Genomic DNA, 133,403 nt, shown 5'->3' on the forward strand with positions numbered 1-133,403 from the left:
TCCATAACATTAATAAATATATTAAATAGTAGTGGGCCAAGCACAGAACCCTGGGGTCCACCACCCACCCTGGTTACCATTCCGAGTAGGAATCATTGACCACAACTCTCTGGATATGATCCTTCAGCCAGTTCTCAATCCAATTGCAAATGATTTCTGCCAAACCAATAGACCTTATTTTACCCATGAGGGACAGTGTCAAATGCCTTTGCAAAGTCCAAGAACACAATATCCACTGCAGCTCCTACATCCAGGCATCTGCTCACCTCTTCATAGAAGCAGATCAGGTTAGTTTGACAACTTCCATTCTTAGTAAACCCATGCTGGTTATCACTTATTATACTATTTGATGTCACATACTCCAGTATATAGTCTTATACTAACCCTTCCGATATTTTCCCCACAATGGAAGTTAGGCTTACAAGCCTGTAATTGCCTGGTGAAGTTCTAGAGCCCTTTTTATATATTGGCACCACATGTACCACATTTGGAATCCCTGAAGATTTTAGACAGTGGTACAGCAACAACAGAACTGAATTCTTTAAGAACTCTGTGGTATAACCCATCTGGTCCGGGAGCCTTGTACACATTAATTTTAATTGAGCTTAGATTGAATCATGTCTACATTCAGCCAGTCTAGTATATTACAGGATGCATGACCCATACTGGCACCACCCACGTCAGAAGTTCTTTCTTCTACCGTACAAACTGAGCTAAAAACCCATTAAGTATCTCCCCCTTCTCTTGGTCTCCAGTCACCGATGCCCCATTTTCAGAATAAAGGGGCCCAACCTGTTCTGACCCATTTTTGAGATTTCGGTAAGTTGTTTGTAAGTATGGAAAGCTTCAGGTGACCGATCAGATTTATATTTTTTGAATGCCCTCTTTTTCTCATTAATTGCCCCTTTTTACTGTAGCTGTAAGCCATGGGTGGAGGGGGGTTTGGGGTAATCTAGCCCGTCTATACTTGTTACCTATTGAAATAAATTTAGAAGTATAATGACCCAGGATAGATTTGAATTTCTCCCATTTAACATTAGTATCATCATTTGACAGTATTTGGTCCCAGTCTAGTGCAGACCTGAATTTCTGGAAAATACCCCTCTTAAAATTTAAAGTTTTCGATTTTCCCACCTGTTTATGCTTTTTACAGTTTTAGAGGAAAATTATTATATTATGATGACTGTTCCCAAGGGGTCTCCGCATTGTTAGAAATCACAAGGTCCAACAAAGCTTCACCTCTTGTGGGATCTTCTACAAGCTTCACCATAAAATTATCCTGCAGAAAGTTGATAAAATGTCTCCCCTTCACAGATGAAGAAGAGCCCTGACCCCAATTTATATTTGGAAAGTTAAAGTCTCCCATTATCACTACGGTCCCCTCCTGTGCAGCCCGCTCTATCTTTATATAGGTGACCCTCTATTTCCTCAGAGATGTAGGGGGTCTATAAATTACACCACATTTCTGCAGTATGAACAAAGTGCACCAAAATTCAATGGTCCACACTTTCAGAGCAGTGCAGGCGGAGACAGATCATGAAGACCTTGACCATGAGCCAGTTGATGAATCTGGCGCACCCTGCACACTCCACAGGCACACTGCACATAGTACAGACTACACTAGTTTTTAAAAAATGTGGGCTATTGTGTTTCTTTTGCGTTTGGGGCAGTATATATCTCTCTGTGTTGGGGCACAGTACATATCTATCTGTATAGCGAAAGAGTGTATCTCTGTGTTGGGACACAGGGGTGCACCATCTATGAGGCGAGTTGAGCCTCTTGCCTCAGGCAGCACCACCTGCAGGCAGATGGGGGCAGAATCAGGGGCGCAGTCATCTGTTAGAAAGTAGGACCTGACACATTAGTGTCTCTTCAGACCCGATTTCAGACATTGCATGGAGAACCCACTTTCTAAAAAAATAACCTGATATTGTACTAATGGATGGTCTTGCTGTGGCGTGGTGCCACCAGGTCGTTCCACAGGCACGGCTTGTCCATGGTGGAAGCCAAGGTCGAAGTACAGATTCAGCAGGCAGTCTCGAGGTCGGGACAGGCAGATAGTCAGGGCAGGCAGCAATGGTACAGAAACAGGAACGGAGCAGGAGGTCAGGGCTGGCAGTGAAGGAGAAAAGTCAGGGTCAGGTCCGGGGTCTCAACAGGAGGTCAGAATACAAGAATCACTCAGGAGTAGCTTCAATAGCGGAGGACTTCAATAAAAAGTTGCTTCACTGTGAATCCTATTGGTTCCTCATATGAAATATGGCAAGTATGATAAAATGCTAACATTTTTCACGTACCCCAGAACTTTTGGCCTGTTCCCGTATCAGCTTGACACTTGTCCTGCTGTCTGGGCATCTCCCTGTATCCTCAGAACGTAGATAGTGATAAGTTCTGTAGTGGAGATCAGAGCTCCTTTCTACACTACAGAGAGCAGAAGACAATGACGCCATCTCACAGCATCTCCTGCATCTGGTCAGCTAACTACAGGACCCTCACTTCTATTGTTCCATATGAATGTTTGTAATTAGAGATGAGCGAGCACTAAAATGCTCGGGTACTCGTTATTCGAGACAAACTTTTCCAGATGCTCGAGTGCTCGTCTCGAATAACGAGCCCCATTGAAGTCAATGGGAGACCCGAGCATTTTTCAAAGGGACCATGGTTCGGGAATAAAATGTGTTAATTAACTGAAAAAGAATGTCTTCTGATAAGTTAGCAGATGTATGCAAACATCTGCAATCTATTCTTCACTGTTCCGTGCGTATATTATCTCCCGACAAGTTAACAGATGTGAAGAACAGTGAAGAATAGAATAAAAACAGTGAACACAGGATGATTTAAGTGAAAAACGCAGTGAAGAATAGATTACAGATGTTCTGCACATCTGCTTACTTGTCGGGGTGATACGCTGTCCCGGGATCCACTCCTCTTCTTCCACTGAAGTCTCCCCCGTGCTGCCCGATGTCTGTGTCCCCCGTGCTTGCAAATGTCTGTGTCCCCCGTGCTGCCCGATGTCTGTGTCCCCCGTGCTGCCCGATGTCTGTGTCCCCCGTGCTGCCCGATGTCTGTGTCCCCCGGGCTGCTGCCCGATGTCTGTGTCCCCCGGGCTGCTGCCCGATGTCTGTGTCCCCCGGGCTGCTGCCCGATGTCTGTGTCCCCCGGGCTGCTGCCCGATGTCTGTGTCCCCCGGGCTGCTGCCCGATGTGTGTGTCCCCCGGTCTGCTGCCCGATGTCTGTGTCCCCCGGGCTGCTGCCCGATGTCTGTGTCCCCCGTGCTGCCCGATGTCTGTGTCCCCCGGGCTGCTGCCCGATGTCTGTGTCCCCCGGGCTGCTGCCCGATGTCTGTGTCCCCCGGGCCGCTGCCCGATGTCTGTGTCCCCCTGGCCGCTGCCCGATGTCCGTGTCCCCCGGGCCGCTGCCCGATGTCCGTGTCCCCCGGGCTTCTGCCCGATGTCCATATCCCCCGGGCTGCTGCCCGATGTCCGTGTCCCCCGGGCTGCTGCCCGATGTCTGTGTCCCCCGGGCTGCTGCCCGATGTGTGTGTCCCCCGGGCTGCTGCCCGATGTCTGTGTCCCCCGGGCTGCTGCCCGATGTCTGTGTCCCCCGTGCTGCTGCCCGATGTCTGTGTCCCCCGGGCTGCTGCCCGATGTGTGTGTCCCCCGGGCTGCTGCCCGATGTCTGTGTCCCCCGTGCTGCTGCCCGATGTCTGTGTCCCCCGTGCTGCCCGATGTCTGTGTCCCCCGGGCCGCTGCCCGATGTCTGTGTCCCCCGGGCCGCTGCCCGATGTCTGTGTCCCGCGGGCCGCTGCCCGATGTCTGTGTCCCGCGGGCCGCTGCCCGATGTCTGTGTCCCCCGGGCCGCTGCCCGATGTCTGTGTCCCCCGGGCCGCTGCCCGATGTCTGTGTCCCGCGGGCCGCTGCCCGATGTCTGTGTCCCCCGGGCCGCTGCCCGATGTCTGTGTCCCCCTGGCCGCTGCCCGATGTCCGTGTCCCCCGGGCCGCTGCCCGATGTCCGTGTCCCCCGGGCCGCTGCCCGATGTCCGTGTCCCCCGGGCTGCTGCCCGATGTCCGTGTCCCCCGGGCTGCTGCCCGATGTCTGTGTCCCCCGGGCTGCTGCCCGATGTCTGTGTCCCCCGGGCTGCTGCCCGATGTCTGTGTCCCCCGTGGTGCTGCCCGATGTCTGTGTCCCCCGTGGTGCTGCCCGATGTCTGTGTCCCCCGTGGTGCTGCCCGATGTCTGTCTCCCTGCTGCTTGATGTCTCCCTGCTGCTTGATGTCTCCCTGCTGCCGTTCCGCGCATATCTTCCGACAGGTAAGCAGATGTGCCGAACATCTGTAATCTATTCTTCACTGTGTTCTTCACTGTGTTTTTAACTTAAATGATCCTGTGTTCACTGTGTTCACTATTTTTATTCTATTCTTCACTGTTCTTCACTGTGTTTTTTTAATTAAATGCTCGATCTCGAGCAGGGGAAATACTCGTCCGAGCAACGAGCCGTTTCGAGTACCTTAATACTCGAACGAGCATCAAGCTCGGACAAGTATACTCGCTCATCTCTATTTGTAATGTAAAATAATATTTGTATGTGTCCCCTATGATTTGTAAAGCGCTACGGAATCTGATGGAGCTATATAAATAAAGATTATTATTATTATTATTATTACTGGGGTCTGTGTGGGGGACATTACCGGGGGATGGTGACATTAATGGGGCTGTGGGCAGATTACTGGGTGCTGTGTGGGGGATATCACTGGGGGCTGTGTTAGGTCTATTAATGGGGCTGTGGAAACATTACCAGGAACTGTGTGAGAACATTACTGCCATTTAGTAATTTTGTTACTAGTATGTTCAGGAGGACTTTCTGTGTAGCTCATGTGTCACACATGCTTGGCATGATTATATATGTCTTTCCATAGAAATGCATTAGATCAGTAACGAACAGCGGCTGTTTTGCATTGTTTAAATGCAAGGAAAACGCTGTGTGTGAAAGCAGTCTTATTGTATTTTAGGGAGAGTGTTAGGGGTAGCAGCAGGATAACACAGTCAGGACATCAAAGAAGAAAAATAATGATGCTGGACCTAATGGAGAAGATAGGGAACAACTACAGTCTGAGGACACGTCCCCTGCAGTCACTGGATGTAACAAGTAGGGATTTTCTCCTGTGTTTTCTGTAGCTGTATATAAGTACAGTTGTTATTGGCACAACCAAATATGAGGGGGTTATGTACAGGAGTGGGCATTACAGTAAGCGTGATACATATTCACTGGGGCCTATGCCCTGATTCTTTTACCACACCTGTTGAATATGGTCATTATCTAAAGTAGACTAAATGATGTGTTAAATCAATGTAAACCCAACACTATCATAAGCGTAAATGATTGCTGAGGTCCTGTTGATCCAACCATTCCCATTTAGAAGGTTCCGTGTTAGTTTTAATTACTTTGACTCTTTGTCTGATGGCCTTCATCCTCCATTAGTAGACATACTAATTCCATCCATTTGTTTACCACTTAGTGTATTACTATGCTTGAATGTGAGGCTATACTGTGACCTTTGAAAAGCCCTGGAGGCAGAGATTACTCAGAACCATGATGAGGTGACATCTTCTAATTGGAGAATGATAGAGGATGTAATATGTTTCCCAGGGTACTTTATAATATAAATTATATTAAAGTCTACTACCTTACAAAAACAGTACCGAATTGATAAGAGGCTTGTTTTTTGCAAAGTATTTTCAGAGATGTAAGCCTCTGCAAATTTCCAGCAAACGCGAAAATGGATAGGATTTATTTTGAATTGCTCTACAGTGCCTTCGCTAGGATTTCTTATCAGCAGATGAAGATTCACCAAAAGGACCTAAGGCAGTGGTGGCAAATATATGGCATGGGTGCCATAGAGGGCACTCAGAGATCTTTCTGTGGACACCCAGGCCTTCACCCCAACACATAGTTTGGCAGATAGAACTCCTGTGGTCCAATAAAGCCCAGGATGTGCAATGCTCAGTGCTATTTTAAAGCGACATCCTTGGCTACAGGAGGAGCGAGAAGGTGTTGATAAAGATGGATTGTCATTGGAGCTCCTGCTCTGGGTCCCCTGATTCTTCCTCTTCAGGGGACCCTGGGGGGAAGCTACAATCCAAATGTCTCCATCATCTTTCTATTGTATTGGTGAACTCAGGATGCTGCTACGATTAAAAACTGTGATACAACAGGGATCAATAAGTTACTTCTTATATTGTCATGTTGGCATTTTGCGACATGTAAGTAGATATAGGTTGTAGCTTGTGCACTCTGTCTCCAAAAGGTTCACCATCACTGACCTATACCAAAAATTAAGCAGACATGTACAGTGCACAGTGAGGAAATTGCTTGTGTGCTTTAAACTGTGGTATAAAAAAAGTAACTTTTTATGAAAACTTAGCAATAACCACTAATGTAGTATTCTTCATTTTCTGGTCTTTTTTTCTTTGGATCACTGATCAACACTCAATGGCAGAATGTGGAGAAGGTGTAAGTATAAAAATAAAAAAGGAAACCTGCAAACACAACTTATCACAAATGAAGGTAATATTTCCATAGAGCTTTTTATTTCCATTGATCTCTTTTCCACGGAGCCTGTGTAAATGGAAAAATAAACTAAGGGAAAAATGAGCACAGGTACAGGTGGAAGAAGAAAAAAAAACTTTTGGGGTTAAAAAAACTGCACCCCAAGAAAGGTGATGACCCATGATATATCGCAAATCAGTAATTGGGGTAAGAGAAGACAGGGTCATACAGGAACAAGAGGGATTGGTCAGGAAGACGGATCAACAATCACCACTGAACAACCAATATAGGTGAGATTTGCAACTCTATGGGGCTTGCAGCCCTGGTCAATAGTCTGATCCCCTCTGTGCTCTTGTATCTGTGTAGTAACCTTGGTTCTCCGTTACATGTATATCTCGTGTAGAAACTTTGCTAGTTTGCTTAAGACACAATTGACTCCAGCATCTGTATAGGTAAGACTTCTACTTTGTCCCATATTTTCTTTGCATTAGGATTTTCCTTTATTTATTCATACTTATTTGTACTTATTTACTCCTTTGCAGGCATGAACTATTTAGAGTGTAATATATGGGTTTGTTTTTGAGTGTAGTCAACTGCTCGACTACCACTGCTTGAAATTCCAGGAAAGTTCCCCTCTGGCCTGCACATCCGTGTAACACGTAAGCATTTTACAGTGCCATCTGCATGATGTGTACGGCCAGCTTCTTGTACCACACCATCGACTTCCACATGATGTTATATGGCTGAAGTACCTGGTCCGACAAATCCACCCCTCCTTAGTACCTATTACAATCCAAAATACAGTCCGGCTTAGGGGCTTATGTACTGGTACAACACAGAACAATGCCTACACGCAACGCCTGCTCCTCTACTCAGCTCCTACTCCTCCACGCAACACCTACACCTCCACGCAATGCCTGCTCCTCCATGCAATGCCTGCTCCTCCACAAAACGCCTACAGCTCCACGCTACTCCAACTCCTACTCCACGCTACTACTACTGCTCCACACTACTACTACTACTACTCCTAACAGATCGCACTTAAAATTGCGGTTGTGGGGGATAGGGAAAACGGACAATGCGGGGTAATCGTGTGTTTTGGGGTACAGTATAGGGATAGATCACTAGCACAACTCTCTCCAACATCATCAATCACAAAATAGCGATGTTCGAGAGCGTTGGGCTAGTAAGTTCTGGCCAAAAATCGTCACAGATCGCTGTCATTGGCCAGTCTGTATTTTTTCTTTGTGTGTGTTTTTACTTTATATGTCCTCCGTGAGGTCATAAAAGACCCCTGGAGACCTATGGATTCATATTCTGCCCTAATATATACGATAGGAGATGACGGGCCTCGAGGGGAAGAGGATAGGATGTGAGACGTTGTATATTTCTTAGGGTTCTATCTCCGAATTTTGCCTCCTCGTCAACCTAGAGGTCACTATACTCTCACAGGGCTTTGCTGAAAAGGAAATATATGATATAGATATATGTATGTTTCTCGTTACAAGTTATGTTGTATGCTTATTCTTATAAGCCTCGTTTGTTTTTGTGTGTTTTGACTTGTGACTTTCACAGTTCAATAAACTTGATTCAACATAAAAGACCCCTGGGGGACATTTTACTTTTTTTTGCTTTTACAAGTTTTCCTCTGTAACTGAGGCATCTATAAGAGTCTCAGTTACATGGGAAATGCCCACCTGTGACTGCGGACTCGGATCAGAGCTGGACTGGGTCTACTTAGACTGGGTCACATGACCGCCGAGTCAATGGAGCCGACGGCCACGCCTGCTCCACTCCTCTATGCATCACGTGGAGAAGGGAAAAGCGGTAATGAACCGCATCTCCCTCCTCCCTAGGGTCTCCGGGTGCCTCTGACACCTGGAGACCGGGTCCTGCTCTTGCGATTAGCGGCATCTAAAGTCAGTGGGAGGACAGAAACAAATTGAATACTTTGTTTTTAGTAAGTACATTATAAAATGTGACATAATTATTAACAATGAGACCTAACTAGCGCTTTATTTTTTAAAAATTGGACCTTCTGTGCTTTCCTCTTATCATTTACAACCTTCAGAGCAAGTACTATTTAACCTGGAAATCTGGATAAAAGGCTTTGTGACATATAACAAGTTTGAAATCTCACCTGATGACCTTAAGCATGTCATTCGGTAGTAGATTGATATATCCAGTCCAAAAACCTCATCTTCCTATATAACAATGTCCTCAATTATGTACAACTTTCTAGACACAAAGGCAGACAGTATTTATCTGAATTATGTGCATGGCGATCAGACCATGACCCCTTGAAGCAGCGTGCTTATGAAATATACATGCTGCATGACTGCTTCGGTTACTGTGCAGCCTGTAGAATAAATTTTTCAAGAGTTGTGCATTAAGTGGAGTGCCTGGTGAATGTCTTCTCTATATAAAGCAACTGAAGCTTTGAGTGTGTGAGTGGTTAATCTTCAAGTAGAGGAGAAATTATTCATACTCAGTCTAAAAAGACATTGCATGATGTGAGCTGGATATAACTCGTCTCTAACATCCTCTCTTCCAGATTTCACGCAGTCAACCTTAAATGAGAAGGGCTAACTCAATCGAGCACTAAGTATAAAACTAATGACACGATATGAGTTAAAATTGATATTTCACACCAATAAACGCAATGATCTGCAAGCCTGTGAAGAAACTTGCAGCTTATAATTGTATGCATTTTACAAGACTTTACTGTCTTATTTAACAAATGTAAGAAACATGCAATTTAAATGGCAAAAAGCTTTATTACTTTTTAAAATTCATTCCCCAGGAATGGGTGTTGTCTCTAGCCACAGATGCTCTGGAGATGTCCTCTTTTAATTTGTTTTTCTTTGCCCTGGGGTTTTTATATGTATAACCTAACAAAACAGGTCAGTTAACCTCTTAGCACTTTTCGTCCGATATATCGGATGCTGAGCACAGTGACTTAATGCTCAGCATCCGATATATCGGACGCAGAGCTGATGCCAGCCCAGCTTGAGATCTATGCCGGGCCGGCATCAGGATACACTGGATGTCAGCTGCAGCTACTAGCTGACATCCCAGTGCAATACCCCTAGTTGGAGTGGTCTCTGATAAATAAATACAATCCGTTGTTCCTGTATAAGAACAATCACAGAACTTTGGGGGGCGCCGATCGTTCCGATAGCAGCCCCAAGGTCCAATCAGGACCTCAGGGCTGCCTGCAGGCAATGCCATTAAGATGGCATCCTACGTCATCTTAAAGGCACAGTGTCAGCATATGCACCTGCAAAAAAATATGATTTTTACCTATTTAATCCCACAAAAAATGCAATAAAAAGTGAACAAAAAAACATGTGTACTCCAGAATGACACTGTTGCAAAGTACAACATGTCCTGCAAAAAACAAGTCATCAACCAACTCCTTAGGCAAGAAAGTAAAAATGTTACGCCACTTGGAAGACGGCAATGAACAAATGATTTTTCCTCACATTAGGATTTTATTTGGCAAATTCAGTAAAACATAAGAAAAAATATTCAAGTATAGTAATCGTAATCGTATCGACCCATAGAATAAAACATGATTATTAGTCTATACGGTGAACACCCCAAAAAAAGCAGGTAAAAAATCCAGTACAGAATTATTGCTTTGCTATTCCTGCCCTCAAAAAAAGTTCCTAAATTTTCAACAATACCAACCCCAAAATGGTAACACTGGAAAAAGCATCTCTTCCCGCAAAAAATGCCATCACATGGCCCGATAACAAAAAACCTAAAATTTTATAGCCTATAAAAGAAGCCAATGAGTAAACTAAAATCCTGGCAGCTGCACGGCACTCCTTCACTTCTGTGCCTCTCTGTGCGCCCATACAACAAGTAACGGCCACATGTGGGGGGTCTCTGTACTCAGGAGAAATTGCATAACAAATTTTAAGATGGGTTTTCTCTTTTTATCCTTTTAAAATGTGTACATTTTAGGGCTAAATGAACGTATAATGGACAAAATTTGACCATTCTAAATTTCACATCCATTTTGATTTAATTACTATGAAGATCTCAAGGGGATGACAATCTTCCTAAATGTTGTTTCTGATAGTTTGAGGGCTGCAGATTTGTAAATAGGTTGATTATATAAGGGGGGTTTTAATGTTAAATATTAAAATTTTCATCAAAAACAGAAATTATCCCTAAAATAGTCAATTCTGAAAATATGGAAAACAGATTTGATTTGTAAGCATCAAAAATAAGTATAAGTGACGCATGTCAGGATACAAAAAATGTGGCTGAGCCTTAAGCTATAAACTGGCTGTGTCCTTAATAAGTTAACAGCATTATTTCAAGGCAAACGCCAAGGAGCTGGTGTGTTCTTTTAAATTGGAATGACAACGCTCTAAGGTATCAATTCAGATTGGGGTTTTTTAGCTGTGCTGAAAAATCCATTGGTGGGTCATCCGCCAACTTTAAAAGAGGCTATATCATTGGGGGTCAGGTTTAGAGAATGTAAACATGAATGTATGTTGGCTTTACCTCTTCGCACTACCCAGTCTCCTTCCACTGTCTCCTCTTTTCCATCTTAAGAGGTTCTGGTGAACATTCAGACTGAAGATATTAAGTTGCCTGAATACATTGCTAATTTTACTGATGTTTTTAATAAGGGTTTGCTAAGTCATTACCACCACATACTCCGTATGACTGCAGGAATGATATCGTACTGGGTCCTAAATATCCCAAGGGTAGGATTTTCAATTAGTCCCCTCTAGAGCATGAGGCTATGCAGGAGTATATTTGGTACAGTTTATTCTGCTACTCTAAACACAGGCTGGAGACCAGGACAATCAATACCCCATCAGTGCTCACCCAGACTCCCTCATAAAATTTGTGTACATCTTTACACCAGTTCAACTGTAGGTTATGGCCTACTCACTAAAGGTCATAGGTGTAAACCCCATACCTTGATTTATAGAGCAAAGTAAAATGTGTCCCAATCCATATTTTAGCTTCCCCATTGATGCTAATAATTACCGGCAGGCTTCTGCAGTTCCTATGTCAATGTATAAAAGGTGTCTTCACTACAACAGGAAGCAATTGCCTAATTCCTAAACTATTACAACTAAAATCATCATTCAGAGTATGTATGTGTACAGAGCACTATAAGGAAAAAACTGGAATTAAAACCAAGTATATAGGATACCCACAGAGAATTCTGTGGTATTCTATGTTTCGGATTTTCAGGAAAAATGGAAACAATTCTCCCACTTACAGAGTTTACTTGAAACAACAATAAACTCTTCCACTAAGGTTTCACTGTTCTTGTGTATTTATAGGTTTAATCCCAAATCCTCTTCTTCTAGGAACCGATAATCAGTTCACCATTCCGCCAAATCGACATTCCAATGACTAAGCTTAGTCTGATTCCAGGCTCTTTACTAGAGGCGAAAGTCAGATTTATACTTGTCGATCAGTTTCCATGTACATTAAGGTTGAAGGAACAACACTAAGAAATCTGAGTGAAGCTTTTTGCTGTTATGCCATTTGTGAGTAACATTTAACAGATTGTAGTACTAATATGTGCAGCCCAGATCCTTGAACTGTAAAATTAGGTTTGGCATCCTACATACTTTTTCTATTAGAGGTTTGAAATTTTAGACCGCTCTTGTAAATTGAGATTCCTTTAAAATTGATCTTAAAAATCTAAATAACAACCTGACTATATGTGTGGAGTTATATCCCTAAATAATGCCCTATTAGTTTCATTCACAGATGGTACAAAGGTAGAAAGGTGCCATTTCTCCCCTGGGTACAGTATATGTCGAATACTTTATTTCTTTAGTACATAGTTTCCTCTGGTTTATTGCTCTGTAAGTACGTCTCATGCATCATGCAGAGGCATGTGAAAATATATTAAGTTACTGCCCACTTTTTTATTACAGCGTTAAAGACACTTCCTGTGCTATCAAAGGGATTGCTGTACAGCACGTCATCTGTGTGTGAGAGCTGGACATTAGACAACCACGGCACTAACTTGAGTGTTTGACCTCTTAGAAACCGTGGTCGGACATTATCACGGTGCCTAAGCGAGTGCAGAGGGAGATGTCGATGAGGTCACACAGCAGCCTGAGGTCCACTGAAGTATCCCAGGGCTGCCTGGGATCATTTTTTATTAGGTCAGACCAGTCCTTTTGTCTTTCTTGTGGGACAAAGTAATATAAAAAATGTAAAAAAAAAATAATGTTTTATATAAAAAAAAATTAAGTCTATACGTATTGACTGATAAAACAGAACATTTTTATTAGAACAAACATTAGATTTATGTTTTTTTTTTAATGTGCTGCACAGAAAGGGTTGATGAAAGTTCACCAGTCGGGTATATGAAACCCACAAATTCAGCTATTAAAAAACTGTTTGTCCTAAAAAAGAACAAGACCCCATACAAAAAATAAAGACAAAAAGAACAAAAAGTTAGAGTTTGTAGAAGGCATTGATGGAAAAATGGCCTGGTCATTGATGTGGAAAAGTAAGGTCTACTATCACTGTTCTGCTGTGCTCTTTTTATGTATATTTTCCTCAACAATTTTGAACTGTAACTATGGCTTATTTTTGGAGTAGGAATTATGTTTCAAACATAAAATTTATTCAAAAATCTTTTTGCTTGTTTTACATGATTGTAACAAAGAGTGGCTATATGACCATGACAGTCTAGTGCTGTGAGTGCTAGCAATGAATGTAATTGCAGGATGCATGCTCAACCTACAGCTTCATTCAAATAGTGATTGGTGGGGGTCCGGCTGCTCTGTGGGGCTTAAAAACTATGGGTAGGGTAAGAGAAATCAGCTATATCAGGGATCCTATACCTTATTACTTCAGGGAATACCTGAGAAATATTTCTACTCTGGGACTATTTTGCATTTTGCATTTCAGTTAATTAACTATAGAAAATTGATTCATAAAAGAAAGCTCATAAATAACAAATAAGTGGGTAGGATGTGCAAGGCCTCATAGGTTAATGTTACCTAAGGATATTGGGGGAATGAAATGATGATGATCTCACTGTACATGCACAAGGGCCTTCACTTGTTCCACTAGGATGCAAGGTATATTACCCGCTATCTTTTATCTGAATGATATACTCTGTATATCCTGTATACAATATCATAGGATACAACTTTATTGATCCCCGGTGAAAATTCTTTTGTACACTGTGTACAGGCAAATTGCTACATACAGATACGGATAGGCTTACGTGTTATGGATAAAGTTACATACTTTACGAGAGATACGTTTTATACATATATGACAAATACAATTACGAACAATATTTATTACTACTACAAGACTTGCTTGCTTGATGCTTACTTTCTTAATGTTACTGGTTACATGATTTACATACATACATGCATAATGCAGTTTCCATACACATTACGTTACATATATTACATTCACTTTACATAACATACTTTACAGGCTACATATGGGTTGGGGGGACATGTTTTCAATTAACGTTTATTTACAACAATACTCTAGCTATATGCACAGTTAACAAAAAGGGGTGAGTGTGGGAAGGCGGGGTTGGCAATGTAATATACGGTTTTACTGTGAAACTAGCTTTAGCTGTGAAACTACCTTTAGCTGCAATTAACGGACGCTCCCCTCTTTCTGCGGGTCCCAGGCTGGAGGATGTGGGGGACTCTGACGTTACTACAGCAGCTGCTATAAGGCCCTTATGCGCAAGATCCTGGATACCGAGTCAGTGGGACAAGGCTGGGCCGCAATGCCCGTTCCATGGCCCCACTGGGAGCAGTCAGGCACCATGCCTTTGCCTGGATGTCCAATGCCGTACCAAGTTTCCCAAATTCCTCTAGGTCACTGAGTGAGTTGGGCTGTGTGAGCCCCGAGAAAAAGGGGAAGGTTGTCAGAGCAGACGCACTGGAAGCTACCTATCTTGTATCTTGTATATTTCCCTGGAGCTGGTTGTCTCTCAAATAACTCATCCCCAATATAGCCTAAATGTCTGTTATCTGGGGATTTGACCTCTTGGACCAGGGGCAATTATAGACATTTATGTCAAAAGCATTGCAAGTTAATGGAACAATGATGCACTCAGTTCCCTATTATGGTAATATAATAAAAATTCTTTACTTGTATAGCACCTACAGATTATGCAGCGCTGCACAAAGAATGACAAATTGGTCCCTGTCCCCAATGGGGCTCACAATCTAATCAGATTGAACTGCTGAAAACACTGATATGAAACAGTCCCATGGAAGTGACACATGCCACTGTGACAAAGCCACAATAATAAATATGACTGCCATTGAAGCAACAAAGACAGACTTACAATAGTCGTTAAATGCCTACCTAATGAAAAATGTCCCACATTAACTTTAGTCTGATGCTCTAGAGCCCTTGTGCACTACACTCTTTAACATATGCTATTTTAGCAGCACAGATGGGCATACCTGATGTTTTATGTCAGCAGTGCTTAGAATTCTGAATGTAAAACAGAAATGAATAGAGTGGCAGGGTAAGGTATTTTTACCAGTTACCATACTGAATATTCTGTGCCCATTGGGGAAAGAAAGAATAAATAAAACATAAAATGCTAAAACACAGAACTCTGTTTCAGTGACACTTTGAAGGAGCATTTATCAAAACCAATACGCAGAGTGGAAAGAGGTATCTAAATATGTTTTATAAGGTTTTTTCGAGATTTAAATAAGACTCATATTTCATTTTAATAGAACCATGATGGAAGGAACCCTTCAGTGCATGCAAGTCTATATTTTGTTCTTCTCAATAATGAAAGAGAACAATAAAAACCTATAACATAAAATGTTTGAGGCACATGTATCATAAGTCTTTAGCTCTGTGCGCCTTCTTTTTACTTTGGCTTTTTTGCAGGTCAGATGTATATAAATGGTTTTTCATGTGATGTTTCAGGAGTTAATGAACTTGAAACTGACTTTGCAAGTTTAATAAAGAAAAGTAGCAAAAAGTCGCAAACAGCTCTAAGCTATTTCCTACGCCTGTTAGGGGACAGGTGTGGATTTGCACCAATATTTTTGACTCTTTTTGCAACTTTTTATAAAAGTTGAAGGGAGATTGTGGCATTGTTTCTATATCGGCTAGTGAAGAGGCCCTCTTACCATGTAGATGAGTATGGGGACAATGTTATTAATGGCAACTTTCAGGACATAATTGTAATGTCTATTGTGATTTAAAGCATTATGACATACATGTATGTCATAATGCTTTAAGGCAGTGATGACGAACCTATGGCACTGGTGCCAGAGGTGGCACTCAGAGCCCTTTCTGTGGGCACCCGGGCCATCACCAGAGATGACTCCAGCTATCTTTCTACAGTCCCAGACAGCCCAGGACTTGCTGTGCACAGAGCTATTTTAAAGTGACAGCTCTACCTGGGACTATTTTCTGCTATATTGGTGCCTCAGGGTGCTTGTATCAATGAAAGCTGTGACAGAGAAGGGAGTATAAATCACAAATTAAATTTCTATGTTGGCACTTTGCGATAAATAAGCGAGTCTTTGTTGTAGTTTGGGCACTCAGTCTCTAAAAGGTTCACCATCACTGCTTTAAGGTATTAATTGGGGTCAGGGTTCTTCTTCATCTGTGAAGGTGAGACATTTTATCTACTTTTTGTGGGATTATTTTTTGGGTCAGTTTGTAGAATAGCCCACAGTAGGTGGAGCTTTGTTGGATCTTGTGATTTCTAACAATGCGGAACTTGTCCAAAATGTCAGTGTCCGAAAATTCCTCAGGAACAGTGATCATAACATAATTATTTTTCCCCTAAATTTCAAAAAGCAAATACATTACATTAAAAAAAATACAATTTCCCCAGATTAAGGGCTGCTTCACAGGACAGGATACAGAACGGGATCAGACACTGTCACATAATGATTAATATTAAATTGGAGACCATCACTGGGTCATTATATTTCAAAATTTATTCCTATAGGTATAGACCCTATTCCTATAAGTATAGACAGGGTTACAGCTACAGTTAACAAAACAATAAATGATAAAAAGAGCGCATTCAAAAAGTATAAATCTGATGGGTCACCTGAAACATTTAATTATTACAAATCTATTATTAAAATCTGGAATAACTATAATAAAAGATCAAAAGATCTCAAAATCAGCCACAATACAAAATAGAAGACAAGTTGTACAGTCATGGCCGAAAGTTTTGAGAATGACACTAATATTATATTTTCACATGATCTGTTGCCCTCTGGTTTTTATATGTGTTTGTCAGATGTTTTTATCACATACAGAAATACAAGTGCAATCATATTATGAGTAACAAAAGCTTTTATTGACAGTTAGAATGAGTTAATGCAGCAAGTCAATATTTGCAGTGTTGATCCTTCTTCTTCAGGACCTCTGCAATTCTCCCTGGCAGCTCTCAATCACCTTCTGGACCAAATCCTGACTGATCAGTCCATTCTTGCACAATCAATGCTTGCATTTTGTCACAATTTGTTGGTTTTTGTTTGTCCACCCGTCTCTCTTGATGATTGACCACAAGTTCTCAATGGGATTAAGATCTGGGGAGTTTCCAGGCCATGGACCCAAAATCTCTATGTTTTGTTCCCTGAGCCATTTAGTTATCACCTTTGTTTTATGGCAAGGTGCTCCATCATGCTGGAAAAGGCATTGTTGATCGCCAAACTGCTCTTGGACGGTTGGGAGAAGTTGCTCTTGGAGGACATTCTGGTACCATTCTTTATTCATGGATGTGTTTTTAGGCAAGACTGTGAGAGAGACGATTTCCTTGTCTGAGAAGCAACCCCACACATGAATGGTTGCAGGATGCTTTACAGTTGGCATGAGACAAGACTGGTGGTATCCCTCCCCTTGTCTTCTCCGAACAAGCTATTTTCCAGATGTTCCAAACAATCGCAAAGGGGATTCATCAGAGAAAATGACTTTACTCCAGTCCTCAGCAGTCCCTGTACCTTTTGCAGAATATCAGTCTGTCCCTGATGTTTTTTCTGGAGAGAAGTGGCTTCTTTGCTGCCCTGTTCCTGGACACCAGGCCTTGCTCCAAGAGTCTCCGCCTCACGGTGCGTGCAGATGCACTCACACCTGCCTGCTGTCATTCATGAACAGGCTCTGCACTGCTGGTAGCCCAAATGAAGCTGAAACACTTTTAAGAGATGGCCCTGGTGCTTGCTGGTCCTTCTTAGGCGCCCTGGAGCCTTTTTGGCAACAATGGAACCTCTCTCCTTGTATTCCTTGATGATGCGATAGATTGTTGACTGAGGTGCAATCTTTCTAGCTGCGATACTCTTCCCTGTTAGGCCAGTTTTGTGCAGTGCAATGATGACTGCAGGTGTTTCTTTAGAGATAACCATGGTTAACAGAAGAGAAACAATGATGCCAAGCACCAGCCTCCTTTTAAAGTGTCCAGTGGTGTGATTCTTACTTACTCATGACAGATTGATCTCCAGCCCAGTCCTCATCAACACCCACACCAGTGTTAATGGAGCAATCAATGAAACAATGTTAGCTGCTCCTTTTAAGGCAGGCCTGCAATGAAGTTGAAATGTGTTTTGGGGGAAAAAGTTCATTTTCTAGGCAAATATTGACTTTGCAATTAATTGCTGTTAAGCTGATCACTCTTTATAACATTCTGGAGTATATGCAAATTGCCATTATAAATCCTGATGCAGTAGACTTTGTAAAAATTAACATTTGTATCATTTTCAAAACTTTTGGCCATCACTGTAATATCCAACATCCTCTGTCAGCGGAATTCGGCTTACAGAGTGTTGATATCTGTTTGTTTACCATGTGTGAACTGGGGTTTAGTTTTTGTTTATCCAGCCACACCCAACTCCCACTAGCTTAGTCCTGTCCAACAAAGGGTTATGATGGACAGCTCCTCCACTCTGCTATGGGAGGTGTGTCCCTGAGCTCCTTTATATACCTGCCCAATCCCATCAGACCTTGCTGGTTATAGTCTTATATCTCTGCTCTGTAGCTTTTCTGTGCTTGCTATTGTTATTCTATCGTTATTATTTTGGTTATTGATCTCGGCTATTGTACCTTTTCGACAATCCCTCTTGGACTCTGATTCTGTACTGTGTCTGCTATCTCTTTGTGACCTGGACCGCTCATGATTCTTGTATGTTATTTGTTTGTTTTCCTGTTTTGTGTCTGCACTGCACTGTAATACTTTGACATAGTATTACATCAGTATTGCAGGGTATTATAATGAACAAGCAATTGTTCATGTCACATAGTGGGTAAAAAAAAATAGGGTTTTAAATGAAAAATAACTAATAAATTAATAGCCCCATTAGATATAACTAGAGATGAGCGAACAAACTCGTCTGAGCTTGATGCTCGTTCGAGCATTAGCGTACTCGAACTGCTCGTTGTGCGGACGAATATTTTGCCAGCTCGATAAAATGGCATCTCCCGCCGTTTTGATTTTTGGCGGCCAGAAACAGAGCCAATCACAAGCCAGGAGACTCTGCACTCCACCCAGCATGACGTGGTACACTTACACGTCGAAAGCAGTGGTTGGCTGGCCTGATCAGGTGACCCTGGAATAGACTAGCCCCTGCCCGCGCTGCTCGCATCATTCTCTGTCTCGATATCCATCTCAAACACCTAGGTGGGACAATTTATTAGGGGTTTGATTGAATTAGGCACAGTCTGCCGATTTTTTTTTTTTCTTCAAAACTTAAAGTGACAGACACACCACAAAATCCAGTTGTGTGCTGTCAGTGTAGGTTAGAAACTAGCCATACAAGAACCCAACCGGCTTTCTTAGGGCTACAATAGCGTTATATATATATATATATTTTTTTTTTTTTATTATTTTTTTTTTTTTTATTTGCTTGTGGCTAGCCTTGGTGGCACTAGTAGTGTAGCTAGTACCATATTGTGAGGAATTTGCAGGGAGACTTGGGAACGTTCTATTTAGCTCTTAGTGACACACATATCCATCTCAAACACCTAAGTGGCACAATTTATTAGGGGTTTGATTGAATTAGGCACAGTCTGCCGATTTTTTTTTTTTTTTTCAAAACTTAAAGTGACAGGCACACTACAAAATCCAGTTGTGTGCTGTCAGTGCAGGTTAGAAACTAGCCATAGCAATCATCATCATCTTCTGTGGTTGCTGTGTGATTTCTTCTGATTGTTTTGTTAAAAAAAAAAAACACACAAAAACACACAAAAAAAACAAAAAAAAAACACCAAAAAAATTTACAGTTTACACTTTAATTTTGAAAATTTTGAACACGAGGGGTAGGGGTAGAGGACGAGGGCGTGGGCGTCCAACTACTGCAGGGGTCAGAGGCCGTGGTCCTGGGCGGGGTGAGACACCACCTGCTGATGAGAGAGCAGGGGAACGCCGCAGAGCTACACTCCCTAGGTTCATGTCTCAAGTTACTGGGACTTGTGGTAGAGCACTATTGAGGCCAGAACAGTGCGAACAGGTGATGTCGTGGATTGCGGACAATGCTTCTAGCCATTTGTCTACCAGTCAGTCTTCCACGCAGTCCACCCATGTCACCGAAATCAGCACTCCTCCAGCTCCTCCACCTCAATTTGGCATTTGAACCGGCATACTCTGAGGAACTGTTTTCTGGACCCTTCCCAGAGTCACAAACCACTTGTCCGGTTGCTGCTGAGCTCTTTCCCGATGCCCAGGTTTTCCACCGGTCGCAGTCTGTGGGTGATGATGACATTGTTGACGTAGTGGAAGAAGTGTGTAAAGAGGTGTCAGACGATGAGGAGACACGGTTGTCAGACAGTGGTGAAGTTGTTGTCAGGGCAGGAAGTCCGAGGGGGAGCAGACTGAGGGATCGGAGGATGATGAGGTGACAGACACAAGCTGGGTTGATAGGCCGGGTGAACACAGTGCTTCTGAGACGGAGGCGAGTCCTTGACGAGAACAGGTTTGAAGAGGCAGTGGTTGGCCAGATGGAGAGGCAGGGCCAGAGCTGGTGCATCAGCGCCAAATGTTTCCCGTAGTCAAGCTCCCGTGGCGAGGGCTAGATTTTCGGAAGTCTGGAGTTTCTTTAAAGAAACACCAGATGACCGACGGCCTGTGGTGTGCAACCTGTGCCACACCAGGATCAGCAGGGGTTCCACCACTACCAGCTTAACCACCACCAGTATGCGCAGGCATTTGAATGCTAAACACCCCACTCAATGGAACCAAGGCCGTTCACACCATGACACTCCTTCCCCTGTTTCATCTGCTGCCTCTGCTAGTCAGCCCCCTGCCCAGGACCCCGGCCCAAACACCTGCCGTGCAAAAACCACACCTTCGCCTCCACAATCCTCCACAGCATCCACCAATGTCTCCATGCGCAGCGTCCAGCTCTCTATACCCCAGACGCTGAAGCGCAAGAGGAAATACAGTGCAACTCACTCACACGCCCAAGCCCTCAACATCCAGATCTCCAAATTGCTCAGCCTGGAGATGCCGCCCTATAGGCAGGTAGCGACTGAGGCCTTTCGCGACCTCATGGCGGCGGCCGCCCCTCGGTATTCGGTCCCCAGCCGCCACTACTTTTCCAGATGTGCCGTCCCAGCCCTGCACCAGCACGTGTCAGATAACATCATCCGTGCCCTGACCAACGCCATTTCTGACAAGGTCCACCTGACCACGGACACGTGGACGAGTGCTGCCGGGCAGGGCCACTATATATCGCTGACGGGACATTGGGTTAACTTGGTGGAGGCTGGGACCGAGTCTGACCCCGGGGCTGGTCATATACTGCCGACGCCGAGGATTGGGGGGCCTACCTCGGTCTAGGTCTCTCATGCCTACTATTCCTCCTCCTACTCCCATCCCTCCTCCACCTCCTCCGAATTACCATCCGTGGGAATGGCGCCATCAGTCGGTAGCTCTAGGCACAGCAGCAGTACCGTCGCTAAGCGACAGCAGGCGGTGCTCAAACTGCTGAGCATAGGCGATAAAAGGCACCGCCCAAGAGCTATTACAGGGCATCACAGCGCAGACTGATCTGTGGTCGGCACCACTGAACCTGAAGCCAGGCATGGTTGTGTGAGACAACGGCCGTAACCTGGTGGCGGCTCTGCAACTCGGCATACTGACACATAAGCCATGCCTGGCCCATGTGTTAAATCTCATAGTTCAGCGGTTCCTCAAGACATACTCCAATCTGTCTGATTTGCTCACGAAGGTGCGGCGCATCTGTGTGCATTTCAGGAAGTCCAGCACAGATGCTGCCACTCTCAGGGCAGCGCAGCGCAGCCTCCAACTGCCCGCTCGCCGACCGTTGTGCGACGTGCCCACGAGGTGGAATTCAACATTAACCATGTTATCCAGAGTTTACCAGTAGCGCAGAGCGATTGTAGACTGCCAGATGTCAACTTCCTCCAGAACTGGTAGTCAGGTCAGTCAGCTTCCTCAAGTCTACAATGAGGAGTGGACGTGGATGTCTGATATCTGTCAGGTGCTGAGTAACTTTGAGGAGTCAACACAGATGGTCAGTGGCGATGCCGCCATCATCAGCCATCTTTTGACTCTCATCCCTAGAGAGGAAAGGAGTGTGAGAATGCATGAATACCAGCAGGCCCTGGTGCACAAGCTGAAACAGTATTTCCCTTCTGACAGCGCTAGCGGCAGAGGGCGTACTTCTGCGGGGACAAGTAGGGAGGGAGAGTAGGCGAGCAGGCAGTTTGTCCAGCACTGGCAGGGGTACGCTTTACAAGGCCTTTGCCAGTTTTATGTCACCCCAGCAAGACACCGTCACCTGTCCCCAGTCCCGGCAGAGTAGGGCTGATCTTTACAGAAAGATGGTGAGGGAGTATGTAGCTGACCATACCATTGTCCTAAATGATCACACAGCTCCCTACAACTACTGGGTTTCAAAGCTGGACATGTGGCACGAACTGGCGCTGTACGCCTTGTAGGTTCTTGCCTGCCCTGCCGCTAGCGTGTTGTCTGAGCGGGTTTTCAGTGCAGCTGGTGGCATCATCACCGATAAGCGTACATGCCTGTCGACTGACAGCGCTGACAGCGCTGACAGGTTGACGCTTATCAAGATGAATAAAGCCTGGATTTCTCAGGATTTCCATTCTCCACCAGGTGAAAGAAGCTCAACCTGAATAATGTATGCACTCCTCCTCCTCATTTTCCTCCTTCTCCTCCTCTTTGTACACTAAAGTAGAGGAAACTGTCTATATTTTGCCAGGGCCAACTGGCTCTAGCTATAGTACTCTATGTATTTAATTTTTCTGGAGGGCCACCTACCCGGTCCTCTGTTTTAAACAATTTTTGGGAGTTCCACATACAGGTACTCTATGTATTTAATTTTTCTGGAGGGCAACCCACCCGGTCCTCTGGTTTGAAAACTTTTTTGGACTGCCACATACAGACAATCTATTCAATTTTTCTAGAGGACCACCTACCTGCTTCTCTGGTGTGAAAACTATTTTGGACTGCCACATACAGGCACTATCCAAATTTAATTGTCTCCATAGCAGCCTCCATACGTTGTCCATATAGCTGCCTCCATACATCGTCCCCTTAGCAAACGAGCTGTGTCAGGCAGAATTTTGGGTTGTTTTCATAGCTTCCACATCAAACTTGTTAACTTTGTCGCCACCCTGCTGTGTTATCCAAAAAATATACTGGCAAACTTTTATCATTTACCGATATTATTTCAGCGCTTCTTGCGCATCTGTTTACATTCCCCTCACCCGCCATAACCAAGCCAATTACTTATAAGAACAGTACTACACTTGATCTTATACAAAAGGTTCTTAGAAGTGCTGTTTGTTCTGCATCTGTGGATAGACTGAAGGAATGCTCTCTCTCTCCACCCAATGCAAATATCAATTGCCCTAGTAGTGCCATCTCTGGCCTCCCTGGCAGGTAAAATTTTCCAAATGTGTCTGTGATCTATTCTGGTAGAGTAACCAAACTTCTTTGAGTTTATTACTAGAGATGAGCGAACATACTCGTCCGAGCTTGATGCTCGATCGAGCATTAGCGTACTCCTAACTGCTCGTTGCTCGGACGAGTATTTCGCCCGCTCGAGAAAATGGCAGCTCCCGCCGTTTTGCTTTTTGGCGGCCAGAAACAGAGCCAATCACAAGCCAGGAGACTCTGCACTCCACCCAGCATGACGTGGTACCCTTACACGTCGATAGCAGTGGTTGGCTGGCCAGATCAGGTGACCCTGGGATAGACTAGCCGCTGCCCGCGCTGCTCGGATCATTCTCTGTCTGGATGCCGCTAGGGAGAGAGCTGCTGCTGGTCAGGGAAAGCGTTAGGGTGTTCTATTAGCTTACTGTTAGGCAGGAGTGATTCTGCAACAGCCCTTCTTAGGGCTACAATAACGTTATCCTTTTTTTTTTTATTTGCTTGTGGCTGGGCTTGCTGGCACTAGTAGTGCAGCTAGTACCATATTGTGAGGAATTAGCAGGGGGACTTGCTACCGTTGTGTTTAGCTCTTAGTGACACACATATCCACCTCAAACACCAAAGTGGGAAAATTTATTAGGGGTTTGATTTCAATTAGGCACAGTCTGCCAGTTTCTTTTTATTTTACGTTTATTTTTTTAATAACTCAGTGTCATCTCATCTTGCATAGTAGTGTGCTTTAATACTTGGCTAGAAAATAGCCATAGGAGAATCCAAACGGCTTACTTACGCCTACAGTAGCGTTATATATATTTGATTTCTGGTTGATCTGCTGGTGGCTGTAGTTGCTGCAGTGCATCTACTAGCAAATTGTCAGCAATTTGGAGTGAGACTTGCGACCACTGTGTTTTGCGCTTAGTGACGCACATATCCATCGCAAAGACCGAAGTGGGAAAATTTATTAGGGCCCGGGGTTGGATTTCAATTAGGCACAGTCTGCCATTTCCTTTTTTATTTTACGTTTATTTTTTTCATAACTCAGCGTCATCTCATCTGGCATAGTAGTGTGCTTTAATACTTGGCTAGAAAATAGCCATAGGAGAATCCAAACGGCTTACTTACGCCTACAGTAGCGTTATATATATTTGATTTCTGGTTGATCTGCTGGTGGCTGTAGTTGCTGCAGTGCATCTACTAGCAAATTGTCAGCAATTTGGAGTGAGACTTGCGACCACTGTGTTTTGCGCTTAGTGACGCACATATCCATCGCAAAGACCGAAGTGGGAAAATTTATTAGGGCCCAGGGTTGGATTTCAATTAGGCACAGTCTGCCATTTCCTTTTTTATTTTACGTTTATTTTTTTCATAACTCAGCGTCATCTCATCTGGCATAGTAGTGTGCTTTAATACTTGGCTAGAAAATAGCCATAGGAGAATCCAAACGGCTTACTTACGCCTACAGTAGCGTTATATATATTTGATTTCTGGTTGATCTGCTGGTGGCTGTAGTTGTTGCAGTGCATCTACTAGCAAATTGTGAGCAATTTGGAGTGAGACTTGCGACCACTGTGTTTTGCGCTTAGTGACGCACATATCCATCGCAAAGACCAAAGTGGGAAAATTTATTAGGGCCCGGGGTTGGATTTCAATTAGGCACAGTCTGCCATTTCCTTTTTTATTTTACATTTATTTTTTTCATAACTCAGCGTCATCTCATCTGGCATAGCAGTGTGCTTTCATACTTGGCTAGAAAATAGCCATAGCAATAGGATAGCATCGTTTGGTTTTAAAAACTAAAAAACACACAAAAAAAAAAAAAACACAAAAAAAAGGTAAAAAAAAAATTAAAGTTATAACTCTCATTTTCAAAATGTTTAACCCGAGGGCTAGGGGTAGAGGACGAGGGCGGGGACGTGGGCGTCCAACTACTGCAGGGGTCAGAGGCCGTGGTCCTGGGCGGGGTGAGACACCACCTGCTGATGAGGGAGCAGGGGAACGCCGCAGAGCTACACTCCCTAGGTTCATGTCTGAAGTTACTGGGACTCGTGGTAGAGCACTGTTGAGGCCAGAACAGTGCGAACAGGTGATGTCGTGGATTGCCGACAATGCTTCGAGCAATTTGTCCACCAGTCAGTCTTCCACGCAGTCCACCCATGTCACCGAAATCGGCACTCCTCCAGCTCCTGCACCTCAGCCTCCTCCCCCCCAGTCTGCCCCCTCCCAGCAAAATTTGCCATTTGAACCGGCATACTCTGAGGAACTGTTTTCTGGACCCTTCCCACAGTCACAAACCACTTGTCCGGTTGCTGATGAGCAATTTTCCGATGCCCAGGTTTTCCACCAGTCGCAGTCTGTGGGTGATGATGACCTTGTTGACGTAGTGGAAGAAGTGTGTAAAGAGGTGTCCGACGATGAGGAGACACGGTTGTCAGACAGTGGGGAAGTTGTTGTCAGGGCAGGAAGTCCGAGGGGGGAGCAGACTGAGGGATTGGAGGATGATGAGGTGACAGACCCAAGCTGGGTTGAGAGGCCGGGTGAACACAGTGCTTCTGAGACGGAGGAGAGTCCTCGACCAGAACAGGTTGGAAGAGGCAGTGGTGGGGCCAGACGGAGAGGCAGGGCCAGAGCTGGTGCATCAGTGCCAAATGTGTCAACTAGTGAAGCTCCCGTGGCGAGGGCTCCTGCGGCGAGGGCTAGATTTTCAGAAGTCTGGAGGTTCTTTAAGGAAACACCGGATGACCGACGGACTGTGGTGTGCCACATTTGCCAAACCAGGATCAGCAGGGGTTCCACCACTACTAGCTTAACTACCACCAGTATGCGCAGGCATATGAATGCTAAACACCCCACTCAGTGGCAACAAGCGCGTTCACCTCCGGCCGTGCACAACACCGCTCCTTCCCCTTTGTCAGCTCATAGTCAGCCCCCTGCCCAGGACCCTGCCACAAAAACCCCATCGTCGCCTCCACGATCCTCCACAGCATCCACCAGCGTTCAGCTCTCCATACCCCAGACGCTGGAGCGGAAACGCAAATATAGTGCAACCCACCCGCACGCCCAAGCCCTTAATGTGCACATCTCCAGATTGCTAAGCCTGGAGATGCTGCCCTATAGGCTAGTAGAGACCGAGGCCTTTCGCAGCCTCATGGCGGCGGCCGCCCCTCGGTATTCGGTCCCCAGCCGCCACTACTTTTCCCGATGTGCCGTCCCAGCCCTGCACCAGCACGTGTCAGACAACATAATCCGTGCCCTGACCAACGCCGTTTCTGACAAGGTCCACCTGACCACGGACACGTGGACGAGTGCTGCCGGGCAGGGCCACTATATATCGCTGACGGCACATTGGGTTAACTTGGTGGAGGCTGGGACCGAGTCTGACCCTGCGGCTGGTCATATACTGCCGACGCCGAGGATTGCGGGGCCTACCTCGGTCCAGGTGTTTCAGGCCTACTATGCCTCCTCCTCCTCCCACCCCTCCTCCACCTCCTCCTCCGAGCGACCATCCGTGGGCATGACGCCATCAGTCGGTAGCTCTAGGCACAGCAGCAGTGCCGTCGCTAAGCGACAGCAGGCGGTGCTGAAACTGCTGAGCCTAGGCGATAAAAGGCACACCGCCCAAGAACTATTACAGAGCATCACGGCGCAGACTGATCTGTGGCTGGCACCGCTGAACCTGAAGCCAGGCATGGTTGTGTGTGACAACGGCCGTAACCTGGTGGCGGCTCTGCAACTCGGCAGACTGACACATGTGCCATGCCTGGCCCATGTGTTAAATCTGATAGTTCAGCGTTTCCTCAAGACATACCCCAATCTGTCTGATTTGCTCACGAAGGTGCGCCGCATCTGTGCGCATTTCAGGAAGTCCAGCACAGATGCTGCCACTCTCAGGACAGCGCAGCGCCGCCTCCAACTGCCCGCTCACCGACTGTTGTGCGACGTGCCCACGAGGTGGAATTCAACACTGACCATGTTATCCAGAGTTTACCAGCAGCGCCGAGCGATTGTAGACTGCCAGATGTCAACTTCCACCAGAACTGGTAGTCAGGTCAGTCAGCTTCCTCAAGTCTACAATGAGGAGTGGACGTGGATGTCTGATATCTGTCAGGTGCTGAGTAACTTTGAGGAGTCAACACAGATGGTCAGTGGCGATGCCGCCATCATCAGCCTCACCATCCCGCTGCTTGGCCTGTTGAAAAACTCTCTGGTCAGCATGAAGTCGGAAGCTTTGCGCTCCTCACAATAGACGGGGGAAGAAGATTCCCTTGTTGATAGCCAAAGCACCCTTAGGTCTGTTTCTCAGCGCATATCGGAGGAGGTGGAGGAGGATGAGGAGGAAGAGGAGGAGAATGTTGGCGAGACACAAGAGGGGACCATTGTTGAGTCCTTCACTGTTGAGCGTGTATGGGCAGAAGAAGAGGAGTTGGAGGAGGAGGAAATGGACAGTCAGGCCAGTGAGGGGAGTGAATTCTTACGCGTTGGTACTCTGGCGCATATGGCAGATTTCATGCTAGGCTGCCTATCCCGTGACCCTCGCGTTCAAAGAATTTATTCCAGCACCGATTACTGGGTGTTCACTCTCCTGGACCCACGGTACAAGCAAAATCTTTCCACTCTCATCCCTGGAGAGGAAAGGAGTGTGAGAATGCATGAATACCAGCAGGCCCTGGTGCACAAGCTGAAACAGTATTTCCCTTCTGACAGCGCTAGCGGCAGAGTGCGTAGTTCTGCGGGACAAGTAGCGAGGGAGAGTATGCGAGCAGGCAGCTTGTCCAGCACTGGCAAGGGTACGCTTTACAAGGCTTTTGCCAGCTTTATGTCACCCCAGCAAGACACTGTCACCTGTCCCCAGTCTCGGCAGAGTAGGGCTGATCTTTACAGAAAGATGGTGAGGGAGTACGTAGCTGACCATACCATCGTCCTAAATGATCACACAGCTCCCTACAACTACTGGGTTTCAAAGCTGGACATGTGGCACGAACTGGCGCTGTACGCCTTGGAGGTTCTTGCCTGCCCTGCCGCTAGCGTCTTGTCCGAGCGGGTTTTCAGTGCAGCTGGTGGCATCATCACCGATAAGCGTACACGCCTGTCGACTGACAGCGCTGACAGGCTGACGCTTATCAAGATGAATAAAGCCTGGATTTCTCCTAATTTCCAATCTCCACCAGGTGAAGGAAGCTCAACCTGAATAATTTATCCACTCCTCCTCCTCCTCATTTTCCTCCTTCTCCTCCTCTTTGTACAGTAAAGCAGAGGAAACTGGCTATTTTTTTACAGGGCCCACTGGCTCTAGCTATAGTACTTTATGCATTTAATTTTTATGGAGGGCCACCGACCCGGTCCTCTGTTTTAAACAATTTTTGGGAGTGCCACATACAGGCACTCAATCTATTCAATTTTTCTGGAGGGCCACCTACCTGCTCCTCTGGTTTGAAAACTTTTTTGGACTGCCACATACAGGCACTCAATCTATTCAATTTTTTTGGAGGGCCACCTACCTGCTCCTCTGGTTTGAAAACTTTTTTGGACTGCCACATACAGGCACTTAATCTATTCCATTTTTATGGAGGGCCACCTACCTGCTCCTCTGGTTTGAAAACTTTTTTGGACTGCCACATACAGGCACTCAATCTATTCCATTTTTATGGAGGGCCACCTACCTGCTCCTCTGGTTTGAAAACTTTTTTGGACTGCCACATACAGGCACTCAATCTATTCCATTTTTATGGAGGGCCACCTACCTGCTCCTCTGGTTTGAAAACTTTTTTGGACTGCCACATACAGGCACTCAATCTATTCCATTTTTATGGAGGGCCACCTACCTGCTCCTCTGGTTTGAAAACTTTTTTGGACTGCCACATACAGGCACTCAATCTATTCCATTTTTATGGAGGGCCACCTACCTGCTCCTCTGGTTTGAAAACTTTTTTGGACTGCCACATACAGGCACTATCCAAATTGAATTGTCTCCATAGCAGCCTCTACACGTTGTCTCCATTGCTACCTCCAAAAGTCGTCCATATAGCTGCCTCCATACATCGTCCCTTTATCAAACGAGGTGTGTCAGGCCGAAATTTGGGTTGTTTTCATGGATTCCACATCAAAGTTGTTAACTTTGTCGCCACCCTGCTGTGTTATCCACAAAATACACTGGCAAACTTTTACCATTTACGGATATTATTTCAGCGCTTCTTGCGCATCTGTTTACATTCCCCTCACCCGCCATATCCTAAACTTATAAGAACGCTACTACACTTGATCTTATACAAAAGGTTCTTAGAAGTGCTGTTTGGGGAGTAGCCTAGAGACAGGGGCTTGGATTGGCGAAAGCTCGCCTGGCAGCGGAGCGCCAGCTCCATGCCAAGAACCAACTAACATAGTTTTAACTGCAGCACCTTTAATCTACTACTAGTTCACTGCCTCCATACATGGCCGCCTTATCAAACGTGCTGTGTCAGGCAGAATTTTGGGTTGTTTTCATGGCTTCCACAACAAACTTGTTAACTTTGTCGCCACCCTGCTGTGTAATCCTCAAAATATACTGGCAAACTTTTACCATTTACGGATATTATTTCAGCGCTTCTTGCGCATCTGTTTACATTCCCCTCACCCGCCATATTCCAAACTTATAAGAACGCTACTACACTTAACTTGGTGCAGGCTGGGACCGAGTCTGACCCTGGGGCTGGTCATATACTGCCGACGCAGAGGATTGCGGGGCCTACCTCGGTCCAGGTGTTTCAGGCCTACTATGCCTCCTCCTCCTCCCACCCCTCCTCCTCCTCCTCCTCCTCCGAATTACCATCCGTGGGCATGGCGCCATCAGTCGGTAGCTCTAGGCACAGCAGCAGTGCCGTCGCTAAGCGACAGCAGGCGGTGCTCAAACTGCTGAGCCTAGGTGATAAAAGGCACACCGCCCAAGAGCTATTACAGGGCATTCCGCATCAAACTTGTTAACTTTGTCGCCACCGTGCTGTGTAAGCCACAAAATATACTGGAAAACTTTTTTCATTTACGGATATTATTTCAGCGCTTCTTGCGCAGATGTTTACATTCCCCTCACCCGCCATATCCCAAACTTATAAGAACGCTACTACACTTGATCTTATACAAAAGGTTCTTAGAAGTGCTGTTTGGGGAGTAGCCTAGAGACAGGGGCTTGGATTGGCAAAAGCTCGCCTGGCAGCGGAGCGCCAGCTCCATGCCAAGATCCAACTAACATAGTTTTAACTGCAGCACCTTTAATCTACTACTAGTTCACTGCCTCCATACATGGTCCCCTTATCAAACGAGCTGTGTCAGGCAGAATTTTGGATTGTTTTCATGGCTTCCATGTTAACTTTGTCGCCACCCTGCTGTGTAATCCACAAAATATACTGGCAAACTTTTATCATGTACCGATATTATTTGAGCGCTTCTTTCTCACCTCCTTTGGTTCCTCTCTGCCACCCATTGGTTTGAAGCCTGAGTCCATTTAGGGTATGTTGCCATGCCACTCTCTAGCCTGCCGCTGCTGCCGCTGCCTCTGCATGCCGTCCCCTATAGGTTCAGGGTCAATTATTGGATGTTTTAGATGCTATCTAGCCTCATTCGGTCACTCTGTCATGGCCATGCTGTTGCCCATAATTTTGGCATAATGGTGCGATTAAGCAGCCTCAGAGGCATCCATGCATGCTGCCCCTGCTGTTTCCTGTCCATTTCCGTGGTGTTTCCATCCTTTTCTGAGGTTCCCAGGTGTTTGGCCAAGCTTCCCTGTGCAGAGCCTTGGTCCCCTTGAAAAATGCTCAAGTCTCCCATTGACTTCAATGGGGCTCGTTACTCGAAACGAGCACTCGAGCATCGGGAAAAGTTTGTCTCGAATAACGAGTACCCGAGCATTTTAGTGCTCGCTCATCTCTATTTATTACCAAACTCAAAGAAGTGTCTTTACATTTCAGTATTGAGACCATAGCCCTATATAATGTAACTGATCCCCTACTTCTAGTATGTGATATTTTATGTATTTCTTCTCCAGTTGGGCTATTTTTGGAATTAACATAGTAATTTTTTCACCCCAGAGAATCATTGGTGTTACCTCTTGTGTTTCCTGTTGAGCAAAGTGACTCTGAAGATCTTTGTTTACCTCATCCACTACCACCCCTTCTTTAAACATGCTTTTGTATAGTCTACAATGACAAAACCTACCATTTTTGGGGGCATTGAAATGAAAAGTGAAACAAGGGCATGATCCGAGAAAGTAATTGTGTCTATTTTAGCATTTCCTACATATGACAGTGCATTATTACTTACAAAAATGTAATCAATCCGTGCATAGATTTTGTGCCTGTAGTAATAAAACATTTAATCTTTTTTGTACAGAAAAAAGCGTGTGCCATGTTTCCACTTTTATGTTAAGAGTTTTTTGTATTTTTTGTAGTGCACCTTTTAAAAGTGTCAATGTGCCATGCGATGTATCCATTTTTGGATTTAAAGCCACGCTCAGATATCCCCCAAATATTAGAGTACCCTCAATAAAGTCTACTACATCCCCTAATTCGAATGCGCTTCCCAGACTTGTGTTTGGTGAATAAACTATCCCTAAGGTGTATATAGCATCTGCAACCTTCCCTTTTACAAAAAGATATCTTCCATTTTCATCAGCCCCATTATCTATATATTCCCATGGAGTGTATTTTGCTAACAAGATTGATACTCCATTTTGCTTAACCTCTGTCGAACAGCTATGATAAACTTCTGGAAAATGTCTATCAGATAATCTATTAATCTTATTCTTCCTAAAGTGTGTTTCCTGAATAAATGCTATAGATGCTTTCTTTTTCCATATTAACCATAGTAATGCTACCCGTTTCTCTGGTATATTCCATCCTTGGGCATTTAAATAGACTGTCTGTATCTGGCTTGTCATCTTTCTCTTTACTTGCTTATCAACCCCCTGAGATGGATTATAAGGAAGACGGGGAGAAGGATATTAAAAGAGAGAGGAGGGAAGAGAGAAAAAAACCCTATCACACATAACCTCTTTAGGTTCCTCCTAACAATATACGAGCAAAAACTGCACTAAAAAGTGTGTCTCTGTGTTTTTTCATAAAAGAAGTTTTCATTCTAGAGAGGAAATAACCTTTTACTAGGAGTGTTGTGGTTTATCGTCCCAGTATACCTAGGATGCGCATATTTCTTATAAGTATAACATATTGACCTGAGCAACACATATTGACCTACAGGGTCTGATTGTTCATACTGATGTATTGCAGTATATATCTAACAGCCTGTCATCTGCAGGATATTGGAGATCATTACACATGGCAAGCCTTGGAGTATCTATGAAACTGTAGGCTGCCATGGTAACCGATCGCCACTTTCCAATGACTTCATGGGGGGAGAAAAGTAAGTTAGGTGCCGTGGTTGGCTTGGACCTTGGACACATAACAGGTTAACTACCGTGATCGGTGCCAGCACCAACTGCGGGATTAACAGGCGTATTATACAGATGACATCCACCGTGTATGGAGAGAGCTCTACCCTCGGAATAGAGATGTAATATTGCCACTGTACAAAGCATTGGTTTGGCCTCACCTAGTGTATGCAGTTTAGTTCTGGGGAACATAAAAAAGATGCCATAAGAGCTGTAGAGGGTTCAAGGAACAGCCACAAAAATTAAAGGGGTATGGAGGGTCTCAGTTATGAGGAAAGATTAAATGAATTATATTTATTTGGTATTGAAAAGAGACAACTAAGGGGGGACATGATTAATTTACAATAATAATAAATATATAAATGGTCCATACAAAAAATATGGTGGAAAGTTTCTTCAAGTTAAAATATATCAAAAGACAAGGGTACACTGTCTCCATCTGGAGAAAACAATGTTTAACCAGAGGAGACAAGACTGCTTTACTGTAAGAACTGTGAATCTGCGGAATAGCCTGCCTCGGGAGCTGGTTACAGTAGGGACAGCAGAGAGCTTCAAAAAGGGTCTAGATGCCTTTTTACATAAAAATATTGATGGACATATGCTAAGTATACAGAAATTAACTAAGAAAGTAGTGCTACAAAATGTTTCAGTGTAGCCTACAACTAATTATCAACCAGGCGTGGAAAAATGTAAATTATATCTCTTTTAGATGGGAAAAGTTTGATTTAAATATTATATTTATTAAAGTACATTTTACATATATATCATAGTTTATACGGTTGAAAAAAGACACTTGTCCATCAAGTTCAACCAAGGAAGGGAAGGGATTGGATGAGGAAGGGATTTAGGGGAAACAATTCTATATAACATAACCATCAATGTTATTTCGGTGTAAAAAGACATCTAGACCCTTCTTGAAGCTCTCTGCTGTCCCTGCTGTGACCAGCGCCTGAGGCAGGCTATTCCACAGATTGACAGTTCTCATAGTAAAAAAGCCCCGTCGCCTCCGGTTTATTAAACCTTGATTTCTCCAAACGGAGACAGTGCCCCCTCGTCTTTTGATTTGATTTAATCTGAAACAACTTACCACCATATTTTTTGTATGGACCATTGATATATTTATTTAAATAAATTAATCATGTCGTCCAGACTTTTCCAGACTAAATAAATCTAGTTGTTATAATCTTTCCTCATAACTAAGACCCTCCATACCCCTTATCATTTTTGTGGCTCTACGTTGAACCCTTTCCAGCTCCAGGGCATCCTTTTTATGGACCGGTGCCCAGAACTGGACAGCATATTCCAGGTGTGGCCGAACCAGTGCCTTGTATAGTGGTAATATTACATCCCTATCACAAGAGTCCATACCACTTTTGATACATGACAAGATCCTACTAGCTTTAGAGGCAGCTGACTGACATTGCATGCTGTTATTCAATTTATGATCTACTAGTACCCCCAGGTCCTTCTCAACAAGGGACTCTCCCAGATTGACTATAATTATTTATTATTATTGTCTATAAGAGCATTTATAATTATATTCTCGCAAAACACTACCTGATGGACTTCTCACTCAGAGTGTGTGGCCTGTTGTAAAAAATTTGAATCCCACCCCTTGCTGGTACTTAACTTTTTCAAACCTGGCATTGCTTGACCCATTGTTAGGTTCATTTAGGAATAGTAACTTCTAGATGGACAGTTGAAAAGTGTACTTTTAAAAACATTCTCATGTGGTAACACATTAGATTTTAGTTGCCTAATACTCTGTAAAACCAATCTCATATCTCCACTTGTATAAGCACTTCCATTACAAGTAATTTCCATCATCCTTTCATTTTTATATGGATACATATACATTTCCATACATTGCCAAGAAGCATGATGAAAATGATTTTTCCACACATGCAAGTCAATTGCAACTGATCTATAGCTTGTAGCTTTACTCTTCTCATGCGCTTGCATGAAGTCTCATTTTGAGCTCATCCTTGAATGCAAGGGTGGGGGCTAGAGGCAGACAGGAACTCACTGCTGCATTAGAATTAAGAACAATATGTGTCCCCCGACCCTAAAGTAAGAAGATTAATGGTCGGAACCAAGGGCAAACAAAATTGTGTACACCAGGACTGATAGAGACAGGTTGGAATTATATCTGTGAAACGCTGTATTTTTGAAATAATAGCAATTGCAAATTCATTGTTATTTTGTTATCCTGAGTATATTTAAGAATCTTGTCTTGGTGGGAATACACCTTTAGTATTGTTTTCCATTATTCTCCTGCATAAGGTTGTGTCCACACGTTCAATTTTTCATATGCCGTTTTTGATGTTGAAACCAGTATTTGGACTAAAAAAGAGGAGTAGAATCTCTTAATGATATGTTCTCATCCATAGCTGCTTTTGTTTTTCAGGTATCAAAAAAAAAAAAGGGCAACAATTTCCACATTCCTTGTGCTTCATTTAAAGCGACCTACAGTTTCTCAATATATGTTTTGCAAGGAGACATTAATATAGAGTAAGAATATTTGATGCATCAACTTTGGGTCAATAAAATGAAAACTGGAAGTTCCGACCACAAGAATAAAAATACTACACATACAGGTTCTTAATGCTTTGTAGTGAGCAATGCAATGGAGGTGAAGCAAAACATGAATCATGTGGCATTTCTGTCAACAAGTCTACCTCAACACTAAAAAATTTAAGTGCCATAGTCTTGGAGGGAAAAATAGCACGAACAGCAGTTATGAGGTTATAAACTGAAGAAGTCAGTTATAGACAAAGCATAGGAATTGCTGACTTTGAAAGGAATAATTTTTCTATTTTTGCTGCCAGCTGAAAATATAACGTAACTGGATTTAACAGTCCTCCTAGAGGATATGTATGGTGCTTAAAAAAAACCTAACATCAAAATCGAGCATGATAAACTAGGAACACTTACTCATAAATCCAGGTACCGTGACTGGGTAATCTTCTTATATTTGTTATCCATGGCTTCATTTCTTCTGAACTCAACTTGTAAAATTGTTCTAATAAGTCCGAAGGGCTCTGGGGGTTGTTACCACAGCCTCTCAGTGCTGAAAATTATACTCGAGTCCCTCATTGCTGGTATATTTACTTTAAGACATGAAAAAGCATTCCAATTGCTGGAAAATTCAAATATTTGCCAGAAAAAAAACCTCAGAAGCTCTATTGGCTGTTTCTGCAGTCCATGTGTCAACAGTTTTCCTTTTGTGTCTCAACTGTGTCTCAACTGTATGGCCACAAAGTATGGCCACATGTAACATGTAAAAGAAAAATGTTTTGTAGCCAGCTAACCTTTATATGATAATGTAGGAATTTCTCAGCAGGGATAAATATCCTAGGCTGCCACAGGGTTCAATATAGTCGATAGATGTGAAAAATTGAGTAGTGTCCAACGAGACAGATTGGGTTGACGTTACCAGTGGAGTGCCACAGGGGTCAGTATTGGGGCCACTTCTTTTTAATATTTTTATTAATGACCTTGTAGTGGGTTTACACAGTCAAGTTTCAATATTTGCAGATGATATTAAGCTGTGTAAAGTAATAAATACTGAGGTCGATAGTTTAGCATTACAGAGGGATTTGTAGAAGCTTGTGGAGTGGGCAGAGAAATGGTTGATGAGGATTAATGTAGATAAATATAAAGTTATGCACTTGGCCGTGGAAACAAAAAGTATAATTATGTTCTAAACAGTCAATTACTTGGTAAACTGGAGCTGGAAAGGACTTGGGGATATTGGTAGAAGGTAAACTTAATTTTAGTGACCAGAACCAGGCAGCATCGCTAAAGAAACGGGCAGTACAAGGATCTCTCCAAAGATCTTTTTATACCTAGGCCTGTGACCAAGGACAAGGGGGCATCCTCTACGCCTAGAGGAGAGGCGATTCTACCATCAACATAGACAAAGGTTCTTTACTGTAAGAGAAGTAAAACGGTAGAGTATTCATTTTAAAGATCCAGTAGTTCTCCCTCTTAATCAACTGGTTTAAATGGTCTGGATGCATCTTCAGGATTTGTTCAATAGGGATAAGTGTGAGACTACAGAAATCCTTATTGTGATGTGATAAACAGTGTCTTGAAACACTGGGGCAGATTTACTTACCCGGTCCATTCGCGATCCAGCGGCGCGTTCTCTGCGCTGGATTCGGGTCCGGCCAGGATTCATTAAGGTAGTTCCTCCGCCGTCCACCAGGTGGCGCTGCTGCGCTGAAAAGCATCGGAACGCGCTGGAGTTCACCGGTGCCGGGCTGAGTGAAGGTAACAGATTTTTTTAAAAAAATGCAGCGGTTTTTCCAAATCCGTCGGGTTTTCGTTTGGCCATGCCCCCCGATTTCCGTTGCGTGCATGCCAGCGCCGATGCGCCACAATCCGATCACGTGCGCCAAAATCCCGGGGGAATTCAGGGGAAATCGGCGCAAATCGGAAATATTCGGGTAACACGTCGGGAAACCGCGAATCAGGCCCTTAGTAAATGACCCCCACTGTGTAGGAGAAATCCGGATTTAATCTTGCTCCTGTGTGTGTTGATTCTTTCTCTCAGTGTCTGTGAAGTGCGGCCAATGTATTGTAATGAACAGGGGCATTCCAGGAGGTAAACTACATAGTCGGAACTACAGTTGATAAAGGTGTTGATATAGCAGACCTCCTATGTGGTGTTGGAGTAAAATGTGGTGGATCTGTGAACAAGAATTTCACAGGTTTTGCATGTGGAAACCCCACACTTAAAGGCCCCATTAAGTTAAGGAAAGAGGCTGATCTTGGGTCTGGGGGGAGCATTTTTCTTTTTGAGTTTGGATGGTGCGAGTAGATTTTTTAGGGTGGGGGCCCTTCTGAAGGTTATCTGAGGTTTGTTCGGGAGGGTCTTAGCAATATGGGGATCTTTTTGTAGGATATTCCAGTGTCTGGTAAGGATTTCTCTGATTGTGTTATGGTCCGATGTGTATGTGGTGATGAAATTGGAGTTTCTTGATGTTTGGTTGGGTTCCTTGTGGCAGGTTGGGGCTAAACAGTTTTTTGTGTCAGAATATTGTTTTTTTTTATATGCATCTTTCAGGAGTTTGGTGGGGTAGCCTTTCTGTTTGAAGCGTTCCTCTAGTATCTTGGCTTGTATCTCTCGCCTGTAAGGTGACTGTTTTAGAGTAGTTCCTTCGGACTCTCTTATATTGGCTGTAAGGTGTATTCAAAAACTACTTTTTGAAGTGGAAACTGGTGTAGTTTAAGACACTATTGACGTCGACTTTCTTAAAAAGGTCTGTGTGATCAGGCCAGTGCCTTTTGGGTTTATCTTGACCAGAAAATCCAAAAATTCTATTAGTACGGAGGAAATATTGGCGGTCAGTTTAGTCTAGTCCCATATAACGATATTCAATCTTTTTCAATCATCACTCTCCATACTTATTCATACTTTTATTCCACCTCATGACCCTACGGAGGTTTTTGGAACAGTGCCGAATGTTTGGACATGTCTATGGTCCTGCTGTACCTCCTGTAAGGACTATGCATAGACTAATGAATTATTCCCAACACCATTTTCAATTTTCTCAGGACAGGAGACAGTATGATGCTTATCACCACTAAAGGTAGCAGGATGACCCTGTCCCACACATGTCATATATTGGTCGTTACCACCAGCTGCAAGTTTGTTAGAATGTTTGTGCCATTTTGTGACCTAAATGTTTTTTCCAAAGTCAAAGTATAATGTATATTTTTTTCTACTCATCTGACACTTTTTTTAAACATTGTTTTATGGTCTAAGCAGTTAATTTCTGAGATTTTTGGCATCTTTTGCATATATATATATATATATATACATATATATATATATATATATAAGTATATCATAGAGCCAGGCCACAGCTCCCTTAGTAGACAAAAAAATAATCAGCTAATAAATCCTTGACCCCTATCTCAGCCACAGCAGGGTGAGCAGGTTGATGTTGGGATGTGCTAGTCCAGCAGTATTATCCATACTCACATCAGCATCAATATCATGGACGTTACAATAATTGTGAAGGATGACACATGCTTTTGTTACTGAATCTACGTTGTTTGGATTAATTTGAAGTGTGGTTAGAAAAACATGTTAAAGGCACATCCAACATACCGTCAGCCAAAAGTCAGTCTGTAATTAAAAAATTGCCACCATTCATCCAGACCACACCAATCCAGAGCATTCATTGCAAAACCCTCATCAGCAACAATTGCAAAAGGCACTGGTGGACTGGCCTGTCCTTAGCTACTCACACGTTCTTAAAACACAGGAGATGTGGGCATCTGTCAATCTTTCATAGGCCCCAATATCAACCAATATAAACCAGTAGTTGCTATCAACCAAGGCCAACAGAACTACAGAGAAAAACTGCTTATTAAGAAACCTAGAGGACCAATGCAGTTTAGAAACTGAGCATTCTCCATTAAAGGGGTATTCCCACAAAGACAAGTTTCTTAAATGTACTCAGGAAAACAAAATAACACATAAATGAAAAATACATGATTTCACACAACCCTGTAACTTCTGACTTAGGGTTGGGGAAGCCATCTTGGATTTCTGTGTGATGGATGTGGAGCTGAGATTTCTCGGTCTCCTGTCTCCTATCTTTATTCTGTTAACATCACTTGAGGATTGAAATTTGAGAATATTTTTCATGGAAAACCCCCTTTAATCCATCATCTATTTCAAGCTATTGCTGATTGGATGGCATAGGTAGGACAGAATTATGAACACTGGAGAAAATGGTTACACATGTTTAGCAAAATATTTTGGCTATAGTGGATGGCTAAGAAGATCAACAAAATTCAGGGACGAAAAAAGAATTTCCAGTGGCCAATAAGCAACATAGCAAAACGCAGACAGCAGGATAAAACAGCCATACCAAGAATCCAAATACAAAAGGAACGGTATCCAGATGACTTATACTGTATATGAGCATTCATAAGGTGAAAGGCCCTTTAAAAATAATTTAGCCAGGCCAGTTTTTTTTATGATGGAAAAAAGGAAGAAAATCGCACACAGCATCGCACACACATGAAACTCATCACGATTTTCTAGGAGGCTTTTTTAGTAAATTGCTGAAGAATCGGATTATTCAGTCAAATAGTTTACATATGAACTATTAATGTGAATGAGAGGATAACTGCATTAGGCTTCTTGCCCACAAGAAAGCTTCCTCTTCGATTCATCAGGGTGTGGTGAAACGTGGCATCTTTATTATCGCCCCGCCGCTGCAAATTCGCAACCCGATACATCAAGAGGCGGATTGGGGAAAATAATCGCAAAAGCTAGCAATAAGCTAGCATTCGCGATTATTTCAGGGCCTCTGCGCCACTGGCGGCACGCTGAGGTTCTGATAAATATGCCCCCATGGCTGTATCTATGTGATTCTTTGCATAGGCATTATATAACATATAATTTACTATATATATTAATATCCTATTTGGAGCAGAGATCGATACATTCAGAGTAGCACACAGGTATTAGTATGCAATCAAAAACACATCAGTGAAAAAAAAAGACTGGTTTTAAATTTTATTTCCATGGATCGGTGAAAAAAAAAGCCAATGTGAAAATACCCATAGAAATCAATGGCTCCGCGAGGCATCCGTGAAGTTCACTGAACCACGGATGTGGAAAACAACGCCAATGTAAAAGAACCCTTAGAGTTTAGTGCGAGTCCACTGCGATTACCAATCAATTTGGACTTGTGCATAAAAAACACTTATGGTCCATGGGGCTCATGCCAAAAATAATAGAAAGAACGGGAAACGCGGCCACTGACCGTTTAAAAAATCTTCTTTATTTCATCATCCGTAAAACAAGTCACATGGCACAGACCAGTCAGGATAGAGGTAGGAGCACGGGTTTGGACAAGGTGACAGCCGTTTCGCGCTATTCAGCGCTTTCTCTAGGCTAGAGAAAGCGCTGAATAGCGCGAAACAGCTGTCGCCTTGTCCAAACCCCCTGCTACTACCTCTATCCTGACTGGTCTGTGCCATGTGACTTGTTTTATGGATGATGAAATAAAGAAGATTTTTTAAACGTTGAGTGGCCGCGTTTCCCGTTCTTTCTATTATTTATTGGACTTGTCTCATGCTAATACGCAGAGCACCACCTATATGCTTCTATGTATAACTAATGTCATCTCTGAACGTTATGTAAAAGGCATCTAATATCTAAATGAAGGCTTTCCGATAGTGCCCCTGGTTTCTGTTCTTTATGGATTGACTTATGCCAAAAATGGCTCCAGTGAAAGTTCGTTGATGTGAAGAAAAACACAAATGTGAAAGAACCCTCAAAGTAATTCGGTAATATAGAAAGGTATCAGGATAATGAGCAATTTACTTGAAAAATAATTATTCCTTGCTTGCATGTCATTAACTCGAATATTAATTACAACAATACATATTACAAATGCCTACACAAAAAAAGTAAAATGTTAACCAACGTTTAAAGAATTGTGCCCAGATTAGGGTAATGAACACTCTTTTATATCTCCAAATACCTCAAATGCCTTCTATGGAGGTGTTTCTGTAGGCAAGGTATTCCCCTCTAGAGGCAATGCTGATAGTCTGTTGGGTAATGAACCGATGATGAATACCTTCAGGCATTTCACATTTACATTTTAGGACCTTTGGGAGCCATTTCTCAATTTGGGCGCAGGGTGCTGCTGGAAACGTGCTATATTGTAAGTTTGTGGTGAGGGGGATTAATGATATGGCACACGAACCAAAAGGTTAAAAACTGTCTCCACATTCATGAAGGTGAAATGGGACTCTGGAGACCAGCATTTAGCTGCTCTAATTGTGCGCCAAATACTGCACCACAAAACGAATGGGAAAAATAGAAGCGCCAGAAAAGTGTAGAATTTATAGAGTGGCGCTACAATTTTACGCAGTGAATGACAGTAAACCAACAATATTCAGTTTTCCATTTGTAAGTCGCTAGTGAATGCCCCCCTATGTAACAAAAAAAGAGAACTGTCCGGGCTTCCTGGCCATATGGATTATAATACTGCTTGATTTTAGTCATATGAACTAATTAATTGTCTGCAGTAAGAAAAGAAATCAAATGCTTTCTACAATGGACCTACTAATGATCTTGTCAATTTGTGACTCTTGCTATTGACTAAATTAAAAGAGGTTGTGTAAAACCGGAAAAACCATGTCACATACTGATTCATCAAGCCCTTGCCATTAGTATTGTATTACTCAATACATACTGCAAAAGTAATACAACAGGATGTTATTCATTACCCTATCTACCCTCCACCTGTTGTAGAATACAGTAATTCTATTTATTATGAAACTGGGACAAGAATCTGGCAAGAATCTGGAAGAAATAGCAAGCTATTTGTTACACATAGTCCATAAATATGGTAGTTATTGGTTAAACATATTTCATATTTCAATAAAATTGTGGTGCCATATAGTGCATGAATAGTAATGGAAAACGGTTACTAAATGGCATCATCTTACATTAGTCAAATAAGACTAGCACACATTATCCATCATGAATGTATTCAATCTTTAGGGAATCGCCATGCAGTAGACCAGATAAAGTACCGATAGAATACTAATCAGATGCAGTCAAAAGCACAATAAACAACAATTAAACCTAATGACTCAAGGTCGATGTCTTCATTGATTGGAGTAGTTGCTATTCTTTTTCTTCTTTAAATAGTGCAGTTAAAGGGGGGAAAGTATCATTAGGAAGGCTCCTTGCACAGCTTTTATACTGCTCTGCTACCCATCAGATGTATCATAGTGGCTTAGACATCTTCATACATATGGTATATAAGTTGTTAATTACATTTTCATTGAAAAGTTGCACAAAAGTCACAGATTTTGGTGCAACAAATTCAATACTATTTCCAAAATTTGCAACTTTTTAAACAGTCGCACATCTGGGTCAGCTTAAGGTTGCATGAGGGTGGAGTGGGAAGGAAGGAGAACTAGCAGAGAAGAGATAATGATGATGATTGTTGCCCTCTAACAGTTTTTTATTGTCAGGGAGTCAGGTATACTTTTATATAGTTAAAAAAGTGAGTGGAAGCAGTATTTTTAATTATAAAAGCAAATTAGGAATTATCATTAAAAAGTCTATGCGACCTGTCATTAGGTGAACATGTGTGATCCTGATGACACACTTTAAAATAGTATGAGAGTGAATAACCTATTAGAGATTTCAATAAATGCAGTCATAAATCACAATAATTAGATTTTTTGGCCTTTTATGTACATTGTTGCTCAGCCTTTTGTACAATTGTATACCTTTGTCTCCATCTTCCAAAGTAAGTGCTAGGTTTTCGGTGTTTCTCTGTGGCAGAGCAAGGTCCATTATTGTCCACTTTGAGGATACTGTATAATGGCAAAGATCTATATAAACAGTCTATATAAACGTAAAGATTTAGATGTGCTTTATGATATGTCCAAGAAAACTTCTTGTCCGGGATCATTTATGACTATCAGATACTTCTGTGTTATTTATCTTATTTTATGGATTGTGATACGGGTGAAAATTCTGAAGTATTATGCTTTTCCTGGACAATATATCTGTTTTCCAGGCATTAACCATTTTGGATTTTCAGGTATTATACCTTACAGGGTAAAACAGGTGTCTGTTACATTATATTTATTGGGTTATTAAACCTTTTTGCACTCATTATAAATCTTTTGGTGTTATACCTCTTGGGATCTGAGTCATCAAACCTGCTTGAAATGATTTCTCTTTTATATATAATTTTTTTTAAGTTGTAGAATGGAATATAATAATAAATCTTTATTTATATAGCACCTACATATTCCAGAGCGCAGTACAGATCAATGCATTGCACACAGTCCTACTGTTACTAACAGACATGGTTACACAGAAGTCTAGGGCTGCTACTTAACATAGAGTCTACAGTTTTCTATGGTACAAGCTTCTGACAGAATCCATGCAAATATTCTCCAACCTTCTTGAATGTAACCTTGAGCTTTCCCCCTAACAATAAAAGTAATTTGTCTGTTAGTAAGCTACACAATACAGGAATAAAACAGTTTATGGAGACACTATGCCACATTATGGAAATGCCACATTATAGAAAGGTAAATAAAAGATTACTGAGCTTATTTTCTTTTTCTTCAGGTTGGCAGTCTGCTGATAATTCTCCAGACATTATGTTGACAATTACTATTCCAGTGATATATTGATAATCAGACATTTATATTAGTAGGCAAACATAATATATAACCTGCAATGTTCTCTTTTCACAATCTGTTTTCAGATTCATTGTACACATTTACTCTAATCCTGTAATGCGTTTTCTGTGGAAACCTGGAGAAAATACGTCATGCTGAGTGAGAAAATGCCTGAGCTTCATTAGGGTGTTGGTCACATACACAGCAAAGGGGCTTCCTCTGTCTGTGACACACTCAGGAGATTGACTAGCAGCCTGCATACAAATACAGTTCCCCAAGCCGTGAGCAGCCAGGCATTGGCTCACCCTTATTTTACACATGTCAGCAATACGTAGATGATGGAGGGTGTCCGCTATTCAGTCAACTGTCTTAAGCAACCATCTGGTGCATCTTAGGACTTCATTCTATCCTCCACAACATTGGCTTACGACATTACTGATTACATAAGTGTGAGGGATATCTCTTTCGTAGAACACTTCGCCTTACATTTTCCATCATACTTCCAAATCTCTGCCCCTTTCTCTGTCTCACTACAATGTGCGCCTAATGCAGTGTGAAGGTTCTGCACATAACTAGTCTCCACCACAGTTAGCAGCACAACCCTCCTGTTGCACAGGACATTTAATCTGTTCTCTCCCCCTTCATTTTCATGTGTTGCTTAATGCTTATCCTTGCATAGCTCATAATTTTACCTGTCTCCCTGCAGCCAGAATTCAGTTATTGTCATCCTTTAACTCCCTCCGTTTTGGCAGTGTTTCTTCCCTTCCATCTCCTGTTGGCAGATTTCCTCTGATACAATTGGCTTTCTTTGGATACTCTCCAGATTAATCATACTACAGGGTAACAGAGAAACATATCATGACCCAAAATAGCCTTGGTATTTACAGCCTTACAGTCCTTACAGAAACAATGGCATTTGAAGAGTTAAGCATTGGATGGCAGTTCCGGGCATTGCTGAACTGGACACATAATAACCAGAACTCCACAGCAGTCTGGCGAAAAAATGTGTGTGGTTTAATGATCCTGTATATTCTTTACTGGTAATATGTTGTGTTTGTCTCATTTTCTACCTGCAAATCTGAGCTTCAGTTAGACATCATGAGTTCATATCCTCTACCATAAAATCTACTTATCTCACTCACATCCTCAGAACTAATTTCTCTCCATTTGCCCTTGTGTTGTAATTGGTGTTCCAGACGGTCTCGGAGATGTGTTAGTGCTCCAGGACCCACCTCTATATGGATTGGCCTTAAAATCTTCTATTTTGGATAACAATATCCCTGACCATCCTAAATTTGTAACCCACCTTCCAGATCTATCTATCTATCTATCTGTCTGTCTGTCTGTCTGTCTGTCTATCTGTCATGATTTTCTCTTGCTTTCCATTTAACCCATTAAAACATCATATTGCAAGCCTCTCATATCTACTTGCCTGTCATGCCGTTCTTTTAAGTATTATCCTTTTTTTGTGACTGACAGATTAATTTGTTGTTACTTTACAATGTGTCCTTTTCTTAAATCTCCTCTTGACATTCTTTATCTCATCTTCTTCTGTTTGCTTTTCTTCTCTTGTTCATCAATATTTTTGACCTCCTCTCCTCTGGTCCCTCTCTCCCTCCTGGTCTCTCTCCCTCCCCTCTCTCGCTCTGTTCTATCAGTATCACCAGACTCCAGCAAACAGTGGCAGAGCTCAACTCAGCATTCAGTCTGATTCATTCAGGACAGGCTTCTCCCTATATATTCCCGTCATTCTCTTCATCCACCACATCATTTGACCTGTATATACCATTATCACCTCTATCCTTCTATATTCCTTTTGACCTGCTTTTTCATGCACTTTATCCTTCCTCATCACTGTCCTCTGCTTTCTCTCATCATTTTCTAATTGACTATTTAAATTCTTGTCTTTCACTATCCAAGCTTACTCGTCTTCTACATCATTCTGCACATATCTTACCTCTGTCATTCCTTCATCCACCTTTCCTCCCCCCTCCCCCACTCCCCCTTTGGCTTTACCTCATGGATATTCTGCACTGGTTTTGCGTATCCCTTGGCTTATTCTGCAGCTTGGTGCCTTGCTGTGGTCACCCACAGCCATGCCGTATTCTGGCGCGTATTGGTCACACAGTTCGTCTTGGTGCCCTCTTACCCTTGGCTGGACCCTCACAGACAAGAATCCAGAATGTTCTGTCCCGGATAAGTCGCAGCAGTTTACTTCCATACAATCTGAGTTTGGAGGTGGTTTCGGGAGCTCCAAAGGAGAGAGATCCAATGTCATTGGCACGATGGTTATGCCAGGTGATAGTTGCCCAAGGAGTGGCTGCAGTTCTGGCATTCCCGCAGTCACAGGAGGAGCTGTTACAATTGGATTTTTTGTCCAGTTTTTTGGAGATACCATTCCTCAGTATTCTGGAGCAAGAGCAAATCATGCCATTGACCACAAAGGTAACTCAGTAAACCCTTGTCAAAAGTTGAAAAGAGCATGACCAGAAAGGGTATAACTGCATGGTATGCATGACATGTGTATATTAGGCCCATCAACCTTTAAAGTCTCATCAACAGTTCCATATTTTATTACATTTAGCCAAACAGGTTGTGTTCACCAGCAAGTCCTTTCTTTCAGTCTTTCATCTGATATCCATCACAATATGTATTGTTTCAATGTTTCATTACAGGTTAACTTGTGGAATTCCTTCTCACTTTTATCAATGTGTGAATTCCTGTTAGTTTCTGTGCCTGCTCATTGGACCTCTGAACTGCAGCCAATCACAGTGGATCAGAATTTATACACAGTTTTATTTATGTGTAGTAAACAGTCCATGCAACATGCATCATCATCCATATATGTTCAGAAACCAATCAGCTTAGATGATTTCAATGTTTGTGCTGTGCACATATTTCATGTTTCAAAAACTGAATCCATCAGTGTAGCTTGGTTTTGATATGTAAACAAAGAGACAGCAATATCTTGTATTCTACTACACAAGAGAAAAACAAGCAATGGATCACATAAGAAATGCAAAATGACATGTGCAGACAATAAATCAATATTATCAGTCACAGAAAATCTTATTTCTAAGTAAATTGTGCATTCCAAAATGCAGGTATACTCAGGTATTTCCTAAGTAATTGATAATGACTACAAGTGTGAGGGGCACTCATCATAGCCGTGCATTAAATTTATTCTTCAATTGGATTGCCAGCAGAAAAAATGTTTTTCAACGGTATCACATTTTGTGTTGTACCATTAATTCTAACAAACCTCAACATACATTTATACAAATATTTGAGATGGTTATAAGCTGTATTTTAGGCTAGTTTTTTTGTAGCCTAACATACATTTATAGAAAACAGTATAAAAACCCTTTCTTGATCTAAAAATACATTTTCAGCTCCATACCATATTTAAAGTCTAGAGCAAATTTAACAAAGCAACAGCTATGCAGCAAATGATACATTTAGTAAGTTTGCTAGAATACTCCGTAGACTGAATGAATACACAGACAAAAATGACAAGACACAGAAACACAAACAGCTGATAATAGACAGGCAAGCAAGGTTATAACAAACCAGGTCAAATCCAAGATGGCAAGGAGGCACATAATATAATTGCAAGAGAATTGTTAAATAATGTAGCAACGGTCAAATCAGAAGACTGAAATAACCAGCAACCAGTAATCAAGACTGGTCAGATATATAATGGAGTTCCTGGATGCTGCCCCAGCAGTTGACTGATTCGGAGCCCATAATAAAATCCATTGCTGAACACAAACTGAACTCAAAATGGCACACTCAGCTTTCCTGAAGGAACTGATCCAGAAAGGCAACTGTTAATCAAACCCTGGTAGTGGTTTTCAAGCTCAGAAGTCTAAAACCTGATCCCATTCAAAGGGTTCTGACAACAAAGTTTTAAACTGTACAGATTTATACACTTAACATTTTAAAATTTTATCTTATATACCCTACCTCCCCCCACTCATCACACCATTGTATGGTAAGCATAGCAAAGGGAGTTGATAAATACAAATTAATAGACAGACAAAAAAGAGAAATAGGAAGGAAAAAGAAATATATAAGAAAAAACAATCTATCCTAAATATCCTCTTCTAACCAGATACACCATGTCTTCATATCTCATCAGTTGATTTTTCTCTTTGTAGTTAATTCCTTCAATATTTAATTCCTTCCCACTTATCTCCTCCATTAATCCAACGTTGGTGGTGGAGTCTCCACCCAGCTACTCTTTATCGTCCTTCATGCCCAAAATAAAGGTTTTTCTATGATCCTCCACTTCTTAAATTATATAGCACTCGGTTGTGCACCTAATGCACAAATAGTCACATTGTTAGGGATCTCCACTTCCAATCTCACATTAATATATTCCAGTACTCTTGACCAAAAAGTTTGTACAAAGCTACAAGCCAAGAACAAGAAAGAGAACTGCTTTCCATTATCCACACGTTGCACAGTTTGAGTCTCTGCATCAATACATCTTAGTGACTCGATCAGGGGTGTAATAGAATGTATATAAGGTGAAATATTCTGTTAATCAAATTTGAATTGATTTAAAGATCATTAAAGGAAACCTACCATTGCAAATGGTAGGTCTAAGCTGTAGGTACCGAGCACCTGCTCAGGGTGAGCTGGTGCCGGTGCTTACTTTCGTTAGTGTTATTAACTGCTGTATCGCGGTTTTAACACGTTTTAAAGTTTATAGCAGAAGCTGCTTCGGCGCTGGCAGCGTCTCCGGCATTTCCTATGTAGGCGCATGCACGATCGTGTGCACGCAGCGCCGAAGCAGCTTCTGCTATAAGCTTTAAAAAGTGTTAAAACCCCGATACAGCGGTTAATAACACTAATGAAAGTAAGAACCGGCACCAGCTCACCCTGAGCTGGTGCTCGGTACTTATAGCTTACACCTACCATTTGAAATGGTAGGTTTCCTTTAAGGTTTTCTTCCTAAAATATATACTCTTTGTTCTGCATTTATAGGTCTAACATCCTTCCCTTTATATACACCTAAGAATTATTTTCCATTTACCAATATGCAGGGGTGTTGCTAGGATCATAAAAGATCTGGGGCAAGGGCCCCAGTGCACATGTACCAAATGCTAAGTAATGTCCCGACCCCTACATATACAGTATACACTCAAGCGCACATGCAAAAATCAGCAACAGCAACAGATAACACCGTCAATTTGTCTATTCCTGCACTCACACGGCATCCCTGCAAATTTTACCACACCGACATCTTATTTTCTGCACAATGTTGTAATTGTAATAGAGCTATTACCACACAAATAGTGCACCATAATGTAAAATACTGTAAAATGACCTCCACCTTGCCCATCACACTGTATAATACCCTTATTGTAATCTCTACACTGTAAAATAGTTCTAGCCGCACACAGTGTACTGTACTGTCCCGATTGTGGCCACAATACTTAATAATACAGCATTTATTGGGGCACTGACATCTAATAATGCCATGATAATAGTCACCACACTTTATAATGGCACCTGTAATTTATTGTGACCACAATTCTTAATAGTACCTCTACCGTTTGGTCCATCAGACTTAGGTTGTTATCACATGATGCATTTGCATGGCGTTTGAGACGTATGCAGTATTTAAGTAGCAGCATATGTTTTTACTCTTAAATGCAAAACACATGTTGCTACTTAAAAATTCAATGTAATTGCATCATGTGAACACAACCCTAAAGGGGTTCTTGAGTATTGGAATGTTTTGTAAAAAAGAACTATTACTAACTTCTATCTTTACCTTTAGACGAGCATGGTAAGGCTAAGGACAGAGGTAAGCATAATTTCTTTCTCCTGGAGTCAATATATATATTTTCTCAGCTTTCCTCAACCTCCTTAACCCCACACCCACTCTGCCCTAGTTAAAGCTCCCACTATGGCCCAAGACAAATAAAAATGCATTTGCTCTGCTATGATAATTTTATATATTGTAATATAATAATTCCACCACCATGCCCCAGTCTTGACAATAACGCCCCTACTCTGACCCAGTCTTGATAATAACACCCCAGCCTGCACCAGTAATAAAATTAAACACGTCATGCAGTGCCATGGCCTCCCCCCCCCCCCCCCCCCCACTACCTCTTCTAGCTATTAATCTAGGTTCTGGATTGTTTATTTTAATAATTTGATTATTCTGACCACTGCATCCTGTTTATCTTGTAAAACATCAAAAGAGAAAACATACATTCTGTTCTAAATGGCAGGGGAATATATATTTATACTATAACCCATCTTCTTTTATCACACAGTATAAAAAAACATAACTGCCCTCATGATCTGTCTCAACTATTATCACCTTCATTTGTATTTTCTTGTGGGCAAGGATGGAAACTCCTCTTGAATAGGAAGAGAAAAGGGAGTTGAAACTCAGCCTTTACTTAAAGTGAATGTGTAAAAAGGAATATCATTTTCAGCATATGACAAGTTCCAATAGCCTAAGCTTTGCTGATTTTAATAATGCCTTTGTCAGCATTCTCAATAATTTCAGTAGACACTGGAGGAGATAGAGTGACTGGCACCACCTGAACATAGGCAAAGAGCAAAGTCCAGGTCAGACAGTCACAGCCATACGTTGGAACCGGCAAACGAACTATTACTGCTGCGGCGTGCTAGTCCAAGCTTCACAGTAGAAACTAATCTAGCATCCATAGAAAGAAAAAGTGGCACTCACCGATCACAAGCAGGGGAACTTTATTGTGGAAGGAATCAGGACAGGGGTGATGCACACCACGGAAGGCGACGGGCCATTTCGCGCTGGAAGTGCTTTCTCAAGCCTCGGACCTCGAGGCTTGAGAAAGCGCTTCCAGTGAGAAACGGCCCGTCGCCTTCTGTGGCGTGCATCACCCCTGCATTTTCTTTCTATGGATGCTGAATAATTTCAGTAGTTTATATTCACATTAGTTTAACCCTTTAAGGACGCAGCCAGTTTATAGCTTAACGCTCAGCCCCATTTTTTGTATTCTGACTTGCGTCGCTTTATATGGTTATAACTTTTGAACACTGTTACTTATCAAAGAGATTCTGAGTTTTTTCCTCATATGTTGTACTTAATTTTAGTGGTAAATTTTGGCTGATAAGTTTTGCGTTTATTTACAAAAAAAATTATGAATTTTTAAAAAAAATTAGCCATTTTTGAAATTCTTAATCATCGCACTTTCATGCAGATATATTTATCACCTAAATAAATTGCTGAATAACATTTCGCATATGTCTACTTTACATTTTCATAATTTTTTAAATGTCCGGATAATGTATTTTGATGTCAAGTGGCTTACAAATCAAATATCGATTTTCCGTATTTTAAGAATGTATTATTTTGGCGATAACAACTGTTTTGAATGAAATTTTAATATTTAGCATTAAAAACTCTCTATATAATCAACCCATTTTCAAATCTGTAACAAATCTCAAACTATCAGAAACAACTTTTAAGAAGATTGTTAACCCCTTGAGATCTTCATAGTAATTAAATCAAAATGGAGATGAAATTTAGAATGGTCAAATTTTGTCGGTTATACAATCATTTAGCCCTAAAATTTACACATTTCCAAAGGATAAAAAGAGAAAAACGATCTTAAAATTTGTTGTGCAATTTCTTCCAAGTACAGAGACCCCCCACATGTGGCCGTTACTTTTTTTATGGGCGCACAGAGAGACACAGTAGCGAAGGAGGGACCTGCAGCTGCCAGGATTGTAGTCTCCTCATTGGCCCCTTTTGTAGGCTATAAAATTTTCTTTTTATCGTTATTTAGGCCATGTGACGGCATTTTTTTTTTGCGGGATGAGATGCTTTTTCCAGTGTTACCATTTGGGGTTGGTATCCCCTATTGTTGAAAATACTTTTTTTGAGGGCAGGAGTAGAAAAGCATTAATTCTGTACTGGATTTTTTCCTCTTTTTTTGGTGTTCACCCGATAGCCTAATAATCATGTTATCTTTATTCTACAGGACAATACAATTACGGGGATACCATACTTCAATATTTTTCTTATGTTTCACTAAATTTGCCAAATAAAACCCTAATGTCATTTTTGCTTTGCTGTCTTGTGAATGGCATAACATTTTACTTTTTTTGGCTACGGAGCTGGTTGATGGTTTGTTTTTTCCAGGACATCTTGTACTTTGCAACAGTATCATTATGGAGTACATGTTTTTTTGATCATTTTTTTATTGCATTTTTTGTGGGATTAAATAGGTAAAAATCATATTTTTTGTAGTTTTTTTAAAAAAAATGTTTTATGGCGTTCATCGCGGGTGTTACTTGGGGATGTCGGCAGTTAGTTACAGCCGGCACCCTGTGTATCCCGATGCCAACTCATCTCAGATCTCGAGCTGAGCCGACATCAGCATTGCGTCAGACGTTGAGCGTTAAGTCACTGCGCTCAGTGTCTGATTATTCTGCAGGGAGGGGCAGCTGCAACCTGTGTGTGCCTGTGCAAGTCTCCTCTCCTCAACACCCATGCAGTTCCCTCACTCCTCCCGACTTCCTGTCATGTGCAGGGGAGGGAGGTGGATAATGTCCAGTTGAGGAAGAATGCATGAGGAGACACAAGTGCAATACATGGACAGAGGAGTAGTTGCAAACAACGCCCTATCCAGGTTAAGGGCTGTCATAAGGAGTCATGAACCTTCTAGTAAGTTCTAACACTGGGTTATTAGGTGATCAGCAGCTGTAGATTCTGCCTGAACAGGCAAGGGTTAAGTGAATGTGATTCTGTCTGCCAATTGTATTGCACCATGTACACTTGAGTGTGTTTGGAGAGTCAGCCCCACCTGACCAGGGTAACAAAACCCCTGGATAGGGAGGGGCTCTTAGGTCTCTTAGGCCCCAGGACCTTCCACAGAGCAGAAAGTCTATCTTAGCTCTTAGGTCCCAGCTCTTACCACAAGAGCACATCTTTTGGAACCTAGCTTTCTTGCAGAGCGCACCTTCCAGAACACACTGAGTGAAGAGAGACAGTGTCTGTGCACAATCAGCACTGACACACAGCAAAACCCAGGATAAAAGCTGCATCTTCCACAACTGGACACAGCTGTATCCCAGCCTGCATCTGCTACCAGGCTGGTAACCCAATTCCTTAAGGACCACTTTCCATGACCACTCCAGTAATCCGGAATCTCCAGTAATCCAGCATCTATTCCAAGGTCGTTTTGGCCATTTGCCTGCAGTTGTTCTAATAAAGAACCATGAGTTATTTTGCACTACGTTGCCTCCGTCTGTTCCCTGGATAAGGCTGTACCACCAAGGGCTCCCCATCCACCACCCAGGGACATATATTATGGACACTCTGGTGTTGCCCCAGGGAGAACCAGTACATCAGCCTCTCCCTCCATATTTCTTGCACATACCACCTGCTGGAGACCTGCCAGGGTGTAGGACAGCACTCCGGTCCCCATACCAAGAACCATGACCACAGCGTGCCTAGGCAGCACCCACCAGCCACTCCAGTATTCTGGGCCTCGGCTACCTCCTGGCCCCAATAAAAGGCTAAGCCCTGGTGGGGGATGTTGCACAAGCTGCAGCTTCCCCTCCCTGAGAACTCAAACTTGAGCCTACCTGAGACTACTTTTTAAACCACGTATGTTCCAGAAGAACAACTTTACTTCATTATCTAACATTCACATACAGCACATTTTTGCAAATGGAGGAGCAAAAGTAGAAAGAAAAAAAGCCCTCCACTTCATTCCCTTGAATACATTCCACCTCGCCACCCTTACCCAACCTTACTCCTCTTTTAAGCATATGCTTAAGCAGGTCAAAGTGACCCTGTCAGCAGAAATTGACCTAATAAACCACTACCAGTAGGTTGTCAAGCAGCTAAACACTTTCCAGATCATGTTTCTTTCATGACCCAGCATGATGGCAATATCCAGAAAATCTACTTTGATTAAGTTAAATATAACTTTGTTGCATAAAATCAAGGAGGTGGAGATTTTAACAAATCAAATCAAGCTCTCTCTTCCTCAGAAAGCCCCTTCATTGTAATTAATGGTCATACATCCAACCCTGGAGCACTAGCGATCCTGCTGGATATGGCCGAACGAAAACCGAGGGATTCGGAAAAACCGCCGCATTTAAAAAAAAAATTGTGTCGCGAAAATTTCACTCACCTTCATCCAGGATAGGCCGGTGTATTTCGAGGCATTCCAGCGGACTTCAGCGCAGCAGCACCACCTGGTGGACGGCTGAGGAACTACCATCATAAATCCCGGCCAATCCCGAATCCACCGTAGAGAACACGCCGCTGGATCGCGAATGGGCCGGGTAAGTAAATCTGCCCCATTATGTTCTTATTTTCTAGGTCCAGGACATTTTTTTAGACAAGTTTGTAGTCACCTGTTTCAATTCTATGATTTCCCTTCTACACTTGCCATATTATCTTCGCTGTTCCTCGATCCCTCCTCAACTTCCTGAAGTCTTTCACCAAACACGTTAACAACTTGTCTTATTGATACTTTCATTTTTCATTTCATTTTTGATCACTGAATACAGAACTGTAAATATAATTTTCAATCAGAAATATATTCACACAGATTCATAAACTACCGTCCAGATAAACATCCCAATAGACGGCTATGGCGCTCTGGCTCCGTACGGTGAGCGCAACGTGTGCTCATTGTTCCATGCCGTGCTCACAAAAAAGACAGAGCATGCTCTCTTTGGTCATAAGAACGGCTGAGTGGTACAATTTCCTATGGAGAGGGGAGAGCAGGGCTGAAGAATAAAATTCATTAAGGGGCTCCATTACTAGACTAGGAAGCAGAGAACATAAGGGGAACAAAGCCTTTCTTATGTTAATGTATCCATATGGCTTGTGCCCAGGTGCAGGGCAGGAGCGCCAGCCGTACCCCCCTTCACACCACACCACGCCCACATTTATCTATCTATAATCTATCTAACATCTATTTATAAATAAATGTTATGGATTAACTATCTATATCTATCTCTCAATCTAAAAAAAACTGATGTAATAACTGATTGTAAAAGACACTTTTGCTAACTATCTTACTCCTTTTGACTTAAAGAAAAAATCATAACGGAAAAGGTCATTCTTTTATGCATGCATTATTTTAACTGAAGAAAAGAGCAGCAACCAACACCCTAGATTTTTTAACCTCTTAATGACCAGTCACTTTTCTGTTTTTGAGTTTTCATTTTTCAATCCCCACCTTCAAAAATCTATTTTTGGCTTGTTTTCTGCATAACAGATTGCAATTCATAGTGATAGTATTTAATATTGCATGCAATGAACTGGGAAACGGGAAAAAAATTCCAAATGCAGTGAAATTAGTGAAAAAATGCATTTTCACCATTTCCTTTTGGGTTTGGATTATACCTCTTTTACTGTGCACCCTAAATGACATGTCTCCTTTATTCTTTGGGATGGTATGATCACTGGGATAACACATCTATATTGGTTTTATACTGTTTTCATACATTTACAAAAATTAAAACCTCCTGTACAATATACTAAAATTCTTCATTTTGCATTCTTCTGGCACTAATAACTTTTTCATACTTCAGTGTATGGAGCTGTGTGGTGTATTTTTTTTTGTGAGATGAGATGAAGGTTTTGATGCTACGATTTTGAGGACTGTATGGCCTTTTGATCACGTTTTATAAAAATTTTTTATATGTTTGAAAATGGCAAAAAAGTGGCATTTTCAACTATAAGCGCTATTTTCCATTACGACGTGTGACGTATCTATAAGGAGTTAAGGATTGCATGCATATCAGATGAACAGTAGTGTGAACTGGGTCTAAATCCTTTTACCTGTGCTGGGGTGATACTTCCTGCATCTCACTTCTGATCAGGTGCCCTGGGCATTATTTCTTGTTGGTGGTTTTCTTGTTCTGCTTTACTTTTTGAAGTAGCTATCTGTGTTTTAATATATTGTGGAATCTGGCCTAGCTGTGCATCTCTTGTAGCTGAAGCTTACCATGTATTGATGTCTGCACTGCCACTGGCCGTTGAACTACAACTACCTTCAAACTAAATTTGTTTACGGTTGTCCTCATATAACTAAGTTTCTAGACCAAATTAGTACCAGATAAGGGAAAGAACCTTATACCTGATTCTATGCTGTAGTGTAACAATATTTTCTTGGCAAATTGAGCTCTCTTTGTACATCTGATGGTCAAAGATTCTTCAGAGACTGGATTTTTCCAGTCACCTGACGTCTCATAAAAGTCATCTTCATTGCTGAGTTGGACATTAAGGCATTGACACACAAGAAATGATCTTATCACTACAAAGCTCCCTGTTTAAACTATCCAGCCTGAGGGACTTTATTATAATTTATAGAGGACAATTATGAGGGTTATATCTGTACTGAACATGGCAATAATGTACAATATATTGTAACTAACCACAGGCTATCTCAGTTAAATTTGAATTGTGATTTCAGCAAATAAAGGTCATTCATTGAACACTTTGTACATTTTTCTGATCGACTTTCTGCATGAATTCTTCAGTTTTTAAGATCTTTACTTGTACATATTTTGCTCTACACCTATGCTCATGCATAATGCATAATTTAGAATTAACCTTCAAAGGAACTCCATTGTAAACCCTGTTATAGTCAGTCATGCAGGACCTGTATTGACAGAACCCTTGACAGAGTCCTGAATATAGGGTGTAGGTCCTGCAAAGACTAGATTTTCATTCTTCACATTTACGTTTTAAAAGGTTTATCCTGGCCAGTCACAGTAACACCTATGGGCTGAAGTAGTAATATTTAGGCATCTATGTTAGTATAGAATATAACAACGCAAACCATTGAAAATGTATCAGAATTCTAGCAAAACTTGCACCATAAAACTGGAATACAATCCATACATCATATTTGAATGATTAAATTAATTTATCAAGCCTACAGCACAGAGTAAGAGCTTAGGGGCGGGACATAGAATACAACACCATGCTAAAAATAGTGCCATGCCACAAAAAGTGTTGTTTGGTTTAACTGCTCAACCTATTTCACTTCAGTGGAGTTGAGCTGCATTACTAAACAGGCACAACACTATTTATGTTTGTTAAGCCTAGAATCCTTTTAATCTTTACATAGCTTCATTCTATTGAGGCCTTGTGACATTTCACACCCCCTACTGTAAAGTCAGCTTAATATCGTTTTCACAGCCACCCTGAACACATGGGCTCGGGGGACACAGGAAGTGTGAGAGTGGCCCACACAACATTCTGGGTTGGGACAATACTTGCTCACAACGCTAAAAGGCTGTTTGACCCCTTTCCCTTGTACCAGTGAAACCAAACTGGTAGTCCTGGGATCATTTTCTCTTTAAATACACAGTAAGAGAAGTGTATTATACGTAAGTGGATTATATTTGTCCAGAAACCACACCAGGTAGTGTATAACGTCAACTGTGTTCACATCCTGAAAACTGACCTAATCAATGTACCCTTTAATGACTTTTTGCACCTTCCTTTTTTAAATCTGTCAATATAAGTGGTTATAACTTTGAAACGCTTTGACATATCCTGGAGATTTTGAGAATGTTTTCTCGTAACACATTACACTTTGTGTTAGTTAAACATTTTGGTTGATATGTCTTGTGTTTATTTATGAAAATAATGAAAATTGGAAAAAATTCCTGATTTTTGCAAATTCAAAATATTTTGTATTTCAACACATAGGGGCACATTTACTTACCCGTCTCGCCACAATCCTCGAGGTGCATTGTCCAACGAGGATGCGGAGCTGCCGCGATTCACTAAGATCCTGCGTCCATATCCTGCATGTGTCGCTTCCCGGCTGAGGTCTGCGGGATTTCACTATCTTCTTCCCGGTGCATGTAGGTGCATGGCTTGCGACACAATTTTGAATGTTAAATCCCGTGCTAAGTCCGAATCAGTCGGGTTGTCCGACGGCCATGCCCCCCCATTTGTGTCGCATGAAAGTCGCATGATTGGCCAAAACCCCCTGTTAAATGCGGCACAAAACGGAAAAAGGCGGGAAACCCAACAAAAATGCGGTCGGCGGACCCTTAGTAAGTGTGCCCATGGTCTTAAAACCAAAATGACTTGATAATTAACATTTACTAACCTGCTCAGCTTTCAACTCACTTTGAAATATAGTTTTCTTTATATTTGTCCAATTTTACTGAAGAAAAATTAAAATAGAGAAAATCGCATTTGTTTTACCATTTCCATTTTTCAGAAGCATAATTTTTTTGAGCTGGTTATGCGCTTTTTTGTGTAATAAGTTGTTCTTTTCAGTGGTACCATTTTGGTGCTTGTAACTTTGTTTGATCACTTTTTTGAACATTTTATGTGAAGGGATTTGATGAAAAATTTAAATTTTTGGCAATTTTTTCGGGTTCTTGTTAACTCAGCGGGTTCAATAATGTTTCGGATTTATTATACAGATTGTTATGGGTGAGACAATATGAGATCTGTGTGGGTTTTTTGTGTTTTTTAATTATTAAATTTTATTTTACAAAACTTTATTGTTTTAAAAATTTTTTATTTTGTTTAAAGGTTGAACAAGTGCGTGATCCACCTCAGAAATTTAAAGGGTTAACACCCATGATCAGACGAATCTACAGTCACGGATGTTAGTGCAGGGTCAGCTGCGATATGCCATGCACGCGAAATCCTGTACTGTATGGTGCCGGCTCCATAATGTGTGCTATAAGAGAACGGCATTTGTTGGGAAGTATCTACCTGCCGCGCCATTCTACGCCGCGAACGGGTTATGAGCATGCAACACTATCAAATAATGTGACGCAACTTGCACCAAACAAAAACAAATAAATATACATTATTTATGTTTCTTTGATCCCCATACATTCTTGTAAAAAAAAATTGATGCCCTCTGTTGCTAAAGATGGTGTCAGTTTCAGCACACAGTCAAGCTACCCTAACTGCCGCTGAAACTGCTCTTCCAGGCCTGTCAAGAATGAAGGGTAAGGGGGGTGAGGGAATTGAGAGAAACATTGGCTGTGTGTTTAGTAAAAGAGGGCATCAATACAAGTATTTTTTAGAATAATGTACTAATGTCACTATGTACACAATGGTGATATATTTACAGTGCTCAGACATGCAAAGTACATATGGAAGCATAAAAAGTTTCAGGAAGTAAACAAATGGTCAGTTACCTACCACACCAGGGAACCTAGTATTTCCTAATAAGTTTTGGTTTGTGCAACACGTGGACCTGTTGGGAAAGGACACCCCTGTACTAATGTCAGTTCCCAAGGCTAGGTTCACATCACATTATTTGTACTGGTTACAAGGTTCCAAATAACCCTTGCTACAGAGGAATAGGATGTATCCCTCTATATGCACATATAGTGGGGTAAGTTGTCCTGTCCCTCCCCATACCCCGTGAAGCCTGATCATGGTGTTTACCCTATTGTCATTATCAGTTATATCATTGGAATAGGGCAGGTCCTATTTTGGACCTGATATGTAGTGCATCCTATCAGCTTCCTATGGAGGGATGAAGAGCATTCATAGCCCTCTCTTCTCCACGAGTTTGGCCTGAATGAAGCACATGGTCATGTGCATGAAGCCAAACACTTGAGTGAAGTAAGGGGCCATATGCTGGCCTCGCATAGGATCTGTGTGCTGTATATATCCACCCCTGACATGGTTTATCGAAGGGGTAGGGTTTAACAATCTTTGTTCCCTACCACAGACAGGACAGTAGGGGGAGGTTCTTTCTGCGGTCAGTTACCTTCTATTAAACACAAGATAATGAGGAGAATAACTCAACTTCGGAACCACACATTTTCAACAGTTTAGTGTTCTATCTAATTTGTATTTTCTTACCAGGCATTAACAGTGTTGTTTTTCTAAATTATATATGCAGTCACCCTGTGCCAGTGATGTGTAAATGGCACCCCTAGCTGATTACCTTGTAAGTCCTAGCTGTATCTGATACTGTGCAACAAACAACTGTAGAGAATCATATCTTCTTCCATTATTTTCTCTGTCCCAAAAACCTTTGTGTATTTGACCCAGAACTATGTTCTATAAGTAATCTATGTATGCCCATGTAGCATGTAACAGTGCAATGTTCTATATTATCTATATAAAACATAGAACATTAAATGCAAAGTGTGTTTCTCACAGGGAATTCATAGAGCACATCTGAGATACCTACTATGCTTTGTGTTTATAAACCAGGCTATTAAATGCCTCATAAGCAACTACTATTATACCAATAGGTAGATATTATATGTTCAAAACTAGGTTTACATGCTGAAAATCATTTATTTGCATTATTCCCCTTGTACACACAAATGGTAGCCAGTTCATAATGACACTTGGGGAAATTATTAAGACTGGCGTCTCCAACACCAGTCTTAAAACCCCCTGGCAGCATTCTGGTGCCTGTATATACTAAAAGGCTCTGGCCCACTGTATATAAGCCAACTGGCATCCTCTTCAGAAATCTCAAATGGCTATCCATGTTCTATATAGGTTTTATGTTCTTTGAATTAAGAGTACAAAGAATTACATACATTATGTAGCATCCAGAAGCCTAACATTTAAATTTAAAAGGTTCATATTTGACACTGTTAAAAAATGAACAGCGGTTTTGGTTAATGGCCAGTATCTTTAGTGGCTATTAAGCGGATCTTTGTATAAAAAAAATTCTGTTCCACTTTGCATAATTTGAATGCTCATGGGATATACCTTTTTAAGTTTCCTTTTTCTTCTATCTAGAACCCCTTCCATCTGTGTATGGATACTCGAAGCTCGGTGGGTTCCCTCATGGAAATTTTGAGTAGTGTTGTACAAAACAGCAGCTGGGAGGAACTTCTGGTGATCAACTGTCATCCATGGGAAACCGCTACTATTCTTGACTATTTTACAACCAATACTAGTATGATAGCACGTGACATCCTCAACATTCGCTCACTCAATGAATCTGCTGTTGGAGCTTACCTGCAGCACCACTTTGAGGCCATAAAGGATCTTGAGATTCCGTTACTTCTGCATGGATGTGATGCGCATCGATCTTCTTTAGTATTCAAGGCTGCCCACGACAGTGGGATGGAACCACAAGAGTTTCATTGGATGGTTGGACAACCTCTTAATGTGGAAGAAATGCAGACAGATGGGATGCCCCCTGGGTTACTGGCTTATGGAGAGGTCAGTCGACCAAGTCTGGAAAAATTTATTAGAGATGCAGTTGGGTTGATCACCCGTGCAATCACCAGCGCAGTACAGGTGAGACCAGATCTTGCACTTATTCAGACCATGGTGAACTGCAACGACAAACAGACATCAGAAAGTGAATCTTCTGGTATGTACCTGTCTAGGTGAGTTACTGTCTTTATTATAGAGGGGCCATCACAAACAAAACCAAGATAGAAAAGTCCTAATATAACATATTCACAGGTTATAAAAAGTTAACCAAACAGTAATCAAAGATTGGGAGAAATGTTATAGGAAAACAAGGTTAATACCAATCAGCATTTTTCTTGTCACAATTACCACTAGATGAAGCATGATAAATGAAACACACAAGGGAGTTGGGCAGCTGAGGGGGAGTGGTCATAGGGGGTCCCTTGAGGAAGACTTCCCACAATCAGACATTTGTTTTATAGTAATGTTGTACTTTTTAAGGGGTTACAGAAACATTGATCTTCACGAAGACTAAATGTAATCGGCTTAACAAGCTTTACAGCTCACCGACTTGGAGAATGTACTTGATATAAGCTTGCTAATATATATAATATAAAAGTAGACTTTTTAAAGATATTGCAAATTGGTATTGTGAAAGATGCATATATTATGGGAATAAAAGTGTTGGAGACAGGAAAAAAACAAATGTGGATAAATAAAAAGCAATTAATAAAAAGGAAGCTTTTAAGGTTTTGGAACAACAAAGAAATTAATAAATTCTGGAGCGTCACCAAAGAAGACACCAAAGCTGAAAACAAATTAAGGTAATATGTGCATTAAATCACAGGGAGAGTTTATCAAGCTCAGAGTTATTCACTGTGGAAAAATAGTTTTATGGTACAATATGAAAATATGTGAATGGCCAGAGATCTTTCTAATAATCTTTTTTACACCGATGCATGTAACAATGACTATGGATCATCCGTCATCGCTAGTGGAAAGATTGCATCATTGTCACAGATCACTTTCATACTTTGAAGTTATGGGAGAACCCATATTTTGGGGACTGTGCATTAGAGAACCCTGAATAGAAATCACATATCTGTCCCTTAGAGCGTCCTATACCAATTGGAGTGATTATAATACTACAGGCGGTCCCCTACTTAAGACAACCCAACTTACAGAAGACCACTACTTACAAACGGACCTCAGGATTTTGATATTTTACTGTACTTTAGCCCTAGGCTATAATAAACAGCTATAACAGTTATCACAGGTTTCTGCAATGAAGCTTTATTGTTAATCCCTGTTCTTATGACAATCCAACATTTTTAAAAACCAATTGTCACAGAGACCAAAAAATATTCTGTCTGGGGTTACAATTATAAAATATACAGTTCCGACTTACAAATAAATTCAACTTAAGAACAAACCTTGTATGTAACCCTGGGACTGCCTCTATTATATAGTCACTGAAAAAACATGTTACTAACTCTACACTGACGTATCGAATATATGGTATAACCTATCTTATAGTGCCGAACATATAATAAAATGATATGTTAAAATATTCTTAATAGCCAGGACAGTGAAGTGTGAGCACAGCAGAAAAATTTGATGATTGCCCGGCTCACACTTCACTGTCCTGTCTATTATGTATGTTTTAACATATCCTTTTATTGTATGTTCAGCACTATAAGATAGATTATACCATATATGGATGCCTTTGTATAAAAAATAATAATACATTTTATGAAAACTAGATTCCTAAAAAATTTTTTTAACTTTTACATATACAGGTGGTCCCCTACTTAACAACATCCGACTTACAGACGACCCCTAGTTACAAATGGACCTTTGGATATTGGTAACTTACTGTACTTTAGCCTAAGGCTACAATGATCAGCTATAACAGTTATCAGATGTGTCTGCAATTAAGATTTATTGTTAATCCTGGTTCTTATGACAACATGTTTAAAATCCAATTGTCACAGAGACCAAAAACATTTTTCTGGGGTTACAATTATAAAATATACAGTTCCAACTTACATACAAATTCAACTTAAGAACAGACCAATAGAATCTACCTTAACCCGTGGACTAGCATGAGATCCAGCCTGAAGTATCTATCTGTTTGTTTACCAGGGCACAGAAGCAGCGCACAGGGAGCTTTCGGCTGGCCACTCCCAACAGTCCCTATCTCTTAGCATTGTAGGACTCTGGGAGATGGTGTTGGGTGAGAGATTCTGGCCGGAAGCTCCCTGTGCGCAGCTTCTGTGCTCCTGTAAACAAACAGGGGCACGGATCAGACAGACCGCGGCACGGGATATCATGTGAGGAGGTGAGTACATGTTTATTATTTTTAAAAAGCCCGCCCAGCCCGTCCCTAATTTAATTATTAATCTCCAATAACCCCTTTAACAGTGTGTATTAGCTGTATACCGTATATATACTCGAGTATAAGCTGAGTTTTTCAGCACAAAAACTCAAACTCACCTTTCTTCCATCATCCGTTCCCACCAGCCGCGCAGACTATGATGTAACATCATAGTGTGTGCCGACCGGCGCACACGGACCTGCAACTGCTGATGGAAGAAGAGAAGACCTGTGGTGGGCAACCGGATAGAGGAGATTTACTTTCAGTACTACCGGGGGTAGGTGCTGGCTTAATAAGGGGGCTGGCTGGATGACTATATACTGGGGACAGGGGCTGGCTCTAAACTAGGGGCTTGTTGCTTTAGGGATTGACCAAGATATATACTGGGGGGCTTGGGCTGGCTATATACTGGGGATCTGGCTGGCTATATACTAGGGTGCTGCTGGCTATATACTGGGGGCATGACCTGGTAATATACTGGGAGCAGGAGGTAGGATATATTCTTTGGGCACGAGCTGCCCGGCTATATGGGCTGGCACCAATGCATTTCCCACTCTAGGCTTATACTCAATTCACTAGGTTTTCATAGTTTTTTTGTGATAAAATAAGATAATTTAACCTGTATTCGAGTCAGTTTATACTCGAGTATATAGAGTTCTCTGACATCACTGTGTGTATTTTCCCTGTGATGTGAGATCGCTGTGTGTATTAACCCTGTGCTGTCATATCACTGTGTGCATTATCCCCATACATCGACAACACTGTTTGTATTAACCATGTACTGTGGCATCACTGTGTATATTCTCTCTGTACTGAGATATCACTATGTGTATTATCCTTATACTGTGACATCACCATGTGTGCATTATACCTGCCCCATTACGCCACTGTGTATTATAACTGTATTGTGACTTTACTAATGTGCATTATCCCAAACAATATAAAAATACATTTATAAAGTACATTACATTTTTAACTTTTAAACATTTCTTCAAAAATTTAGTTATGCTCTTGTCCATAGATGACTAAAGATTATATACTAAAATGCCACAGGTATTAGGTGTATAGGTTATATGTTGGATCCTTAAAAATACAGAGAAGAATGCAAAATTTGTTGACTTTATTTGTTAAGCTCTAGATTTTGTGTTGACCCTCAATGCCTTCACTTTAAAAAAAGTAGTAAATGTATGGCAATCTTCCAGGCTATCAGCGGCGCCAATCACTCAGTATATCAGTATATGGTCATTATATAAGTCAGACATGTTTTAATGTAATTTTATGCAGCATATAACTGAGGAAAAGCCCGGTCCTGGCTCGAAACGCGTATTATTCAGCCTATGAATAAAGATATTCGTTTATGAAAAGGAACTATTCTGAGTGATTGGCGCCGCTGATAGCCTGGAAGATTTCCATACATTTGCTACTCTGTTCTCCGACGAATTTTATCGCTGGAAATAACCCAGGTCGGCTGCCGAGACCACTACAATACCTAAACTACTATACGAGTTGTACCGCTTGTACAACAAGAAAAGGTGAGCAGATTACCAATCATATTTTTTTACCAAGCCAGAAACTGCTTTCACACATGTGGAGCTTGTATCGCTTTTCTTTCTTCTCTTTCTTATTCACTTTAAACAAGTGGTAAAAACTTATTTTGGCGTCTTTGGAGGAACAACAAGTCCATTCTGTTCCAAATCCATTTTTTATTTACATACATATCTTTCTTAAGTGTATGGATGATGTGTTTATTGTGTGGCAAGGCTCAAAGAAACAGTTTTTTCATTTTGTACAGTTACTTAATTATACCAATGAGTACAGCATGTTTTTATGGTGAATTTTGGTTGGTCTAGTTTGGAATTTCTTGATGGAATTTCTTGAAGACACTGCCGAGGAGGAGGGGGTTAAGACACAATACATTATTATGTTTTTATTGGCCAGGTTAACCTATGGGGTACTTTTATCATGGTATGTATATTTGTACAATATTGATATAGAGAGATTGAACAGGACCCAGGTCAATCCTCAAATTTTTCATGCAGAAGGGGCTTAAAAAATAATAATGAATACACAGTCATCTCCTGCACTCTCTTTGTCTCGCAGCACTGCCCATCACTGCCAGGCCTCTGTTTGTAGACAGAGGCCGGCAGAGAAGTTTTGACTACTGCGCATTCCTGCTATAGTATGAAAATAAGCTGGAGAGGACATGCGGCAGCAGTCAGGATGGCACTGCAAGCCTCTCTATAAAAACAGAGGCAGGGCATCGAAAGGCAGTGCCGCGGGAGAAGGGGAGGGTTGGAGGAGATGAATATATGTTCTTTAAAGATTTTTTATCTACAGCTGGGAGTGTTTAAAAAATCATAAACTGGACAACCCCTTTAATTGGAGTCAATTAGAAAATAGTTTAATATTACATACTAAAGCACTAGGGAAAGTTTTTCATACATTACAGTTGTACTTTAACACTACTTTTTTGATCATAGGTACTTAGGGAATACATCATTCTCAGGACAGACAGGTCAAGTGTACCTAATGAACAATAATCTGATCCACACTGATCATCACTACAAGATATGGAGCCTTGTGCGTGACTCTTTAGGAGACCCCACTTGGGTAACAGTGGGTGGTTGGTATGAAGGAAAAATGGAAATAGAAGAAGGTGTGTGGCAAAACCGCATACAAAAACGGGAACCAGCACCAATGATTACACAACGAACAAAGCTTAGGGTGGTAACCCTTGTGGAACATCCTTTTGTTTTTACTCGAGATGTGGATGCAGATGGCAGCTGTCCGGCTGGCCAAATGTGCCTAAACCCTCGCACAAATAACTCTGCCTTATTAGACATGCTATTTGAAGAGCTTGGTTTACCAAATGGTTCTGTGCCATTAGAATACAAAACCTGTTGTTATGGCTACTGCATTGATTTATTAGAAAAGCTAGCAGAGGACCTTGGATTTGACTTTGAGCTATACATTGTTGGAGATGGAAAATATGGAGCTCGGAAAGGCAACCGCTGGACAGGACTAGTTGGAGACTTATTAAGCGGAACAGCTCACATGGCAGTAACATCCTTTAGTATAAACTCTGCACGGAGCACCGTTATAGACTTTACCAGTCCATTCTATTCTACCAGCCTTGGTATTTTGGTTCGGATGAAGGACACTGCCTCCCCTATTGGAGCTTTCATGTGGCCTCTACACTGGTCCATGTGGGTCGGTATATTTGTGGCCTTGCACATTACTGCATTATTTCTTACATTCTATGAATGGAAGAGTCCTTTTGGTATGACTCCCCATGGACGTAATAGGATGAAAGTCTTCTCATACTCTTCAGCACTCAATCTATGCTATGCTATTCTTTTTGGAAGGACTGTATCAAGTAAAACCCCCAAATGCTGTACAGGAAGAGTACTTATGAACCTGTGGGCTATATTCTGTCTATTAGTGCTATCCAGTTATACTGCAAACCTTGCTGCAGTCATGGTGGGAGATAAGACTTTTGAAGCTTTGTCCGGAATTCATGATCCAAAGGTAGGTAGCTCAATGAATACTTTGAATACCTATATAAGTTTAAAGAGGATCTGTCACCCAAACTTTCGGCACTAGGAGCTGCTTACTAAAGTAAGCATCTCCTAGCGCTTGAACAAACGCCACATTGTTAGTAGGATAGCGTTACCGGAATGTTATCTGTTGAATATATGACTTGCAATATTTTTTTCTCTGGGAGCTTTCATCTCTATAGTCTGTATATTTGAAGCCTATTTTGGCCTTTAGGACACGGTCCCATTCTTCAAATCTGCCCTGTGTCACTATAAGTGGTTATAGCTTTAAAGCGATATAAGATATCCAGGGGATTTTGAGATTGTTTTCTCGTGACACATTGTACTTCAAATTAGTTTAAAAATTTGGATGAAATCTTTTGTGTTTAGTTATGAAAAAAACGAAATTTGGCAAAAATTTAGAAAAATTCTTTATTTTCAACGTTCTAAATTCTCTACTTTTGATGCAGATAGTCATAGCTCCAAAATAAATTCGTAACTTACATTTACCAAATGTCTGCTTTATGTTGGCATGGTGTTTTAAGATTCCACATATTTTGCTAGAATGTTATAAGGCTCAGAAATTGGGTGCCATTTTTCACATTTTTTGGAAAATCAGCAAACCCCTATTTAGATGGACCTGATCAACTTTTAATTGATTGTGAGAGGCCTAAATAATAGCTAGACTCCTAAATTACCCCATTATGGTTACCATACCATAAAAAACGATGTTATTTTGATTCTATGGGTCGTCACGATTAAGAAAATACCTCATTTATATAGATTTTTTTACTTTTTTCCAAATTTTACTGAATAAAAAGTAATTTGGAGAAAATGTTAATTTTAGCATCACCGTCTTTTCATATGCATAACTTTTTTATTTTTCAGCTGACAAATCTGGTTAAGGGCTTATTTTTTGAAAGAAGCATTGTTCTTTTTAGTGGTCTTATTCTAGATTGTGTAACTTTTTTTATCACTTTTTAGAGCATTTTTTAAAAGGTATTAATTAATTAAAAATTATCCTTTTTTCTGAGAGTTTTTTAGGTTGTTTTTTACAGGGTTCACTTAGTGGGTCCAATAACGATTCAGTTTTATTATGTAGAATGTCACGGACGTGGGGGGTTTTGTGTATTACATTTTACTGAATAAAAACTAATTTGGAGAAAATCTTGTTCATTTTAGCATCACTATCTTTTCATATGCAGAACTTTTTTATTTTTCGGCTGACGAATCTGGTTAAGGGCTTATTTTTTGTGAGAAGAGTTGTTCTTTTTAGTGGTCTTATTTTAGAGTGCATTTTTTAAATCACTTTTAAATCCCCTTTTTTTTAAAGTATTGATTAAAAATGTTCTTTTTTCATAACATTTTTTTTTTGCTGTTTACTGTGCGGGTCCAGTAATGGTTCTGTTTTATTATACAGATTGTTACGGATGCGCAATACTAAATATGTAGGGTTTTTTTTGTGGATTTGTGGTTTTTATACTTTAGTAAGTGTTTTTCTGGGAAAGTGAAATTTTAGGGGCTTATATTTTCATGTATTTATTATTTATTTATTCTTATGTTTAAACTTTAGTATTTCTAACTTTTATTACTTTAACTTTTATTACTTATACATACTTGAACTTGAACCAGCGATGCTCCGATCGCTGGTTCAAGTCCCATACACTGCTCTACAATACTAATTCTTTGTAGAGCAGTGTAAACTGTCTGAGCATGCAGTTTACAGTCAGACCCGAAAGGACATCGGGCAGCCCAGGGGGCACTTGGCAGACCTTGTGGCTGTCCAGAAGAAGGGTCGGATCCCCCGGAAAGGGACACAAGGTATCAAATCCACAGGGGATCCAGTCAAGCATTAGGGCAGGGTGTAGGGGGGAGACCCTTACACCCCGCGGTAATTCTTGACTGCGCCATGTAAGGGGTTAACACTGGCGATCGGACCCGGCTCCGATCACGTGTGTTACACTGGGGTCTCAGCTGTAATTGACAACTGACAGCTGCTGCTTCTGGTGCTCCGTTCGTGAGCTGGTGCCAGAAGCGGAACGTTATAGAACGTCCCGGGCCGGGAAGTATCTACCTGCCTGGTGTGCGTAGGGGTGAATATAAATACTGAAAAATTTTTCTCTGGTTGTGGGATACTCTGCACTCAAAGGTGAAGAGAGACCTGAAAAACAAAAAAGCACAAGAGACTCAAGTGTAACTTTAGGCTGATATTTTTGTATAGAGGTATACAACTCTCACCTTGTGATTATGGAGAGTCAGTATATCAGACAATATTGGGTCCTCAAGGAAAATGGTGATGCTGATTGCCAGAAGGAAAGTCCACTATCCCAGGAATGCGGACATCCAAAAAAATTACCCTTTATACAAATGTGATCTCGTCTTTTGCACTGTTGTTTGTAAATGTGCCCCCAACACAGTGCACCTCTTTATTTTTGGTGCATTATTAACATGAGCCATGCAACACATTTCTGTCGGACTTTGCATGTTAAATCTGGTGCACAGTCCGACTGAGCAACAGAATGCTCCCTTCAGTGCAGAAATTTGTGTCAATTGATAACTAGTGCAGCCGCACCATAATAGGGTTGTGACACAAATGTGGTATAGGCACTTCCTAAACACCCATGCAAGTAGTTTGCACTAGAAAGAACAAGTCTGACCAAAAACTGGCGCACAGCCCTAACTAAATGTGCCCCTATATTTAATCCAACTCAATGGGGGTCATTTACTAAGGGCCCGATTCGCGTTTTCCTGACGTGTTACCCGAATATTTCCGCTGTATCGCGAATGGACCGGGTAAGTAAATCTGCCCCATTCTGTTCTTTTAGCCCATTCAATTCCCAATATTTTCATATTGTGAAAATATTTTTCATGTTCCAAGGCTAGATGTTTTAACCAGAGACTTTGGTTTAAAAAAACCTGTTTTTGTTTTAAAACGGTGACCGTTTAATCTCATTTTTAGCGTTTGTACAGACCAACATACTGAAAGCCGCAACTGCACGTTAGTGGAAAAATCACATAAGAGGAATGGCAGGATATTCTGTAGTCACATTTAAATGTTTTTCCTGTACTAGTTATATTTTTTGTGTTCAATTACATTGCAACAATGATCCTGGTTTTGTTTTGTCTAGATATACCTATAGATTGAACTATTTGTTTCAGTGTGTTTGGTGCTTTGATCTTTTTAATTGATGCCCCTCTCCTACATGTAATTTTTGGATATGGAGGTATTATTTTTTCAATATGGGGTCTTGCAGTAGTATATGCTAGTGATTTTGAAGGATTTTTCTAATTGTCACATTTCCTTTATCGGACGTATTGATAAAATTGTAGGAGAAATAATATTCTTTCTTTATTAATTTTGCATCTTTTTGTGAGGACTTCCCAGGTTCTTTTCTATGCTTCTTATTGTTAAATGCCTTTTGAATAAGGGTTTGGGGGAAGCCTTTCTCAATAATTTCTTTTGTTTATAATTTTAGCTTGAGATTTATAATCTTTATCCAGTGTGATTCCCATTTTCCATTATATTCCTTTCCATTGGGGCATACAGTTTACATCAAACATCAATCCGATAAAAATATATTTTTTGGACTTAGAGATGTATGTACAGGCGGTCCCCTACTTAAGGACACCCGACTTACAGACGACTCATAGTTACAGACGGACCCCTCTGCCCACTGTGACCTCTGGTGAAGCTCTCTGGAGGCTTTACTATAGTCCCAGACTGCAATTATCAGCTGTAAGGTGTCTGTAATGAAGCTTTATTGATAATCCTTGGTCCAATTACATCAAAAAAATTTTAACTCCAATTGTCACTTGGGCAAAAAAAAAAATTTGTCTGGAGCTACAATGATAAAATATACAATTCCGACTTACATACAAATTCAACTTAAGAACAAACCTACAGAACCTATCTTGTACGTAACCCGGGGACTGCCTGTATAAGAAAATCATTATCAAAAACCATTTAATAAAGTCTACAGTAATGGATACCTAGATTATCAAAGTGCACATTATAACAAATTATTGAAAAATGTACCTTTCAGGCACTTTGCTTGCACCCAAAAAAAACTGCACACTAGATAAATATTATGATGGAACACAAAAAATATAACTTAACATTACAGTGTTCAGGAGAAACTTTTAATTGTAAATACAGAATATCCTGCGATTCCTCTTATGTGATTTATCTAATAAAATTCAGTGTGGCGTACAGTGTGTGGGTCGCATTATACAACCACTAAGAATGAGTAAACGGTCACCTTTTTAAAACAGCCTGTCAAGACATCGAATCTTGGAACATGAAAAATGTTTTCACAATATAAAAATCATTGAAATTGAACAAATCCCAAATGATGTTATTAATAGAAGAGAGAGGTTAAGGGGGTTGGCCACTCTTTAGCATAAATTGCCATGTGCCTTTACTGCCTTAATAATCCTGAATGCGCACCATTGATTCATCATCCCTGTGACAATGTGCTAATTGCACATTGTAATGAATGAGAAGTAAACTCCCAATATACTGCCATAATGCAGTATGGCAGTATATGGTAGGATCGAACAGACAACCTAGGGTTAAAGCATCCTAGGCGGTCTGAAAAATAGTTAAAAAAAGTTTTTAAAAAATTATAATAAAAAACATAAAAATTCAAATCACCCTCCTTTCCCTAGAAGTCATATAAATATAAATAAACAGCAAAAATCATAAACACATTAGGTATCACCAAATCCAAAAATGCCCCATCTATCAAAATATAATAACGGTTTTCCACTGCGTTTAGTTCTGATCTGTATTGGTTGACTAGTCATCTATGTTTGTATTGTCCAGTATTTGTCTTCGAGTTTGCACTTCATTTAGGGTAGGATGGGCAATTGGGTAGGGACAGTTGGGAAGCGGTTTTAGCCTTAAACTGGTATTCCCACAAAGACTTGTTTCTTATACGTACTCAGCACATCAAATTAAAACATTATCTAATTCACTGTTATTAACAAAAATGCAATATTTCACAGATATAAGTCCAACCTGTCTCACACAATTTCAGTTGCCCCTAGATCCAACCCTGTCACTTCAGACTTGGAGTTGGACACCATCTTGATTTTTGTGTGAGATTTTGCAGATGAGATTTCTGTGCCTTGTGCCTGTAGCCACACCCCCTAGAACGGAGCTCACAGACACATACACTGATTCACTTCCTGGCAGGAGAGACAAGCTGCAAACTACAAGGAGATAAGTCATCCGGGGGAAAGGGAATGCAGGCACATGTCCGTGAGACTGAGAACAGAGATGTAGTAGAGCTGACTCTGTAATAGGAATCTAATGGATCTCATGCATCTCTGATCTGTCACATCTCTCCGTCTATGTGTCAGTGCGTTAGTACAGAAGCCAGATGAATATATACACCTTGTACCCTGAGAGTACTAGAGAGTGATAGGAGCTAAAACAGCAATAACACTGAGTTGTTAAGTAAGGGGTTAAATTGATCCTAGGTCTCTTACCAGAGACATCTCTTAGTCCCCAGCTCCGGACAGAGGAGCATCTCTTTGGCCTGAGCCTTGCTCTGGGAGCACATGCTGCCACCACATACGCAGCTCCTAGGCCCCAGCACATCTTTTAGAACACACTGAGAGAAAGAGACAGTGTCTGTGCACCACTAGCACAGACACACATCTAATCCCAGGACAAGCTGCAGCTTCCACATCTGGACACAGCTTCATCCCAGCCAGCATTTACTTCCAGGCTGGTGAATCTATCCCTGAGGACATTCTCCACGACCACTCCAGTAATCCGGAATCCCTCCAGTAATCCGGCATCTGTTCTGAAATCGTTTGGCCCGTTGCCTGCAGTTGTTCCAAAAAAGAACCGTGAGTTACTTTTGCACAGCGTTGCCTCCATCTGATCCCTGAATAAGGCTGTTACCACCAAGGGCTCCCCCATCCATTACCCAGGGACATATACAACGGACACTAAGGGGTTGCCCCAGGTAGATTCAAGTACATCAGCCTCTCCCTCTACATTTTCTTGCACACACCACCTGCTGGATACCTGCCAGACTGTAGGACAGCCCTCTGCAAGTGACCACAGCACGCCCTAGGCCGCAACCGCCAGCCACTCCAATATTCTGGGCACCGGCTGCCTCCAGGGCACCAAGAAAAAGGCTAGGGCCCGGTGGGGAAATGTTGCATAAGTGCTTGGCTTGCAACGGAATTTAAATGTTAAATCCTGCGGTTTGTCCGAATCCTCTAACGGCCCAGCCCCCCCCCCCCCCATTTCTGTTGCATGAAAGCCGGTGTCAATGCGCCAAAATCCGATTTCGGGGGTGACACAATCCCCGGAGCGATCCCTGAAAAGTTGGGAAACCAGACGAAAATGCCCTTAGTAAATAAGCCCCAGAATGTTTTTGTATCTTATACTATTTTAGCAAACAAAAATATAAGGAAAGTATTTGCTTATGTGTCCTCAAATTAAGAGCGACAATTAATACATCCCCAAATTCACAAGGACACAGTAGCACTCTGCACACCCAATAGACTTAAATAACTTATTAGTTCATAGCTACTCAACAAACATAAATGCATATATGCAATTAAAAAGGATCTGACCATGGTCCATAATAAGACTCGTCTGTCATACAGGGTTTCCCCTTCACATAGTAATAGCTCAAGGATCCAATACATACAGAATAAATACATCAGATGTATCAATACATTTCATAGACAACAATATACCCAATACCCAATTACCTATAATATTGTTTATGGGGTCTCCCTTTATCTCTTGGACCCTGTGTATTGGTATATGTATTTAGTATATCTAGTAAAAAAAATTCTATAATACTTAGGGACTGGTAGCCCTGAGATATTTTCTGTGAAGGACAACCCCTGTATGGCAGATGAGTCTTATCTGCCACTTTGCACCCCTGCTGTGTGCTCACTTTCTTAGGTTCCCAAATTGTGAGCTATAACTTTTTTATTTTTCCTTTTTAGCAGAAGATTATGTTTTATTAAGAACTATTATGAAGTACATGCAATTATTATTATTATTATATTGACCTTAAAGGGCACATGTCACTGGAGAATAAAATCTAGATCCAGCATTTTAGCTGATCAACGTGCATGCTTCGAAAAGCAGTGCACGCAAAGGATGTGCTTTCCCTCCGTGTAGACAGTGGTTGGATCTCCTGTGATCATGCTCCCAAGAGAAGATGATGGGAAGCACGTTATCACTAAGGTACTGGCGTAGTGCACTCATAGGAGACAAGTCAAGAGAGCAATGACCTGCAACTGTACCCCATACAACAACAGGCAAACAGCTAAAGCAGGTGATCCCTGAGAATCTGATACAACAGATAGCAAGGTTCGGGGTGAACAACAGAACTGTCAATTAGAAATAGATGAATCCATAGAAAAAGGAAAACAGCCACTCACCAATACAATACCACTTCTTTATTCAGGCCAAAACAGGGTAAACGATAGGTGCTGGACACGCCACAGAACAACGGGCCGTTTCGTGCTGCATGCGCTTTTCAAGACTGCACAATTTTTTTTCTATAGCTTTAACTCCTTTAACTGTACATCATGGTGCATTTAAGGATGCATAGCAAGAACTCACACTGTGTGCACTCAACATATAGGCCAGTGTCTGCTTTAATATATTCAAACACCTGACGTTAGTCAAAGCTTACAACCTGGAAAAAAAAGTAAAGAACAATTATTGGAAGGTTAAAAAGAAATATTTCAAAGAAAATATCTATATTGTAGTATGTTCTGTCAGTTTTACAGCTTGCCTATTAAACCAAGCTTATGTGTGGGCCTAATGGGATCTGTAATTGACAGACCGATAGACCATAAACAGGCCTTCAGTTGCTATGGCAACCCCACCATCGCATTCTATGGGTCATGGGCCGTAACAAGGAACATCTTCCCTCTGTCTGTATCCATAGCTGCTGTGGTCAATGGTCACTGGTGGAGCTTTCTTTGATCCAACTCTGTGTTACAGCAGTCTTCCTGCTGCAGATGCTAATACATTGACAGTATCTGCAGAATCTGCAGAATGAGCATGTTTGTAATCTGGCCTTATTTGTCCACTTACCAAGATGAGTATGCTGATCCTTAATTGATAAATAAATAAGCAGCTTATTCTGAACTCATAAGGTATGATATTTTATGTACAATAGTGGTATAATTCTATTTAGGATCAGGTCTCTTTAATTGCAGTGTCTGTGTTCACATAAATTAACATGCAGCCATGCTGACCCATGCTGTTGTCCCTGCTGCTTGGGCGACTTCCTCTTCCTCGGCCTCATGTTGTCACTGGACCCTCAATGTCAGATAAGAACTTTGCAAGTAGTGCCTCCATTAGTGTAAGCTTTTACTTTCTCATTTTGTATAATTCTCTAGTGGTGAAATCAAGGATGCTATGTTATCCTTATGCGGGGAACAAGAAGGGTGGCCACCCAGGAATCTGCATTGCTGATGCAGGAAAGTCAGCATTTGTTGTGTTGGAACATGCAATGGCTCATGAGAGCAAGGGTGCCAAGATGCAAGGACAAGTTCCTATATGTGAATTAACTCTCTGTCACATCCCCACTTGCCACTCTCAAGGGACATCTATTAGCTGCGCTGGATACCACCCCCGTTTGAGGAAATCTCCTTCTCTTCCTCAAAAATAGTCCCCTGGCTGGGCATTGGTGTACCTAGCCACTGTTGGATCAGCAATCCACCACGCAAGCCATGTGTAGATTGGCATAACACCTCCTCTGCAAGTTTCTCATTTTCTAAAAAGGTTGTTTTTATAAATAGTTTCAGTTGATCCAGGGAGTTAAGCTATGGGTTGAGAGGGAATTTTTTTCCTACTTTGTGCAGCGTGTGGCATTTCATCCAGACAGATGAGTTTCAATACGGCCTGCTGCCGTTTCCCCATGGCGTTGCTGAAACTGGTGGTTTTGCGCTGTATGTGCTTTCTCAAGCCTGTGAGAGTAGTGCACTCTCTATAGCTTTAACCTCTTTAATTGTACTTTGATTCCTGCATTGGGCCCAGCCACCACTATATTAACTCAGTGGGCAGTTAAAGAGATGTAACATCCCTTCCCTTGCTTACATGTTAAACGTATGAGTTATGATGTACACCTTGCAATTATTGGCATTGCACAGTGCACACCTTATTTTCTCCACAACCAAGTGGTGAGACAGCCACTGCCATACATTTTCAAAGCTGTCTAGAATGGTAACTTTTCAAAGGCCTGAAATTTTGAAACTGTCCCAGTAACAACAAGGGCTTATGAGCGAGATGGGTCAAAGATTCTGAACGCTTCCCTGGGATAGTGTGACAAGCTTGGTAGTGTAGTGGTGTCACATCCTCCCTTAGCAGGGAGACAAGTGGTTTTGTCACTTCGGAGGCAGAAGTAGAGGCTTAGACAACTGCACACCTTATTTTCTCCACAACCAAGTGGTGAGACAGCCACTGCCATACATTTTTTAAAGCTGTCTAGAATGGTAACTTTTTAAAGGCCTGACATTTTGAAACTGTCCCAGTAATAACAAGGGCTTATGAGTGAGATGGGTCAAAGATTCTGAACGCTTCCCTGGGATAGTGTGACAAGCTTGGTAGTGTAGTGGTGTCACATCCTCCCTTAGCAGGGAGACAAGTGGTTTTGTCACTTCGGAGGCAGAAGTAGAGGCTTAGACAACTGCACACCTTATTTTCTCCACAACCAAGTGGTGAGACAGCCACTGCCATACATTTTTAAAGCTGTCTAGAATGGAAACTTTTTAAAGGCCTGACATTTTGAAACTGTCCCAGTAACAACAAGGGCTTATGAGCGTGATGGGTCAAAGATCCACTTGTTTGCTGGATAGAGAGCTGAACGCTTCCATGGGATAGTGTGACAAGCTTAGTAGTGTAGTGGTGTCACATCCTCCCTTAGCAGGGAGACAAGTGGTTTTGGTCACTTGGGAGGCAGAAGTAGAGGCTTAGACAACTGAAGCAGCACCCCACCAGTGAGCTCATCCAGCCATTGTGTGCTCAGGCCCGTGCACGATAGGCAGTAGCATGTGACATTGTAGCTATGTGCTGCCCATGTGTCTTTGCACCCTTCCACATCATCAACTGGCTACCTAAGGCTTTGTGACAACCATCTCTTCCTACGAACTATCATTGCCTTTGCTCCATGTTGGGTCTAGGACTTTGCCATCACAGCTCAGATCTTGTTTCACCAAGCCCTTACTGCTGCTCTCCTTGTCTGTATCCACTTTTGCAGAAAGATGCAGAAGTAGGTACTTTGGTTTCATATTTATGGTAGATGTATGTCATGGTCACCAGTCCTCTTCCTCATCCTCCAACACAATTGGTTGGGCATCTTGGAACATGTGTTTTTTTTTTTATTCTAATTACTTTCCCTGGACCATTTTAGTCAGGGCAACTGTCCTTTTACTACTCTCATTTTCAGCCCTCTACCCGTTACTATCCACATTTTTGGGGTTTTTAAATTTGCGGACCCGTTGAATTCAATAGGGCTGTGTTCAGGTTCAAGTTCCTGCCAAAGTCCGGAACCCAAGCCGAATTTTCCACCAAGATTCGGGTACACTTGACAGACTCGAACTACACCCAACCCGCTCTTCACTAATCATGACACCAGGGGACAAGATCTATAAGAGAGGTCATCTGCAGTTTTTGGTACTTGTATGATGCATGACAATAAAAGTGAAGTGACTAAAGAACAATGCCAAACATTGCTTAGCATTATCCAAATACAGTAAAGGCTCATCAAACTGATGTTTAGCTCCCTCAAGGAAGTTTCTCCACTCCATGAATGGCCATTTGATGGCATTAGAAGTTCACAATTATTGACGCTACAGTTGTGTTCAGAGGGGGAAAACTTCCTGCAGAAGAAGGCCACCAGTTGTAGGCAAGTTTGAGACTCGGGACCTTGAGGTTAAACAGCTTCCAGCCTTATATCTGAAGCGTCAACTTCCACCACAAATGGATGATTTAAATTAGGATTTGCATGAACCAGTGCATATGAACATTTATAGTGGACATAAGCTAGCTGTACGAACAGCTACTAGTAGACGATCAACTCACCCCTCCTCTTCTCCAGTCGGCCATAAGCTACACTCTAGTTACGGTCTAGGCATTGCATATGTTCGTGTGTAAGGGGCCTTACTCTATGATCCCTTCAATAAAGTTTATTATTGATTGAGATAGCAGTGAGGGAAGCACAGCTTGGTCAGTTGTATTATTTGGGCTATATAAGATATATATTGGAGGCTTAGTATGGTAAGTTCGATGTAAGGGGTTTATCTCTTAAATGCAGGGGGTATGGTTTATCTTATATTAAGTGGGTATAGGATATATTTCAATATACTAAGAGATAACAGTTGGGTAATATATGAAGGGACATCACAACCTGGTCAGTTGTATTGTAAGGGTGATATAAGACAAATGCAGTGGGAATAGAGTAGTCAGTTGAGAGGGGTAGATATTATTTAGAAGCACAGTAAAGGACATGTGTATTGTCATTCACAGATTGTCAGTGAGTCAAGTCTGCCTTTGATTGCAAACCAGTGTTGCCAGGATGGGTTGTGCCAAATGTAGTCAGCAACTTTTGATTGTAGTGAATGTGCTTTTTTGGAATTTGTCATGTATGTAAAGTCTATGGGCTTGGTCTTCTGGTTTTTCTACTGTATCAAACATTTCTTAAAAACACACGATGGGGCAGATTTATCAAATGTCGGAAAGTCAGAATATTTCCAGTTGCCCATGGCAACCAATCACAGCTCAGTTTTCATTTTACCAGTGCTCACGAATATTTTAAAGTGGAGCTGTGATTGGTTGCCATGGGCAACTGGAAATATTCTGACTTTCAGACACTTGATAAATCTGCCCCATAATGTTTTAAGTTAATGGTCCACAACAGCCTGAAGGAAATCTACCATCAAAATCAAGCATAATAAACCAATCTTCTTATATTTGTTATGCCTCCTTCCTTCTAAAAGCAACCTTTAAATTATGCTGATGAGCCAGAAAGACTCTGGGGGATGTTACCAGAGCCCCTCTGTGATGTAGCTACAGTCCTGCCTTCTCCCATGCACCCTTGGCACTTCCCCCTCCATCTGCCTGTTGTTATCTCATAGCAGCAGTGAGTTTTAGCACACCGTGGGATGGGGGAATTCCCCTACACAGTGTAAGAGCATGTGAAACCAAAGCATGGAGGGGCTCTGGTACAGCACGGTACCTGGATTTATGAGTAAGTGCCCCTGATTTGTCATGCTTGATTTTGATGGTAGATTTCCTTTAAACCCTATCCTTACTTTCAAGAGCAGTAAAGAACTTACAGTAATGTACAAGTCATCTTACTGTTAATTTAAAATTATAGTTATGAAAAAGTGTCATTTTCAACTATGTTTTTAATAATCTGTTTATCTTTACAGCTCCACCATCCTTCTCAAGGATTCCGCTTTGGCACAGTGTGGGAAAGCAGTGCAGAACAATACATTAAAAAAAGTTTCCCTGAAATCCACAACTATATGCGAAGGTTCAGTGTCCCATCCACATCCGATGGAGTCCGCATGTTAAAGTGAGGAGGCATTTCAGTGACAGGGTGGGCACAACTGTTAGATAATTTGACATTTTTGGGGAAGTAGGTTTTTTTGGATTCAACAACATCCATTAACATCATTGGATAACTAGATAGTAAACAATGATAACAATGATAATGCATTGATTGTTATTTTACTTTGGGAAGTAAGGGAAGTGCTACCAGCACAAACATGAACAGGCCTAAGGCAGCAGGACTATTTAATGTTATTAAATATGTAATGTTTGTGAACAAAAGGAAACATGCTATTACATATGCATAAAATGCTATCAAACAGAAGCAAAACAGAGATTAAAAGCTCAGACTGGCCAAATATCAGTTTAAATATGTATTCATAGCCAACTAAGATAAGATAATGTACAGGCGGTCCCCTACTTAAGAACACCTGGCTTACAGACGACCCCTAGTTACAAACGCTCCTCTGGATCTTGTTAATTTACTGTCCTTTAGCCCTAGACTACAATGATCAGCTGTAACAGTTATAGGTGTCTGCAATTAATTTATTGTTAAGCCAGGTTCTTATCACAACCAAACATTTTTAAATTCCAATTCTCAAAAAAAAAATTGGCTGTGGTTACAATTATAAAATATACAGTTCCGACTTACATACAAATTCAACTTAAGAACAAACCTACAGAGGTTAGCCCTTAAAAACAACTAAACCCCATTTACAGCATAAGAGGTAAGCTGCAAATCTCTGGAAGGCGGACTATACTGTTATAGTCAGACAGGCATGCGGCCTCCTTATTTTTATATATTTTTGTTTAATCCATAAATTAAAAGTCCTTTTTTAAAAACAAAATTATGTGGTACCCAATATCTTAAAATATCTTAATATCTGTTATAGCTTATTTATTCTGATTTGGAAAGGTTGATTACCTGCAAAGTGAGACAACTCTAGCTGCCAGCAGCCACTGCTATATGTCATTTAAAGGAAACCCACCATTAGAAATCTACCTATTAAGGTAGATCTTATGGTAGGTTCTATTTAATAAACTAAAACCTGATGTAGAGTTTGGCCTGATCCTGATCTGGCACTGAAGTTGCACAATATGTGACATTATTTTCATAAGGGAATACTATATTCAACAGCCCCATATATTTGCAGCCACCATCTTGATTTTCAGATTATTTGAGTTATGTTCCCTTTTTTCTCCAATTTATTTTTAATAATACAAATCTAAATTAGAATTTACAATTTTTTTTCTATTATGGGCTACAATTGGTTACCTAATAGGTTTAGATGGCGGCTCAATGTGCATCTCTTATATAGGCAGTCCCCGGGTTATGGACAGGATAGGTTCTGTAAATTGACTCACATGGAATATAGAAATGATGATTTATAATTTGCAAGTTAGTGATTTGCAATTTTTATCACAGTCTGATTTCATTTTTCGGCTTCTGGTGCTATAACGTTTAGTGTTATGTTGTTTTTACATTCAGAGAGACACATACTAGTTTATGAATATTTGGTGCATATCAGATTAAAGGAATTTCTTTAGTATTATGGGAAAGGGAACTTGTCAGCTGTTTTTTCTACCCTAACCATCCCCAACATGTACAGCATAAAGTAGTGACCTTTACTATGGTGCCCCTCACTAGGCTTCTGAAATGTCAAGCTTTATAGCCTAGGATCAGCATGTGCCTTTCCCAAACTAGTCATTGAGGCAGGGAGCAGTTTTAAATCACACAAGATTGAGGGTCCTTAACACTTAATAAAGTGAAGAAGCTCTCTGCCCCTACCTACTAGTATGTTTTGGAGTGTGGGAGGAAACAGGAGGACCGGGAGGAAACCCACCCAAACATGGAGAGAACATACATACTATTCACAGATGTGACTTGAACCCAGGACACCAGTGCTGCAAGGCTGTAGTGCTGACCACTGAGCCACCATGGAGGGTGCAATCACATGCATTCCCTCAGGGTAACGTCACATGTGCCATTTACATTATGTTTTGAAACACAATTCAACAGCTGTCAAGAGGAGATTTGCCTTATTGCATCAAGTTTACATGTTAACTTGATGCAAACACATTGATCAACATTTATGAAGCAATCTGCACAGTATTCTGGCATCATAATTAGAACACTTTGTGACTTTATTAAATAGTTTTGCAGGCTCTTAGTTAATCGGGTCTGTTTTTAGGATGTGAACACAGTTTTTTTTTTGTGCACTTTGATTCAAGCTGTTGCAACACAATTGTGTCAAATTGCAGTAATGTAGAAAGAACTAAGAACACACACTTAAACATAAACAGTTTTCAGAAGTGTTGGGCAAAATGCAACCGTGCAAAAAAAAACACAAGCACCACACATTTTTTTTAGTGAAAACTGGGACAAAAAACTGCAGCAGACACAACAATATATCTGGGCCAATGCGTTTACACTGCGTTAACACGCAAATGCAATGCAATCGGGCAACTCTCATCTCCAAAGTTGTTAAATTGCGTTTCAAAAACCAATGTACACTTCACGTGTGATGGCAACCTCCAGAACAAAAAGCGTAGTGTGGTCATAGAAAGGTCAAAATTTGATGCTTTGCATGTGTGGGCTCAGTTCCCTTTAATTCAAGGAATAACTTGGAGGCTATGTAAAAACAGCAACCAAAGCATATCTTCTTTTTGTAGGACAGACCCCCCTACATTAAATGCTTTTATTATGGATAAAGCTTTGTTGGATTATGAAGTTTCCATAGACTCAGACTGCAAGTTGCTGACAGTGGGAAAACCCTTTGCCATTGAAGGTAAAAAATAACTTTCTAAAAGATTTTTTTAAAAATATAAACAAAAAGACACATAGATCACATGTTCTATTTCTACTCAGGTTATGGAATTGGCCTGCCCCAAAACTCTGCCCTAACTTCTAATATATCTGAGTTCATAAGTCGCTATAAGTCATCTGGATTCATGGACACTCTACACGACAAGTGGTACAAAATGGTGCCATGTGGGAAGCGGGTGTTTGCTGTGACTGAGGTAATGCTACATATCTTTTTATATACTGCAGTTTTGTTTATCAGTTAATAATTATTAAAAGTAGGTTATTATGTTTTAATTAAAGGCAAATAACAGAAGGGAACCTTCCATACATGTATCCCTATAAGGAAGAGAAGGTGGCCTTTAGTATTTTGTTTCTATTATGCCCTTCTATAACGGGAATTACAAAGGCAGTGTGAAATTCAAGTCGTTGCTCATAGCCGAATTTGGTCTGACACACTTGCTCTTTGCTGTTGCAGGATTTACCAGACCGAATGTTGAGTCACTGGGGCATATTTATCAGGACCTCTGCGCACCGCCAGTGGCGCAGAGGCCCTGAAATAATTGCAAATGCTAGCTTATTGCTAGCTTTTGCAATTATTTTCCCCAATCCGCCACCTTCACGCCAGTGGGGCGTGAAGGGGGGGCGCGGCCGGACGGGAGTGGGCCGGCGCGGGGCGTTACTGTCCCCGCGCCTGCGCACTCGCTGCTGCCGGCGACTTTTCATAGGTGAAAAGTCGCCTGGCGTAGGATAAACGCTGCGCAACTGGCAGCCTGATACATCAAGAGGCAGAAGCCTCTTGATGTATAGGGCTGCGAATTCGCAGCGGCGGGGTGATCATACGCTGGCGCACGAGCGCCAGTGTATGATAAATATCCCCCACTGGGCGTATTTTTTTTCCCCACAAAAGCTAGTTTGGTGTAAATGTGCGGGTTTTTTTTCTGGTGCATGATACTGTTACATTTTTGCGACCTCTACATTTTGCACATTGCACAGTTTAAAACATTCTGCAACACATTCATCTAAAAAATGCAGATGTTTGCCAGCGCGTGAGCATGATATAATAAACTACAATTTCATTCCAGTACTAAGCCGGTGTACAAGCACCATATGTCACTCAACACTTCAATGTCTCTCTTTTTTTTAACAACTTGGCTCTTGTTCATTTTTGTGTTTCCATTTTTTTCTCCCCACCTTCAAAGAACAATTAATTCTTATTCAATGTACAGAGCTGTGTGTGCGCTTATTTTCTGTGTAACCAGTTGTAAATTCCAGTGATTGTAAAAAAAAACATGTTTGCGCTACATCCTTATGTATTTTACTTTTCGGTCCATTTGGCACCTCCACTTTATTCCTTGGAACGATCATGGGGATACCAAAGTTATACAGGTTTTAATATGATTTATATTGGTTTAATAGATTTAAAAAAATTAAAACCTTTACTATAAAAATTACTTTTTCTTACTACAGCATACAGATATGTGTATGTTCTCATTTTTTGCAGTATGCGATAACATTTTAATTGCTACTTTTTTGGGGACTGTACAACCTTTTGATAACTTTTTATTAGATTTTTTATGAGTTGTGAAACAGTGAAAAAGTGGCAATTTAGATATTTGGGTGCTATTTTCCATTACGGGATTAAACACCGGGAATAACAAATTTTATTTTTTGATAGTTTGGGCATTGGCCATTTTGGGATGCAGTGATTCCGAACATGTTTTTTTATAATTTTTATATCAGTTCTAGGGAAAGGGGGGGTGATTTGAACTTTTGTTTTTTTTATTTGCTAGTGATCTTTATGCATTTGCCTCCGTCTGTCATAGTAAACAAGGTAATCGGGGGGGGGGGCGGCGATCCAATATGGTGACATCCATGCCAGAGACATTTACATGTTTAACACCCGCAATCGGTGCCAGCACCTGCTTCCAAGGTGCGCTGTACTATTATGGCACATGTCGGTAAGGGGTAAAATATAAAATATTAACGAGGAACATGATGTGTAAATCTACAGTTTTAAATCTTTCCGAACAACACAACTATGTTCCAAAATACTTTTCCTTACTAAAAGACGATGATCCACATGATCACACAGACCAGTTCGATGTTAGTAATTTTTTTATTCACATTTTTAAGCCAAACAATTTTACATTTTAAACTCAAGTATTGTTCTTATGTCACTGATGACTCATTATTGTCTCAAACTTGACACTGTTTAAAGAAAAAGCGATTGTACAGTTGTATTTATCACACACTTTACCATGCCTGAGATAAATATAGCGCAAAAAATAAAATAAAGGCTAATTAAATAAAACTCCCCTCCAATTAACTAAACAGACATGCTTAGTTCTGTTCAGCAATTTCTGTCTGCGCATAGAGTATGTCTGCTTGACCAAACTTGCTTGTGGGAAATAGGCTTTAGGCCCCTTCCACACTAGCGTTGCATTTCACGTCAGGGTGCAATGCGTGAAAAACTGACGTTTTTGGCTGCGTTTTTGTTTCATTTTACCTTGGAGTCATTAGCGTTTTTGCGTTTTTCACGCACGACCAAAATAGTATGTGAAGAACAATATATATGTGCAATGTGTTCTTTACACACATATATATATATTGTTCTTCACATGCTATTTTGTTCGCACTGTTCCGCGCGTATCTCCCGACAAGTAAGCAGATGTGCCAAACATCTGTAATCTATTCTTCACCGTGTTCTTCATTGTATTTTTCACTTAAATGATCCTGTGTTCACTTTGTTCACTGTTTTTATTCTATTCTTCACTGTTCTTCACTGTGTTTTTTTAATTAAATGCTCGATCTCGAGCAGGGGAATTATTCATGTCACCTAGCAACCCATCCATTTAAAACGCATTGCACTCGCATTGCACTTGCAATGCTTGCGAGTGCAATGCATTTTTGATGCGTCTCCTTAGACTTGAATGGGGCGGGAAGAACCCGCGTGAAACGCAAAAGTAGAGCATGCTGCGATTTTGACGCGCGTCAAAACAAACGCAAGCACACGCGTGAAAAACAACACAAATGAGGAAAGGCCCATTGGAAACAATGGGACAGAGTGCAATGCAAGTTCTACGCGTCAAAAGCACGCGCAGAACTCGCGCGTGAAAAATGCTAGTGTGGAAGGGGCGTTAGTCTTATACTTTACCCCCTAACCACATGTAGAGAGTCCTGGAGGTTCTAACTATACAGCATTCATGAATGATGGATCTGGCAACACCCCTTCACTTCAAGGATTCCAAGGCAGGGTTTGCATTTATAGGTCATATGACTTCGAGTTATGCCAGAAAACAGAGTCTAATACCTTTATAATTCAATTTGTGGTACAATAGTAGTTCAAATAGTTTTCCACAGTCTTTGCAACTTTCTGAGTAAAGGTCATGGCAAGGGAATTTTGTGCGTGTGACTACAGTTTGTGACTAGGCATGTACAAGATTAGAGAAAATCACTCTAATTTGATACATTTTTATAGTTGCTTTTATTCTCATAACAATCCACTTCAATTCATATGACATTTCGAGCAGATATGGATTAAAGAGAAGCGGGTGTAGATAATTGAGTAGAAAGCAGTATTCGCTACTTCTGAGCCAGACTTACAGGCAGCAGCAATGTGGTGTGTATCTACCTTGTCATACATTAGATGCAATGTCCCAGACTTATCACTAGGGAGGCAAACTGCATGTATTGTGCAACACCCTGAATGCACCAAGAGCAATTTAACTGAGTGTTCTAGTTTTTTTCTGATGCATTCAGTTTAAAAGGCTTGCTCCACAATTATGTTGGCAATTAAACGTGGCAACTGGGGTGAATCCGCACCAGAATGCTCCTTTAGGCGCAGCCGTGCACAATACTGGCTGAGGCGCTACATAAATACATGTGCCAGCAGTTTGCACATGTATTTATGTGCATGAAACCCCAGAATACTAGCGCAGGAGGCTTAATAAATGTGGGCCATTCTCTGGCAGCATAGGGTATAGCTACACTATCTTGATAAATCACTCCCAATGTCTACAATGGGCAGTTATTAAGAAAAAAACTTATGTTATAAATGTGTAGCTTGTATTGTTATAATGTTTTTTTTTTCCTACAGACTCTCCAACTCCCAATGTCTACAATGGGCAGTTATTAAGAAAAAAACTTATGTTATAAATGTGTAGCTTGTATTGTTATAATGTTTTTTTTTTCCTACAGACTCTCCAACTCCCAATGTCTACAATGGGCAGTTATTAAGAAAAAAACTTATGTTATAAATGTGTAGCTTGTATTGTTATAATGTTTTTTTTTTTCCTACAGACTCTCCAGATGGGAATTTACCATTTTTCAGGATTATTTGTCCTCCTCTGTATTGGCTTTTGTGGATCACTTCTCACATCACTAGGAGAAAGGATAGTATACTACTTGATTTTGCCTCGCATGAGAAAAAGGCGCAGGTTCAAATACTGGCTTCACACAAGTCAGGTGAGCATATCACAGTGTTTCAAGTTTTGAAATAAAATCAAATGCTTGATATAAAGTTACACCAAATTCCCTTCCCTATCCGTGTAACAGTAGTGATGCATCCAAAAGTAGATTACTATTTTTTGTGGCTATACAATGACTGTGATACATGCAGTTGTTTCATATATGTGTTGCAGACGCTGGCACTTGTCCTTAGTCATGGTTAAAGACTGAGTTATTTATTATGTATGGCTTTTCACCTGTTCATTAGTTTTGATGTTGCTCACTTCTGTTCTTAGGTTACATTCACACGAACATATGGGGGACATATACGGCATATATACGTCCCCCATACACGGCAAAGGGCGCATGGCACCCTACGGGAGCAGTACGTTAGTGTGAAAGCAGCCTAAGTGTGAGGGACTGGGGTTTGAGAGCTCATTTTCTTTTCATCTGCCTTTGCTCACACACTAATATTTGGCTTGCTTCCCTCTGTTAAGCATGCAGGTTTTCTTACCAGCCCAGGAGTTCTATTTTTAGGGACAGTTTATCAGGGCTGCCTGCATTTTCAGCCCTCCATATTGTAGATGTGGAGTTGTTTCTTCTATAGGGGTTAAGAGGGGTTTTGTTTGTTGAGAAATGTTTTGTGGAGTGCTTTAGTCCACCTTATTTGTCTTATTCTTGCTGAATCTATTATTTACATGCTATGGGAATTGTTGCTTGCAATAACCTCTTTGTGGCTGCATGAGCTGATAGATTCTTTACTTTTACATTATGGCGATGAATGTCGATGAATGTCCTAATGTGGAATGTGAGGGGGGTTTGGGATCCAATAAAAAGATGAGATGTTATATACCATTAAATTGTATTTCCTGATCATTTGTTGTCTCTAGGAGTCTTAAAAATGTAAGCCTTCTGTGGGCTGGTCTCTGCTTCCTTTCTACGCATACCTCCTATTTCAGAGGGGTTAGCATCTTGATACACAGACAAATTCTGTTTGTCTATCCTAGAGTGACTGTGGACAAGGACTGGCGCTATATATGTATCTTTGGGGGAATGTATCTTAAGATTTGCAAAAGGTGCTCTCTTTTGTAAATGAAACACTAGCCGCTCCTATATTAATGCTGAGGGATTTTAATAATGTGCTCAATTAGTCCCCAGGTAGATTTCATTCCTCTAGTCTTACCCTCCACACGTAATTTGGAAAAATAGTTTCTGACTTTGTGATTTATAGAGTGTACAACATTCCTCTAAGAAACAGTACTTTTCTTATTCTAGTGCTCAGAGCACTTTTTGTGGTTTTATTGTATACTCTATTAGGTGACAATTCACGCCAGAAATTTTATAGATACATATTTAATAAAAGTCAAGTTTTATTTTATGCCCTCAACTTCTTCCCATCTTTCCCTACTCCTTCCCAGTTTTCATATGTTACCATATGTGGTGCACCCCGAGGGTGTCTTTTAGGGAGGCATTAGCAGTGATTTTATATCATTATTCTAGTTCCCGCAGGTCTCTGTCTCGGATGGATTTGTCCCTAGCAAATGAAGCCATGTTTCTTTTAGTGTGTGAGATTACTTATCTGTCTTTCAGATCATTTTCCTCTATTATTGCAGACATTATAGATGCCTTTTAAGGGCCTTAGAACTTGGTGGTTCAATCCTTTTTGGCTACCTAACTTGATGGCAAACTGGCTGAGTACTAGATCGGAGTACTGAGTAATAGACCTCTAGCAATATGGGATAGTGGCAAAGCCTTCTTCAGGGTATTACTTTTCTGTGAGGTAACTGGCATGAAGAAAAAGTCTAGGGTATTTCAGGATATTTTATGCAGAGATATGGAGGGGGCAAAAATAAACTATATTGTAGATCCCTCAGATGTCTATGAGTAGGGTGAGTGAGAAGAGGAGTGATACCCAACACCAATTCTCTGAGCACTTACTAAGTATGGCCGATAGAAGATATTTTAGCGACCCACCCAAACACTGCTTGATTCTTACTGGAGGGCCTCCCACACCTGGTTTTTGAGTTTGAAACTACTTTAAATACTATGTACCCTAATAAGGCTCCTGGTACAGATGGCCTACTGGTAGAGGTGTAAAAGATCTTTTGGGAGACCCTCCTCCCACATCTTATAGAGGCATACAACAACTCCTACCGCTCTATATCTCTTCTGTCAGCTAATGTTAAGCTACTGGCTAAGTTACTTGTAGGTCAAGGTATACCACACACTATTTTGCTTTATTTAGATTCACATTCAAACAGGGGTGTAACTAGGAGATGCATGGCCCCTTAGCAGGCTTAAAAATATACATATATTAATATATATACATTTATATACATATCTATACATATATACATACAGTTCTTCACTCATACACACACATTTATACACTTACACACATACGCACACATATAGAGCATATACACATGCAGTGCCATATACAGACGTACAGTATATATATATATATACGCACACAGCATATACACATCACAGGTACAAACATATACAGAATATATATATATATATATATACAACATTAAATACATATTATGCTGTACATAAAACCCCCACCTTTAGTTAGAGCTGATAGAAATGAAGAAATACAAAGACTTGGCTTAAACAAATCTAATAATATTGTCTAAATTTTTTAATGTGGCTTGCTCATTTCCTTCAGATTAGACATGCTATTAATGTTTAGGGTTAATCTAAGCCTATATAAGTGGGAATCAGATATAGGGGCCATCTCCGATACAGTGTGCAGTTTGTAATAAAATCCACACCAAAGGTCTCAGTCAGTGAAACACATTGGGGCACATTTACTAAGGGTCCGCATGGCGCATTTTCGTTGGGTTTCCCGACTATTTCTGATTTGCGCGCCATTTAAGTGGGTTTTTTGGCGCACACGATCGGATTTTGGCGCAATTGCGGCGACTTGCAAGCAACACAAGTCAGGGGGCGTGGCCGACAGACAACCCGATTGATTCGGACTAAGCGCAGGATTTACAATTCAAATTGTGTCGTAAGCCATGCACCGGGAAGAAGAAGGTGAACTCCGGCGGACCTCAACAGGGAACCGACAGATGCAGGAAAATGGACGCATGATCTTCAAGAATCGCGCCGGACTTCATCCTTGCCAGAGAACACACCTGGGAGATCGCGAAAGGACCAGGTAAGTAAATCTGCCCCAATGGCCCACATTTATCAAACCTCATGCAGTCTGTACTATGTGCAGTTTTCCAGTAGAGTGTGCAGTGTTCTCCAGATTCATCAAAAACTGGCACATGGTCGTCATTAATCTGATGCACCGGCACTGCTGGGAAATGTGGACCTTTTTTTGGTGCACTTTGTTCATGCTGCAGAATTGTGGCACATACAGAATGGTAGAACATGTCAGTAATAAATGTGTCGCAAATTTCAACTAAGCACTAACACTCCCCTGTACAGGCGCATCACAAAACTGGCACACATACTTTAAAAATACATGTGCAAGAAGTTTGCACGTTCTTTTCAGAAAACTGGTCAAATGTTTTAATAAATGTGGCCCATTGAATTTGACTTTTGCACTAGCCAATGGGAAATGGGGAGGGAAGGGGTAGGGAGGGTTGTGGGGCTGGACTTAATTTGACAGTCAGAGATGAAACTGGCAAGCTGAGAGATCTGTTGTATGCACCTGTAAAATGACATATATGCATAATTAGCATACGACTGACACAAGTACTTGTCTGGAAAACTTGTCTCATGGATTTTGAAGATACTTAAAATTTAAAAAGGGTAGTAAGCACAATGAATGATATAAATAGGAAATCTATATACATACCTACTCTATACACTAAAGGAGCACCCCAGCCCATCCATGTATCAGCAATTACATGGATGTCCATTCCCCTGTAGAAACTGTATGCCTCTGGCTCCTAGGAACACCAGTAGCTTTTATTACAAGTGTTTTGAGATGCTTTTCCAGGACTGCACAGCGATTTTGGTCACCTCCACTGCCACGCGACCAAAGATTGACGTGTGACCCTTCAACCCCTTGAAATACAGTGAATGAATGTATTCATATTGCAATGCTCTAAAGGTTCAACTTTGCAACATTTAGGGACACATGATGCACCTTTTTTTGGCTTTTTCTTCTATTTTGAAGAAAATTTGCAAACTCACTAAAGACCTAAACACGGAAGTAATAAAAAGCCACATCTGACCAGAAAAAAAACAGCAGCGCAAAGCCAAAACTAAGATACATTTGCCCAATGGCGTAACTACAGCTGCTATGGGACCCGGGTGAAGTAATGGATGGCAAAGTATAATTTTTTTTTTTTAACTGTTTATTAAAAAAATTACAAGCACACCACACAAAATGAACAATGCAATGTACAGAATCCAACATACAACAGTGAAAACATGTGTGAATTAAAATGTGTACAAAAAAAAAAAATGTAACAAACAAGTTTAGACTGGTTTCCTGACATGACCTTATCCTGCAGACACTAAATTAGAACCTGGGGTAATGTGTACTGGGACCCTCACACCCAGCAGAGGTGTACAATTACATCGATTGGAAGGGGGAATCTCAGAGAATGGGGCAAATTTACTTACCTGGTCCCGTCGCGATCCCCGATTCGGACGGTCCGACGAAGATGAAGTCTGGCACGCTTCCCTGCCGAGGTCTGCGGGAGTTCACCTTCTTCTTCCCGGTGCTTGCGACACAAATCAAAATGTTAAATCCCCTGGGTAGTCCGAATCCGTCGGGTTGTCCGACGGCCTGCCCCCAGATTTGTGTCACATGCAAGCCGATGCCGATGTGCCAAAACACCAAAACTCCTGTTAAATGCGGCGCTAAAAATGCGCCGTACAGACCCTTAGTAAATGAGCCCCATTATGTCTAAGGCATAAAGTGTCTAAGTGTTTAAGGCTAGAAAGTGCGTCTCGGGGAGTAATTGATACGGTTAGAGTCGCACCATGTTCCTCATATATGAGTTGATCCTGTGCTTGAAAATTCGAGACTCATAGGTGAGCATCTCATTGATGTAAGATTTCCACATCCTCAGTGTGGGTGTGTTGGGATCGTACCATCTCAGAGCAATACATTGCCTGACCATGAAAAGGGATTCTTGTAGAAAGATTCTATGATAGTGTGACCAGGTCTCTTCTGACAATAATCCAAGCAGGCATATTTAGGGGCTACAACACACTCTCAAGGAGAGTAAATCAGAAAGGAAGACAGTTACCTGTTTGCAATGGGGGATACACCAGGTACATGTGCCAGAAATCGGCTTCCAGGGAGCCACATAATGGACAGGCAGTGTTAGATGCACGTCCCATTCTGTATAAACGTATTGGAGTGAGGTATGCCTGGTGTACTATGTACACAGTTGTGTCATTCTATTGTCCAGCAAAGTATAATTTATTAACTTAACTAGCAGGAGGCCAGAACACTGATTTAAGGAGCGCCCCTTGGGCCCAGAACGGACAGCTGAATTATAATTTGTTAATAATGTGTGTATATGTTGTATATCTTTGTGTATATACAGGATGTGTGTATATATGCTGTCTATCTGTGTGTATGTTGTATATACTGGATGTGTGTGTATGCTGTATATACTGGATGCGTGTGTATATTAAATATATATGTGTGTATATATATACTGTATATCTGTTGTAAATTATATGTGTATATACTGCATATATTTACGTGTGTATGAATGAGTAGACACGTGTACGAGTGTATAAATAATTGATATTGTGTAAATGTGTATGTATAAATATGCATGTATTTTTTAAGGAGAAGGGGGCCCAGCCTCTTCTAGTTACACCTCTGCAAAGTTGAATGGACTTAAACATCTCCTTTCGGATTCTTAATTTAAAATACAATGGGGCACATTTACTTACCCGATCCGGAGGAGATCCCAAAATCTCCCAAAAAAGGATTGTCCGACGACAATGCACTGTGCCGCAATTCAAGAAGATCGTGCGTCCGACTTGCTGAATGTGTCGCTTCCCCGCTCAGGTCCGCCAGAGTTCACCATTTTCCTCCCGGTGTATGTGAGTGCATGGCTTGCCACACAATTTTTAAGTTAAATCCCGCGCTTAGTCTGTCTCCGTCAGATTGTCCGATGGCCCCCGATTTGTGTCGCATGAAAGCCAGTGCGATTGTGCCAGAATCCATTTGGGTGCAACAAGATAACCTTTTAAATGCAGCGAAATTGGAAATCGTTGGAATATCCGACATTTGTGCGGTCCCCGGTCCCTTAGTAAATGAGCCCCAATATGTTCACTATCTATACTCTACTTTTTGCTATTTTAAATCTAATGCTAAATTTGCCTATACTAACGTTAGTTTCTTATTGAACAGTCTTCAAGACCAGTATTTAGCGTTTCACACAGCTTAATCGCTGAAAAGCTTTTCCAGTAAAATTTTATGACTGCCGTAATTTCTTGTTACTTACATCTTTAACGCAGTAACACACAACTGCAAATAATTTACTTTTAATCACACAGTGCCATCTTCCTGCAGAAAAAGGTTACAGACTCAGGATGATATATAAAATAACAAAGCTAAATAGCAAAATAAAGGGAACTAAAAAAGTTTGGATGTTTTTTTCTTCTTTATAAAAAAATTTAAGAAAAAACAAAAGAGATCACTAACAATAGGGGTGTCTGTGCACAAGAAATAGATGCCGCAGACACAATTGGCCACATGATAATTGACTAACATAATTTCAGTGATTGCTCCATTAACACAGGTGTGGGTGTTGATGAGGACAGGGCTGGAGATCGATCTGTCATGATTAAGTAAGAATCACACCACTGGACACTTTAAAAGGAGGCTGTTGCTTGGCATCATTGTTTCTCTTCTGTTAAACATGGTTATCTCTAAAGAAACACGTGCAGTCATCATTGCACTTCACAAAAGTGGCCTAACAGGTAAGAGTATCGCAGCTACAAAGATTGCCCCTCAGTCAACAATCTATCGCATCATCAAGGAATTCAAGGAGAAAGGTTCCTTTGTTGCCAAAAAGGCCCCAGGGCGCCCAAGAAGGACCAGCATGCGCTAGGACCATCTCTTAAAAGTGTTTCAGCTTCGGGATCGGGCTGCAAGTGGTGCAGAGATTGCTCAGGAATGGCAACAGGCAGGTGTGAGTGCATCTGCACGCACTGTGAGGCGGAGACTCTTGGAGCAAGGCCTGGTGTCAAGGAGGGCAGCAAAGAAGTCACTTCTCTCCAGAAAAAACATCAGGGAAAGACTGATATTCTGAAAAAGGTACAGGGAGTGAACTGCTGAGGCCTGGGTAAAGTCATTTTCTCTGATGAATCTGGAAAACAGCTTGTTCGGGGAAGACAAGGTGAGCAATACCACCAGCCTTGTCTCATGCCAACTGTAAAGCATCCTGCAACCATTCATGTGTGGGGTAGCTTCTCAGCCAAGGGAATCGGCTCTCTCACAGTCTTGCCTAAAAACACATCCATGAATAAAGAATGGTACCAGAATGTCCTCCAAGAGCAATACTCCCAACCGTCCAAGAGCAGTTTGGTGATCAACAATGCCTTTTCCAGCATGATGGAGCACCTTGCCATAAAGCAAAGGTGATAACTAAATGGCTCAGGGAACAAAATATAGAGATTTTGGGTCCATGGCCTGGAAACTCCCCAGATCTTAATCCCACTGAGAACTTATGGTCAATCATCAAGAGACGGGTGGAAACAGAAATAAACAAATTGTGACAAAATGCAAGCATTGATTGTGCAAGAATGGACTGCTATCAGCCAGGATTTGGTCGAGAAGTTGATTGGGAGCATACCAGGGAGAATTACAGAGGTCTTGAAGAAGAAGGGCCAACACTGCAAATATTGACTTGCTGCATTAACTCATTCTGTCAATAAAAGCTTTTGTTACTCATAATATGATTGTACTTGTATTTCTGTATGTGATAAAAACATCGGACAAACACATATAAAAACAAGAGGGCAACAGATCATGTGAAAATATAATATTTGTGCCATTCTCAAAACTTGGCCATGACTGTATACTCACCTTAGTCTTCTCCCTGCGTGCATCACTATGACGTGTCGGGATCGCGGCCACATGACATCATAGTGTTGCACGCAGGCCGGAAATGGAGAAGATGGAGCCATGTAGAGAAGACGCCAACGGTAAGTATAGCAGGTTATTTTTCCAAGGGGCTTATGCGGACATGTCTGTAAAAGAAGGGGCCCTGCTGTGGGTATTTCATTTTTGGGGGGCTGTTTATGCATTTCATTAAGGCCCCTTTCATACTTGCATATTTCACAGGTGTGTTTTGTGCGTGCTTTTGATGCGCAGAACTTGCATTGCACTCTCACCCATTTTGATTAATGGGTTTTTTCAGACTTGCATTTTTCTCATTAACACACTCATGTTTTTTTTAACATCTGTTTAAATCTCGGCTTTTGGAAAACCGTAGCCAAGCGAAGTAATTGAGGAAGCGGAGCTGCAGTTGCATGTGATGCAATTCTTCAGCACCCTCCGTGAACCGCAAGTCTATCCAAGTGGCCAGGGTGATGAGACCACTCAGAGTAGCTGGCAGATCACGGGCAGCGAGTCTTTGACCTGGTCTTTGACCTGGGGAGACAGTCCTTTTTTGAAAGTTGGTGACAAGGCCGCATCGTTCTAGGAGAGCTCGGAAGCCAGGGTGCAGGATGTGACAGTTTATTCCCCACAGATGAGTCTCCTTTGCGCAGGTTCAGAAGCGTCTTTTCAGCTGAGAAATCTTGTGCGGGTTCCTCAAACACAGACCGGAATTCAGCCAGTAGCGCAGCATGGGTGGCCGTGACTGGATCGCCTCTGTCCCATAAAGAAGTAGCCCAGGCCAGGGCCTTTTTGGAGAGCAAACTGACAATAAATGCCACCTTGGAGTGTTCGGTGACCAACTGGGATGGCATAAATTCAATGTGCAGGGAGTACTGGGTAATAAAGCCAGTAACAAATTTGGGGTCGCCGTCATAATTGTCTGGAATAGAAATTCTGAGCCTTGGTTTTGCTCCCGGAGGAAATGCCGGAGAGACTGGAGAAGTCACAGGAGCCTGTTGCTCTGAGTCAAGCAGCTTTGAAGCGCAACTGCAACTTTGCCTAGAAGTTCTCCTGTCCGGCAGCAATCTGTTGAGACTGCCAGGCAACAACGCTGCGAAGATCAATCCGTTCTGGAGGTGACTCCTTGGTGGGGTCCATGGCCGGATCTTACTGTCAGGGTTCTGGGTCTGTGGACCCTCTGGACCACCGTGGGAGGCAGCCAAGGTAGTAATGCAGGACACAGTCCGAGCCTGGGAAAGACAAGCGGGAGAACAGCGCTGGAAGGAACACTGGATTTCATGGCAGGAACATGGGAGCAGGCAAACGGAACAGGAATGCAGGAACAGACTGGAACACAGGAGGGCTTTCACTTCACAGGAAATGGCTGAAGATCTGGCGGGAAATGATGGTAGCGGCCAGATTATATAGCAGAGCCGGAGTCGACCAGCGCCAATCACCAGGACACTGGCCCCTTAAATCCTGGAGAGGCGGCACGCGCTCCCTAGTGAGAGGTAAGTGCGGGCTTGGGGACGGGGCAGCGCCACACAGGAGGGCACGGGTGTGGCTGCGATCCGAGACAAGGAACACGGGGGCACCCGTGACAAGGAAACATCTGCTGTTGCCATTTCATTAAAGGTGGGCTCTGCAGAGGGACTTTAAAGGTAAATATAATGTCCGCTCACCAGGCTTGTTAGCATGTGGAGTATTTACCATGGTAAAGATCCTTCCTGGACCAAAGACAGGCAACACAGGAAAAGAAACATAGATAAAACAGTAAAGTTCAAGGAGGGTGTTCACACCAATTCGGAAAACCGCTGGCACTACCAGACTTGTGTTTAAATGAAAAATGATGGCAAAGGCACTATTGCATATCCCGAGTGCATATAAAGTTCACGGGTGGTGCTCAGCCGACTGCAGCATGCATATCAGTATAGTAAAAAAGACAAAAGTTGCGTCACTTTCTTCTTTATTTAGTAAGATTCATAGGACAGGGAAGTGTAGCAAGCCATAATTTTCAATGACGGACCGTTTGGTGTACTCCTGCAGTTCGTCTAGCCATATGAGGGTTGCCAACGAATGTGGATAATTAAATACTCACATGTTGACGTCACTCGTTGCCATGTGTCATGTGACGGGAGGTGTGTGCTGCATCACCTGACCTGATCAGCTGGGAGAGGAAAACAAACACATCCCCGGCCGATCAAGGCATGTGACATCACCGCTATTGCACAGGTAAGTGATAAAAATCTTATATAATGTCATAATTGTCATGTCTGCACCTGCTGTCTTCTCTATCCGTGCTGGTAGGATCAGGAGACACTGAGTTTTGGTCATCCGGCAGTCTCTTGCCTGTATCTTGACTACTCAATTTGGATTGTGATTTGGTTATTGTTGTTCCCCACTGTTGCCTACTCGGATTGTATACCTTGCCTTATTATGTTTATTTGTCTTGTTACGTGTTCACATCTTACCCGGGGAGGGAATGTCGCCCAGTAATTGGCCTCCATTTAGGGGGGACCCAATAAGTAGGTAGGGACAGATTGGGGGTCTCAGTGCCAGGGCTCATTGTCCTTGTTTGTGTCCTGCCTTTACAATAATAACATCAGATACTATTAAAAACAACTACAAAATTGCAATGTGACCCTGAGGTAAATGCAAAGTACCGTATATTCCAGCGTATAAGACGACTTTTGAAGACAGAAAATTCTTCTGTCTAGTCTGGGGTCGTCTTATACGGGCTGAGCCCTCTCCATAGCCGGTAAGTCTTTGCTGCATATTGCAGCAAAGGCTTACCGGTAACACCCGCGATCAGTGCTAGCACCGATCGTGGGTGTTTTTACAGTGATGGCTGCCGACACAGCTGCCGGCAGCCTCAAAAAGATAGCGGCGCATGGGCGCCGCCATCTTACCTGGGATCGCCGCTCCGCGTGACGTCATCGGGGGCGGCGATCTGTCTCCATGGTAGCCTCGGGTCTTCCGAAGACCCGAGCCTATTTCGTTTTAACCCATTCTTTACAATGTGCTGATAGCACATTGTAATGAATGAGGAGGAAAATCCCCATATACTGCCATACTGTAGTATGGCAGTATATGATAGGATCGATAAGACAGCCTAGGGTTAAAGTACCCTAGGGAGTCTGAAAAATAGTAAAAATAAAAATAAAAAAAAGTTAAAAAAACAAAATTATAATAAAAAAACCTAAAATTTCAAATCACCCCCCTTTCCCTAGAACTGACATAAATATAAATAAACAGTAAAAATCATAAACACATCAGGTATCGACGCGTCCGAAAATGCCCAATCTATCAAAATATGATAATGGTTTTTCAATGCGTTTAACTCCGTAACGGAAAATAGCGCCCAAAGTCGAAAATGGCACTTTTTTGCCATTTTGAAAAATATAAAAAAATCTATAAAAAGTGATCAAAAGGTCGTACCGTCCTAAAAATTATATCATTGAAAATATTATCAAATTTCGCAAAAAATTACACCACCCACAGCTCCGTACACCAAAGTATAAAAAAGTTATTAGCGCCAGAAGTTGGCAAAATCAAAAAAAGAATAAAGTAGACATGTCATTTGGGGCGTTCAGTGAAAGACGTAATATCCAAGCCCACAAGAAAATGGCGCAAATGCGTTTTTTCACCATTTTCATTGCATTTGGAATTTTTTTCCCGCTTCTGAATACATGGCATGGAATATTTAATAAAATAAAAATTTAAGTTACAGTATGGTAACATTTACAGTAAAATGGACGATGGTAATGTTGTTGTTGTATGCCTTATGTTTATGAGCGACAGTTTTCCTGCTATATACCTGCATGTCATAAGAATTTAAATTAAAAAAAGGACCATGTTAAATTCAAATCAGTTTTTTTTTTAATTTTTACCGGTGTTTTGTATGCGTTTGAAAAGGGGTTTGAAAAGGGGTAGTCTTATACGGCGAATATATCTTAAACTCTATATTTTAACAGGAAAGTATGGGGGGTCGTCTTATACACCAGGTCGTCTTATACGCCGGAACATACAGTAATTATTTTCTATATTACAAAACAAAACTTTCACTTGTTTGCATTAAAGGAAAACTGCCACATCGTTATCATTTAACCGTATGAGGCCTTTTGCTTCTGTTTTGAGGATCCTTCTCGCTTCACAACAAAGCAATTCTCTGTGCCTATCCCCTCCATTCGTGTTTACCATTACTCTTTCAATGCCTACAAAGGAGAGTGTTAGGAACACCTGCATGTACTGTACGCACGTGTTGTATCAGTCTTTGGGAACCTTTTCCTGAGGTAACGGAACGATGGTGTTCTCGAAATCTAATATATAGGGGGTCTAATTGTTTTGCCAATGTAGGACCGTCTACAAGGGCAAAAAAATCACATAGACAACGTAACCGGTTTTACAGCTGATAAACTGTTTCACTGTTGTGGTGATGCCCCCCATCTGGAAGGTTTTTGTTCTCAAATGAAATCTACAGAAATTACAATAGTGGCATGCAAAGTTGCCTTTTGGAATCTCACTGTCTAACCATGTAGTCTTAGTGTCACTAAATCTTCTTTTAACTAAGAGATTTCTCATGGTAGGGTTTCGTCCAAGGCCACTATTGGTCTATCTGCTGTGACCTTCTTTAGTTCGGGATCCTGTTCTAATGGCTTTATGGATTTTATTTTCATTTGGACCAAATCAAAGGTGAAAGTGAATCTATCTCTGTTATTTTTCTTATTACTGTTTCTGTGTAGTAATTGGTTTCTATCTAGCTGTGATGCTTTCTCAAATTCCTTTATGACAATGTCATCTGGGTACCCCCTAACCCTTAGCCTGTCCCTTAATTCTACTGCTTTTCTCTGAAAAGACTTGTCTGTATCATTTATGCATCTCAGATAGACAAATTGGCCGTATAGTACGGCCTTTTTCACATGATTGGGATGGACGCTATTATAGTGGAGTAACGCATTCATAGCTGTTGGTTTACAGAACCCACTTACTTGGATACGATCTTTGACGCCCAAAAATTCTAAATGCTTGTTCCCAAAATTACTCGTGAAGTGCATGTTCATTTTATTGCCCTCAAGAAATTTACCAAGTCACAAAATTCCTGTTCAGATCCAGACCAGGCCATGAACATATCATTGATGTACCTCAAATAAATATGTATATATTAAATAAATGGATTATCAGTATTGAGGATGAACCTACTTTCGAGTACTGCCAAAAATATATTAGCAAAGGTACATGCGACCGCTGTGCCCATGGCCGTGCGGATAACCTGATTAAACCATTGGTTATTGAACAAAAAGACATTATGGGTTAAGATGAACATTAGAGCTTCACGGACAAATTCAACCGGGGCCTCACTCTTGCCTGCTTTATATAGGACTAAGCATATAACTTCAACCCCTTCTTGACGTGGGATCCTCGTATAGAGGCTCTCTACGTCTATTGAAAGAAGTTTGAGGATCTTACGCCAGGGGAAACATTCAACTGCCCATAAAAATGAATTGGTATCCTTCAAGTACGACGGAATATCCATCAGAATGGGTTTCAATAACCAATCCAAAAATTTTGATAAAGAGCCGATCCCTGTGACTATAGGATGGCTGGGAGGTCAGCTCAGAGACTTATGAATCTTTGGGAGGAAGTACCAAGAAGGCTTCTCGTGAAACATGGGAAGGAGTTTTTCAGCTGTCTTTTCCAACAAAATCTTTTTTTCTACTGCACGTCTCGGAACTGTATGTAATAGGGAAACGTCGGCTGGTTTTATGATAAATGATTTCTCTTTTATCAACCTTTGCAACGCCTTCCATTCTTCGATGGGCATATTTGAATCATGAGTAGGCTAGATTAAGGTTTTAACATCCCTACAGACCTGCTTGTAAAATATATCAATAGATAAACCAGCCAGCAAAGTGGGACAAAAAGTGGAATGATTGCCACCCCTGAATTCAGTTGTTGCTAGCAATAAGTCCTTATTGTCTACTATTCTTTTGGCCCTATTTAACATCCACTTGGGGGCTCCGCTCTGGACATTTCTCTAAAAGGGGGCTCTGCAGTGGACATTTCATTAAAACAGGGCCAGTATGGGCTGTGGTGGTATCATTGGGACGTGGAGATTAGGCTTTGGGCCACGAGGTTGGTTTGGATTCTGGGGGGGGGGGGCCCTAGACGTTTGAACAGCCCTGGGCCCATGGGACACTTAATCCACCACTGGCTACAGCAATAACTTTGAAACATGTGTAGTCAACATGTACAGTTACAGAATACTAATTATATATATGGCTGATTAGATCTCTTTCACCATCTGATCTAAATATGTAGGAGACAGAGAAGAACCTATTTTGCACTAAAGATCAGACATAACTAGGGGACAGACAATGTAAAATCTATATTTATGTGAGTTACATGTTTGGTGTAACTTTTCTTTACAATAAGCAAGCAAGTGCTGTTAATCGTCTGTGTCCCGGAGTAAATATGTGGCAGGAAGAGGCGCAATGGAGACATTAGAGGAGCAAATGCGTTTCTCACTCCGTTACGGAGAATGAAAACCCCTGTGAAAATCGTAGAGCAAATATGCTGATTTATAAGGGAAGGAGGGTTGATAACATGAAAATGAATGAATGTTACCCCTCCCCAAGGCAGAACATGCATGTCCTATCTACACAGTTCCTCCTCTTCTATACTGCCTTAGCTAACAATACATATCTCTGCTTATGTGGCACAGTTTAGAAGTATATTTCGCTCCATATACTACAACAAGTGCAGAGACATGAGGTCAGTAATTTTTTGCCACAAAGGAGAAGGGGAGAAGCTTAAATACTACAGCCAGGGCAGATAGAGAAGTCACTTCCTGTCACAAAAGAGAAAGGGGAGGAGCTTACAGGGAGAACCATAACTTCCTGCCACAAAGGAGAAAGAAAAGGACTATAGCCAGTGCAAAGACATCGGGGCAGTCACTTCCTGCCAAAAAGGAGGAAGGGGAGGAGCTTACAGACTATAGCAAGTACAAATAGAGGTCAGTCACTCTCTGCCATTAAGCAGTCAGAGTAGGGGCTTAAAGACAAGTTCCAGCATGGGAGCAGAGGTGTGGCTTATAGCTTCAATGCAGTCTCAATAACCTGTGATTAAAAGAAGCTTTTCGTTGGTTGGTTTGACTGACATATATTAAACAAAGAATGACATTTTGTGACACAAAATGAAAGTCTGTAAGGTAAAAGCATTTTGACTGCCTATGGTATACCAAAGTGCCTGAGTCATCAAGATCTAGTCCACTCGGTCTAACACATTTTCTGCACCAGTGTACGGCTAAGCGGGGTGGTGTTAGACCTAATGTACTGGATCAAATTGCTTGCACATGTATTTATGAATTGTTTGCACCAGTTTCGTGTCGCGGCTGCATTATGTCCGTCGTGACACAAAACTCTGCGTTCCACTGCAAATTTGCACCATAAATAATTTGTTGCCGGTATCTTTACACTCTCTTTTAGATACAAATCCAACTTAATGTCGCCATTAAGCAATGATTCAGGGCTATAACGCGTCTTTGCCATCCTTGGACAATACTGTAATATGTTCCTGGAGATGTTGATGTGGAAATGTAGAGGAGGAGCAAAAGAAGTTAAAGGAGATTAAGGAGATTTTGGAGAAAAAAAAGTTTTATAACGGGCCCCTGGGAAACCATCTAAACCCAAGCTTTTCTGTGCAAGGGGTCTCTTTTAGTGCACTCTTTAGGTATGAGACTGTGAAGCCAAGAGTAGCCAAGACTCTGTTTGTAAAAGAGAAAGGGTCAGGAGTTGAAGGTTATTAAGGAATTGCGTTATGCTCTTGGTCGGCGCCAGCACCCGGCTTACCCGAGCAAGTGCCGGGCCCCAGAGGTCCCAGAGGGGCCCACGGCACAAACTGGCAACATAAGTAAGCTCAATTACATCAGCATACTTCGCCGATGTAATTGAGAGAAGCGCCGTACTCACAGTGCCGGCGCGGCTGACAGGGGGTGGCACCGCAAGTGGACCCTCACACAATATAAGTGCATCGGCGCGGCCGATGTATTTCTGCTGCGGAGCGTCTAATACTGTGCAGGACGCTGCCGACGTGATGACGTCACGCCGCCAGCGTCCCTGCTGCTGCACGGTAGACACTGCTGTCACTTGGAAGATGTAGAAGATGTGTGCAACGCTTCAGGTAAGTTAGCGTTTATTATTTTTATCTGGTCACCAATAATGTGTTTTTTATTAATTCATGGAGCCTGTCTGGGGGGGTATATTAATTAATGGAGGGTTTTGTGTGTGTGGGGGGGGGGGGTGTATAAATTAATGGAGCCTGGTGGGGGGGGGGTGTATATATATTAATGGAGGCTGGTGGGGGGTGTATATAAATGAATAGAGCCTGGGGTGGGGGAGGGTGTATATAAATTAATGGAGCCTGGGGGGTGGGGGAGGGTGTATATAAATTAATGGAGCCTGGGGGGGGGGGGTGTATGTAAATTAATGGAGTCTGGGGTGGGGGGGGTGTATATAAATGAATGGAGCCTGGGTGGTGGTGGTGGGGGCTTATATAAATGAATGGAGCCTGGGGGTGTGCGGTGTATATAAATGAATGGAGCCTGGGGTGGGGGGGGGGGGGTGTATATAAATGAATGGAGCCTGGGTGGTGGTGGGGGGGGCTTATATAAATGAATGGAGCCTGGGTGGTGGTGGTGGGGGCTTATATATATGAATGGAGCCGGGGGGGTGTGTATATTAATTAATGTTGCCTGGGGGGGTATATTAATTAATGGAGCCTGGGGGGGTATATTAATTAATGGAGCCTGGGGGAGGGGTATATTAATTAATGGAGCCTGGGTGGGGGTGGTGTATAATAACTAATGGAGCCTGGGGTGGGGTGTATATTAATTAATGGAGCCTGCGGGGGAGGGGGGTGTATATTAATAATGGAGCCTGGGGGGGGGTGTATATTGGAGCCTGGTGGGTATATTTATTACTGTATTCTGGCTGGGGAGGGGAGTATATTATTTAATGGTGCCTGACTGGGGGGTGTATATTAATATTCGTATCTTAAGGTTTTGCGTTTTAATGGCACCACATGAGTTCACTGCTAAGGGGCCCAGTGAGACACTGTCGCCCAGGAGCCCACTGAAACCTGGAGCCGGCCCTGGTTATGCTGTTGAGGTTCTCATCAGGGAATTCTGCACAGTCTGAGAAAATATTTCCCTGTTTAGATATGATCTATTTTATGAAAGTCTATTCCTGTGCTTGGCCATAATAGACATAAGTTTGGAACCCCTTGTACCATGAACATACATTTTATGTTGTGCATACAAAATAGGAGTTGGCCGCTTTCACATTAAGTAAGACTTGTATTTGTAACCAAATGCTTAGTGTGATGTAATGTTCGACCGACCCTTTTAAATTTAGATTTAGTGTCTTGCATATATCTTTGTCTCTCTTTCTTAATGTAAGGTCCTACAGATATGATCTTTCCCCTAAGTACTGCCTTGTAAGCTTCCCAAATAAACGGGTGTGGGGTGTCAGTGTTAGAATGGACCTGCCATAGGTAGGCAAGAGCATCACTGATTTTAGCTTTACGAGTGGTGTTAGAAAGTAATGTTTCATTCAGTCTACACAAAGGATGACAGCAGAGCAGGGAGGAGATTACAATGGATAAAGTCACTAGTGCTTGGTCTGAAACAGTGATGCTATTAATGAAGGAGTGAATGACATGGAAGTGAAGAGATAGTCAAGTTTTTGATATGATTTGTGTGGAGTGGAAGAGTGAAACATGTACTCATTATAATTAGGTTGGAAAGTACACCACACATTTTGTAAGGACATATTGGAAAAAAATTTAAGTTGAGGAAGAGTTATGGGAAGGCTTTAAACAAAAGTTTAGGTAACCTCCAACAATGCATATCCCAGATTGAAAAGTTTGAGGTTCAGAATGTTTCTTTGATCCAGGGATCTTCTGGAAATGAGCATGAGGAAGTGCTATGGAAAGATTCTAAACAACAGTTAAGTCACCCCCAACAATACATATACCATATTGAAAAGTTTGAGGTTCAAAGCGTTTCTTTGATCCAAGGATCTTCTGAAAATTGGGGGCATATAATCCTGCTAAGGCGTATTTGCCAGTAGGCTTTTAATGAATCAGCCCTCCTTATGATTTAGAGGTGTCATATGTGTAATGTATAGACACATATTTAAGTGTGGAGGTCTCGGCCCCAGAACACTGCATATGTGTCTAGAACAGAGATCGTGTCTCGGAGAATAGAGAGATTTCTGTACATGTCTGGCCCCGCCGTCCATGTCTGTGGGAGTTCTGAAAGTAGCTGAACAATCCAACTCCACAAATTCTGAAGCTCCCACAGACATAATAGAAGAGGACAGCTCATGTATGGCAACTAGTCATGTAGACATATCATAAATGCATAAGATGAAAAGGATAGTGTTCTCCCCCTATATGAAGCCTCTGAGAGATCTCGCTTAGCAGCTCATGATGGAGAAAGCTGTCATCTTCTAAATGAGCCAGCTCTGCTTCTGGAACTTTGCAGCATGGGTCTGAGAAGTATATGGTGTCATAGTGGTGCACAATAAGATGAAATGGGTGACCCAACTAAAGGTACTACCTGGAACTTTGAGTTTAGTTAAAGTTTGTTTGTAAATGTTGAGTTTACGGTTGAAACGTATGAGAGCATAAAACATCCAGGTAAATGATCATTCTATATATGTTTGTCCTCTGGAGGGGGGAGGTGACACCTTTGTTAGATTTGCATCAGGCCCACCAATTTGTCATAACAGCCAGGCCACAAGTCAGCTGTTTCCGAGGTTCATGGTGTTCTACCAGGCACCCTCTTACATTTATTGTTTATCAGACACAGCTTCATACTTTTAGTAGTAGCGGCTACTACATCTGTCTCATTGGTGCTAAGCTCAAAAACCAGAACAGCCACCACAAGAAGTACAGAATGACTTCAAATAACAAGCTGAATCTTCTCTGTTTGAGCATGCCTGTTTTGGCCCATATATATTTTAACCTACATTTTTACATATTTACAGAAAATACACCGTGCTTTGAACATGACAAGTGAAGACCACGAAGTGAAACCGCCAAAGCTTGACAAACGGTAGGACAGACTTTATCTTCTATTTTAATTTTTTACTTAAATATACAGGAAGATTGGAAGTATCAGCCTATGTTAGGACACATTATTTTCCCATAAGTACTGTATCACCTAAATAGACTAAAGTAAAACTGACACCATGAAAATGTAATGCAATCTGTAGACAGAAGCAGGTTGAAGGATTTATATATAGTAAAAAAAAAAAAAAAAAAAGGTCCAGGTAGCGAAGTTTTATCAGGCGCTTTACAGGAGATCTATTTCCTGGGACAGACAGCACAGTACATTTTGGTACACTGGAACAAGGAACATACGGGTGCTTTAGTGTCTACAAACTTCCTTTTAAAGTTAAAAGGGGATAATGCCATTCCTAGTAGTTGGGATACAAAAAAACTTTCCACAACCTTGTTTGGATTTGTCAGTGGAATTTTCAAAATGAATTCAGATATACATACATGTATATTTTAATATCACGGGGCACCTTTGAATTACTTTTTTGACACAGTGGGGCTTATTTACTAAGGGTCCGCGGATCGCATTTTCGTTGGGCTTCCCTACGTTTTCTGGATTTGCACCGCTGGGACAGGTATTTAGCAGGGGATTGTGTCGCACGCATTTTGGTGCAGCTGCGCCAGCTTTCATGCGACAGAAATCGGGGGGCGGGCCGGCAGATGATCTGACTGATTCGGACTCAGCACGGGATTTAACATTCAATCCAATTGCATCCAATGCACTTACATGCACCAGGAAGAAGATGGTGAACTCCAACAGACCTGAGCGGGGAAGTGACACATGCAGGATATCGGGCATACGATCTTAGTGAATTGTGCCAGAGTGCATGATCCTCGGAACAATGCACTTTGGATGAACTCCTCAGTCGGGTAAGTAAATGTGCCCCAATGTACAAGATACTACTTGTTAGGTGCAGGGTGGGATGTACAGCTCACGCTGCCCTATGCCCTCTGCCATTACGGGGCCTTTATTTTCAACAATTATCAGGATTGTTTTTTAAACATAATGATATTTGGACAGTGTTAACAAAGGAGATTAAGTATAAAAGAATTGTGATACTCATCAATTGCAATCCCAAAGTTAGCACTCCACAACTAAAGAATATTACTGAATTTACACCAATTTCTATAGAATATGAACCCTTGTGCCTCACTCCAATATACTATAAATTGCTAAGCTGCCGCTTTTGTAGACTTACCACTTGTCTCCCCACATCAGTATACTTTGACACCATCATTCCCCTTACTTCTATATATTCTGAAACACCCAAAGACCGTTAAGTTCTATGTCTCCACCCTTATATACTCATGTATAAACCATGTTTTTTAGTACATTAGCTTTGATTAAAAAAGCCCCCCTCGTCTTATACGTGAGTATATCCCGACTGCTGAATTATCATTGGAGCTCCTGCTCCAATTCTGATCAGGGGAGTCCCAAAGCAAGACTCCAATGATAGTATCAGCTTTTACTCCTTGTCACTCATTTGGGGAAGAAAGCGACATCGTTTTTTTTTTTTATTGGAATGCTTTTTACTGTCAGAGGCGGCACAAAACATAGAAGGGGGGTTAGTGAAGCATGAAACATTAGACAGAAAAAAGGTGCAGAAAAATATGTAGGGGCACAAAAGCTATGAGGTGTATCAAAATCTATAAGGGTGACACAAATCATATGAGGGTGCACTAAAACTGGATATGGGAGGAAAGAGCATAAAAGGGGCACAAATCTATTGTGCTGATACACAAAACACAGGAGGGAGAAAAGAAACTGGGGGTGAAGTGGGACTTCACAAGTGGCACTTAAACAATTGTAGAGGGGAGGCATCAAACTGTACCCCATGCATGTATCTGACCACATGAAGTCACAGCAGCCTCCATGGACTTCCACTCCTCTCCATCCTCCATGCAGCCTGATGTGATTTCATGTGATAGCTTAAATGATGTGATCGCATAGATACAGTTTTCCTATTGTTAGAAAGCTAAAGGACGTGTGATGATGTCACTCTGGGCACATGACATGAATGTAACACAAGGCACTGTGTAAAAATATTGACACAATATTTCCTATAAGTAAATAGAGCTTTATATGTCTGTAGTTGAATATTGACAGACAGTCCCCAAGTACAAGGAGGCAGGGCAGTGATTTGAAGAGACATTGAGCTGTTAGTCAACAATAATGGGGCGTGGTTCACTGGCAGCCTGGGAGAGAGAAGAGTCAAAATGAGGAGACATGAGTCAGGACACCTAATTAGCAGGAAAATGGGAGTAGTTAGGGAACAGTTCTGTTTTTATTCAGTTTTCTGTATTTTCATGACTATAAATATTGGAGATTCACACTGAAGGTATCAATGCTTTGAATAAACACGTGTGGAATTATATACTTAACAAAAAGTGTGAAACTATTGAAAATATGTGTTATATCCTAGGTTCTTCAAAGTAGCCACCTTTTGCTTTAATTACTGATTTGTACACTCTTGGTATTCTCTTGATGAGCTTGAAGAGGTAGTCAAAGGTTTTCATATCAGAGGTGTTCCCTGTCAGGTTTAATAAGTGGGATTTTTTGCCTTATAAATGTGGTTGGGGCCATAAATTGTGTTGTGCAGAAGTTGGATACACAGCTGACACAGTCATACTGAATACTAATAGAACTTGAATTATGGCTAGAAAAAAGCATCTAAGTAAAGGAAAACGAGTGGCCATCATTACTTTAAGAAATGAAGGTCTTTGAAAGTGTCCCCAAGTGCAGTTGCAAAAACCATCAAGCACTACAAAGAAACTGGCTCACATGAGGACCGCCCCAGGAAAGGAAGACCAAGAGTCACCTCTGCTGCGGAGGTATTGAAGGTATACTGAACCAGCATGGTGACCAAAGCATCTTGCAGCAGCATGCTATTCCATCAAGTTTGCGTTTAGTTGGACCATCATTTATTTTTCAATAGGACAATGACCCCAAACATACCTCCAGGCTGTGTAAGGGCTATTTGACCAAGAAGGACAGTGATGGGGTGCGATGACCTGGCCTCCAGACAGTCACCAGACCTGAACCCAATTGAGATGGTTTGGGGTGAGCTGGACCGCAAAGTGAAAGCAAAAGGGCAAACAGGTGCTAAGCATCTCTTGGCATTCTCTTGATGAGCTACAAGAGGAAGTCACCTGAAATGGTCTTCCATCAGTCTTGAAGGAAAATCCCGGAGTGTGCAAAGCAGTAATCAAAGCAAAAGGTGGCTATTTTGAAGAACCTAGAATATAAGACATATTTTCAGTTGTTTCACTTTTTTTGTCAAGTATATACCTTATATACTCGAGTATAAGCAGAGTTTTTCAGCACAATAATTATGCCGAAAAAATACTTGGCTTATACTCAAATCTATAAAAAAAATTAACAATGTACACACCTTTCCGACGCTCCCCACAGGTCCTCTTCTTGCTTTGGGTGCAATCAGCTGATGTCATTGTGTGTGCCGTACAAATGGTACCCTTATTATATTATGGCAGTGGTGGCGAACCTATGGCACGGGTGCCAGAGGCGGCACTCAGAGCCCTTTCTGCGGGCACCCGGGCCATTGCCCCAGCACACCAGACAGGACTCAAAGAATCTTCCTGCAGTTCCAAGCAACTTAAAAGATGCTGCTTTCAGTCATATATTTAAGTGATACTTCACTACTTGGGACTGTAGGAAGAGAATGAGTAGACAGGACCGAATTATCTTTGGAAGACCTTCTGCTGGCCCCACAATTCTCTGTGTACAGATGGGACACTGGAAAGAAGCTAAAATGATTCAAATTTTCCATCTTGTCCTCAGGAGGCCAATATGATCGTACATTGTTGAAGAACAGGGAGCAATAAGTTACTGCTTTAATTTTTGGTTGGCACCCCGCAATAAATAAAGGGGGTTTTGGGTTGTAGTTTGGGCACTGAGCCAATAAAAGGTTCGCCATCACTGTATTATGGGATCTGTTTGTGTGTGTTTCGGGAACTCTTTAAATCCACCATTATCAGTAATTGTATTCCATTTATATACACAATATTTTGTAGTAACGATACTTAAATCTTTATATTTCATTTATAAAACATTGACATCTTTGCATGCATGGAAAGTTCCTTGTTCGCTATTCAATATTGCACATAGTCCATATTTAAAACCAGCGTTCATGAAAAATTATAAAGTTCCCATAATGTCACGTGACTTGGTGTTCACTTAGATCTGTGCATGGTGTCTGCTACGTTACGGAGGCGTGGCTCCTTCTTTAGGCATGCGCACAATACCCAGAGGTGTGTACTTATACCCCCTCCTCCAGGTATCGTAATTTTAACAACACTAAATACAAAACAACAAATTATCTTTAATAATATATAAAACAATTATATGCATATTTAAAAATATGCAAATATTTTTTTAGAAAAACATTAAAGTTACACTGTTCATTTAAACCATCCGCACTTTTCATTTGCAATTTTTTTTCAATTATCCAAAATACCTCCATCTGTAGCAATCTATGTTTAATTAGTTCTGCATCTTCTCCGCGAACCTGTTAGATGAAAAGCCACCGTAAGTCGCCTACTTTATGATTCCTTCCTGCAGAGTGTGTAGCTACACTCGTCTCATGTTTTTATTAACTCGTTCATTTTACAATTTGTCTGCATTCATTTTCAAAAATTGTCCTATGGTGGAATGATGTACATTAGGCCTTATTTTAATTTTTTGTAGAAGTCTGCCCAATATATGCCATACCACATGGGCACTTACATGTTACATATATTACGTTCTGAGTCTCACAAGTAAAGAAACCTTTTATTTCAATTTTATTTCCAATTTTTATAATGGCAGACCAATTTTGGCACGATAAACATGGGTTTCTTTCTATGCGTTTTTAAAAATGTCTGTCTCGTGTGTTGTTTATGATTTTTATTATCTCATTCGCAATGGAACGTCCTTTTTTTTATAAATAAATATATGGAGTATCATTAAAACTCCCTTGTATGTTTTATCATGTTTTAATAAGTGCAAATTTCTCAGAATAGTTTTTTTAGTTCTGCATGTTTATCATAAGTAGATATGAACATTCATCTTTCTTGTGTTTTTTTTTTACTTTTACGGGCTTCTGTTTGTGTCATTTTGGCTACTTCAAGGCCAGCATTTACTACTAGTTTTTAGGGTACCCTCTAGCCACAAATTTTTCCACCAACTTGTTCATATTTTCAAAATAATCCTTATCTGTACTGCATATCCTCTAACAAACTGGCTCTTTGGTATCCCTTGAAGGTTTAAGGTGCATGATAACTTTGATATGATAAGAGATTACAGGTGGTCCCCTACTTAAGAACACCCGACTTACAGACGACCCCTAGTCACAAATGGATCTCTGGATGTTGGTAATTAACTGTACTTTAGCCTTGGGCTACAATGATCAGCTGTAAAAGTTATCACAGGTGTCTTCAATGAAGCTTTATTGTTAATCCTGGTTCATATGACAACCCAACATTTTTAAAATCCAATTGTCACAGAGACCAAAAAAATTTTGTCTGGGGTTGTCCGACTTACATACAAACTCAACTTAAGAACAAACCTACAGAACCTATCTTGTACGTAACCCGGGGACTGCCTGTGTATACTATTTTTGATGACACTACTAGAGTTTGTACTTTCTAAAAATGACTTCCGATTTGGAGAAGAATACTATCTGAAATTACAGAGCTCCTGAATGGGGTCCCGTGTAGCCCCTAGCTACGCTAACATTTTTATGTCATTTTTTGAGAACCAATTTGTGTTTGACAGTTCATTTAGCAAGCATATTGTATTATGGACGAGATATGTGGATGATGTCTGCCTAAAGTGGAGAGGGAACATGACATAAGATAACTTTTTAAGTTATTTAAACACCTGTCATCCTTTAATACAGTTTGTGATTGAAAAAGATTAGAACAGTATCCACTATTTAGATGAAAAAATAATAAGAGACAATGACAAATTTGTAAAAACATTATGCACAAAAGAAACTGATCGTAATACTGTAAAGCTATTTTCTAATGTAGAATCTTCCAGTAATGTTTCATGCACTGATTTTAATGATACTCCTAGATTTATTTATAAAAAAGGACGGCCCATTGCAAATGAGATAATAATATCAGATATTCATGATAAACAACACACGAGGCAGACTTTTTTAAAGACACGAAAAAAGGGTACATACCCATGTTTATCGTGCCAAAATGAAACACCCTATGAAAGAAAATAAAATTGAAATCAAAGATTTCTTTACTTGTGAGAGTCAGAACGTAATATACATGTTAATGTGACCATGTGGTATGGCATATATTGGGCAGACTTCTAGAAGAATTAAAATAAGACTTAATGTACATCACTCCACCATAGGACAGTTTTTGAGAATGGATGCAGACAAATTGGAAAATGAAAGAGTTAATAAAAAAAATATGATACTAATGTAGCTAGACCAGTGATGGCTAACCTATGGCACTGGTGCCAGAGGTGGCACTCAGAGCCCTTTCTGTGGGCACTCAGGCCATCACCAGAGATGACTCCAGGTATATACTTGCAGTCCCAGACAGCCCAGGACTTGCTGTGCGCAGAGCTATTTTAAAGTGACAGCTCTACCTGGGACTATTTTCTGCTTTATTGGTGTCCTCAGGGTGCTGATATCAATGAAAACTGTGACAGAGAACGGAGTATAAATCACAAATTAAATTTCTGTGTTGGCACTTTGCGATAAATAAGTGGGTCTTTGTTGTAGTTTGGGCACTCGGCCTCTAAAAGGTTTGCCATCACTGAGCTAGACACTTTGCAGAGAGGAAGCATTAAGTAAGGGACTTACGGTGGCTTGTCATGGAACAGGTTCGAGGAGAAGATGCAGAACTAATTAAAAATAGATTTCTACAGATGGAGGTATTTTGGATAATTTCTGTGCAAACAAAAAAATCGGATGGTTTATATGAACAGTGTAACTTTAGTGTATTTCCATAAGAATATTGGCAGTTAGGGCTTTTTAAATATACAGATCATTGTTTTATATGATTAAAGATAATTTCTTTTGTACTTTGTCTTAAAATTATGATACCTGGAGGGAGGGGTATACGTACACACCTTGGGGTATTGTGCGCATGCCTGAAGAAAGAGCCATGCTTCAGAAATGTAGCAGACACCATGCACATATCCAAGCGAATGCCAAGACACGTGAGATTATGGGAACTTTATAATATATTTTTCATGAACTCTGGCTTAAAAACATGGACTATGCGCAATATTAAATAGAGAAAAATTAAAATTCCATGCATGCAATGATGTCAATGTTTTATAAATGAAATATAAAGATTTAAGTATCGATACTGCAAAATTGTGTGTGTATAAATTGTTTGTGTATACAATTGTGTGTGCCAGACGTGCGCAGAGACCCGAAGACGAAGCCAGAGGACCCGAAAGAGGAGCACCCGAAGCAAGAAAAGGATCTGCAGGGGGTGTCAGAAAGTTGAGGACAGTGTTAATTTTTTTTTTTTTTTAAAGGCTTGGCAGACTCAATGCAAGGGCTGGCCAGCGATATACTAGGGGGGATGGGCTGGCTATATACTGCAGGGGCTGGCAGGCTATATACTGTGGGGGCAGGGGCTGGCATCCTAAATACTGGTGGGGGCAGGGACTAGCATCCTATATACTGGGGAGGCAGGGGCTGGCAGGCTATATACTGGGGGGCAGGGGCTCGCAGGCTATATACTGGGGGCATGGGCTGGCTATATACTGGGGGAAGGAAGCTGGCCAGCTACATACTGGGTGAGAAGGGGACTGGCTAGCTACATATTTGTGGGGGGAAAGGAGCTGGTCAGCTTTCTACTGGCTGGAGGCTGTGACCAATGTATCCCCCCCCCAGGCTTATACTTGAGTCAATAGATTTTTCCCAGTTTTTTGTGTTAAAATTAGTTCCCTCGGCTTATACTCGGGTCAGCTTATACTCGAGTAAATACAGTAATTCCACGTGTGTTATGTCGTAGTTTTGATGCCTTCAGTTTGAATCTACAATTTTTATAGTCATGAAAATACAGAAAACTCTTTGAGATGGGCGAATTTATCAAAATTTAATTCGACCCGGTTTGCCGAATTTTCTGAGAAAATTTGATTTGAACTGAATCAAATCGTAATGGTACGTCACATTCCGGGTGCGGGTGCATGGAGAGGGCTCAAGTGCTGCTAGAACTGATCGCGTGTGTTAAACCGCACATTGCTGCCCGTGGCTTTAAAAAGATGGCACAGCATGGGCGCAGCCATCTTTCCAAGGACCGTCGCTCGCTGTGACTTCATCAGGGACAACCGATCCGTTGCCATGACAGCCTCAGGTCTTCCGAAGATCCAAGGCTGCCTCTGTTTAACCCCTTATTAAAATGTGTGATCAGCATATTATGATGAATGAGAGAAATCCCCATATACTGCCATACTATGGTATGGCAGTATATGATAGGATCAATCAGATAACCTAGGGTTAAAGTACCCTAGGGAGTCTGAAAAATAGTAAATATAGAAATAAATTGTAATAAAAAACCTAAAAATTCAAATCACCCCCTTTTCCCTAGAAGTGCTATAAAATAAATAAACAGTAAAAATCATAAACATATTAGCAATCGCCGCGTCCAAAAATGCCCGATCTATCAAAATATAATAACACTCAAAGTCGAAAATGGCACTTTTTTGTCATTTTGACAAATATAAAAAATTCAATAATTAGTGATCAAAAGGTTGTACAGTCTTTTTTTGGACAGGTTTTAATTTTTGTAAATGTATGAAAAACATTATAAAACCTATACAAATTAGGTATCCCTACCGCCACACAGTGAGGGACAGAGTTCTCTGCCCATTGTAATACGTTGTGCTTGCGGGCATTTTGCTAATAAAGGGAAAAAAAATTCAAAATTTGATCCCACGAATCACTGTAAACGTCGGATTCATGACGAATCTAATTTTTCCTGAAATTCTAAATGAATTTAGAATCGTTAGAATCGATTCACCCATCTCTAATATATACATACATGTATGTATGTATAAATATAACCCATGCACATCCAGTATACATATAAATTCATGTATGTGCAGTTAACATATAAATATATGTACATTCAGTATACAAATAAACCCATAAAACACAAATACAGACATTTACCCAGTGTAAGGAGTGTAGGGGACACAGCAAGGGCTCTAACAAGGACCATCTCTTTCACATTAGTTTTCCTGCATTTGCCCTCCCCCATCTATATGATTCTACCACACTCAAAAATTAAATGAAGCTCCAGCAAGAGGGAAGATAGTGGCCTCAGTGTCAATAAGAGACAGTATACATATGGCCACCGAAGTTTCTAGGAGCTTATCCCCAAAATACAGTAAGCTGCTTCACTCACACACATATATGAACTTAGCGTAGTGTAGAAAGATGGAAAGCAGGCATTTCCTCCAGGGTCCAAATGGCAGACAGCATAAACCGACTTCAGGAGGACACAATGAAGGGGGGGGGGGGGCAGAGCATAGCTGCTGTCAGGTTCTGTGCTCCCCTGCATGAAACCCCCTACTATTCACATAGTGTCGGCAGCCCGCAAAATCTCTTGCACGGCCGCTGGCCCTTTGTAGAGACAGTGAATGAGTTCAGGCTACGCTCCGGCTGTGCACATGGGAAAGAGGGCTTCCCTGTATGGTGTCATGTAATTTTTTTTCTTTTTAGAAAAATTCACCAACTTTCTGGCAGCCGCCCCATTCCCTACTTGCCGCCATAGTCACAACACCCTCAGAGCCTACTGGTAAATATGGCCCTGCCTAGGCTTATACTTGAATCAATATGTTTCCCAGCTTTTTTGTGGTAAAATTAGGGGCCTCGGCTTAAATTCAGGTTGGCTTATACTCGAGAATATTTATGGTACTTTAAATCCATTTTTCTCTGCTAACTATGACTTTGATTTTGCATGTCTTTGGCACAACATACGTAGACCACGCATTATAGGGGTATGATGTGATAGATGTGGAACGGGGAAAGATAGGACATGTGTGGGACCATATTGCTCCGTGTGGCCATTCCCATCCAAGCTTGCAGCCGTACATACGTCCCACATTAGTTTGTGTGAATTCGGCCTAAGAGATACCACATACTTATACTGTTTCAAATATCAGTCTAACCACAAAAGATATTAGAAACAATAGTATCTTTAGTTTTAGATTGCTTTATAAATTCCTACTTTTACTTAACATAAACATATTCCAATTTTCGTGCATTAAAAAACAAGTAATACCACAATACTGTTACCAAAAAATACTATAAGACCCATAATCCAAACAAGTGCTATAATGTACAAATGATCCCTCCAAACTTTGACCCACAGCAGAATAATAATAATAATAATCTTTAGTTATATAGCTCCATCAAATTCCATAGTGCTTTACAAATCACAGGGAACATACAGGGGTGTACCCAGCCTCTCTGCTGCCTGAAGCGAATTATAGAAACATGCCCAAGACACCCTCCCCCCCCCCCAACAGTCAAAGAGCTATACAGGCTCCCTGCAATATAATGTGCCAGCTCTCAGTCCAAAATGCCCCCTTTCCTTCAGCCCCTCTAGATAGTGTTTATTTTTCTGTTGTCTGTCTAAAAAGAAGGGTTTACAGAAAAGGGGACGCTATAACAACCCTATTTCTATAGCCCCTCAAATCTATAATGTCCCCTGGTGTTTGGCCTTTTTACTATGAGGAAAAACTATACATACTGTATATACCCACTACTATACATACTGTATATACCCACTACTATACATACTGTATATACCCACTACTATACATACTGTATATACCCACTACTATACATAGTGTATATACCCACTACTATAAATAGTGTATATACCCACTACTATACATACTGTATATACCCACTACTATACATACAGTATATACCCACTACTATACATACAGTATATACCCACTACTATACATACTGTATATACCCACTACTGTACATACTGTATATACCCACTACTATACATACAGTATATACCCACTACTATACATACTGTGTATACCCACTACTATACATACTGTATATACCCACTACTATAAATAGTGTATATACCCACTAATATACATATTGCATATACCCACTACTGTACATACTGTATATACCCACTACTATACATATTGTATATACCTATGACTATACATACAGTATATGCCCACTACTATACATACAGTATATGCCCGCTACTATACATGCTGTATGTACATACTATACATACTGTATATACCTACGACTATACATACTGTAACTACCTAAGACTATACATACTGTATATACCTAGCTGAGCGCCTAATTATACCACAACAAAAATGGGAAAACGTATTCACTGGAGTATAAGCCTACGTAGGTAAATACAGCCGCTACTCATTAATAAAATGTCCACAGCGGAGCCCCCCTTTAATGAAATGTCCACAGGGGAGCTCCTCTTTAATGTTATGTCCCCAGCAGTGCCCCCCCCCCTCAATGTAATGTGTATAGCAGGGACCCTTAAAAAAAATACCAGGATATCCTAACCTTTGGCTTCTTTCCTTGACCCTCTCTGTCTCCTTGCCGCTCTGTCTTCTTACCGGCCCATGGCTCCGTCTTCCTCCCAGCCTGCAACTATGATGTCACCCAGCCGCGACACCGTGACACAATTTTAAAAATGAAAACCCTGTTTCAGAAAAAAAAATTGTTTTTGTGCCATTTTCCATGATCCTAACAACTTTTACATACTCCAGTGTAAGCAGTGGCGTAACTATAAGCTGATGGGCCCAGTGCAAAGTCTGTACCAGGCCCCCGACTATAATGTATGGTTTATAGTAATAGTCTTCTCATATGGGAAAGTGACACCATAAGAGCCCTTTAAACCTCTTGGGCCCGGGTGCGATCGCAACCCTTGCACCCCCTCAAGTTACGCCCCTGAGTGTAAGTGTTTTATATGTGATTACGCACAGATTTCTATCTAATACATCATTCATTTGGGCAGCCAGGTGTTAGATAGGGTGTAAATACCAAATTCACCTTATTGTTTCTTTGATATAGTGTAGACATGTACCCTTTCATAGGGTTTTTAAATTATTTATTGTTAAGAGGCGTTTTTATATGACATAGGAACTGTGTAAGGTGAAATTTTTTTGCGCGATGGGCTGACGTTTTCTTTGCTACCATTTTGAGGACTGTACAACCTTTTTCATAGTATCATAGTTTATACAGTTGAAAAAAAACACTTTGTCCGTCAAGTTCAACCAAGGTAGGGAAGAGATTGCATGAGGAAGGGATTTAGGGGGAACAATTCTATATAACATAACCATCAATGTTATTTAGGTGTAAAAAGGCATCTAGACCCTTCTTAAAGCTCTCTGCTGTCCCTGCTGTGACCAGCGCCTGAGGCAGGCTATTCCACAGATTGACAATTCTCATAGTAAAAAAGCCCTGTCGTCGCTGGTGATTAAACCTTGATTTCTCCAGACGGAGGCAGTGCCCCCTCGTCTTTTGATTTGATTTAATCTGAAACAACTTACCACCATATTTTTTTTTGGACCATTCATATATTTAGATAAATTAATCATGTCCCCTCGTAGTCGTCTCTTTTCCAGACTAAATAAATCTGGTTGTCTTAATCATTCCTCATAACTGAGACCCTCCATACCCCTTATCATTTTTGTGGCTCTACATTGAACCCTCTCCAGCTCCAGGGCATCTTTTTATGGACCGGTGCCCAGAACTGGACAGCATATTCCAGGTGAGGCCGAACCAATGCCTTGTACAGTGGTAATATTACATCCCTATCACGAGAGTCCATACCACTTTTGATACATGAAAAGATGCTACTAGCTTTAGAGGCAGCTGATTGCTGCAGCTGATGCTGTTATTCAATTTATGATCTACTAGTACCCCCAGGTCCTTCTCAACAAGGGACTCTCCCAGATTTACTCCCCCAAGGACATTTTTTTCCTTTGGATTATCAGCCCCCAGGTGCATAACCTTACATTTATCCACATTGAACCTCATTTGTCAAGTGGACGACCAAACACTCAGTTTGAATGCCCTCTTTTTATCATTAATTGCCCTTTTAACTGTAGCTGTAAGCCAAGTGGGGTGTAAACCAGCCCGTCTATACTTGTTACCTATTGGAATAAATTTAGAAGTATAATGACCCAGGATAGATTTGAATTTCTCCCATTTAACATTAGCATCATCATTTGACAGTATTTGATCCCAGTCTATATCCTGTAGTGCAGCCCTGAATTTCTGGAAATTAGCCCTCTTAAAATTCAAAGTTCTTGATTTTCCCACCTGTTTCTGCTTTTTACAGTGTAAGAGGTAAATAATTATATTATGATCGCTGTTCCCAAGGCCCACCAACATGCCCCCTCTCTGACCTGACTACCCCTTTAGTGTCTTCCTTTTCCTCCGCCACCCCTGCTAGGATCTTCTCCCCCAGCACAGCAGCCCCCCTTCCATTTAGGGGTAACTTTTTGTTAATTTGTTAATGTTGCAAAATAGCAAAAAAGTGGGCGCTATTCTTTGTTTCGGTGTTAAATGCTGGGAATAACCGTTATTATATTTTGATAGACCTTTTGGGACAGTCAATCAGGAAGCTTAGAATGAGGATGGGAAATACATACGATCATTATCCAATGAAAATGGGGCTTAGGTTTTGTGAAGAACAACCTTAAAGGACACCTGTCATCAGGCCTCTGTCACTATTTCTATCACATCTACCTGTTGGAGCAGCTCACAAGGATCCATCCCAGCATTTATCTAATCAATTCATATATTAATCATTATAAAATCATATTTTCTTTATTATGTAAATAAGACTGGTCACATGGTGAGAGGCAGTGATGTCACCCCTGTTACCCCTCCCCTCTCCTCCCCCTGCTCATGTCTGTTTGTAATGTATAATAAAGCATTGTTAGTGTCTGTGCTTTATCTGCTGATATGCTCTGTCCTCCTAATACACATGTGTGAGACAAAGACATCAGCTAAACATGTACCTGACATGTTCTGCTATAACAATGGCTGCCTGGAGCTGTTGTATCTCTCTTATACACATACAGGCTGCAGGGGGTGTGGCTACCAGCACCAGGAAACACATGGAGGAGCCATTATACCTCACATCATTATACATGCTACCAGTCAAGCACTGGGTGTGTGGCTGTGACTCCCACTCATGAATAAGCTGGACAACTTGAATAATGACTCATTGGACATCTCACAGGTCATTTGCATACAGCTTTAGGACCTCATTGCTTAAGTTTACAGGCATGTAGAGGGACAAAGAAGGGATAGAGACAATGCTTTCTAATGGCAGTTTATGAAAATATATTTAGTTTAGGGGGTTAATTTGCTTGACAGGTTCTCTTTAAGAAAAGAGGTATTATGTCTATTGCTGTTATAACTATTGCATGAGATGTCCTTGTTTTAAACTGCATTTCCTTAATAATTAAACTTTTTTTTTTCATTCAGTTGCAACCTCCAGAAAGAATCTGATATAGAGCCCCAGTCTGTTTGGAATAACTTGCGGCGCACCCCAGTTCGCCAAGAGAAAAGGGTTCACTTTAAGTTAGAGACTGTAAATACCAAGGATTGTTTATGTGAAAATGGACAACCGTGCAACATGAAGGAGCAGGAACTGAAAGAACTGGAGTTGAAAATAGAAGGTATGAAGGATCAGTTAAGAGCTGCATTGGTGAGAAAAAGTGAGCTGATGGTCATTCTGCAGCCATCATGCAACCACACGCAGCCAAAGACCGAGGGAAACAGATGATACAGACTGTTTGGGTTCCAAACTTGGCCTAGTCCAACCCTCTGTCACAGAGCTGACCCTCTGATGGCTCAGTTCTTCTGAAGAGAAGTCACAGACAGTTCATGGCTGATGGATTGTTCTATAAGGCACAATAACTTAATCCTCGAGGAGACTAATAACCTAACAACATTGTGCAAACAGGCGCAAGGAAATAGTTGAACACCATGCAAGTTGTGTATTACTAAAAAAATCATATCATCAGTTTCTGGAATGAAAACATGCCATTTGTTGTGCTGTGCATCTTACACCATACTTGTGACTTTTATTTCTATTCTGTAAAGTTTCCCTGGTTCTGTTATTATGAAAGCAGGCACAAGGTCGTAGCAGTATAATGGCACAAATCTGGGAGGGCAGCTTACAATACTAACTTCCTGCCAGGTACTGAAAGAATATTATCTTGTGCAATTTGCTTTTTTGCAATTTTAGGAACAGTTAACTGGGTATTTGAATGCATTAAATGGTTCTCATATAGATGTTGCTCATCTACGGATGCAATAAAATTTCTTGAAATTGATTCTTGAATATATTTTATTACATCAAAGATCTTTTGACGCCCCAAAGGATTGGAAGAGGCGCCTCCAACAGTGACATTAGTCATACCATGTCAAGTGCAGTAAAATGTTTGATTTTCTTTTTGGAGGCAGGAATTAAACTACCACATTTATATTGAATGCCTCTTTAACCTTTTAACAACACAATACTGCATGAAGAAGCATGGTCGGACACCACGAGTCCCTATGGAACAGGGAACGACGAGTGCTCAGGCCTCCTCCTGTCTAGCCAAAAAGTATGCTACGCCAGGCCCATTTGAAAAAAGCCAACACCTGTAAAATTCCACATTAAAACCAGACCTGAGAACCTTAAAGGGGTATTCCAACAAAGACAAGTTTCTTAAATGTACTCAGGATAACAAAATACCACAGTCTCTAATTCACTGTTATTAACAAAAATACAGCATTTCACTGATACAAGTCCAACCTGTCTCTATCAGTCCTGATGTACACAATTTCAGTTGCCCCTAGACACGACCCTGTAACTTCTGACTTGGGGTTGGGCCGCCATCTTGGAATTTTTTGTCTGACAGCCGTCCAGCTGAGATTTTTTTCTCTCTGCTCCCTGCACTGTAGCCCCTCTCCCCGCAGCCCAGGACAGAGCTCTCAGACACTCACTAACTTCCTGCCAGCAAACAACACATTGTGAGCAGCAGGGGCGTTGCTAGGGTGGGAAAAGATCCGTGGCACGGGCCCCAATGCATTTGTATCAGACTTTCAGTAACTCCCTCACACGTGGTTGTGCCAATAACAACTTTACTGAGGGTATATACAGCTACAGAAACACCAGAGAAATCCTGACTTACATCCAGAGACTGCAGGTGACATGTCCACTTCACTATTAGGGTGGTGGCACACGTGACCTTTTGAACCCGTTTTTTCTCAAGCATTTTCAGTCTGTTAAAAAACGCATTCGTTTTTGTCCGGTTTTCCCAATTATCTTAGTTAAAAACGGACAAAAACGGATGGGTTTTCAAAAAACAGACTAAAACCTGGATCAAAACACCACATGTGCTACCACCCTTAGGCCCGGCATCACCGCGTCTCCTTCCTGTGGAGTTCACCGCACAGACATCTTATGTCCTTCATTGTCCCGAAATCTTGGTTCTCCGAAGTTGCGTTCACATGTTGCAGTTACAACTGCATCACAATCAGTTTTGAGAAGGTTTTAGGTGGTTTAGTTATGTTATCAAGTGAAAGACATTTGTGGAGCAGGTTTCCCCTTTAATCTCAAATTCACCCATTCAGATCATGTCACTTGTTAAAGAAGCAAAACTGCACCTAAAACCACCTCAAAGCTGATTGTGATGCAGTTGTAACTGCAACTTGTGACTGCACCCTCAGTGTTGTCCTGCTGCTGCCCCTAACACTCTCCCAAAATACTGTAAGGCTGCGCTCACAGGTTTGCATCTAAACAAATACAAGACGCCAGGTGCTCTTATCCATCACATAACCATCACTGAAAACTCATGTGAGATCAAACCTAGACCCTTCCTACTGCCACGTGTGAACACGCCCCAAGAAATGTCCCCCACACAGCCCCCACTAATGTCCCCCACACAGCCCCCAGTAATATCCCCCACACAGCCCCCAGTAATGTCCCCCACACAGTCCCCCAGTAATGTCCCCCACACAGTCCCCCAGTAATGTCCCCCACACAGTCCCCCAGTAATGTCCTCCACACAGTCCCCCAGTAATGTCCTCCACACAGTCCCCCAGTAATGTCCTCCACACATCCCCCAGTAATGTCCCCCACACAGCCCCCCAGTAATGTCCCCCACACAGCCCCCAGTAATGTCCCCCACTCAGTCCCCCAGTAATGTCCCCCACACAGTCCCCCAGTAATGTCCCCCACACAGTCCCCCAGTAATGTCCCCCACACCCCCCCCAAGTAATGTCACCCACTCATCCCCCAGTAATGTCACCCAAACAGCTCCCAGTAATGTCTTCCAAACCCCCCTCCCAAGTAATGTCACCCACACATCCCATCAGTAATGTCCCCCACACAGTCTACCGTAATGTCCCCACTCATCCCCCAGTAATGTCACCCAAACAGCTCCCAGTAATGTCTTCCAAACACCCCCCCCCCAGTAATTTCACCTACACATTCCCTCAGTAACGTCCCCACACATCCATCAAGTAATGAGCCCCACACAGCTCGCCTGTAATGTCCCTACACAGCCCCCCTGTAATATCCCCAGTTATGTCCCCCCACAGCCTCCCTGTAATGTGCCCCACACAGATCCCCCTGTAATGTGCCCCATACAGATCCCCCTGTAGTGTGCCCCACATACAGATCCCCCTGTAATGTGCCCCACATACAGATCCCCCTGTAATGTGCCCCACATACAGATCCCCCTGTAATGTGCCCCACATACAGATCCCCCTGTAATGTGCCCCACATACTGATCCCCCTGTAATGTGCCCCACATACTGATCCCCCTGTAATGTGCCCCACATACAGATCCCCCTGTAATGTGCCCCACATACAGATCCCCCTGTAATGTGTCCCATATACAGATCCCCCTGTAATGTGCCCCACATACAGATCCCTCTGTAATGTGCCCCATACAGATCCCCCTGTAATGTGCCCCACACAGATCCCCCTGTAATGTGCCCCACGCAGATCCCCCTGTAATGTGCCCCACGCAGATCCCCCTGTAATGTGCCCCACGCAGATCCCCCTGTAATGTGCCCCACGCAGATCCCCCTGTAATGTGCCCCACGCAGATCCCCCTGTAATGTGCCCCACACAGATCCCCCTGTAATGTGTCCCATATAGATCCCCCTGTAATGTGTCCCATATAGATCCCCCTGTCATGTGCCCACACAGATCCCCCTGTAATGTGCCCACACAGATCCCCCTGTAATGTGCCCCATACAGATCCCCCTGTAATGTGCCCCATACAGATCCCCCTGTAATGTGCCCCATACAGATCCCCCTGTAATGTGCCCCACACAGATCCCCCTGTAATGTGCCCCATACAGATCCCCCTGTAATGTGCCCCATACAGATCCCCCTGTAATGTGCCCCATACAGATCCCCCTGTAATGTGCCCCATACAGATCCCCCTGTAATGTGCCCCACACAGATCCCCCTGTAATGTGCCCCACATACAGATCCCCCTGTAATGTGCCCAACATACTGATCCCCCTGTAATGTGCCCCACATACAGATACCCCTGTAATGTGCCCCACATACAGATCCCCCTGTAATGTGCCCCACATACAGATCCCCCTGTAATGTGTCCCATATACAGATCCCCCTGTAATGTGCCCCACATACAGATCCCTCTGTAATGTGCCCCATACAGATCCCCCTGTAATGTGCCCCACACAGATCCCCCTGTAATGTGCCCCACGCAGATCCCCCTGTAATGTGCCCCACGCAGATCCCCCTGTAATGTGCCCCACGCAGATCCCCCTGTAATGTGCCCCACGCAGATCCCCCTGTAATGTGCCCCACGCAGATCCCCCTGTAATGTGCCCCACACAGATCCCCCTGTAATGTGTCCCATATAGATCCCCCTGTAATGTGTCCCATATAGATCCCCCTGTCATGTGCCCACACAGATCCCCCTGTAATGTGCCCACACAGATCCCCCTGTAATGTGCCCCATACAGATCCCCCTGTAATGTGCCCCATACAGATCCCCCTGTAATGTGCCCCACACAGATCCCCCTGTAATGTGCCCCATACAGATCCCCCTGTAATGTGCCCCATACAGATCCCCCTGTAATGTGCCCCATACAGATCCCCCTGTAATGTGCCCCATACAGATCCCCCTGTAATGTGCCCCACACAGATCCCCCTGTAATGTGCCCCATATAGATCTTCCTATGTTCTCCCTCTCACCTCTCTCCTGCAGCTCCGTGCACTGCCGCCCCCTGCAGGTCATGTGATCGTGACATCATCACAGGTCCTGCAGGGAAAGCATGTAGGCTGTGTACTGTGCCTGGTCTCATCACGATCTATGTCCAGAGGACATAGGATCGTGGTGAGAGAGGGGAAGATGCCCGGGCAGCGGGACTGATGTCCTGCTGACCCAGGGAGATCCAGGGCACCAGACAAAAGATCCGGGGCACGGGCCCCGGATCTTTTGATCTAGTGACGCCCCTGGTGAGCAGAGAGAAGCTGCAAGTTTACAGCAAAGATAACTCTTTGTCTGGGGAGGGATATGGGGAGGGACAGATATGAAGCAGAGCTGACAGTGTGTAATAGGCATCTCATGGATCTCATAATCTCTGATCTGTCTTCTCTTTTAATGTGTCAGATACTAGAACAATGTTCAGAAGGTAAATGAATGTGTTCCTAAACCTTGTACCTTAATAATATAACCACATTGTCAGCTCACAGAACTAGATGGATCATAATGTGTTTGCTTAGAGAGTCCCCGCCCACACTGACCATCACTGTGATAGGTTAGAAGTGATAGGAAAACCGCAATAAAACGGAGTAAAATTGTAAAGTAAGGGGATACAATGATCTTTATCGTGTAAACATCACTAGGAGATTGAGATTATAGAATTTTGGTTTGTGGGAAAACCCCTTCAACAGCAGTGGTGTATGGTCTATCACTACCCCCTAGCCCAGTGATGGCCAACCTTTTCGAGACCGAGTGCCCAGACTACAGCCAAAATCCACATATTTACCGTGAAGTGCCAACATGGAATTTTAAGTAGTAACTTATTGCTACCTGTTCTTCCACATCTTTCATTTGTATTGGCCTTTCCTCTCTGTAGAGGAAGAATAATTGTTCGAGCAGGATGGCCTCCAAAGACATTGCAGTTCTTTCAACAGTTCTCAGTTGTCCCGCAGTTCTAAACAGCCAATCTAGTATCACTGTAAAATAGCGCTGAGAGCAGCATTTCTTAAGTTCCTGGGACTGCAAGATTTGGTGGATTTGATCCATATTCTGTCCTGGGTTGATGGCCCGAGTGCCCACAGAAATGGCTCTGAGTGCCACCTCTGGCACCCATGCCATAGGTTCGCCACCACTGCCCTAGCCCATCAATGATCCTCATAGCTGGGAGCCTCACAGGCCTGATATTCAACAACAACTATGATACCCTGGCAGAGACAGTATATTCTAGTATATTTTATGAGCAATCAAACCCCTAAAACTCCAACAACTAAAAATGTATACAATAAAATAATTGTAAAAGAAATTTAAATTCAAATAAAAGAATCTATATCACATTTTTTTCCATACAAAATGTGAAAAACAGTGATCAAATGATTGTAAAGATAATGAAATAGAATCAATACAAACAGCTGGTTCCATAAAAAAATCACCTTATATAGCTTTGTACATTAAAGTATAAAAAATGTATGGGTGACTGTAACATCTGTGCCCATTCAGGCTTCAGTACCATACTCTGACAGTTAATTAAGAAATAAGATAGCCTGCTGATTTTTTTACTCAGTTTGGATTCTTCCCTGCACCAGTCTGAACACTGCTTTACTTCACTCCTGGCGGTCTTAATTGTTTTTTGTTCATCATATCCGTCTGCCTCCTAGTTGTAGGCTGCAGACAGTTATGCTAGCTGTGATGGACAGATGCCTCCTCAACTCACATTCCTCCCCTGCTAGTTTGGTTTGTCTGGATGTCAGGGGACAGTTCCAATATGATATCTCATAAGAAGATTATCTGCCCACTTCCCTGGGCTTGCTATAAGTCTGCTATAGAGCTTGGTAGAGCTTTCTGGACTTTAATATTTTTTGGATCTTGGGATTGTTTTCCAGCCTGGAATACTATGATCTTTGGACCCTTTTTTTCCTCTTGGTTTTGGCCCATATTTATACAACCGCTCTTCTGTATTTGCTTGTCCTGTTTTTCGTCTCTGTGTTTTCATTTTGGTTCCTGGAAGGGAAGGTTGTCCAATTGTCACCTACCGCTTAGGATAAGATAAGCAAGCAGGTAGAGACAACCACAACAAGACTCAACGCAGTCTGTCCGACTAGGTAAATTGTGGCAATTTAACCCTGTGGTGACCCTATAGGCTATGGCCCTGTGTACAGCAGATAATACCGCCCTGCCAAAGGTGAACACGCTATCAGGAACTTGCTAATAGAAGCTGAAAGACTCTGCAAAGTGGGAGAAGAACTTACTTCATCTGACAGCTGGTGGATGGTGGAGCAGACAGGTAACAGGAAATCAGAGATAGACCAGTGATCACACAAGTACCCAGAAAAACCAAACAACCAGAGTCAAGGAAAGCGTGGTCACATTTGGAGAGACAAGACACAGAGGGACAAACTTACCACCCATGAGGCGACTTGAGAAATGATGTCGCATGACATCATAATGTGTGTGGGAGCGGGCATGACACGGCCAGGAAGAGAAGAAGACTGAGCCGAAGGAAGAAGATGGAGGTAAGTATAGAGGTTTTTTTTAGGGGGTTGCAGCAGTAGCACTGCTGTGGACATTTCAATAAAAGGTGGTTCTGCTGTTGACATTTCATTAAAGGGGGCTCTGCTGTGGACATTTCTATAACCCCTTACCGACATGTGACGTAGTATTACGTCACATGCCGGGTGCGGGTGCATGGACAGGGCTCACGGGCTGAGTCCTCTCCATAGCCGGTAAGCCTTTGCTGCATATTGCAGCAAAGGCTTACCGGTAACACCAGTGATGGGCGGCGCCGGCGCAAATCTGCCAACGGCTTCAAAATGATGGCGGTGGGTGGGCTTAAAGTTTAAAAAGTTTTAAAAAATAAATAAAATTAAAAAACCTAAAAAGTCAAATCACCCCCTTTCCCTGGAACTGATATAAATATAAATAAACAGTTAAAATCATAAACACATTAGGTGTCGCCGCATCGGAAAATGCCCGATCAAAATATGATATGTTTAACCCCGTAACGGAAAATCGCGCCCAAAGTCAAAAATGGCACTTTTTTTGCCATGTAAAAAAAAATAAAAAGGTCGCACAGTCCTAAAAATTATAACATTGTAAACGTCATCAAAATCTTAAAAAAAAAAGACACCACCCACAGCTCTGTACACCAAAGTATAAAAAAGTTTATAAAAAAAAAATCCCCCAGAAAATTTTTGTAAAGGAGGTTTTAATCATTTTAAATGTATGAAAACATAAATCCTATACAAATTTGGTATCCCCGTAAACGTACCGACCCAAAGAATAAAGTAGACCTGTCATTTGGGGCATACAGTGAAAACCGTAAAATCCAAGCCCACAAGAATACGGCACAAATGCGGTTTTTTTTACCAATTTCACAGCATTTGGAATGTTTTTCCCGGTACACGGCATGAAATATTAAATACCACCATTTTGAAGTGTAATTTGTTACACAGAAAATAAGCCATCACACAGCTCTGTACATGGAAAAATAAAAAAGTTATAGATTTTTGAAGGTGGGGAGTGAAAAATGACAACTCAAAAACGAAAAAGGGCTGCGGCATTAAGGGAATAAAAAGGGGGCTATTTCTTTAAAGGTTGACTCTGCAGTGGACAATTTATTAATGCAGGGAGGCTGCTGCTGGGTATTTTATTTGTGGTAAAAATAGGTGCCTTTTCATATATTTGGGAACATACGGTGTATATTTTTCTTTCCTCATAGTGAAAAGACAAGGGGACATTATAGGTGTGTGAGAGGCAATAGAAAAAGGGGTTTTATAGTGCCCCACTTTGTATAGCCACCTTCTTATGAAGACAGTCAGCAGAAAAAGAGCACTATTAGGAGGAGAAAGGGAAAGGGGGTATTTTATACTGGGGACTGTTGGAAATGGCACATTACACTCACCGACCACTTTATTAGGTACACCTGTCCAACTGCTCGTTAACACTTAATTTCTAATCAGCCAATCACATGGCGGCAACTCAGTGCATTTAGGCATGTACACATGGTCAAGACAATCTCCTGCAGTTCAAACCGAGCATCAGTATGGGGAAGAAAGGTGATTTGAGTGCCTTTGAACGTGGCATGGTTGTTGGTGCCAGAAGGGCTGGTCTGAGTATTTCAGAAACTGCTGATCTACTGGGATTTTCACGCACAACCATCTCTAGGGTTTACAGAGAATGGTCCGAAAAAGAAAAATCATCCAGTGAGCGGCAGTTCTGTGGGCGGAAATGCCTTGTTGATGCCAGAGGTCAGAGGAGAATGGGCAGACTGGTTCAAGCTGATAGAAAGGCAACAGTGACTCAAATCACCACCCGTTACAACCAAGGTAGGCAGAAGAGCATCTCTGAACGCACAGTACGTCGAACTTTGAGGCAGATGGGCTACAGCAGCAGAAGACCACACCACTCCTTTCAGCTAAGAACAGGAAACTGAGGCTACAATTTGCACAAGCTCATCGAAATTGGACAGTAGAAGATTGGAAAAACGTTGCCTGGTCTGATGAGTCTCGATTTCTGCTGCGACATTCGGATGGTAGGGTCAGAATTTGGCGTCAACAACATGAAAGCATGGATCCATCCTGCCTTGTATCAACGGTTCAGGCTGGTGGTGGTGGTGTCATGGTGTGGGGAAATTTTTTCTTGGTACTCTTTGGGCCCCTTGGTACCAATTGAGCATCGTTGCAACGCCACAGCCTACCTGAGTATTGTTGCTGACCATGTCCATCCCTTTATGACCACAATGTACCCAACATCTGATGGATATTTTCAGCAGGATAATGCGCCATGTCATAAAGCTGGAATCATCTCAGACTGGTTTCTTGAACATGACAATGAGTTCACTGTACTCAAATGGCCTCCACAGTCACCAGATCTCAATCCAATAGAGCATCTTTGGGATGTGGTGGAATAGGAGATTCGCATCATGGATGTGCAGCCGACAAATCTGCGGCAACTGTGTGATGCCATCATGTCAATATGGACCAAAATCTCTGAGGAATGCTTCCAGCACCTTGTTGAATCTATGCCACGAAGAATTGAGGCAGTTGGATACACAGAATAGCAAAGATATAACAAAAGAAAAGACAGGCCTGCAATTACCAGCAACCTCTGATGGAACTGGGTAGTATATAAAGGGAGTACTGGACGCCAACTCATCATGTCCATCGCTCATGCCAAAGTTGCACATAAAACAAACTCAAACTCACACCAAGCTTTCCCCAAGTGAAAGATGCTGAAAGGGAGCAATCAATGACAGGCAGCCCTGGGTATGGTTTTCAAGCAAGAAGCATGACTGTGAGGTGGTCGTATCCGAGGAAGCTATCTCGTTTCCAGGAACATTTTTTTTTAATAACATCCAATTGAAGAAATGTTTACATATGGCAAATGAATTTAATTAAATGTGAATGCCCAGATGGGAATACCCCTTTAAGTCTTCTGTGTTGTGCGACTTTTTTAGGTACAAGCATATAATGGCATTGGGAAATGTTTGGCAGTAACAATAACTCCAAAGTTTGCACTTGGGTCCCATATGCCTAAACCCCCACTGTCCCCAAATAAACCTACATAAAATATAAACATACCAAAAGTAAATATATGACACATAAATATGTACCAGCAGTGAATGAAATGCAGATATGCCAGCATTGAATACACCATCCACATAAATATATAACATAGCTCACGCATCTATATATACCAGCAGTGAATTTACCACACACAAACGTACTGTGCACCAAGGTGGACTTTGGCAGAAAAAGATTTCACTTGCTGTTTAACTTAATCACAGTTAGGCCTCTTCCACACTTGCGTTGCAGATCACGTCAGAGTCTGATTAGAGTGCAACCTTGGTCAGAGTTCAATCAGTTTTCAGTCAGAGTTTGTTCAGTGTATCAGTTTTTCACATACTTTATTTTGCCTTTTCAATACATTTTTCATGCGCAGATAACAGGCATGAAAACAACTCAGTAGTGAGGTCTATCTTTTCTATGGAAATTGATCAGTGAAAAAATGCATTGCACTACCATGTGTCTCAGAGTGCAATGCGTTTTTGATGCATCTCCGTAGGCTTGTATGGTACATTTTTCACATGCATGACTAGCAAAAGTAGAGCATGCTGAGATTTAAACACACGTTTAAAAAAAAAATGTGTGTGTCTGTGTGAAAAAAGTTTGAAAGAAGCCATTCATTACAATGGGTCAGAGTTTAATGCAAGTTCTGAACACCAGAAGCACGTGCAGAACATCCGTGTGAGAGGGGTGTAAAATGGGCCTAGTCTCCTCTCTGTGCTGACCTGCTCTGTTCCGATTTTCATCCTGATGAACTTCTCACAGGAAACAATTCTTTTCAATTCTTCACAAAGTATTGAACTTCTTATGGTCGTGGCTTAATACTAGTCATGTTGTCCCACTCTGTTTGACTGTTAACTGACTGTTTTCCATTACAAATTTACTTTCAGTAGAGAATGGTGCAGCTACAGGATGAAAAGTACCTTGTGTGCAAAATGTTAAAAAAAAAATTCAGCACATCTATTTATAAATTTCTCCCAATGGGGGTCATTTATTGTATGCATATGATCTAATCCCTGCCCCTTCGGTGCACCAGATATAGCAGGAGGCTGAAGCCTCCTGAAGTATGTGGCAGGTTGCTGTGCGGGAAACTGCGTGTGTTGGCATGTCAGGCCTGCTTGGCGTAGAGTTGCACCTTATTTTGAGTGCGTTCAGCATTGAACAGGTATAGCTGGTACGTAGCTGTGTGGCAGAAATGCCTCACGGAGGCCAACTCCACTGGCTGCACTGACCCTCTTCACAACCGTCTACGCCCCTCTGGCTTGCAGATAACGTTCAGCTCTTCTTTGGTCATAATATTGCTAAAACAGTTTTCTACAATGTCCTTGAAACCTAAATTCTTAAAAATGTGCACAAGATTTGGAAAAAAGTAGTGCTTCCTTCAAAAATAGAAATAAAAACAGCACCATTTACACTAGCCATTAGCGTTCATCTAACAAAAGAAACAGAAAGAAACAGAAAGAAGAGTTATTTTATCTTAATTAATGTCATTATTCGAATGATAGCATGAATTCATTGCTAACTTTATAACTGGTTGTGGACCTAATTCCTATGGCCACCAATATTAACATCTAATATATTAGGAATGTAACAATAAATGGGCTGTCTGAGCCTCAGAGACAGACAAGCCACACAATAGCTTTCTTTTCATTTGATACCTTGAATATAAAGCTTACAATGATTGATGCCTTTATTTGTATTGCCTGTAATATCAGTATAGCTCAGCATCTTCACACATACACCAGCTGAGAATGTTACCAAGCTTACAAATCCATGGCTGGAAAGGTTATCTGAATATCAATCTGTCTTTTGGCAATGTTACAAGAAAAGTGATTTACAATACTACCGTGGAATAGAAAGGCAAAATGCTACTGTATAAAAGGATATGTGTGGGAGTAAGTCTTTTTATGTGGAATTTACTCTACCTTTTTAAGCATGATGAAACACTGTAGAATACTGCCATTTTTCATTTTAATTATATTTCTGTTCCACCTGAAAAATCATTGACTTATTCTTGCAAGTATGTCTATTACAGCTGAAATAACAGGTAGCTCCATGTCTTATGCTCCCCATACAGATTAGATAGCTATGGTTTGTAGTCATTACATTGAAACAGAGACTTAAAGGGGTTGTCTGAAGATTGAAAAACAAGGGCGCTCTCAAAAACAGCACCAAACTTGGACATGCTGTATATTGATATTGCAGTTAAGCTATAAAGAAAAGGGAGTCAATGTGCAATAACACACATCAACCATAATCAGGAGAGGAGCTGTTCATGGGAAAAAATAAAACTTGTTTTTTAACCTCTAGACACCACTTTTATGCGGAAAGGTATGCATTAGAAATTACCTGATGGACCGGATCAGTGTTTCCCACGTGCCGCCAAGGACATTCAACCCCATAAGCATCCACGAGGACCAGGTGAGCTGGAGTAACTTTTTACAGTAGTTTGCAGTTTTCTTTTATTCATTGGAAACACTGGTGGTTACTTACTGCATCCTCCAACATTAGGCTGGAATCTCCTGCTCCTAGAGAAAAGG

At 41.6% G+C, this 133,403-nt stretch overlaps 1 protein-coding gene and 1 long non-coding RNA gene across 3 annotated transcripts; one reads left to right on the top strand and one right to left on the bottom strand.

Annotated features, from left to right (window-relative positions):
• Nucleotides 1-43,640: 43,640 nt before the first annotated feature.
• Nucleotides 43,641-46,414, bottom strand: LOC140064472 (uncharacterized). 2 transcript variants are annotated; one of them, XR_011847766.1, is made up of 3 exons: nucleotides 46,174-46,414; nucleotides 44,717-44,857; nucleotides 43,641-43,827 (listed from the first exon to the last, which is right to left on the bottom strand). It is a non-coding gene; the product is annotated as an uncharacterized lncRNA (long non-coding RNA). The 2 variants fall into 2 exon arrangements; XR_011847765.1 differs by lacking the exon at nucleotides 46,174-46,414 and adding an exon at nucleotides 46,041-46,164.
• On the top strand, nucleotides 45,308-121,373 carry GRIN3B (glutamate ionotropic receptor NMDA type subunit 3B). The gene is made up of 9 exons (XM_072111385.1): nucleotides 45,308-46,469; nucleotides 60,766-61,364; nucleotides 66,028-67,075; nucleotides 79,510-79,655; nucleotides 82,304-82,419; nucleotides 82,500-82,651; nucleotides 86,736-86,900; nucleotides 105,975-106,042; nucleotides 120,546-121,373. Exons 1-9 carry the CDS (start codon nucleotides 46,044-46,046, stop codon nucleotides 120,844-120,846), a joined length of 3,021 nt encoding a protein of 1,006 aa, XP_071967486.1. The 5' UTR covers nucleotides 45,308-46,043; the 3' UTR covers nucleotides 120,847-121,373.
• Nucleotides 121,374-133,403: the final 12,030 nt, after the last annotated feature.

Source organism: Engystomops pustulosus, chromosome 1, assembly GCF_040894005.1.
Source record: "Engystomops pustulosus chromosome 1, aEngPut4.maternal, whole genome shotgun sequence".
Lineage (NCBI taxonomy): Eukaryota > Metazoa > Chordata > Amphibia > Anura > Leptodactylidae > Engystomops > Engystomops pustulosus.

What these genes read in the sequence shown, in the direction of transcription:
- GRIN3B (XM_072111385.1), top strand. Translation starts at nt 46,044, where the DNA reads ATGGATATTCTGCACTGGTTTTGCGTATCCCTTGGCTTATTCTGCAGC. An exon ending in AAAACCCTTTGCCATTGAAG is followed by an intron (nt 82,420 to 82,499) that starts GTAAAAAATAAC and finishes ATTTCTACTCAG; the next exon opens with GTTATGGAATTGGCCTGCCC. An exon ending in ACTGGCTTCACACAAGTCAG is followed by an intron (nt 86,901 to 105,974) that starts GTGAGCATATCA and finishes ACATATTTACAG; the next exon opens with AAAATACACCGTGCTTTGAA.